At 55.0% G+C, this 137,229-nt stretch overlaps 7 protein-coding genes across 23 annotated transcripts in view; 3 read left to right on the top strand and 4 right to left on the bottom strand.

The window, feature by feature from the left end:
* Positions 1-495, top strand: part of TRUB2 (TruB pseudouridine synthase family member 2) — a 9,672-nt gene extending 9,177 nt beyond the window's left edge. The window contains 2 exon segments of the mRNA XM_080819426.1: positions 87-319; positions 322-495. Of these exon segments, the coding sequence (XP_080675552.1) occupies positions 87-319; positions 322-366 (278 nt within the window). The 3' untranslated portion in view covers positions 367-495.
* Positions 496-24,709: 24,214 nt separating this feature from the next.
* SWI5 (SWI5 homologous recombination repair protein) lies at positions 24,710-31,696 on the bottom strand (the record flags this gene model as incomplete). The annotated part of the gene is made up of 6 exons (XM_080820247.1): positions 24,710-25,051; positions 26,605-26,699; positions 28,645-28,766; positions 31,076-31,124; positions 31,411-31,519; positions 31,648-31,696. The coding sequence occupies 6 exons, from the start codon at positions 31,694-31,696 to the stop codon at positions 24,987-24,989; spliced, it is 489 nt and encodes a 162-aa protein (XP_080676373.1). The 3' UTR covers positions 24,710-24,986.
* Positions 31,697-31,715: 19 nt separating this feature from the next.
* Positions 31,716-49,247, top strand: GOLGA2 (golgin A2). Of its 5 annotated transcripts, XM_080820827.1 has the most exons (27): positions 31,716-31,926; positions 33,399-33,521; positions 34,638-34,718; positions 37,512-37,628; positions 37,888-37,931; positions 38,052-38,115; positions 38,736-38,792; positions 38,977-39,057; positions 39,847-39,885; positions 40,173-40,235; positions 40,323-40,416; positions 40,515-40,621; positions 42,028-42,086; positions 42,377-42,518; positions 43,840-43,929; positions 44,037-44,144; positions 44,351-44,438; positions 44,817-45,154; positions 45,397-45,510; positions 45,957-46,202; positions 46,292-46,367; positions 46,593-46,681; positions 46,978-47,193; positions 47,300-47,402; positions 47,489-47,595; positions 47,676-47,829; positions 47,937-49,247. In XM_080820827.1, the coding sequence occupies exons 1-27, from the start codon at positions 31,846-31,848 to the stop codon at positions 48,158-48,160; spliced, it is 3,105 nt and encodes a 1,034-aa protein (XP_080676953.1). In that variant the 5' UTR covers positions 31,716-31,845; the 3' UTR covers positions 48,161-49,247. The 5 variants fall into 5 exon arrangements, with proteins under 5 accessions (XP_080676953.1, XP_080676954.1, XP_080676957.1 ...); XM_080820828.1 differs by lacking the exon at positions 34,638-34,718 and having other exon boundaries at positions 31,786-31,926; XM_080820830.1 differs by lacking the exon at positions 37,512-37,628 and having other exon boundaries at positions 31,795-31,926.
* Positions 49,248-50,529: 1,282 nt separating this feature from the next.
* DNM1 (dynamin 1) lies at positions 50,530-94,765 on the bottom strand (the record flags this gene model as incomplete). Of its 9 annotated transcripts, none has more annotated exons than XM_080820042.1 (21): positions 94,519-94,765; positions 80,733-80,806; positions 80,292-80,441; positions 79,799-80,002; positions 79,492-79,590; positions 79,235-79,395; positions 78,143-78,285; positions 77,868-78,003; positions 77,595-77,662; positions 76,339-76,477; positions 67,922-68,008; positions 64,762-64,832; positions 64,538-64,589; positions 64,321-64,332; positions 61,893-62,006; positions 57,893-58,002; positions 57,121-57,244; positions 56,160-56,330; positions 54,863-55,104; positions 54,280-54,495; positions 50,530-50,590 (listed from the first exon to the last, which is right to left on the bottom strand). In XM_080820042.1, exons 1-21 carry the CDS (start codon positions 94,677-94,679, stop codon positions 50,530-50,532), a joined length of 2,595 nt encoding a protein of 864 aa, XP_080676168.1. In that variant the 5' UTR covers positions 94,680-94,765. The 9 variants fall into 9 exon arrangements, with proteins under 9 accessions (XP_080676168.1, XP_080676167.1, XP_080676166.1 ...); XM_080820041.1 differs by lacking the exon at positions 76,339-76,477 and adding an exon at positions 74,589-74,727; XM_080820040.1 differs by lacking the exon at positions 50,530-50,590 and adding an exon at positions 51,193-51,262.
* Positions 94,766-99,855: 5,090 nt separating this feature from the next.
* Positions 99,856-119,259, top strand: CIZ1 (CDKN1A interacting zinc finger protein 1). 5 transcript variants are annotated; one of them, XM_080820355.1, is made up of 18 exons: positions 99,925-100,046; positions 100,539-100,656; positions 100,895-101,010; positions 102,797-102,868; positions 104,458-104,687; positions 106,921-107,014; positions 107,200-107,308; positions 107,834-108,414; positions 108,617-108,735; positions 109,321-109,518; positions 110,217-110,341; positions 112,409-112,496; positions 112,782-112,895; positions 113,088-113,240; positions 114,704-114,773; positions 114,984-115,105; positions 115,474-115,629; positions 118,145-119,259. In XM_080820355.1, the coding sequence occupies exons 2-18, from the start codon at positions 100,544-100,546 to the stop codon at positions 118,196-118,198; spliced, it is 2,514 nt and encodes an 837-aa protein (XP_080676481.1). In that variant the 5' UTR covers positions 99,925-100,046; positions 100,539-100,543; the 3' UTR covers positions 118,199-119,259. The 5 variants fall into 5 exon arrangements, with proteins under 5 accessions (XP_080676480.1, XP_080676481.1, XP_080676484.1 ...); XM_080820358.1 differs by lacking the exon at positions 118,145-119,259 and having other exon boundaries at positions 107,834-108,005; positions 108,231-108,414; positions 115,474-115,818; XM_080820354.1 differs by lacking the exon at positions 118,145-119,259 and having other exon boundaries at positions 99,856-100,046; positions 115,474-115,818.
* On the bottom strand, positions 116,751-120,273 carry BBLN (bublin coiled coil protein). Its single transcript, XM_080820359.1, has 2 exons — positions 120,031-120,273; positions 116,751-117,229 (listed from the first exon to the last, which is right to left on the bottom strand). The coding sequence occupies exons 1-2, from the start codon at positions 120,107-120,109 to the stop codon at positions 117,057-117,059; spliced, it is 252 nt and encodes an 83-aa protein (XP_080676485.1). The 5' UTR covers positions 120,110-120,273; the 3' UTR covers positions 116,751-117,056.
* A 3,614-nt stretch (positions 120,274-123,887) lies between these two features.
* LCN2 (lipocalin 2) lies at positions 123,888-127,791 on the bottom strand. Its single transcript, XM_080820694.1, has 7 exons — positions 127,452-127,791; positions 126,759-126,895; positions 125,492-125,571; positions 125,250-125,369; positions 124,913-125,014; positions 124,200-124,233; positions 123,888-124,074 (listed from the first exon to the last, which is right to left on the bottom strand). The coding sequence occupies exons 1-6, from the start codon at positions 127,587-127,589 to the stop codon at positions 124,211-124,213; spliced, it is 600 nt and encodes a 199-aa protein (XP_080676820.1). The 5' UTR covers positions 127,590-127,791; the 3' UTR covers positions 123,888-124,074; positions 124,200-124,210.
* Positions 127,792-137,229: the final 9,438 nt, after the last annotated feature.

Raw genomic sequence — 137,229 nt, 5'->3', positions numbered from 1 at the left:
AGCCAAGAGGTATCACCGTGCCAATCTAGATCAGATAACCGGAGGCTGTGCGCCCAGCCTTTGGATCTGTTGTGTGTCCCTGACAGAGGTGCAGTGCATGCATGAGACACAGAAGCAGCTGAGAAGGCTGGTGCATGAGATCGGCCTGGAGCTGAAGACCACCGCCGTCTGCTCCCAAGTGCGGCGCACACGGGATGGCTTTTTCACCCTAGACGATGCCCTCCTGAGGACCCATTGGGACTTACATAGCATCCAGGATGCCATCCAGGCTGCAGCTCCCCGGGTGGCCGCAGAGTTGGAGAAGAGCTTGGGGCCAGGGCTGGGCACCCAGCAGCTTCAGGGTCTAGCCCGGCCCTGGGACTCTAGGGGGCCGAGCTCTGCCTTGGGGCTGGAAAACTGTGCTGGGCATTGACAGACCCCGCGGCTGGCGGGACAGTGGATGGCTAAGAACTGTTCATGAGCTGGAACAGATAACTGTGGAATGCAAGAGTAAGGGAAGCTTTTCTACATTTGACAGAAAATTCTGAAACTGTAAGAAAGAAGGTCAACAGACTTGACCCCATGGAAAAGGAAAAACTTTTCCTATGGAGGAACAGATGATAAATGATAAGACAGATCAAAATACTTGTAATACGTTTAAGAATGAATACCCAGGGATGCCTGGGTGGCTCAGTGGGTTAAGCGGCTGCCTTCCACTCAGGTCATGATCCCAGCGTCCTGGGATCAAGTCCCACATCGGGCTCCTTGCTCAGCGGGGAGCCTGCATCTCCCTCTGCCTCTGCCTGTGTTCACTCTGAGAAATAAATAAATTAAATATTTTAAAAAATTGGGGGCGCCTGAGTGACTCAGTGGGTTGAGGCCTCTGCCTTTGGCTCGGGTTGTGGTCCAGGGGTCCTGGGGTCAGGCCCTGCATTGGGCTCTCTGCTCGGCGGGGAGCCTGCTTCTTCCACTTTCTCTGCCTGCCTCTCTGCCTACTTGTGATCTCTCTCTGTCAAATAAATTAAAAAAAAAAAAAAAAAAAGAATGAATATCTAGGGGCACCTGGGTGGCTCAGTCAAGCTCAGGTCATGAGCTCAGGGTTCTGGGACTGAGTCCCATATGCGGGGGGGGAGGCGGGGTGTGAGGCGGGCAGTGTGCTTCTCCCTCTTACTCTGGCCCCTGTCCTGCTCCTGTGCACATGCACATACACTCTCTCAAATAAGTAAATAAAATCTTAAAAAAAAAAAAAGTCCATAATATATAAAGAGTTCTTTAAAAACAATAAGAAAAAGGGGCACCTGGGTGGCTCAGTTGGTTAAGTGTCTGCCCTCAGCTCAGGTCGTGATCCCAGGGGCATGAGATCAAGTCCCACATTGGACTCCCTGCTCAGCAGAAAGCCTGCTTCTCCCTCTGCCTCTGCTGCTCCCTCTGCTTCTGTTCTTTCTCTCTTTCAAATAAAATTTTCAAAAAAAAATTAAAAAAAAAAAAGAAAAAGATAAGAAAATGGGGAAATGACATGAATTGTGTGTTTATAAATATAAAAAAAAATCCGTGGGTGCCTGGGTGGCTCAGTGGGTTAAAGCCTCTGCCTTCGGCTCAGGTCATGATCCCAGGGTCCTGGGATTGACACCCAAATTGGGCTGTCTGCTTGACAGGGAGCCTGCTTCCCCCTCTCTCTCTGCCTACTTGTGATCTCTGTCAAATAAATAAATAAAATCTTAGAAAAAAAAAATTCCAAATGGCCACTAAAAACCAGAAATGATACTCAGTCTCTGTAACAATGAGAGACATACAGATGAAAATGATAACGACTTTTCCTTGTCTTTCCAAACAACAAAAAGATATTATCTAATATTGGTGATGATGTGAGAAAATGGGCAGTGGGTGCTATGGGTAGGAAGGGGAAGGTACAACTTTGTAACCTTTTAGGAGTAACTTGGTAGTACTATGTGTCAAAATTAAAAATACCCCTGCTCTATGACTCAGCAGTTATAGTTTCAGGAATCTGTCTTCAGGCATAAATTGCAGACAGTTCTAGGTACTTAGAAGGTGATAGCTACAATGTATAGTAACAAATAGGAAACACATTACCATCCATCAATAAGGGACTGGCTAAGCAAATATGGGGCATACAGGGCCAAAGGCTCTATTCTCAGGGAGCCTGGCTGACTCAGTCTGTAGAGCATGCAACGTTTGAACTTGGGGTTGTGAGTTCGAGCCCCATGTTGGGTATAGAGATTACTTAAAAAAAAAAAAATTGAAAAGTCTCTATTCTAATACCCTCAGGAAAAGGATCAAAAAAACCAATTTTTGGGCACCTGGGTGGCTCAGTGGGTTAAGCATCTGCCTTTGGCTCAGGTCATGATCCCAGGGTCCTGGGATTGAGTCCCGCATGGGGCTTCCTGCTCAGTGGGAAGCCTGCTTCTCCTTCTGACCCTCCTCCCCCTCGTGCCTGCATGCGCCCGCTCTCTCTCTCTCTCTCTCTCTCTCTCTCAAAAATAAATCTTAAGAAAAAAAATTTTTTTAGTCATTTTTTCCTGCCAATTTGATTTTCCTAGGCTTTGGACACCTTGATCCCATGTGGATTGGGTGTTTTTTTGTTTTGTTTTGTTTGTTGTTTGTTCGAACCTGGCTGTCTTTTAACCTCTATCAGTGTGGATATTTTCCCACTCAGAACATTTGGGCTAGAAGGAGCAGGTTGGCCTCTGGCTAAGGTTCCAGTCTGGGCCCTGAGGGGAAGCCCTGCACATCTCTCCCCCTGCTGTCACCCTGGGAGAGGAGGCCCCATTCACCGGCACCCTTGCCTTCAAGTCGGGGCAGCGTGGAGCTCAGAGCAGGGCTGAGCAGATGTGGCTCGGCTGACTTCTGGCCATGGGGCCTCGGAAGCGCAGCTCCCTCAAACGTAACATGGGGATAATGGGGGCGCCTGGGTGGCTCAGTGGGTTAAAGCCTCTGCCTTTGGCTCAGGTCATGGTCTCAGGGTCCTAGGATCAAGCCTGGGTGGCTCATTGGGCAAAAGCCTCTGCCTTTGGCTCAGGTCATGGTCTCAGGGTCCTAGGATCAAGCCCCGCACCCTGCTCTCTGCTCAGCAGGGAGCCTGCCTCCGCCCCCCCCACCCCCACCTGCCGCTCTGCCTACTTGTGATCTCTGTCTGTCAAATAAATAAATAAAATCTTTAAAAAAATAAATAAATAACATGGGGATAATGATTTTGCCTACCTGCTGGGGTTGTGACAAATCATGGTCAGGTGCTTGCCCTGGGGACTCACAAGGCAGACCTGTGCTCTGTGTGAGCCCACGAGTTACTGGGACTCCTTTCTTCTGAACAGTGACCTGAAAGATTTGTCACCGAGTCAGAGGCATTCTGCCCGTCTCCTCCTGTTTATCTGGCATAGAAATCAGCTGGGAACTTGACAAGTGATCAAGGTGATCAAGCCAGGTGATCAAGGTCAACAGTGACAGTGGTTAAGTCCTGTTGCTGGTATGTCCTCTTGCTGCGATGTAATGAAAATGGCCATTTACTTCTGTGGTCTTCCTCCCAGTAATCCAGAGCCCCAGTCTTATGAGAAGAACATGGGGCAGATTCTGGTAGTGCAGCATCCTATAAAATACCTGACTAGTAGTTCTCAAAACTATCAAGGTAATCAAAAGCAGTGAAGTCTGAGAACACCATAGCCAAGAGGATCCAAAGGAGACATGCCCACTAGAGGTACCATGTGTGTGTGTTTGGGGGGGGGGGCGCACCTGTGTGGTTCAGTCAGTAAAACACCTGCCTTTGGCTCAGGTCATGATCCTAGGGTCCTGGGATCAAGCCCTGAATTGGGCTCCTTGCTCATCGGGGAGCCTGCTTCTCCCTCTACCTTCGGCTCCCCCAGCTCGTACTCCCTCCCTCCCTCTCTGACAAATGAGTAAATAGAATCTTTTAAAAATGGGGTGCCTGGATGGCTTGGTTGGTTGGGCGACTGCCTTCAGCTCAAGATCATGATCCTGGAGTCCAGGATCAAGTCCCACATTGGGCTCCCTGCTCGGTGGGGAGTCTGCTTCTCCCTCTGACTTTCCCCCTCTTATGCTTGCTCTTGCTCTCTCTTCTCTCTGTCTCTCTCTCTCTAGCATTCTGTCCCTCTCAAATAAATAAATAAATAAATAAAATCTTTAAAAAAAATCTTTTAAAAATAATAGATGTAGTATGGGACTCTGGAACAGAAAAGAGGACTTTAGGTAAAAACAAAGGAAAATAAATAATTTCTGGGTGTTAGTTAATAGTAACGTACCAGTATTGATTCATTAACTAACAAATATGCATGTGCACGTGAAATGTTAATAGTACGACAGTATGGCAAGTTCGTGCTAAAGATACAGGAATTCTCTATACTATCATCTCAATTTTTCTGTGAACAACTGTTCTAAAAAAAAAAAAAAAGTCTACTGAAAAAAAAAGACCCGAGGCGCCTTGGTGGCTCAGTTGATTAAGCGTCCGACCCTTGATTTCAGTTCAGGTCGCAATCGCATGATTGTGAGATTGAGCGCCGTGTTGGGCTCTGCGCTGAATGGGGAGTCGGCTTGAGGATTCTCTCTCTCCCTCTTCCTCTGCCCTTCCCCAACCCCCTCCCTCGCTCATGTGCACTCTCTCTCTGTCAAATAAACAAATCTTGAAAAAAAATAAAAAGATAAGGTGGAGAGACCTCTGAGAATCCAGATTCTGGTCCCAAACCTTGGATTCTGACTCAGTGGGTCTGGACTAGGGTCTGGCAAGTCTGCATTTTGGCAAGTCCCTAAGGATTCTGATACCAGAGCTATAAAAACAGCCCCCCAGCCCAGGAACCAGCTAGGCATGGCCATTCCCTTCCATGGTCTTGGACACACAGATGGCTGTTTGAGGCTGTTTTTGTTTTTGTTTTGTTTTTAAGATTTTACTTATTTATTTGACAGACAGAGATCACAAGTAGGCGGAGAGAGGTAGAGAGTGGAGGCTGGTGGGGGTGGGGAGGCGGGTAGCAGGCTCCCGGCAGAGCAGAGAGCCTGATGCAGGGCTCGATCCCAGGATCCTGGGATCATGACCTGAGCCGAAGGTAGAGGCTTTAACCCGCTGAGCAACCCAGGAGCCCCTGTTTGAGGCTGTTTAAGAGGACAGAAGCCATCAGCCACGAATGACAGACACGGTGAGCTCATTTATCAGGGGCGCCCTAACAGAATACCACGAATCAAGTGGCTTCAACAGCAGAAAGTGATTGTCTTGTCAGGCTAAGCATAGAAGGCAAGGGGTCCAAAAGCAGAGTGTCGGCAGGGTCAGCTCTTTCTGAGGGATGAGAAAGACTCTGTGCCAAGCTTCTATGCTGGCTTCTGGTGGTTTGGTGGCGATCTGTGGTGCTCCTTGGCTTCTAGAAACGTCGCTCACATCTCTGCCTTCACGTTCCCATGGCCTTCTCCCAGCGCGCGTGCCCATGTCCAAATCTCCCCTTTCATAACGACACTGGTTAGATGTGGTACTTACTGTAGTCAGTATGACCTCCTCTTAACTAACTACATCTGCAATGATCGTATTTCCAAAAACAGTTCACCTTCTGAGGTGCTAGGGATTAGGACCTCAACATGAGAATTGTGTAGGGACACAGTTTGACCCACAACACATGGCTAGACCTTCACCTGGACTGGCTCAGTGTTCCGCAGGTCACTGTTGTCATGTGGCCAAAAGACTCCCCCCAGGTCACAGCAGGTTCTGTGCTCCCCTCCCCATTGGCTGCAGATTGTCTGGGGCAGCAGGGAGAGCTCGGGGTTCCCGGGATCTAGAGGGTAGCCACCCAGGATCAGGGAATCTAGCTGTCCCCTCCGGGCTGTCCTCTCCAGGCCTTTCATTAAGCATCTCCCCTTCCCTTGTCCAATTAAGAATTTAAACTTTTTTATTTGATTGCACTGTATATGAGAAGTCCATCTGGATCTCATTCTAGAATTTGCAAAATTGGGGTAGTTGATCTTAGATTACAAAACAGAAAATGGGGTCTTTGGGTGGCACAGTCCGTTAAGTGTCCAACTCTCTGTTTTGGCATGGGTTGTGATCTCAGCAGCACGAGATCGAGCCCCACACCGGGTTCCCTGCTCAGTGTGGAGTCTGTTTGAGACTTTGTCCCTCTCCCTCTGCCCCTACCCCCTGCTCACTCTCTTTCTCTCTCTCTCAAATAAATAAATGAGTCTTTAAAAGAATAAATATCTCTCTCAGGAGTCTGTTGAGATGAGGGCTTTGTCTGCTTCATGCACTGGAGCCACACCGTGGGCTCCTAGGAGCGGGTATGTGTGTGTCAAGACTCTTGAGAGAAACAGGACCAACGGGAAGCGTGTATCTAGGGAGAGATTTATTTTAGGAAATTTGCTCACGTGGGGACACCTGGCTGGCTCAGCTGGTGGAGCATGTGACTCTTGACCGCGGAGCTGTGAGGTGGAGCCCCACGCTGCATGTAGAGATCACTAAAAATAAATAAATAAATAAATAAATAAAAACTTTTTAAAAATGTGCTCACATGACTGTGGAACTTGGCAAATCCAGAATCTGCAGGGTAGGGCAGCAGGCGACAGGCTGAAGACCCAGGACAGAGTAGCTATTGTAGCTTGAGTTCCAAGAGAGTCTGGAAAGAAAATTCCCTCTTCTGTGGAGGACCTCAGTTTTTTTTTTCCCCCTTCTTATTTTAAGGCCTTCAACTGATTGGATAAGGCCCACCCACACTGCTTAGGGTAACCGGATACAGCTACATGTATGCATATGTTAATTTCATTTTTCTTTTTTTTTTTTAAAGATTTTATTTATTATTTGACAGAGAGAGATCATAAGTAGGCAGAGAGGCAGGCAGAGAGAGAGGAGGAAGCAGGCTCCCCGCCAAGCAGAGAGCCTGACGCGGGGCTCGATCCCAGGACCCCGGGATCATGACAGCCAAAGGCAGAGGCTTTAACCCACTGAGCCACCCAGGCACCCCCAATTTCATTTTTCAAATGCCTTCATAGCAATATGTAGACTGGTGTTGGACCGAGTATCTGGGTACTGCCACCAAACCACATCACAACAGGATGTATCTCTTTTTCATTTAGGAACACAATACATGCTCCCTCTGTGGGCTGACATGGTCCGAGGCGCACTGTAGGATTGACCACCTGGGTTTGAATCCCAGCCCTGCCTCTCCTCAGGATGTGAATTGGGCCAGTAGCTCCATGTGGGTGAGTCTTGGTTTCCTTCATCCGTCAGGTAGAAGTGGTGACAACAGTGCCTGTCTCACAGAAGGGTAAGATGAACCGAGATGACCCCGATGAGTAAATGCCTCCAGAGAGCTGTCTTTGTGCCAAACCCTGGGCTGAGAGCCAGAACATACCTGATCTCATTTAATCCTCAAATGGGCCTAGGGTTTAGGCACTATGGCTATCCCTGGTTTACAGAAGAGGAAACTGAAGGCAAATGACATGCCCAAGGACACCCCAGCAAGGGAGTTCAGAACCAGGAATCGGATCTATGGTGTCTGGAGTCAGCCTTCCTAACCACTGCCTTCCTGCTGGAGCGACTGGTGGCTTACTAACGAGTCCCAGGCCTGGCACACAGTAGGTGCTTAGTAACTGTGTTTAAGGAATTGAATCCCTGTTGTGATACTGAGATATAATAAGAAATACATGGTCTTCCTTCCCACCTTCTGTGGCCAGAGCACCTACAACCTTTGTGATTTCCTAAGTGACAAAGGTGAAAGGAATACTTTTGTCATTCATAATAAGGCCCCACTTCAACCACACCAGCCTGCTGAATGGGAGCTTTTTAAAGCCCCCTAAATGATGTGGTTGGGAGAACTTCCACGTTCCGTGAACACATCTAGGTGCCCAGAGGGTGGTGTACCCTGAGAGGACATGGACGCTCCGCCCCCCTCTGCCCCACCGTGCGGAACTTTGGCCAGGAGCCCTGCATGGCTCCTCCGTTTGGCTGTTCCTGAGTTGTAACGTTTATAGTAGACTGGTCACCAGCAGTGTTTCCCCCGAGTTTCACGAGCTCTTCAAGCAAATGATCATGGTTGATGAGGGGGGTCACGGGAGCTCCCAATCTATAGCCGGTCGGTCTGCAGAGAGGTGACCACCCAGGATGTGCCATTAGCGTCTGAAGTGGGGGCCGTCTTGTGGGACTGAGCCCCGAAACCTGTGTCAACCGGCTGTTAACTCCAGGCAGTTGGCGTCAGAATTGAGTTAAATTGTGGAACACCGGCCCTTGTCCACTGAGAATTGTTTGTACGGAAAACCACACGCGGGTGATGTCAGCAGTTTTGTGAGCAGAGCGGGAACGGGCTTTTCCTTTCACCTGTATGTGAGTTCAGTGTCTTATGTTGACTATACGGAAACCCAAACGGTTACTTGTTTAACAAAGTGGAATTAAATGCACGGCGTGTCACAACTTGCTTCTTTCACGTGTGATAGAGCGTGGCCGTTTTCCCCTGTCTGTCCATCAGGTACGGGGGCTCCTTCCTCCAGACCCCATGTGGGTGGCCCAGGGGTACAGGAAAGCTCCGACCTTCTCCCACCTTGGGCTGTTCCTCTCTATCAGACAGAATCTCTCTGTCTACTCTATTGCCGGTAGGATGGGACAGGTTTCCCAAAGGCTTGGGGGTTCCAGCCACTTTACCCAGAATTCGACCAACAAATATGAGTGCCCAGTATTTTCCTGATCCTGCCGCAGGCAAGAGGGATACATCGGTAAGGGAGACAGCCCAAAACACCCAGGGGAGAATGTTAAATAGGGCAGCTTAAGAAGGGGTCATTTGAATAAAAAGCTGAAGGAGGTCCGGCACAGAGCCAGGGAGATTATCTGGAGGAAGAAGCCTTTGAGGCTAAGGGAACGACAAGTGCAGGTCAAAGAGTATCTCTCTGATTTATCAGGGGACAATGGGTCCTCTGTGGACAAGCAATATCCAGATTGACTTGATTGCCTCCGAATGAGAATTACCTTAAAGACCTTTGCACCCAAAGTGACTGTTCTGCATTGTCAGAAGGTGGGACCTTGGACCTTTAGCTTTGTAATCTCACCGAGAATCTGCTGGATGGAAGATCCACCTGGGTTTTGTCACCTGTGCGTTTTTTTTCTTTCTTTCTTTCTTTCTTTTTTAAAAGATTATTTATTTATTTATTTGACAGACAGAGATCACACGTAGGCAGAGAGGCAGGCAGAGGGGTGGGGGAAGCAGACGCCCTGCTGAACAGAGAGCCTGATGTGGGGCTTGATCCCAGGACCCTGAGATCATGACCTCAGCCGAAGGCAGAGGCTTAACCCACTGAGCCACCCAGGCACCCCCACCTGTGCATTTTCTTGAAACTCACAGGGTTAAGAGCCAGGGTGACTAGGATTTGTTCCTTCAGAGGCTCCGGCCCCTTAGGGGCTCTCTTCTGACACTCACACCAACTTCACCAGAACTTAGAAACTGGCTGCCCATGATGCCTTCCTGAAAAACTAAGCTGGTGCCATCACTATCAATTACTCCCAGGGCCTAGTGCCCAGGGCCAGGGCCTGGCCACATCTGGTGATCAGCAGGCTAAGTGCTTTGAAAAGGACAGTGATATATATATATATATATATATATATATTTTTTTTTTTTTTTTTTAAGATTTTTATTTATTTGACAGAGAGAGATCACAAGTAGGCAGAGAGGCAGGCGGCATGGGGAAGCAGGCTCCCTGCTGAGCAGAAAGCCCGATGTGGGGCTCAATCCCAGGACCCTGAGATCATGACCTGAGCTGAAGGCAGAGGCTTAACCCACTGAGCCACCCAGGTGCCCCATGAAAAGGACAGTGATATTAATAAGAGCAGCTGTCATTTACAGCGGCTTTCTGCCAAGCAGGGCCTGTGCTGAGAATTTTACATTGACCATCTCCAATGCTCCCATGATCACCCTGGTATGAAAGATACCATGATTGGCGTGCCAGGGTGGCTCAGTTGGTTAGGCGTCTGACTCTTGGGTTCAGCTTGTGTCATGATCTCAGAGTCATGGGAGTTGGGATTTGAGCCCTGCATGGGGCTCCACTCATAGCACAGAGTCTGCTTAAGATTCTCTGTCTCCCTCTCTGCCCTCCCTCCTCTTGCACACCTGCTCTCTAAATCAATCAATCAATCAAATCTTTAAAAAGAAAGAGAGAAAGATGCCATGATTATCCCCATTTTATGGGTGAGGAAGCTGGCAGGGAAAAACACCCTGCCCAGCAGAAAGCACCTAGGTCTCGATAGGACCCGGCCGCCCCCGCTGACTTCTAAGCAGGTAGCTGCTGCAGAGGTCAGTTTAACCTGCAAGTCTCCCACCTCCCTGACCTCAGTCACCTGGAACTGTGGATAATCCACTTCTGCTTACTTAAGCCACATTCACTGCCCCAGGCAGCCACCCTTCTTCCTGTTAAACAGCTCCAGGCTGCCACCTACCACCCCCTCTTACCTGGCCCCACCCCTGCACCAACATTCCCAGGGAATTTGATCCCCATTTACAGATGGGGAAATTGAGGCACCAAGCAAGTAAAGGGTAGACAGCCTGTCAAGGGTGTCGACTCAAGATTTGAACTGGGTGGTCTGGCTCCAGAACCGGTACTCTTTTTTTTTTTTTTTTTTTTTAAGATTTTATCTATTTATTTGACACAGAGAGAGAGAGACCACAAGTAAGCAGAGAGAGAGGCGGAGAGAGAAGGGAAAGCAGGTGCAGAGAGCCCGATGCGGGGCTCGATCCCAGGACCATGAGATCATGACCTGAGCCGAAGGCAGAGGCTTAACCCACTGAGCCACCCCCAGAATCTGTACTCTTAATCCTTCTTGAACCATGGCCCCCCTGTCTTGACCTTGGCCCAAACTAGACCCAACCCAACCATGCCCTGGGTACGTCCCCAGTTAGATTTTCCTACTGAGACTTTGGAGCCAGAGGAGATATGCATAATCTTATCTTATCTAAGAGTTGTGGCCTTGTTAGATAGGAAGCATATGAAAATATATGTGTCTGCATGCAGAAAATTCAGAATAAAGTCAAGTGAGGCTTAGATTTGCTGGATCCAATCTAATGGTGAGGAAACCTGACCAGAGGGTGTGCGCAAACCTCTGTTAGCTAGAAAAATTAGATAACTGGGACCCAGGCACCCGGGCTGTCCCAACACGCCTTTTGGAGTCCTTATTGGCACAGAGATCATAAAGGGGACTCAGTGTGGCCCGTTGTGGTCTCAGGATTGTGGGGGACTGGAGAACCCTGAGTCATGGCCAAACTATTACATCACTAGGCAGCCTCAGTTGGCTGGGAAAAACCACTCCAAGTCCCTGAGACGGTAAAATGTTTTCCTTAGGAGGTGTCTTTAACCCCAAAGAGGCTAGAACTTAATAGCAATCATTAAATTGTGCCAAACATGTTAGCAATGTGAGATTTGTAAGTTGAGTTTCAGGGTGCACTACTGAGTCCATCATTTCAAGAAAGAGACTTTTTTTAAAAAAATATTTTATTTATTTATTTGGCAGAGATCACAAGTAGGCAGAGAGGCAGGCAGAGACAGAGAGAGGGGGAAGCAGGCTCCCCGCCAAGCAGAGAGCCAGATGCGGGACTCGATCCCAGGACCCTGGGATCATGACCTGAGCCGAAGGCAGAGGCTTCAACCCACTGAGCCACCCAGGTGCCCCGAAAGAGACTGTTTTTAAAGCCAAAACACAGGCAATGCCATATGCACCTACTGCGCACAAAGTGTGTTCTTAATAACTCCAGCAACGTCATCAGCAAACCCACAGGCCTCTGTATCTGCCCGTTGCCCGTGGGTGTGCAGCCCTGTCCCTGTGCGTCGGGGTGGGCCTTTGGCGGCAGATGGGCCAGGGTGTGAACATCAACCCAGTCTACCCATGGAAAAAATGTGGATTAATTCAGTCTTCCCCCACCCACTCCTGTGGGCCAGCCACTGCTCTGGCACTGGTGTCCAAGGACAGAGAACATCCTTAGTCTCCCGGAGTGTGTGTCCTGAGAGGAGTGGGCGGGAAAATAATGGGAGAAATGAGTGCTTGGAAGGAAACCTGTATCCAGATCTGTAAAATCTGTCTTTCCTCCTGTAACTAAGGATGGACCCCCAGGGCTGCTACCCTAGGCCAACCCTCGACGGGCATACCTCGGAGACATTGTGGGTTCAGTTCACTGCACAGTTCAGTTCAGAGTATGGCAATAAAGTGAATAATGAAAAGTGAGTTAAATGAAATTTTATGTTTCCCACTGTATATAAAAGTTATGTTTACACCTTACTGCAGTCTATTAAGTACGCCATAGAATTATGTCTAAAAAAACAATACAGGGGCACCTGCATGGCTCATTAAGTTAATCATCTGACTCTTGATTTCGGCTCAGGTCATATCCCAGGGTTGTGAGATCGCGGCCCATGTCAGGCTCCACCCGGGGCATGGAACCTGCTTAAGATTCTCTCTCTCCCTCTCCCTCTGCCTCCTCCTCCCCCATTTTTTAAAATACTTTATTCCTAAAAAAAAAAAATGATAACTGTTATCTGAGCTTTCAGCAAATCATCATCTTTTTGCTGGTGGAGGGTCTTGCCTGGATGTCGATGCTGCTGACTGGTCAGGGTGGTGGTAGCTGAAGGTGGGTGGGCCATGGAATTTCCCAAAATAAGCCAATGGAGTTTGCTGCATCAGCTGACTCTTCCTCTCATGAATGATCTCTCTGTAGCTTGTGATGCTGTGTGATAGCATCCTGTCCACAGTAGGGGTTTTCTCAAAGCTGGAGCCCTGATAAAAGCCCTCAACAAAGTAGGGATGGATGGAAGATACCTCAACATCATAAAAGCCATATATAAAAGACCCACAGCTAACACTGGCTTCAGTGGGGGAAAAACTGAGAGCCTTTCCCCAATGGTCAGGAACAAGACAAGAATGTCTACTCTCACCATTACTTTTTTTTTTTTTTTAAGATTTTATTTATTTATTTGACAGAGAGAAAGATCACAAGTAGGCAGAGAGGCAGGCAGAGGGAGAAGGGGAAGCAGGCTCCCTGGCGAGCAGAGAGCCTGATTCGGGGCTGGATATCAGGACCCTGAGATCATGATCTGAGCTGAAGGCAGAGGCTTAACCCACTGAGCCACTCAGGTGCCCCAGATTTGGCAATTCTTAAGGGCCTTAGGATTTTTGGAATGGTCCATGAACATTCGCTTTAACTTAAAGTCCCCTAACCTGAGAGCCAGCCTGTCCTTGGAAGCTTTGAAGCCGGGCATTGACTTCTCCTCTCTAGCTAGGAATGTCCTAGATGGCGTCTTCTTCCGATAGAAGGCTGTTCTGTCTACATTAAAAATCTGTTGTGGGGTGCCTGGGTGGCTCAGTGGGTTAAAGCCTCTGCCTTCGGCTTGGGTCATGGTCTTAGGGTCCCGGGATCGAGCCCTGCATTGGGCTCTCTGCTCAGCAGGGAGCCTGCTTCCTCCTCTCTCTGCCTGTCTCTCTGCCTACTTTTGATCTCTGTCTGTCAAATAAATAAATAAAATCTTTTTTTTTTTTTAAGATTTTATTTATTTATTTGACAGACAGAGATCACAAGCAAGCAGAGAGGCAGGCAGAGAGAGAGAGGTGGAAGCAGGCTCCCTGCTGAGCAGAGAGCCCGATGCGGGACTCGATCCCAGGACCCTGGGACCATGACCTGATCTGAAGGCAGAGGCTTTAACCCACTGAGCCACCCAGGCGCCCCAATAAATAAAATCTTAAAAAAAAAAACCTGTTGTTTTGGGGCACCTGGGTGGCTCAGTCGTTAAGCATCTGCCTTCAGCTCGGGTCATGATCCCGGGGTCCTGGGATCGAGTACCGCATTGGGTGCCCCCACTCAGCGGGAAGCCTGCGTCTCCCTCTCCCACTCCCCCTGCTTGTGTTCCCTCTCTTGCTGTTTCTCTCTGTCAAATAAATAAATAAATAAAATCTTAAAAAAAAAAGATTGGTTAAAAAAAAAAAACCTGTTGTTTCGTGTAGTCGCCTGCATTAATGATCTGAGCTAGGTCTTCTGGAGAACTTGCTAGAGCTTCTCCCTCAACACTCGCTGTTTTACCTTACACTTTTACGTTACGGAGACTGTTCGCGCTCTACACCTCACGAACCGACCTCTACTTCAGGTTGTAAACTAGACTTTCTTCTGCAGCTTTTCACGTCTTTCAGCCTTTACAGAATTGAAGAGAATCAAGCCTTGGTCCTGATTAGGCATTGGCTTAAGGGAATGTGTTATGGTCTGTCTGGTCTTCTACCTAAATCACTGAACACTTAGAAGCTACTATAGGGTTATTAATTGATCTAATTTCAATATTGTTGCATCTCAGAGAATAGGAAGGACGGAGGAAAGAAAGAGACTGAGTGGGAAACGGCTGGTCAGTGGAGCAATGAGAACACACACATTGATCAATTAAGTTCGCTGTCTTCTTCTTTTTTTTTTTTTAAGATTTTATTTATTTATTTGACAGAGAGAGAGATCACAAGTAGGCAGAGAGGCAGGCAGAGAGAGAGGAGGAAGCAGGCTCCCCGCCGAGCAGAGAGCCCGATGCGGGGCTCGATCCCAGGACCCTGGGATCATGACCTGAGATGAACGTCAAGGTTTTAACCCACTGAGCCACCCAGGTGCCCCATGTTCACTGTCTTCTATAAGCAAAGTTCACGGTGCCCCCAAAACGATTACAACGGTAACATCCCAGATCACTGATCACAGATCACCACAAATGTAATAATAATGAAAAAGTTTGAAATGTTGAGAGAATGACCAAACTGTGACAGAGGGACACAAAGTGAGCAAATGCTGTTGGAAAAATGGCGCCAGTAGGACTCAATGCCGGATTGCCACAAACCTTCAATTTGCAAACGACAAGTATCTGCAAAACACAATAAAGCAAAGTGCACTACAACGAGGTATGCCTGGGCTTGTGCACCTGACCCTACCGTTTCTCCTGAGCTAAGATCATCACCCTAGCAGTTCCCCGTCTGTTGGGCTTCATGATTGCCTCTTTCCCATCAGCATACACACGTGCTGCTATATCTCATATCTTAAAAACACACAATGGGGGGGCCCCTGGGTGGCTCAGTTGGTTAAAAGTCTGCCTTTGGCTCAGGTCATGAATCCTGGGGTCCTGGGATTGAGCCCTGCATCGGGGCTGCCTGCTCAGCGGGGGGCCTGTTTCTTCCTCCCCCTGGCCTGCCACTGCCCCTGCTTGTTCTCTCTCAAATAAATAAAAATTTAAAAAATTTTAAAACACACAAGCAGAAAACAGCATGGCAGTTCCTCAAAAATATTAAACATAGAATTACCATAGGATTCGGCAATTCCACTTCTGGACGTACACCCCAAAGAACCGAAAACAAAGACTCAGACAGATATTTGCATACTCATGTGCGTCGCAGCATTCACGGTAGCCAAAAGGGAAACGACGCCCATGTCCATGGGAAGGATAAGTTCAAGATCAAAATGTGGTCCATCCATACAATGAAATATTATTCAAGGATGAGAAAGGAAGGCAGTCCTGGCACCTGCCACAGCATGAATGAGCCTTGAGGATGATGTTAACTGAAACAAGCCAGTTATGAGAAGACAAATACTGGGGTGCCTGGGTGGCTCAGTGGGTTGAGTCTCTGCCTTCGGCTCAGGTCATGATCTCAGGGTTCTGGGATCGAGCCCCCCGTCCGTCGGGCTCTCTGCTCAGCGGGGAGCCTCCTTCCCCTGCTCTCTCTGCCTGCCTCTCTGCCTACTTGTGATCTCTCTGTCAAAAAAAAAGGCGGGGGGCACGTGGGTGGCTCAGTGGGTTAAAGCCTCTGCCTTCGGCTCGGGTCATGATCCCAGGGTCCTGGGATCAAGCCCCAGGTCAGGCTCTCTGTTCGGCGGGGAGCTTGCTTTCTCCTCTATCTCTGCCTGCCTCTCTGACTACTTGTGATCTCTATCTGTCAAATAAATAAATAAAACCTTAAAAAAAAAAGAAAGAAAGAAAGAGAAGACAAATACCGTACGATTCCACTACTTTGGAGGTCCCTAGGGTCATCAAGGTCATAGAGACAGACAGTAGAAGGTTGGGTGCCAGGGGCTGGGGAGGGCGGGGGATGGGAAATGCCCCTGAACTACACTTAAAAAGGGTTAAAACGATCAATTTTATGTATATTTTACCCCACCCCCTCAATTCCCATACAGAAAAACAAACATGAACTCTTTCTTGACCTCAGGTCTCTCTCCAGTTACTTAGTTTCTGTACCACCTTTAAGAACAAAACCGAAGGCTGTCTCTGGTGACTGTCCCCTGTTCTTGTCCCATTCCGCCTGAAGCCCCTCCAATCAGACTTTCAGTCTCCGCTGCGCTCCAGAAACCGCTCCTGCCAAGGTCACAGTAAGGCACACCCCGGGATGTCTTCGAGGGCCTTCCCCTGGGCCTCCTCCTTCCTCCCTGGTTCCTTTTTAGTCTTCTTTGCTGGATCCCTTATCCCCCGAGTTCTTCTCATTGGTGCTCCCAGCCTCCTCCTAGCTCTTTTCTCAGCCCACACAGTCCTAGGTGATGTCAGGGGAAATCGCATGGCTCTGGAAACCAGGAGTTGTTACAAGGTGGATGTCCCCAGCTCTATGTCCGGCCTGACCTTCCCCGGGAGCTCCATCCCCAAATCCCTATCGCCCAGCATGCTGGCTTCTTGGCGGCTCAAACCTCACAGAACCCAAACCCAGCTCCTTATCTTCCCCGGCTTCCTCGTTCCAGGGAGCACAACTCCACCCTTCCAGTCGCTCCAGCCCAGATCCCAGTAGGCCCCCTTTCCCACACGCCCCATTCTTCATCCATTAGCAAATGCTGCTGGCTATGCCTTCAAAATGCTGTTGTTTTCAGAATCTGACCATTTACCAACCTTCACCTGGGTCCACCCTCATAACCCATCCGCCTAGTGGACAGAGGGATTTTGTAAAAATGCAAGTCAGACTCATTACTTTTCTGTGCAAAGCTTTTCCTTGCTACCCTGGAATAGAGAAGCCAAGGTCCTTCAAAGGCCCTCACTATCTGCTGCCTGCCCCGGCACCACCCCTTCCCTTTCCATCATTTGCCGTGGGGAGCCCACATGGGTTTCTACACTGTTCCTCAAACACTCCTATCTCAAGACCGTCTCTACTTGTTCGGCCCTCTCTGTCCCCTCCTGTGGGTCTCCACTCCACTGTCACCTTCCCACGCTACTTAAAACCACCCCGGGGAGTGGGGGGGGGGAGACAACTCTTAAAAAAGGGGGGGACGCTCAGTTGGTTAAGTGTCTGCCTTTGGCACAGCCCTGCATGGGGCTCCCTGCTCAGCCGGGAGGCTGCTTCTCCCTCTGCCTCTGCTGCTCCCCCTGCTTGTGTGCTCTTTCTCTAGCAAGAAAATAAAACAAAACCAAAAACGAAAACCTCTAAGAAACTGCCCTAGAAGCCCGGCTGGCTCAGTCGGTGAAACACCTGGGACTCCTGATCTCAGGGCTGTGAGTTTGAGCCCCAAACTGGCTGTAGGGATGACTTAAAAATAAACATCTTTGGGGTGCCTGGATGGCTCAGTTGGTTAAGTGGCAGCTCTTGATATTGGCTCGGGTCATGATCTCAGGGTCCTGGGATTGAGCCCCATGCGGGGTTCTGCATTCAGCAGGGGCAGGGTGTCTGCACAAGGATTCTCTCTCCCTCTCCCTCCGCGCCTCCCCCTGCTCCCCCCCTGAAATAAATAAATCTTAAAAAATAAAGAAATATACATCTTAAAAAAAATACTTAGGGGGGCGCCTGGGTGGCTCAGAGGGTTAAGGCCTCTGCCTTCGGCTCAGGTCCTGATCCCAGGGTCCTGGTATCGAGCCCCGCATCAGGCTCTCTCCTTGGCGGGGAGCCTGCTTCCTCCTCTCTCTCTGCCTGCCTCTCTGCCTACTTGTGATCTCTCTCTGTCGAATAAATAAATAAAATCTTTAAAAAAAAATACTTAGGGGTACCTGGGTGGCTCTCATTGTCTCTCTTTCTGTCAAATAAATAAAATCTTAAAAAAAAAATACTTAGAAAAAGTATTCTGCTCCAGAATAGGCCCCCTTTGGGGCCCAGGACCTAAACTTGGAATTCATTCAATATGTCTTTGGGGAAGGGGACCCAAATTTTATAGGCTTCAGGTTCTATCTCTTTCCCCTGTCTATTCTTCTTGCTGGCACTTGGCACCATCCAAAGGATGATTTATCTTTTATTTGCTTTATTGTCTTCTCCCAGCCTTAGCGCGTCGGTCCACAAACCCTGGGATATTTGGTTTTCCTACTACTGCATCCCCAGAGTTTAGAGCGGTGCCTGAGAAAATGCGTATTGGATATTAATGCCCAGATAGCCACAGCTTTCAAGGTAAGAATTTTCTCTTTATAGGCCCGCCCAGCGCGCTCCCTTTACTCCCTCTCTCCTAGGTGCCCCCTTTCTTATTCCTTCCTTCCCAGCCCTCCTCTCCCCACCCCTCCCCAGACTTTACCACCCCAGAAGGCGGGCTCACGGAAAGGTCCCACGGCGAGTTAGAAGGACCTAGCACTCCTCGCCTAGAACGCACAAAGGCATTATCATAATAATGAGCGGACACAATGGCCTGTATCTTTAGAATCATTAAACCCGCCTTCACAGCTCTGATCCCTCCGGAAGTGGCCGCAACACGTTTTATTTTACCTCCAGTATAGGCCCGGCCAAGTTCATGCTAACCCAGCCTCCTACAACTGTCTGTCCGTGGCACGGCCTGCTGAACTTCCTCTGTTTGGCTACGGTTTCAAAAACGAACAAAGAACTCTTTCCAACACCGTATCATCCACATCTGGATCTCCGCTGCGAATCTTGTCAGTCCCTAACTAACCCCCTCGTTCGAGCACCTCAGCAGGAAGGGTGGGACGATGGAGACGGGCTGGAGAGCAGGAGGGACCCACATTAGTCACACTACAGAAGTGCCTGTGTGGGGGCGGTGGAGGTTGGCCGAGAGAGACAAGCATCAGGTGGGTGGCCAGGGAGTGACTGGTACCGGCGGTGGTGGCAGGGGGTGGGGGAGGGGGGCTGTCTGGGGGCGCCTGCCAGCCCCCTTGTGGTCTGCAATGCAGCCTGCGGTCAGAGTGACTCCCTGTCCAGCCCTCTTGACGCGGTCCCCACCGCCGACCGCTGCAAGTACTTCCTGAGCCCCTGATAAGTCAGAAGCAAGAGGAGCCCAAAGATGGCAAGACGGGCAGAGCAGGTCCCGGCAAACCAGCCAGGCAGGTCCGCTGGAGCCAGGGGGAGGGTGGGGCGGCAGGTCCCTCTGGCCAAGTGGCCGAGCCAACAAACACAGGGACCTGTGAGAGGGCTCTGGGGAGAAGGCAGATCAGATCCCGCCGGAGTCTGAGCTAGAGCTGGATCTTCTGGGCCAGGACTCTCTAGATGGGTTGGAATATAGCTGGTTTGGAGGCAGCGTTTGATCTGACGTTACTACCGGCGGTTAGAAGCCATTTCACCAACCGCCAAGGCTCACTCACCAGACAGGTCATATATCAAGAACACCTGGGGAGCTCGTTAAAAAAATACAGGCCTGCCCCAGGCCTACAAAATCAGAATCCCTCGGGCGGAGTCAGGCACCCAAATCTTTATTTTTAAAAAGCCCTTTCAGATAATTATGATAATCAGAGGTTTGGAAATTATTACCCGGACTTTAAAGAGCACATCTTTGGAACTTTTAACCTCTAAGTCTGCTCTTAGATGTGTGACCTTGGGAAAGTGGCTTACCCTCTCTGAGTTTCATTTGCCTCTTCTGGAAAACGCAGATAGGTTTGTACCTCTTAGGAATCCGTGCAAACACAGGCACTATCGAGTTGAGCTCTAGGCCTGGGGTCTGGCAATGCTCTCCTGGTGTTACCTGCAGTGATGGTCATTCCAGCTGAGATCCTTTGGGATTCCGGGATGAACACAAGAGGCTGAGGAAGCTAAAGGTCAGGAGAGGGTCTGGTCCTGTCCCGATGTTAGGAATGAGAGGGTCCCCGGGAAGGGAGCAAAGCCTCCTGCTCAGACGCATTGGGAAAGAGGGGTCAAGGCCAAGGCTGTTCACGGTTGGCCACTGGCCTGGCTGCTAGGTCAGGGCTTGGGCAGATACAAATGCTAAGAAGCACAGCAGAGATTTGTGGTTAAGACCTTGAGCTTAAGGGCTCAGAGAGTTCTGGGTTCAGGTTCTAACTCCTCCTTTTGTCAACGAGTAATGTTGGGTAAGAGACTCCCGGGAGGTTGGGCCTCTGCTGGGGAGGCAGGACAGCCCCCCACTGGGCCAGGCCCTGGGGTCGGACAGTGCAGCTATTAATCTGCCCTGCGACCTGGAGCGAGTCACTCCACCCCTGAACTGCTGTTTGGAAATGGGGAGACTCCACCTAATGCACTCAGTGGTTGGGAGGTGCGGATGGGATGTGCCTGGTGACATGCTTGTCTCTCGGCCTGGCCAACCGCGTTTCGTAAAGGGTAGCTGTTACCACCATCAACCCCTTCTCTGGGGAGCCCTCCGGCTTGTGACTGGTTTGAGTGTGTGGCTGTCACCTTTCACCTTATTGTCAGTCCCCATCCACCTGACCCAGAACTTTCAACACAGTGCCTCCAGGGCATCCGGGGCGGGGGTGGGGGGTGGCTGCAGGCACCTTTCTCCCACCACAGTGGGGCCCTGGGCTCCTGGCCTTCCTCGCCACTCTCCTCCCCCAGCGCGTCCCCTTCTGAGCAGAGCTCAAGTGGGGTGCTGTTTGGTGACACTGCCTCCCTGAGGGTGGGCTGTCCAGAAATGACCCCTTTCCGTCCCAGGGATGACAACAATGCAGGTTGCATTGTGTTCGTGCCGTAGGGGCTGGATAATAAAGGGTTTTGAGTCAGGTTTACACTAGATGCGATCAAACAATTGAGGTCTGTGACAGAGGTACCCTCTGCTGCCGCCACAGAGGCGCCCCCCTGAGAAATGGCACTTGTCACTCTCCTCATCTCACAGCCAGTGGGCTCCTTACCGCCTGTGGCAGGGGTTGGGGTCACTCCAGACTCCTGAGCGGGGTGCTGCCGGCGAGAACCCCACTTCTGTGTGGGGCGCGATGAGGCTCTGGTTGTCCTTGGCCAGTGGCTCCGCAGGCTGGGACCTTCCCAGCAAGGCCTTCCTAGGGCTTGCCTCCCCCCGCCTTCGGTGCATCTCTGGGCAGACACTGCCCCCTAGAGGCCTTCGCCTGCCATGACACCGGGCAGACCTGACCTCACAGAAGAGGAAATGGATCCAGAAGATGCTTTCCTTTCCAGCATCCTTCTTGGTCTCAGGAGTTCTGGGCAGTGTATTCATTCATTCATTCATTCATTCATTCTCAGCTTGAGAACCTGGGATCGGCCCCAGTGCCATGAGATGCCTTCCAGAAGAAACGCAACTCAGGACAACTGCCAGAACACAAGTACATAGCCACAAGAGGTCTTGGGACTCGGGGCTTTCCGTATTTTGTAAAGAGGCGAGGGTCCAGGGAAAAATGATCTCTAGTAATATTTGGAACTAGGGTTGAGGATAAGTTTAGAATCAAGCAAAATAACTAGTACGGAGTTAAGGAAAAGGGGAAGGAATAAAGCAAAGCAAAGAAAGGATTAATTCCAGGAAGGTCAGGGTTAACTGGCTGGACTGGGAATGGAGAGAGTCAGCGGGTGGGAGGTGTAGGGATTCTGGCACCGGAACCACCCCGTGTGATAGCAGCCTGCTCTAGAGAAAAACATGAGAAAAGAGAAAACACCGAGAATCCTCCCATCTTGAATAAAGGTTATTATTATTATTATTATTATTATTATTTAAAGATTTTATTTATTTATTTGACAGACAGAGATCACAAGTAGGCAGAGAGGCAGAGGAGAAAGCAGGCTGCCTGCTGAGCAGAGAGCCCGATGCGGGGCTTGATCCCAGGACCCTGGGATCATGACCCAAGCTGAAGGCAGAGGCTTTAACCTACTGAACCTCCCAGGTGCCCCAGGGTTATTATTATTTGGGGGCATTCCCTGTTGTTTTTAATTATGTGTCTTCTTTTATTTTTAATTTTTTGAGAGAGAGAGAGAATCTTAAGCAGGCTCCATGCCCTGCACAGAGCCCGACACGGGGCTCCATCTCAAGACCCTGAGATCATGACCTGAGATGAAGTCAAGAGTCAGACCCTTAACCGACTGAGCCACTGAGGTGTCCCTTATTTTTGTTTTTTTAAAGTTTTATTTAAGTAATCTCCATGCTCCACATGGGGCTCAAACACATGAACCCCGAGATCAAGAGTTGCACCCTTTTCCGAGTGAGCCCGTCAGGCATCCCCTGTGTGTCTTCTTTTAACGTCTTCATTGGAGCTAATATCTTCATTGGATTTTTTGCAAACTGTAGGAGTTAGATCATGAAATGTGAGTTACAGAAAATAAAAACTGTACCCATTTCCCTGCAAAAAAGGATCAGCCCCAAATGCAGAGCCGGGTTAACACTGTGTCTGGGGAAGGGTCCCATCTGCACCAAGAGTCCAAGTAAATAGTCAGCAAATTGTCTCTAATCCCTGTCCAAGCAGACTGAGTGCCCAGTACCCGTCCTGGGTCCACCAAGATCTCCGCCTCAGGGCCTCTGTCAATGTCTCCTCCTGGAATCCTCACCCATGTTCTTGTCTGGCTGACTCCTAGTACGTGCATGGGTGTCTCTACCCTGTGACATTTCCCCAGTGTCCCAAACTGGTTAGGTGCTGTTCACATGTGTTCCTGTGACCCACAACAGTCTTTGATCGAACTGCATTGTCGTCCTTTCTTAGACCCCTGACTTCTGCTGACTTCATGCTGAACACTGCATGGCAGAGACCCGGAGGCTGTGGCTCCCAGCTCCTGGCATGGAGAGACACAGTGTGGACAGAGATACGACAAGCCAGCTGTCTGTGTGGAGAAAATGGGGCGAGGCGGGGGGGAACCCGCAGGTGGGGGCCTCTCCTCCTGGGGCTCCCCCCCTCCCCCCAAGCCTGGCTGCTGACCTCTCTTGCTCTTCCTACACTGGAAGGTGATGGGGCCCAGGAAGCTGCAAGGGAAAAGTGAGGGGACAGCTGTGTAGGACTTCAGACATGTGAGAGACTCCGAAAGCCTGACCCCGTCCCGCACCCACCTCCAGTTAGATCACTAGCTTTCCCTCAGGACTTAGAGGCTGGGATCAGGGTCACATTCGGTAGGCAAATACTAAGTACGTGTGAGGTGCAGGCACAAAAGGTGTCACTCGAGATGAATCTGACTGTCTTGTCCTCAGAGGGCACCCAGGCTGGGAGGAAGCCCATGAAGGCCTCACAGTGTGGGGCCCAGGTGAGAAGGCTGGAGTCTGGAGCCAGACAGACCGGGGCTCTTGTTCCCACTTGGCCACGGTGTGGCTTTGACAAGTTGCTTCCACTCACTGAGCCTCAGTTTCCTCTTCTACAAAGTGAGGAGGGTGATGGGAGCTGTCTGGTGTCAGGTGGTTGTGAAAACCTGTGGACACAATGACGTGAAGGTGTCGGAAATGGCAAGAAATGGCCCCAAATGGGAAGGTGCTCTGGCCCTCCTGGTCATCAAGGAGGGCAGGCATCCGAGACGAATGTGTGAATGTGTCTGCCACCTGGACGGGGCCGGGGCATGGGCACGGGTCAGGCCAGCCCCTGAGGAGCGTGGACGGGGCACTGGCAGCTCAGAGGGCAGCCAGTACCCGCCCCATATCCAGGTGCTCACCCTCCTTTCCCAGTCCCGGTCTCCCTTGGTGGGTTTGGGCCCCGTGGCTAGTTCTGGACAATGTCTGTGAGAGGAGTGATGGCTGCCGATAGGGGGACAGGTCGATTCAGACTTGACGCGTCTTCTTGTCTCCACTCCCTGCTGTAGATTCCGGCGGCGAAGCCCTAAAATGTAGCGGGGGTCGGGGGTCCCAGCCCTTCATCAGACTTGATGATCGGTAAACTTTCTTGTGCTCAGCCGCGGAGATGTGGGGTTGTTTGCTGAGGCCGCATAGGGTACTACTGTGATTTCTGCTTACAGAGGCCAAGTCAGTGGCTGTGATCACACGGCTCTCCTAGGTAGGCAGAGCTGGAACCCACACCCAGGCCTGACTCACACGGCCGGTTTTTAGAAACTGTGCTTCCTTCACCTCACGACGGCCTGCCCTCAAGCTCTGCTATCACACTGACGATCTCAAGAAGATGTCCAGCAGGGACAGCTGGCTGAGCAGCTGGGACAGTCAGAACTCTTGGCGGGTCCAGTGTGAAATCCTGCCCTTCTGGATTGCACCGGGCACTTGCAACACTCGTCTTCCTTCTGCCGGTGCTGGTGGATCAGGACAAGCAAGACCCAAGGGAGAAGCGACAGCTTGCCCCACGGTGGCAGAGGACTGTAGCCGGGACTGGAACCTTCCTTGTGCAGATGGGACGCACAAGGGAAGAAGTCCCCCAGCGTCACTGCCTCATGCTCAGCTCCTCCCTGCCTGGCCCCCAACCCAGAAAGGCTGTATTGCACACCATAAGCCTCAGAATGAGACTTACGCTTGAATCTCTGCTCTGCCACTTACTGGCTGTGTGACCTTGGGTAAGTCACTTTGCTTCTCTGAGCCTCAATTTCCTCATCTGTACGGGGGGGAGAGCAACATTCATTTCTCATGGGATGGACTAAGGCATTAGAGATAATGGATGTAAGGTGCTCAGCACCGTGCTTGGTACATGTGAGCTTGGTACGATCCAAGGCAGGCTCTCTTTCTCCTGAGGAAGATTAGGGGGCTACCAGAGGAGAGGGACTCAATGTACAGATTCACACCCAGATTGCTTGTATGTTTATTTATAAATGGGAGGCATACACACATAGATATATCTTGGGGACGTTTCAGGAATGTTGGAGCAGGGAATAGCTCTTCGCTGTCCAGCTCTTGTCTGGGCTCCCTCCTGACTCAGACTGAGTTCTCTAGAAAACGGCTTCTGACACTTCCTTGCTGGGAAGCCTGTAGGTGCTGGGCTCTCACTGCCTCTCATGTTCAAATCTGCCTGTCTCATTGGGCTGTGGACAAAGGGCTGTGAGCCTTGGCTCAGTCATTCACATCCAGGCCAAATTCTGGATACAGTTCTTTGGTGGTGACACCTCGGATCACGGCTGAAAGGAAAGAAAGAAGAAAGAACGCATGTCGCTTGGGAGGAGTGGAAGGGAGGATGGCCAAAGCCCTGACCCACCCAGGACCCACTCCTGGACCTCCCCACCCTGCTCCCCTAGGTGGCTGACATATCCTCTTGCTACTCCTTCCAGACCCTACCACTGTGGGCCCTGCTTGGTCACCCCAAACTAGACTTACTGAACCCTTACCCCACTTCACAAAGGAGCACCCCAGGACTCCACACAGAGCAGTGACAGCCACCTGCTGAAAAGGCAAATTTATATTTACATCGCACCTGGGGACTGGTGAAAACCCTCACTCCTTAGCCTGGCCCATGGGTCATGCCCTCGCCATTTGGTGGTGCCATTGCTCCTGCTCCCTCAAAGACCCTTTCTTCCTCCCAGGGGAAGGGGGCTCCTGAGAGGCCTTCCCTGACCGCCTTAGCTCCTCCCTACCCGCCACCCTGTTCAAACCCCAATATTCTTCTCCATCTCTGGCCTTTGTTTCCCTCATAACACTTAACACATTTTATAATTCCTTTGTTCGTGATCCTTTACTTACTGACCGCTCCCCACCCCTCCCCCAATACCAAAACATAAGTCACGTGAGAACAGGGTCCTTTAAGTGTCTGGTTCGCTAGGGTGCCCCACACCCTGCAGAGCAGCGCAGAGTAGGTGCTCAGTAAATGTCACCTCAGAGGAGAGGCTGCTCTGTCCTCTCCAGGTCCCAGGCCAGGAAAGACGGGTGTCAAGCTGGGTTCCATCTCCCAAAAGCTGCTGCGCTTAACCACCAGGCTAGAGTCCCCTCACCTCCCTTTCTCCTTGGGGCCTGATCACCCTCCTTTCTCCATCTGTATTTCCCTCCTCCTGTTGTCCCCTTTCCTTCCTTGGGACCCAGTCCCCACTGGAACAGAGAAGCCCTCCCCGCCACAGACTCCCGGATGCGGATGGGCAATCCTACAGGAAGTGCTAAACTCCCGCAGCGACCAGGCAGACGTCCCAGCCCTGCACCCTGTCCCACACAGTCCTTGGCTGCTGAGCACTGGAGTGCCCACTGACCCCAGCCAGGTGACCGGACTGAGGCCATCCATGCCTTTGCTTCCTCCAAACTGGACTGTCCTAACCAGCCCAGGCACACAGGTGTCTGTGCCTTGGCCGAGCCCTCTGGATAGTCAGACTGTGTTCAAGGAAGGACAAAATACTCCTTCAAGTCACAGAGTCCTCCTTCTGTGATCTTCTGCGTCTGGAGCAAGTCAGCCACTTCAGGCTGCGTAGGCCCCAGAAGACCGGGAACCACAGCCCTCCATCTAGCAGGTAGGCAAGTTCATGTTCAAACCTGCCTGGGGCACTGAAGCGGGCTCTACACTTGAGGGAAGACACCTCAGGGACTCCTGCAAGAGCTATATAGCTGCATCGGGGCATTCGGGGAGGGGGCCAGCTGAGGAGGATAGGAAGGCTGGCAAGTTAGAGGGGCCAGAAGCAAAATCCAGACACCCGGGGGAACGCAGACTCCTTCCCTCCGAGCCCTGGTGCTCCTCTGGGGTCCTGGTGCTCACCTAGTTTGCCTAGCAGCATCTGGCCCGCATCCTTGATGTCATTATACTCATGGAGCTGGGAGATGTGGTCCTCCAGTTCATCCACACTGTAGCCTCTGGGGTGAGGGGTGGAGAGAGACAGAGAGACGATCTTTTTTTTTTTTTTTTTTTTTTTAAGATTTTATTTATTTATTTGACAGACAGAGATCACAAATAGGCAGAGAAGCAGGCAGAGAGAGAGGAGGAAGCAGGCTCCCTGCTAAGCAGAGAGCCTGATGCGGGGCTCGATCCCAGGACCCTGGGATCATGACCTGAGCCGAAGGCAGAGGCTTTAACCCACTGAGCCACCCAGGCACCCCGAGAGAGATGATCTTTAAGAAAGCTGAGGAGAGGTGCTCTCAGGTGGCTCAGTGGGTTAAGCCTCTGCCTTCAGCTCAGGTCATGATCTCAGGGTCCTGATATCCAGTCCCGCATCAGGCTCTCTGCTCAGCGGGGAGCCTGCTTCCCCCTCTGCCTGCCTCTCTGCCTACTTGTGATCTCTCTGTGTCAAATAAATAAATAAAATCTTTTAAAAAATTAAAAAAAAAAAAAGAAAAAAGAAAGCTGAGGAGAGGGACACCTGGATGGCTCAGTCGGCTAAGCGTCTGCCTTTGGCTCGGGCCATGATCCCAGGGTCCTAGGATCGAGTCCTGCATCAGGCTCCCTGCTCAGGGAGGAGCGTGCCTCTCTCTCTGTCTGCCACTGTCCCCATTTGTGTTCTCTTTATCTCTCTGACAGATAAATAAATAAATCTTTATTAAATTAAGCAAAAAAAGAAAGCTAAGGAGGATCCAAGGTTCAGAGAGTAACAAGGCATCTATTTAAAGATTTTATTTATTTATTCATCAGAGAGAGAGATAGAGCACGAGCACACAAGCAGGGGGAGCAGCAGGCAGAGAGGGAAGCAGACTCCCCACTGAGCAAGGAGCTGGCACAGGACTTGATTCCAGGACCCTGAGATAAGGACCTGAGCTGAAGGCAGATGCTTAACTGACTGAGCCACCAGCTGTCCCACAAGGCATCTATTTAACTAATGTTCACGGGATGCCTGAGTGGCTCAGTTGGTTAAATGTTTGCCTTTGGCCCAGGTCCTGATCTCATGGTCCTGGAATCCGTGCTCAGGCTCCGTGCTCAGTGGAGAGTCTGCTTCTCCCTCTGCCTGCCACTCCCCCTGCTTGTACTCTCTCTCTCTGGCAAATAAATAAGATCTTAAAATACACACACACACACACACACACACACACACAAGGGGCACCTGGGTGGCTCAGTGGGTTAAGCCTCTGCCTTCGGCTCAGGTCATGATCTCGGGGTCCTGGGATCAAGCCCCACATCGGGGTCTCTGCTCAGTGGGGAGCCTGCTTTCCCCCCCCCTCTCTGCCTACTTGTGATCTCTGTCTGTCATGTAAATAAATAAAATCTTAAAAAAAAAAACAAAAAACCACAAATGTTCACTAAGGATCTACTATGGACAAGACACACCCTGCCCTCAGGAGGCAAATCTCCCTGTGCCCTGAGGGAGCAGTTCCCAGCCACACTGGTGCTATGTGACCCTGGCCACCGAAGGGGGATTCACAGATGGGCACATGGGTGGCTAGTCAGATCCCCTCCTGCGTGAAATGCACGTTCAAAGACTGCTCAGTCTGTGCCACATGGCTGGAGCAAGGGCAGTGAGAAAGTCTAGGAGTTGGGGAAGAGCCAGCTTCCCCCACGCCCTGGAGAGCCCACCTGCAGAGAGAGAATGGAGGTGGTGTGCAGACAGAAGCAGAGGCAGAGAAGGACCGGAAGCAGAGACAGAGATGGACTGAGACAGCGATAACCTCTGCTCTGGACAGCTTCCCATTCCCTTGTTCCTGCTCCTCCTGGGTCTGACCACCCCCTACCCGAGAGGGGCTGCTGAGATACGCTGAATCCCTCCACAGGACACAGTCCTGGTTTTACACTAAGCTAGTGTGGCTGGGTTTCAGTTACTGGGCCCAGGTTAGAAGTTATCTTAAGCATGCTGAGGAACCCAAAGAGACTTACTCAGATATTAACTGGACGATCTCCTTGTCCAGCAGGTCCCTCTTTTCCTTCAGTTTCTGAATGTCAAGGTGCAGAGACTCCTTGCCGGCCCCATCAGCCTGGCCAGACTTGGGAGATGGCCGCTGAGTGGCACACAAAGTCATTAGCCAGAGTGACCCATTATCCACAATTCAGAGCCTACACATTGTTTTCTTTCTTTCTTTTTTTTTTTCTAAAGATTTTATTTACTTATTTGACAGAGATCACAAGTAGGCAGAGAGAGAGAGAGGAAGGGAAGCAGGCTCCCCGCCGAGCAGAGAGCCCGATGCGGGGCTCGATCCCAGGACCCTGGGATCACAACCCGAGCCGAAGGCAGAGGCCTTAACCCACTGAGCCACCCACGCGCCCCTACACATTGTTTTCAACAACCACTGCCCCACCTTCTGCTTGGTGACCAATATCCCCTACCCCCTAATAAGATTACACTGCCCTGCTGCCCTTGGAATTAGATGTAGCCCTCCAAGTTCTGGCAAGTAGAAGTTAATCAGAAATTATGTATGCAACGTCTGGGAATTGTCCCTCCAGCGAGAGGGTATGCCTTTCTCTGGCCTGTCTTCCTCCTCCCTGCTGGCTGGAATGTGGATGTAATCAAAGAGCTGAACAGTGTTTTGGGCCATGAGGTAGAACCATGTTGAAGGTGCAGTGGAACAAGACAGAGGCCTGGGTTTAGGCCACCATTATTTGGGGTTTTCTTTCAGTCCTAGCCACACCTAGTCCTAATTAAAGGGCCCATGCTGGCCCCGAATCAGACCTCAGATGCTCAAGTCTGTGATGTCACTGGGCTTATAATTCCATTGGGTAACAATCCCCTTCCCTGGCGCTGCAGTTCATCTTTGCCCTCTCTGCCCCTAAATAATTATGTTTTTCCTCCAGATATCTCCATTTAAAGCTCTACTCACACTTCATCAGGAAGGCCTTCGCGGACCACCCTGCCTAAAATGGTCACTCCTCAATGGCTCACTATTCTTTTGTCCTGATATTTTATAACACCCATCACCACTTGACATATACATTTCATTAATAATATTCTGCTCACTGTCAGCCTTATGCCCCTGGAGTGTAAACCCCATGAGGGCAGGGACAGTGTTTTGTTCACTGTGTCCCCAACAGGGCCTGGCACATAGTAGACACTCAATAAAACGTGTCAGGGAGGGGCGCCTGGGTGGCTCAGTGGGTTAAACCTCTGCTTCAGCTCGGGTCATGGTCTCGGGGTCCTGGGATGGAGCCCCGAATCGGGCTCTCTACTCAGCAGGGAGCTTGCTTCCCCCCCCACCCCGCCTGCCTCTCTGCCTACTTGTGATCTGTCAAATTTATAAATAAAATCTTTAAAAACAAACAAACAAACAAAACGTGTCAAGGACACCTGGGTGGCTCAGTTGGTTAAGTATCTGCCTTTGGCTCAGGTCATGATCCCAGGGTCCTGGGATGGAGTCCCGCTTCGGGCTCCCTGCTCTGCAGGGAGCCTGCTTCTCCCTCTCCCACTGCCTGCCGCTCTGCCTGCTTGTGCTCTCTCTCTCTGACAAATAAATAAATAAAATCTTAAAAAAAAAAAACAAAACAGGGGCGCCTGGGTGGCTCAGTGGGTTAAAGCCTCTGTCTTCGGCTCGGGTCGTGATCCCAGGGTCCTAGGATCGAGCCCCGCGTCGGGCTCTCTGCTCAGCAGGCAGCCTGCTTCCCCCCCCCTCTCTGCCTACTTGTGATCTCTCTCTGTCAAATAAATAAATAAAAATAAAAATAAATGTTTAAAAAAACCCCCAAAAACCCCCAAAACATGTCAGATGAATGGGTGAATGACAAATAGTTAATCAACTAATGACAAGCTTGAAAAGTGCTTTTAAGGTGAAGTACAGTGTGCGAAGGGAGTGTCTCAGCAACTGTACTGAGTCAGAAGTCGGGGTGAGGCTTCCCTGGGGGACCTCTACTCTAAAGGATGAGCAGGCATCACCTTGCTAAAGAGCTGGAAGGAGAAGTATTCCAGAAAGGGACAGTATAACCAAATGGCAAAGGCGGGAGACAGCACGTGCCTCTGAGGGAATGAGAGTGGTTTCTGTGTGGGGTGGAACAGGTGAGGGAGGGGATCCTGGTGTTTTCAAAACCAACCACTTGTGGTGCTGTCAGCAAGGAGGAGAGACAGAGCCCATTGGGAGAGCCTGGGGTACCACCTGCAAATGCCAGGACAGGGCTTCTTCTTTGAAGCTTGGTGGGCAGGGAGGAAGAGAAGGGGAAGGACTGAGAAATGACCTGGAGTTTCTCAGCAGAACAAGGTCTGCTGGGGGGAGGTGTGAAGAGGGCTGGGGTGGATCAGCTACTGTTGGGGAAAGAGGCGGGGCTGGGGGCAGCACTGACTTCCACCGTGGAGGGTGAGAAGGGAGGGGTGCATAGGCATACTCACAGGGGATCGGAAGGTCCCGCGGCAACTTTTGGAAAGTCCTGGCTGAGTCCTGGAGAGGGAAAAATGCTGATTGAGCTTAGAGTCGGCTCTGGGTGGAAAGGGGTGTGTGGGTGGTGTGGGAGGTTAGGAGTTGGGAAAGGGGTTAGTTATGGTCCGGTATCAGGGTAGGGATCCTCAAGGAAGGAGAGACTCTGAGAGGGGGAGTGTGTGGAGGGCTAGATGGGGGTTTCCGGAAGTGATCTCTGGGACGGGAGAGTCTGGAGCAGGGCCATGGGGAGTCCGGAAGGGGACTATGAAGGGATGCCCTTTCGCCCTGCCCTCCGCTCCTTGCCCACCTCCGGAGCCCTGGGGTCCGAGGCCCCCGTCTCGGAGGAGTATGCAGTGCAGGAGGGTCCAGGGCGAGGGCGGGAGAGCAGCCCCTCAGGCCAGCCAGGTATTCGGAATCTTATGACGGTGGCCGGGAACAGTCAGACAGGGAGATATGCGCGCGCACTCTGCCAGCTCAAGCCCCGTCCCTTCCTCGAGGTGGGCGGGGACAGCGGCTGCGCGCGCAGCTTTCATTGGGACTCCACCTGTCCCTTGGGGCCCGCGGCGGTCTGACCACGCCCCCTCTCCTTTCATCTTTCTCTCCGGCCAATAGGATTCAAGTATTGGGGCCACGCCCACCCAGCTGCTGCCTAGAATCTCCGGGTCCCTCCTTTTCTGGCTCAGTAGTACACCGGCGCTGTGACCTGCGGAAGTTATTCCGCAGTGGTTGACGGGATTTGGTGATGTGGCCCCCCCTTCCCTCCTCCCGTACCGGGATGTCGGAAGAAACCCGACAGAGCAAATTGGCAGCTGCCAAGAAAAAGGTAAAATGTGCCGGGTCGCGGCTCCCTGACCCAGCCAAAGGCCTCTCCGACGGCCGGGCGGTGGCCAGAGTCTGTGCTGCCCCTGAGGCACACAGGGCGAGCCCCTCGGCGCCCCTTGGCGCTCCCCCACCCAAAGTCTTCTCAGCCAGTCCCGCCCCCCCGGCAGCCCAGCCCCCGCCCTCGCCCCTGGGTGACTTTGGGCCGGTGACCCCCGGGATCCTCGCTCCGGGCTTGGCCCTCGCCTTCTGCCACCCAGAACCAGAGGACCGGACTCCCCTGGCCGGTCCGGGTCTCGGAGGACCTCGGTCCCGGCCCTGCTTTCCCCTCCCCCACCACGGAGCGGCTACTCGGGCGTCGGTAGGGAGGAGTGGAATGTAGTTACGTCACAATCCCCCTCGGAACTGTCATTAGCGCCACTAGCCCGGTGTTTGATCTTACTACCCAGTCCCCCAGTGTTTTAATACCCTTTCCGGTTTCTCGGGTCGCGGCACAAATATCCAGCTTCAAGGGGACTGGGGACTATGGGACCTAGGTGGGAGAGGTTTCAGGAGCCCTTACTCTAAGACTGTACCCCATCCTTACACAACTGACTTAAGTGATCACGGAATGTTGATAACACCTTGGTGTCAATGGGGGAGAGTGTGTTTTCTTTGGTATGGTTTCCTCCTAGGTTTATACTGTCCAGAAAGACTTTCACATTTTAAATCTGAATTCTCTACCTCACATTTTAATTCCCTGTGATTCTGGGACCAGAGTCCCCCTCAATCAGTGTGCTCTTTGGAGTGAGATCTGCTTATCCTCTGTGGAACAGATCTCTGGAACCTGAACTTCACAGGTGGGAATCTTCCCCAAATCATCATCTCAACATGGAGTGTTTTAAATGCCACAGGATATTATGGGACTGAAGTATTAGTTGTGCTTGATTCTCTTGAGGGAGAAAAGTCCTTTTATATTAATGTACCTAGGGATGACATTTGCATAGATTTGTAAGATTATAATAGACTTCTAGCAAAACGGTGCTTGGGTTGTCCTCGTTCTGTTACATTTCCACGTTCACTAGGTGTGTGCCTTCATTGCTTTCTGTCATCAGGATATATTAATGTAAAAGTTTGATAAGTACCAGTGTGCAGCTTAAACAGATGGGTAGGAAAGGACCCTAGATTACTCAGATGTTTACTTTTTCATCTCCACCTCTGGTTTTGCCTCTTGGCACTTGCTGATTTCATGGCATACCCCCAGAACTCAGAGTCAGAAGACTAGGTTTAAATCCCCCCCCCTTTATAATGCCATGTTATCATTCCATTTCTGCGGTCACTGAGAATTACAACACCTTGTAGGGCTGTCGATGGCATTGAATCAGATGGCGAATATAGGAGTATATCGTAAACTACAAAGTTTACGATATACTCCTATATTGGGAGTTGGGTGTGAATATAGGAGCTTAGAGTTCTCACTGCTTTTCTTTTCTGCAGTTGAGAGAATATCAACAGAAGAACAGCCCGGGTACTCCTGCAGGAGTAAAGAAAAAACGGAAGATCAAAAATGGGAGTTGCTCAGAAACAACAGCTTCTGATAGTTGTCACTCCCCTGAGGATGTGAGTATTGGCTGGCCAGACTCCTGGGACCGGGGGTGCTCCAAGGGGAGTAGAGGGTGGTGGTTAAGGTTGTAGAAGAAGTGTCAGGTACAGGTTTGAGTCCTAACTCTCCCTTTGCCAGGGATAATGTCCCTGCTAGGGGTATATTTTCACATCAGTAAGATTGGGGTAATGTTATCTTACTTACACTTCTGACACTGGAATGAGATGGTTGATTTTTTTTTTTTTTTAAGATTTATTTATTTGAGAGAGAGAGAGTGGGGTGGGGGTGGGGGTCAAAAGGAGAGGGAGAGGGAGAAAATCCTCAAGTGGACTTCTGGCTGAGCGCAGAGCCTGACGTGGAGCTCCATCCTGGGACCCTGAGATCGTAACTTGAGGAGAAGGAAATCAAGAGCCGGACATTTAACTGACCGAGCCACCCAGGCCTGCTATAGGGCCTGGTGCAGGGTAAAGATTTGCTAAAGGGTAGTGGTATTTGATGTACTGATCTGGTGACTTTCCTCATCCCTGGCCTTAAACGGGAAGCCACACAGTGAGAGCAGCCATATGCCGTCACGCTGTCCCTTTAGGAAGCACCGAAAGAGGCCCAGGATGTATCGAGGAGGGGCCCAAGCACTTGGGTTAGTGACACTGACTTTTGAGTCCATCTTTGCCACCAGCTTGCTGGGTGACCTCAGGAAAATCACTTCCTCCCCTGGGTCCAGTGGCCTCATCTGTAAGATGATATTGTTGGAGCGGATCCATACCTTTCAGACTTCTAGCTGGAACCCCCTTTGTTCAAGCGAACCCTTCCTCAGAAGTCTGGTTTTCCGAATGGGCATTCCTGTCAGATTCGTCCCCAGCATCCTGGGCCTGAGGAGCGGGTCTCGAGTGTATTAAGAAAACTGCTGCATCGGGCCAGTAACTGCATTCTCTGTCTAGTTCAGGGGACTCTTCCCTTTGTGTACCTTGATTTCTGTCTCCAGCAAGGCAGCCGGGGCCCGTTTGGGAAGGCGGCCCAGGCCATGGATTTGTTCCCTTCTCTCTTCCCTTCGTCCTTCCCCGACTCTCTCACCTCTCTCTAAGCCACTTTTCTCTCTCCCCTTGCCCTTGTTTCTCCCTTCTCGCCTCCTGTAGATTCAGGACATCCTGAAGGTGCTGGTGTCCGACCTTAACCGCTCCAATGGGGTAGCACTCCCCCCATTGGAAAAGTGGCAGGTGAGGCAGTGCCAAGCTTCCTCTCTGGCTTGCTTTCTCCTGGCTGTGCATGCCCCGAGGCTTCTCTGGTTTGGGGGAGGCTATGCCTCTGGCTTGTTTTGTGTTGCTTTCATTAACCCTCAGCCTGTTCACGTCTGCTTTTTCCACCTGCTTGGTTGGCTGGGTTGTTTTCCTTGCCCCACATCTTTTATCATCTTGAAGAAGGTGAGACACACCTTGACATTTAAAGGTAATTTGGGAAAGCTTCCAGAGCAGGTGCGTGGGATCTGGGCTTTTCGAGCCTTGGGTATGAATACCCAGCGGCATGTCAGACTCGGAGAGATTAAATAAAAGCAAACCTTCAAGCTTGCCCTTTGGGCACCTGTCCCCAAAAGACCCAACAGAGTGCGTAGCAGTTTGTGCTCTCTCTGAACTGGATGAATCCATTTTGGGTGGAGAGTAAGTAACTGTAGGGTTTAAGACAAAGGGAGTGTACATTACAGTTACAAGGTTCGAGGTCATAAGCGACCAGGATATCCCGCCCCTGTTCTCTTTTAAAAATCAGCTGGACACTTGGCTGTGTGTTCAGTGGGCCCTTGCTAGGGGAGGCGGTTGGCTAGGCGCTCCAGAAAAGAGGTAAACCAGGCCGAATGTGGACTGAGGGAGGCCGACCCTACTGCAAGAAGCAAAGGTAGAATGTGGCAATGTTCCAAGTGCCTAGCTAAGGGTGAGGTTTGTTCTAAATGGACTCGAGACTGGTTTGAAGATTACAGGTGGGTAGCATTTATCCAGATGGAGAGTGAGGGGAAGTGGGAGTTCTGGGCAGAGGGAGGGAGGGATCCGGGTAACAACCAGTATTATGAGCTCACAGAGCGTTGCCTAGAGAGGGAGCCTTGGTGGGTTCTCTGGACATGATGTTCCCACTTTGTCCTGGGACACCGCCCAGGCCAGGGCAGTAGGGCTGAAATTCAGCCAGGTCCTGCAAGAGATGGGCATGGGCAGAGGGTGGGGACAGAGCCCTGGATGCTGGTGTGAGAGCCTTTCACTCACTGGGACCGCTCAAACCCGGGGGATCGGGTCTGTCCGGGTGCTTTGACTTACCTTGTGGGCTCAGAGGAGCTGCTGAGGGGCATGGGGAAGGGAGTCCTGGCCTAGAGGACTCCTGACGCTGGTATTTGCACTGAGTTCGAAGAACCTGTGCCCGCACCCCCCTGTTGTCCTGGAAACGAAGACCCAGATCCTTTTTGTGGTTTTTAAATCTTTTCTGTCTCCGTGGCCATTTCCCACTTAAGTTTTCTGTTCCCGCAACGCAGGCTCCTGGACAGAGCTGATAGCATTTCCAGAAATGGGGACTCATGAAGAAATAAAATTTTAATGGAATGGGACCGTTGGGGGAGTGGAGAGTGATTTTTTTTAAATACTCCATACTTTTGCTCTAAGGCCTAAAATTGTGAAATAGCTTGGTTGATCATAAAAGCGTCATGTTACATATATTTAAGTCCTCAGAAAATCACTTTTATTCCTTCTCTGAACAGTCTTGGGTCTAGTGCTAGGGATCCATGGGACCCCAGGATGCCAGGAGGCACCCAGAGCTTGCCAGGGCCCAGGGCTAGAGGTGCCCACCTCCCCTAAAGTCTCAAGCCCGGCCAGCTGCTGAGCCCCTGCTGTTACCTGGGAGATTCTGTTGACAGGTTGGCAAGGCAACGTGAGGTTTCAGGGTCAAAGGTCACAGCCTGGACAGTAAACGTGCAAATTGCTTGATTCATCCTCAGCTTCCCCGGCTCTGCATCACTAGCTCTAAGGAGGGCAGTAGAGTTGACTTTTCAGAGGTGAGGGCTGATGTCCAGAGAACATCCAGCCCTGGGTCTCTCTTCCTCCTGGCGCTGGCCCCCCTGGCCAGGCCTTGGCTCCCTAATGTGCTCCCCTCTTCAAACTCGAGCTTGGCAGCCATCTTCCCCACCTCTCTGCTCATTTTTGCACCTCATCAGACATTAGATCTGTAGAGCCAGATGTCACGCGTGAGCCCAGAAAGAGGCTGGGTGGGGCCCTGGTCAAGCAGGTGGGTCCAGGTGGGGAAGGGGGAGCAGTTTCTTCACGGCTCCTTGTCCCCGGTCCCAGGATTGTTCTCCAGAGTACCGGGAGTCAGAGGGTAGACCTCTTAGCTCTGGCTTCTCATGCTGGTTCTCAGTTGGGTAGCTGTTTCGGAGCTAGGAGGTTGGGGTGGGCCTAGTGGCCATGTTTTTCTTTTTTACATGCAGGAGTAGGGTGAGGCTTCGAGTTTGGTAGCTTCTTTCCCAGAAGAGTCCCAAACTGGGCAGATAGAGCCAGTAGTGGGGGATAGGAGAGGGGAAGGGAGAAGAGAGCAAAGAGGAAGGAAGCAGATAGTGGTTGACCACGTCCCTCGTCACCACCACCCTCTGCCTGCCAGGGGCCCAGGGCGAGGGTCACTCTGGCATTCCCGAAGAGCAGTGCCTTCTTTTCCCTGACTGGGCACCCCTGTCCTCCACCTGCCATGGCCGCCACAGGTCAAGAGCCTGATACTGTCCCTTGCCGAGCTCCATGGAGAACAAGGCCCCCACTTTCAGGAAGGAGGTCGCGCAGACCCTGCTTGGAGCTTTGGCCGTCCAGAAGGCTGCAGAGCCGCCCTCAGCTCGGGCGAGTCACAGCCACGCTCCACAGTGGCTCCCAGCATGTGTGACCATCCCTCTGACCCCAGCAACCCCTGTTCTGCTCGCTCCGCACCCCCGCATCCATGGCAGCCCGGCGCCGCCTTACCCGCATGGCCCCCTAACCCCCTGCTCTGTTCTGTGACAGGCGCCCAAAGACCGCGCCACTCCTGCCACACCAACTATTGATGACACCGTGGCACCTGATGGTGTCCCTTCGCCTTGTGCTAGTCCCCTTCGTGTTACTAGCATGGCGTCAGTTCAGGTTTGTGCCTCGCCCCGCCGCCTGCTGCCCCACTCTGTGTCCACCCCCCAACTCCTCCTCCTCAGACGACTGGACCTGCTCTGGGTCCTCTTCCCCTTTCTTCAGGTAGCTTGGTTCCTCCCGGAGGACTGAGGAGGGGGAGGCCGAGACCAGGTCTTTCCTTGAAGTTTGGGAAGCTGGCAGGTTGCCTCCCCACCCCACCCCTGGGTGGTCTGCACGAGCAGCTGAGTAACAACCTCATGTGTTTCTTCCTGAACAGAGTCACGATGCAGAAAACGGCCCTTTCCTTATGGATGAAAACGAGTAAGTATCTCCTGTAGGGCCAGCAGCCCCTAGGCCGAGGGAGTCGGGGCAGGCTACTGCCCGCCACCCCCTCTTTCCCATTGAACCTCTTGCACCCCTGACTCCCATGTTTGTCCCCAGATGTCTGTCATCTACCGAGAGCCTGCGACAACTTTCTCAGCAGCTCAATGGTCTTGTGTCTGAGGTACCCCAGAACTTGAAACCCAAGGGAGAGGGTAGATGGTGGGGAATGTGACAGAAAGAAACCAGGGTAGAGGTTCCCAAGAGGGAGGGAAGAGCCTGGGAGCAGCTAGTTTGCTGGGCAATGTTCAGCTCGGCATGACTCCTCTGAGTCCTATTTTTTTTTTTTTAATTTTTAAAAAGATTTTATTGAATTATTTGACACAGAGAGAGAGAGGGAACACAAGCAGGGGAGGTGGGAGAGGGAGAGGCAGACTCCCCACTGAGCAGGGAGCCTGATGCGGGACTTGATCCCAGGACCCTGGGATCATGAGCTGAGTCAAATGCAGATGCTTAATGGACTGAGCCACCCAGGGGCCCCCTTTGAGTCCTCTTTGAAGCTCCCCAAACTGAAGGAGTTGGACCTTGAAGCTGGTTACATCCTTTGATCCCTCCGCAGGAAGCACAGAATGAGAGCCACCTGGGAGGGGACCACGGAGGGGGAGATAAGAACCAGAAGGAGTTGGCACAAAGGGCTTAGGCAGAACAGTTTGCAGCTGATGGGCAGGTTGGGGAGTCGGAGGGTTAGGGAATGGGGAGGGGGGGCAGAGCACGCCTCCATGTGCACCGTTTCATGCCTCCTAGTCTTCATCCTACATCAATGGAGAGGGTCTGTCATCTGCTAATATGAAGGATCTGGAGGTAAGTGGGTCTGGACCGTGGCCCAGTGACCCTGCAGGCCAGCCCCCCCCCCCACGGCGGGTGCTGGGTGCCCCGCTGCCAGCTGAGATGGCCCAGATAGCCCCCAACCCTAATGACTGCTCTCTCTACCTCTCCCCGCCCCCATCCTCCTCCTCCTCCTCCTCCTCCTCTGCATGCGCCTCAGAGCCGGTACCAAGAGCTATCACTAGCCCTGGACTCCAGCAATCTAACAAACAAACAACTCAGTAGCAAGATAGAAGAATTGGTAAGAGTCCAGTGGGGTCCCTTGGTTCCACGCTGCCACTCTGGGGCTCCAGTTTCTCCCTGGGGCCCTGAAGAAAGGGGCTGGGGGCCCCTGGTGCCAGGGGAGAATGGGGTGCCCCGGGGGCCTAAGTCTCCGTTGGAGGGACCCTGGAGCATGGAGCATGCAGCATGGCTCTCTGTGGCTGCCTTCTTCGCCTCCTCTCTCTTCTCCGGACACCCCTGGTTGAGCCCTCCCCGTACTTGCCCCTGGGGCTCTTCCCTCTCTCAGAGGAAGCACTGGCTTGACCCGTGCGCGCTGGCCCTGACTCAGCCCCTCATTTGCTCCGTCTTTAACTCAGACCCGTCACCTCTCCTCTCTGGGCTTCGGTTTCCCAAGAAGGTAGAATTAGAGGGGGCCGAGGTCCCTTTTAGCTCAGAAAATCAGGTCCTTCTCATTCAACAGAACCTGGCCTGGGGGGGAGGTGTGCTCAGTAAATATTTGTTGAATGAATGCACACCCCCCCCCCCCGACAGGCCGACAGAAGGGTAGTCTCTTGCTTCTCAGCTCCCATTTCTAGACGTTCAGGTCCTTGTCCTTTCACGGGCATCTGGATCCAGACTCTCACTTGAGCAAAGCCACCTGAGACCCAAAGTGTCTTTCCTTGGGAGCTTGAGGACCGTGTGCCTGTTCATCTCCCTGTGAACTTTCCCTTTAAAACTCATTCCCAGCCCCTGCCCATCCTCCATCTTGGTGTGGGGAGGGTAGCAAAGGCTGACAGACTGAGTTACCTTTCTTCGACTCTCCCCACAGAAACAACAAAACCAGGAATCTTTGGACCAACTGGAAAAAGTAACGTGATTTCTTTGTCTGCTGGTCACGAGGCAGATGGGTTTCGGGAGGGTTCAAGTGTAGAGGCCCATGCTCATCTTGGTCTGATCCCAGCCTGGAGGAATAAAAGGCCCCCTCGTCCCCTACCCCTTCCCCGCGCCCTGGCCCCTCTCCAGCGCCCCCCAGCCCCCCAGGATCTGGCCACGTTGTTGAGGCTGTCCTGGGCCGTTGGTGGCATTCTGGGAGCACGTCCTTTCCGGTTTCATCTCTGCCTCTTTCCAGTCAGCCATGTTGTGTCCTTCCTGCAGGAGAAGAAGGAGTTTGAGCAGAAGCTTGCCAAGGAGCAGGGCTCTCTAAGGGAGCAACTGCAGGTGTGTGGAGCCTCGGTCTCCCTCCCGCCCCCCAAGGAAATGCTTCCTTCCCTCCTCTTCAGCGCACCTCTTCCTTCTCTCCCAAAGGTTCATATCCAGACCATAGGAATTCTGGTGTCTGAGAAGACTGAATTACAGACAGCCTTGGCGCATACCCAGCAGGCAGCCAGGCAAAAAGCAGGTGGGAGTCCAGGCCCCCTCCCATCCCCCAGCCTCACATGTTGGCGGGTCTTGGGTGGGATTCCTTCCTGGGTTCCATTTTGAACTCTGTCATTCCAGGAGAATCTGAAGATCTTGCTAGTCGTCTGCAGTCTTCCCGCCAGCGCGTTGGAGAACTGGAGCGCACCCTGTCTGCCGTCTCCACGCAGCAGAAACAGGTGGAGAGGGTGAGTCCATCGTCCGACCCGTCCACTCGAGGCGCAGCTTCCCCGGCAGGGGAGGCGCCCGAAGGTCCCTTCCACAAGATGGGGTGTATTTTTTTTTTTTTTTTAAGATTTTATTTATTTGACAGGCAGAGATCACAAGTAGGCAGAGAGGCAGGCAGAGAGAGAGGAAAGGAAGCAGGCTCCCTGCTGAGCAGCAGAGAGCCCGATGTGGAGCTCGATCCCAGGACTCTGGGATCATGACCTGAGCTGAAGGCAGAGGCTTTAACCCACTGAGCCACCCAGGTGCCCTGAGATGGAGTGTCTTACTGCCCACAAGGCAGCATGGGCCATTTCTTATTGCATTAAAGTTGTGTGGTTTTTAGAAGCCATGCAGGGCTGAGCTGGCTGTCTTGGGGGACTTGGCCGTGGTGGGGTCTGCTTTCTGGAGTGAGCACTGAATGCAGAGTCCAGAGCCTGAGAGCCAGCCCTGTCCATCACTGGCCATGGGCCTTGGGCCAAGTACAGGACAGCACTTTTTTTTTTTAAATTTTATTTATTTATTTGACAGAGAGAGATCACAAGTAGGCAGGGAGGCAGGCAGAGAGAGAGGAGAGGAGGAAGCAGGCTCCCCGCTGTGAGCAGAGAGCCCCATGTGGGGCTCAATCCCAGGACCCTGGGATCATGACCTAAGCTGAAGGCAGAGGCTTTAACCCACTGAGCCACCCAGGCACCCCCCCTTTTTTTTTTTTTTTTAAGATTTTATTTATTTATTCAGGACAGCACTTTTACTTATGTTACCATTTGTGGAGGAAGGGACACATGTGTGTAATAGAAGGTGTGTGAAATGATTTATAAAAACCCAGGGAGAGAATCAGGGTAGCTGGTAGGACCTGTCACCTCTGTGCCTTCTGAGTGCTGGACCTATGACTAGAGCATTCAAAAAGGAGACAGATCACAGTGCAGATTTAATTCCACTCCTTGTATCTGCTCCCCCACCACAGGGAGGAAATGTGGTTGAAGAGTCAGACTGGGTGTTTAATTCCCACTCTGTCGGGGATCGCAGGCAAACGACTTCACCTGTGACACTCTGTGCTCACCTGTAAAACAGACAGAGCCAGGCCTGCCCCATGCAGTGGTCGTGAGGCTTGAACACGATCCTTAGCCTGGTGCCTGCTGGTGCCCTTGGGGAAGGGTCAGTCATGACGCTCCTTGTGACGGACAGTGACGCCACCCGCTCTGTCTGGGCCTCCGCTGGCCAGCCGTGGATCTGTCTCGCCCTTCCCAAGCTCTTGGCCGCGGCAAATGGAAGTGTGGGCTTGGAAACAAAACGTCAAGGGTGGCTATGGCATGGTTAGGGCTACTGGTAGTCTGCCGGCTGCACCCTCCCCCTGGCTGCCGCACCTGACCTCGCCTTTCTGTGTTCGCAGCACAACAAGGACCTAACCAAAGAGCGAGATGCCTTGAAGCTGGAGTTATACAAGAACAAGTAGGATGGTGGGAGGCTGGGCGGCGGGAGGGGTGCAGGAGCCGGGGGCGGGGGTTGTCTGGGTTTGGACAGGTGCAGAGCCGGGCTCTGGGCCCACCAGTGCCACCGATGCAGGCCATGGCCTCAGGCCACTCAGGTCTTCTCTGTGGCCTGCCCCTGGGGACTCTCGTGCCCCGGGGTCCCTTCTGATGCCCCCGTTCTGTGGCTCTGTGGCAAGTGTGGCGGGTTGATCACCAGAGGTCTCCTTTCTGTTCTGTACTCATGTCTCTTCTCGCTGCCTGTGGCCACAGCAAAAACACCGAGGACCTGAAGCAGCAGAACTCGGAACTGGAAGAGAAGCTTCGGGTGTTGGTGAAGGAGAAGGCGGGCATGCAGCTCAAGATGGAGGAGCTGCAGAAGAAGCTGGAGATGTCAGAGCTTCTGCTGCAGCAGGTAAGGCTGGAGCTGCAGGGAGCCTGAGCCCCACCCATCAGGGTTCATGGGCCGCCTCCAGCCACGAGCTGCAAGGTCGGCATCCTTGTTCTGGCCCTGCCATAGAATCCTGCTCCAAACATCGATCAAACTCCACACATCGGGGCCCAGCCCAGATCTGTGGAATCAGAATCTCAGGGATTTTTTTTTTTAAATATTTAATTTATTTATTTGACAGACAAAGATCACAAGTAGGCAGAGAGGCAGGCAGAGACAGAGAGAGGGGGAAGCAGGCTCCCCGCCAAGCAGAGAGCCTGATGCAGGGCTCAATCCCAGGACCCTGGGATCATGACCTGAGCCGAAGGCAGAGGCTTTAACCCACTGAGCCACCCAGGCGCCCCTCTCAGGGATTTTTTTATTTGGTTTTTCAAAATGTCCTGGGTGCAAACCATTGTTGCATAGGTGCCAGGCCCAAGGCGAGCCCGTGAGTCCTCCTGCTTCCTCTTGGAGGGTGGGCCACCAGGGTCAGAGGCTCCCCTCAGTCAGGGTTTCTTCACACTGAGCCATACTCTGCCTTCAAGTCGCTTCCCTCGTTGGGGCTCTCTTCCCTCCTGATCAACACAGGAAAAATCTCATCTCTTTCCCAAGACAGACCTTCTGATACTGGGGGGTGGGGGAGCCTGTGTACAGATTCCTTGTGGCTCCCTTATCTTCTCCAAGCTACACAGACCCAGCTGGGGCTCATGTGGTCTGTCACTCTCCTGATTGCTTTCTCCTGGATGGGACCTGATCTGTTAGGGCTTCTCTTATGGTCAGTCCCCCAGAGCGGAACAAGAGTCTCCAATTTGATCTAGCCTGGGCAGCAGACAGAGCTCTGTACCCATCCCCCCCCCTCTGGCTCCCCATCCATTCAGCAAGTGTTAATGGAATGTCGCCTCTGTGGCCCGTTCCTGTGATTTGCAGTCTAATAAGCGGCCTGCTAGAGATAGAAAGAGAGGCCTTGAGGTTGCCCTGAAGTTGGTCGATGCCTGGACTCTGTGACCCAACCACCCCTGGACCGGTTTGTAGCCTTATTCACTATAGCCAGGAAAGGATCTGGAAGGATACACATCAGGTCTGGGGGGGGAACCTGGGAGCTAGAGGAACGGTGAATATTTAGTTTCAGACAGCCTCTGGGTACAGTCCTAACAACGTTGAGCACAGAGATCTTTGTCTATCCCAAGTCGTTACATTATCCCAGTTCGTCCATTATCCCAGCTCAGACCCTTTTGCGGGGTTGGGGGGGCGGTTTGCATGGTACAGCGTGGGCTCCCCACATCTAACCTCGTCTTTCATGCTCCAGTTTTCTAGTGAATCGAAACCCCACGATAGCAGCCAGGAGTTACAGCAGGCCCTAGAAGAGCGGGCACGCCTGGAGGCCCGTGTGGAGCAGGTGAGGCCTGGCAGACCGAGGCGGGTAGAAGGAGGATGACCCCAGGTGCCCAGGAGCCGGTGAGGCTCTGGGACAGCCCCTGCTACCTTCTCTGCCTCTCCCTGCAGCTGAGCGATTTGCTGAAGCAACTGCAATTTGAAAGAGACCGTTATGCGGAGAATCTGAAAGAGGAGAGTGCTTTCTGGCAGGATAAAATGCGGCAAATGTCCGAACAGGTGAGATGCGACCTTCAAGGCGCCCCCCCCCCACCTTAAACAGGTCATTTGGTCTTTCCCGGGCCTCAGTAAAATGGGAATCCTGTCACTTGCTGTGGGCAGCCCAAGATAGCTGTGTAGTTTTTACAGGGGTGCGGTGGGGGTAGAGAGGGCATTGGTCCTCCCTTCCCGCCCCCCACATGCCCTTCCCCCTGTGCTTTGGGCAGATGCACAAACTGAGGGATGAGAAGGAGCACAGTGTGTGTCAGGTGCAGGAACTGGAGGCCAGCGTGGCCGAACTGAAGAACCAGCTAGGTAAGCCGGGGCTGGACGATCTGAGAGCAGGATTGGTGGCAGAGGGCTGGTCAGGGTGCCTTGGAGTGGCCCTAGGGGCATGGACGGTTGGAAGGGGACTGGGGCCGAGGGAAGGAGGGCTATACCAGGAGTTGGCCAGGCTGGGTGCAGTGCCCACTGGCAACCAGCCAGAGTTGTCTTGAGCACAAAAACCTAAAGAACTCTATCCGAAAGGGTCTGGAAAGATGGCCCGTCCCATGAGTGTGAGGGCACCGTTAGCCAGGAAGCCAAGGTTTGGGGTGACGAGGCCCAGTTAGGAGCTGTGAACCAAGCAGAGGGGTTTCGGAAGGCACAGAGATGAGAGGCCCCTACCGTGCCCCACCACCCCCCCTCCCCCAGTGGTGCCTCCAGCCCCAGAGCCCCCAGCCGGGCCCTCGGAGGAGGAGCAGCGGCTGCAGATGGAGGCCGAGCAACTCCAGAAGGAACTGGAGATCCTGACGGGGCAGCTGCAGGCCCAGGTGAAGGACAATGAAGGTCTGAGTCGCCTGAACCAGGAGCAGGAGCAGCGGCTGCTGGAGCTGGAGCGCGCCGCCGAGTGCTGGGGGGACCAGGCTGAGGAGCGCAAGAAGATCCTGGACACCATGCAGAGCGACCGCAGCACCATCAGCCGCGCGCTGTCCCAGAACCGCGAGCTCAAGCAGCAGCTGGCTGAGCTGCAGGACGGCTTCGTCAAGCTGGTGTGCAGCCCCTCCCTGGCCAAGCCCTTTGGTGCAGGGCGGGACACCGAACCCCTCTGGGCCTCTGTTTCCCCAGCCGTAAAATGGGGTTTGGTGGGGAGCGAGGACCCCATGTGACACAGCCCCTGTGAAGGCACGCTGTGAGCCAGAGAGCCCCGCTCAGATGAGCCACGGGAGGCGGATGTCATGTTCTGGGGGCCCCGGCTGCCCCGGGTGGCTGCTGACTCTTCCCCTCTGTCCAGTCCAACGAGAACATGGAGGTTACCACTGCGCTGCAGACAGAACAGCACGTCAAGAATGAGCTGGCCAAGAGGCTGGGCCAGCTGCAGGAGAAGCTGGGGGAGCTGAAGGAGACAGTAAGCCCCGCGCCCTGTGGGACAGACACCCGCCTGGAGGGCGGTGGGAGGCTTGGCCAGGACAAGGCAGCTCCAGCCTGGGTGGGGGGGGGGGGAGGTGGGGGCACAGGACTCCCGGATCCTTCCCAGCCTGCCTGTGGCAAGGGCTCCTCGTTTCTCCCCGTTCTCTGACTTTACGGAAGTGGGTAGCCCTGGGTCCAAAGGTCGTCGCCCTGGCTAGAGACCCCGAGCCCTTTAACCAGAGAGCAAGAGACTGTGTGCCGAGGGCAGCTTCTCGGATTTGGCCCTGGATGCCGCCCCTAGTTCCGCTGGTCACTATTCTGCTTCTCACCTCTGGGCCTCAGTGTCCTTAGTCTAAAAGGGAGATTAGCAAGCCCCCTCCTACCCCCCACACCTGACTTCCCCAGCCTGGGCTCCGAAGTCTCAGTTCCGGGGTCTTCCTGCAGGTGGAGCTGAAGAGCCAGGAGGCCGAGAGCCTGCAGCAGCAGCGCGACCAGTACGTGAGCCACCTGCAGCAGTATGTGGCGGCCTATCAGCAGCACGTGGCTGCCTACCAGCAGCTGGCTTCGGACAAGGAGCTCCTGCAGAGACAGGTCCTGGTGCAGACCCAGCTCATGGACCGGCTGCAGAACGAGGATATTGAGGTCAAGGTGGCGGCCGAGAAGGCCCGCCAAGAGTTAGAGGAGACCCAGGTGAGGGCATTTGAGGGCTCGAGGGCTGGGCCCCCAAGGGGAGGGCCTGCCACCTCTGTGTCCCTCCTCATTCTTTTCTGGCCCCTCAGGGACGCCTGGAAGCTGCCACCCAGCAGAACCAGCAGCTCCAGGCCCAGCTGAGCCTCATGGCTATGCCTGGGGAAGGTAGGTGGGAGCGCCCAGGGGAGGAGGACAGAGCCCAGGGAGGAGGGCGACTTTAGTGTATGAAGGGACCTTTAGGACAGGGATTCCTTCTCCTTCGGGGGCACGGGCTGGCCCAAGGTCGCACAGGGAGGTGGGCCGGAGCCCGCCCCAAGCTTTCCTCCCCAGCCCACTCCACCTCCCCTGTTGGGTTGTCTGAGGACCACCCCCCACCGGCTGCCCCGACAGGAGACGGACTGGACGGGGAGGAGGAGGACGAGGCGGCTGCCCATCCAAAGCTGAGCGTGCCGGAGGGCCTGGATAGCCGAGAGGCCATGGTGAGCGGGCCCCATTATTGCCCCTTCCTTCCCTGTCCCCCCTTCGTGCTTCCCTCTGTGGTCCCCCCCCACACACTGGGGCACCCTCCTTACCTCTTGGTCTGCCTCCCTCGACTTCTCTTGACCCCTGACACCCCTGGGAGCCAGCTGTCAGCTGTCGCTCCATCCTTGAAGCCCAGGCTTGTGCCCGCTGGGAGAGGCCGGCAGAGGAGGAGTTCCCGCCAGCCCCCTGCCCTCTGCTCATCCTGAGCAGCAACCCCCCACCACGAAAGCACACCTGCACGTCTTGCCCGTAGGTGGCATTTTTTAACTCGGCCTTAGCCAGTGCCGAGGAAGAGCAGGCCCGGCTGCGAGGGCAGCTGAAGCAGCAAAAGCTGCGTTGTCAGCGCCTGGCTCACCTGGTGGCCCCCGGCCAAGAGCAGGAGGCAGGTGACAAGGCCCCCGGGAGCGGGGGCGACAGTGTGCCTGTGGAGACCCACCAGGCCCTCCAGGAGGCAATGGACAAGCTGCAGGTGAGCGCCTCTCCTCGGGCTCCAGCTCAGCCTGGCAGGGTGGGGGGCCCCCCCGACAGGCCGCTGCCAAACCCTGACCCCTGACTCCTGACTCCTCTGGGCGCAGGCCCGCTTCACGGCCCTCATACAGGAGAAGGTGGATCTGAAGGAACGGGTGGATGAGCTGGAGCATCGCTGCATCCAGCTTTCTGGAGAGACGGACACTATTGGTGAGTGGCAGGGCCGGCGCCAGGGGCGGCAGGGAGGAGCTCCGCCACGGCTCCCCGAGCCTGAGCACGCGCCCCTCTGCCCGCAGGAGAGTATATTGCCCTCTACCAGAGTCAGAGGGCCGTGCTCAAGGAGCGGCACCGGGAGAAGGAGGAGTACATTAGCCGGCTGGCTCAGGACAAGGAGGAAATGAAGGTGGGGGACCCTGAGCAGCCCCAGGAGCGGGGCGGGGCGGGGGTGGGGCTCTCGAGGGTGCTCAGCCCCTCTCCCTCCAGGTGAAGCTGCTGGAGCTGCAGGACCTGGTGCTTCGCCTAGTTGGCGAGCGTGACAAATGGCAGGGCAAGTACCTGGCCGCTGCCCAGAACCCTGCTGGGGAGCCTGCTGCAGCACCCCCAGCCCAAGAGCTTGGCGATGCCAATGGCCAGGGCGGTGAGTAGAACCCTCAGGGGCGGGCGGTTTGGGGGGCGGGGGTGGGAGAGCTGGCACAGCACTCAGAGCCCTGCCTCTCTCCCCCCCTCCCCGCCCCGCCCCGAAAGATATTCAAGAGGTGAACCTGGCCAACAAGGAGAGTGTGGCACCTCCCCAGGGAGAGGCCCTGCCGGGCTGCAGTGCCCCCGAGAACCCCACCGCACAGCAGATCATACAGCTGCTGCGAGAGATGCAGAACACCCAGGAACGCCCAGGCTTGGGCAACAGCCCCTGCATCCCTTTCTTCTACCGGGCTGATGACAACGACGAGGTGAAGATCATGGTGATCTAAGCCCGTCACCAACAAGCAACATCAGAAGCAATGGGGCTGGGGGCTCTGCCCCCACCCTGTCCCTGCCACCCTATCCTTCCTTCATGTCCCCACCACCCTATCATTCCTTCCCAGGTACCTTTTTTTCCCTACACTAGCAAGATAGAACCCCTAAAAAGGGGTATGATAAGCCCCCTAATGGGGAGAAATAGGTGCAGACCCCCTTGCCTCCTAGGCAAGAGCTGTATCTCTATATCTGGACTCTTCGTGGTTCCAGAAAAACACAGAGCCAGAGGCTCAGTCAGTTAAATAGTTTATTTAGGGGTATGAAAAGCGCCCTAAGGAAAAAAAAAAAAAAGAATAAAAAGAATAAAAAATTAAAAAAAAAAAAAAAGCCCCCTAATGGGGAGAAACAAATAGGTGCAGACCCCCTTGCCACCTAGGCAAGAGCTGTATCTTTATAAAAAAGAAAAAAAAAAGAATAAAAAATTAAAAAAAAATAAAAATAAAAAAAAAAGAAAAGCCCCCTAATGGGGAGAAACAAATAGGTGCAGACCCCCTTGCCACCTAGGCAAGAGCTGTATCTCTATATCTGGACTCTTCGTGGTTCCAGAAAAACACAGAGCCAGAGGCTCAATAAGTTAAATAGTTTATTTAGGAGGCTCCCTCTCTTGGGGAGCAGGGGTTCCCTGGTGACCTCCTCACCCCCACCAAGCAGTCCTTCATCCAGAGGGGCTCATGCATCCTCTATTCAGAGGCACTTTGGGGCACAAGTGCCCCCCTGTCCAGCTAGATGACCGGGCAGCACTCTCCCGGGCCTCTCTGAGGCTAGGCAAAGCCCTAAGCTGGTGGCGGGGTGGGCTCCCTCCTCAGTGTATTATACTGTACTTGTGTAACATTTTGTATATTCTGGGGACCCAGCACCCCCTGTATCATAGAGGTTGGAGCTGACAAACGGGGAAGAGGTTAATAGTATCTGGGAAATGGAGAAACTTATTTATTAATAGCAAAGCAGGACAAAGGAAGACTATAAGGATGCGGGGACGGGGTTTAGCCCAGGTGATTCGACTCCTGTTTGCTTTTTATTTCGGAATAAATAAACGGATTTAGCCATACCGCTCCGCCTCATGTGTGCCTGTTTCCAGTCCCTGGCCATCAGGTGCTGGGGTGTGCACGGTGGGCACGGGACAGGAGCAGATCCTACCAGCAGAGGGGAGGCTTCCGGATTGTGTGAAGCCCCAGCGTGTCTGAGGCTGAGCGGAGCTGTTAGAGATGGGCCAGGCCTGTCTCACCCCCATGCTGCTGGGGGAAGTCTGGGGGATCCCAGGGGCCCTTCCCTGGGACTCTTAAGGGGGCACTGCTGTCCTAATGGCCCAGAGGGTCAGAGGCCCTGAGGCTCAGAAGCCTGATCTAATCCTGGGGAGGGACAACAGGGTCCCAGCACGCAAGAGTACTGCCTTCCAGTTCAGGTAGTTTCCGTCCCGTCACCCTGCCCCTCTGGTGGCCTGTTGTCCTGTCCATCCACAGTGTGTGCCAGTGCCCCCTTCCTTCCTCCAGGCTTAGTCGGTGCCCCTGCCCTACAGTGGGCAGAGCTGGCTTCCCAGGATGAGAACCCTCGAACTGCAACCCCCACCCCCCGCCCTGCCAGGTGCTTTCCCAATAGGGCTTGCAAAGGATGGGACCTTTTCTCGCCACTCCTTACAGCACCCGAGCAACGGCTGGGCCCTTCCCCACCCCTGTGTCCCAGTGTTTAAGCCTTCCCCTCCCCCTGAACTCCACAAAGAACATAAACCAACAGAGGGCAGCTTCCCATCATCCAGAAATGGGTTTTATTCTCAGCCAAGAGACAGCAAGACCGGTGGTAGAGAGCCACACAGCTGCCGGGACAGCGCCCCCGGGCTCGGGCGGGGGAGGGACGGAAAAGTGGCTGTCCACAAGGCGGGGCATGACATGGAGGCTCATCAGAGGTGGCACACCTTGGAGAGGGGGACGTCAGGGTGACAGTGTTCCCTGGTGGTTAGGCCACAAGACTCCTCACAGACAGCATGATGATTGATTGCCAACACTAGAGGCGAGGTTGTGGCGGCCAAATATGTGTGTGTGTGTGTGTGTGTGTATGTGTGTGTGTGTGTGTGTGTGTGTATATATATATATATATATATATATATATGAGTATTTATAGTTATTTATAGAATGGGGTAGGAGCAATACCACAGAGGGGCACAAGTTTTCACCACATCATCACGCCTGGATGTGTCAGCTCACCACTACAACAGACTAAGTCACAGATGACGGGGGAGGCTTTGGGGCTGGGGAGCCACTGTTAAGTCACAGAACAGCCGTCCAGGCAGGCTTGGAAAGGGAGGTCTCCGAGGAATAGAGGGATCTGGTTAGAGGTCGAAGGGGGGCCTGGGGCTCTCAGGACGGGATGGACTTGCCTGACCCGATCGGCTGGCAGTTGGAGAGAAAGCAAAGAGAGAACGGAGAGAAGGAGGGAGAGAAGTGGTAAGGCAAGGGCGGCCAAGCCCGGCGGGGCGGAGGGGATGGGGAGGTAGGGGGAGAAGATGAAGCTGAGGGTGTGGACGAGGGTTCTGGAATGGAGGAGAGAGAAAGGGAAGGCAGGAGGACCTGGAGGTGGGTGGGGGCCACAGCTTCCCAGGGGTCTTGGGGGTGGGGGGAGGCCGGGGCGGCGCTCCCCCTGCCACGCACGCTGGTCTCTCATACACCACCAGGCAGTGCACCCACAGCTCCAGGCACATGCTCGGCGCCCCCTGCCTTCCCTCTACCCCCACCCCACCCGTCTTCCAACGTACTGGCCCGGAGCCATCCCTAGCCTCGGAGTGTGGGGTCGCGAGCCCCAGGCCACAGCCACCAGTCCTCACGCAGGGAGACAGGAGGAGAAAGAACACTGTTTGAACCAGGAGGGCAAAGCTAAAAGGATGGCTGGAGGGAGCACTGGGGGCCCCTCTGGGTGGGCAGAAAGCCCGGAGTCCTCAGAAGGGACCCTGGGGAGGCAGGGAGGTCAGGTAAGCCGGATGCCAGCGGCCACAGGCTTATAAGTCTAAGAGGGGAGCCTCAGCTGGTCGGGGGACCACAGGTCGCGTAGGTGAGGCTGGGCCCTTCCTGCTGGGGAAAAGCAGAAGGGCAAGAGTCAGCGGCAGGGACAGAGTGGCAGGTGGGTCACTGGGTGACTATGCAGCCCAGCCAGAGTGGGACTCAGAGAAGCTGATTTGCCTAGGTCGGCGGACACTGTGGTCCCCTTGGCCGAAAAGCGTAGGTCACCCCAGGAGCACCAGGCCCCGGGCCCACGAGCCTGTGGGCTAGCTATGGTGCTTCACCTGGGGCCGAGGACACTGTCGTTTGTCATGCCTTCATGACAACACCAAGGAGGGAGGGAGACGGCCTGTGTGACCCTGCCTCACCTGTGAGCTGTGCCCAGGGCCCTCCAGCTTTCAGAAAGCAGCAACCAACCAGAGCCTTCGCCCCCGATGGCTGCTCATCGGCCGGCACGAAAGAGGAGGTGCGGCCGGGCCCTCCTCTGCCCTGCCCCGACAGCACGGCTCCGATTGGGGAGCAAGTGTGGAACCCCCAGGACGAAGTTCCAAGGCCTCTGGCTGGCTAAGTCCGACCCACGCACAAGGCCCTCCAAGTTCCCTGATTCTACACCATCAACCATGAGCTCTCTGCCCTCTCTGATGGCTCCCGAGAGCACCCGTGACTGCCAGCTTGGGCGCGGAGCCTGTCCCAAGAGCTCCCCAGGCTCAGCCATGGAGGTGAGTGGCACTGAGTCCCGAGGCTCGCTGTGAGGGAGGTGAGAGAGCCAGCTGGCAGCGAGGACAGAAAGAGGAAAGAATAAGTCTGGAGCTGCAGAAGGGAGAGGGAGGGGAGCCTGGCTCTGAGGTCCCAGGTGTGCCCCCCAGTATGGAGCTGGTGCAGCGGGGGGCAGACACACCGTTCATGCAGCGGGCAGAGAGGCGTGTGTGCACCTACCGTGGCTGACGCTCCTCAGGGGTCACTGATAGTGATTCTGAAAGACAGCACGAAATCAACATGGCAGTTCACACACACGGAGGTGGCAGGCCTGGGGGCGGGGCCACGCACACGCACACGCCCGGGCGTGCACACACATGCTGGGAGGCCCCACGGCCCCGCATGCACACACCGACACACATGCCTACGAACAACACGCACACACCTCCTCCACCTCCCGCTGCCCAGCACCCTCACTGGCCGGCGCGTGCAGCACGGATCTGTGGCATGCAACCACTTGGCACACCGAAGCACACGCGTGGGCTGAGTCACAACACAGAAGCTCGCCCATACACAGGAGGCATTTGCACCAGCTCCCTGCACACTCGTGCTCAGAGGGCCCCCTGCAACACTCCCATAAGGGACAGGTCTTGCTTTCTTAGGGTCCAGTGGCCATCTCTCTGCCCGAGAACCTTCCATGGCTGCCTAGTCCCCACAGCATTGAGTCCCAAGAAGATAAACTCTTCTGTGACCTTTTAAGGTTCTGCAGCCTGCCCCACCGTACCCAGAGCAACCTCTTCTTATTCTTCCTCCTCCTATCTTCGCTCTTCTCTGGCCAGCTCCTCTCCTCAATGCATCCTATGCTAAACCTTCGCCCGTACCACACCGCCGCTCTGTACCCAGATGTCCCTGACTCCTCATCACCCGAGTCTTAGCTCCATCAGCCCCCAGTCCTCCCCCAGGTCAATCTGTCTTGAAGCTTCCCAGACTGTTCTCTTCCCCGAGGCAGGGCCGGGACTTGCCAAGTGTTTCTCGTGTGTTACCAAGACTGGAGTTAGAGCAGGCGCCAAATCTTCCTCTTCCCATATGTCACCCCTCAGCGCAGACCTGGGCATGTCAAATACCCTTAAGAATCTGAACTCAGGAGGGAAGTTAGCAAAGCGTTCCTATGGCCACATTTGCAATTCATGCGGCTTCTCTATAGTCTCCCTTGATCCTCACACCAGCCCTGGGAGAAAGGCAGAATGTTAAATACCATTTGGTAGGAGGGAAACTGAGGGCCTGGAAGGGAAAGTGACTTGCCTAAAGCCTAGGATGAACCAGAACTTCTGGACTCCAATCCCGTGCTCTTGACCAGTACCCCGCTGCCTGCTTTACCCCATCTGCTTTGGTCATCAGATCTCCGTGGAAGCAAGTCCCATCTCGGCTTCCTTTGGGGTTCACGGAGGCTAGACCCATGAAGGCTAGGCCCTACCCCTCCAGCCATCTGGAAACACAAGTAGATGCTACTGGTCTGATGTGTTCTTCCTCAAGGGATGTGGCCAGTGGAAACAGGGACTGAGATATCAGAATGAGCTTCCTTGAAAAAGGGTCCATGAATCAAGAGGCAAATCCAGGGGAGGAAGCAGAAGCCTTTTCCTTGGAAATCTCTGGGAATGGGGCAGGCTTCACCCACTCCTGCCCAGCACCCACCATGTTGGTCCAGGCCAGGCAGGGCCAGAGGCAGAGCCATAGAAGAAAGACTTCTATATAGAGAAGACGACTGCCCCATGGCTCCCAGGCCCCTTTCCCAGCTGCTCCGTACCCTAGTCCGTGCCTGGATGCCATTCTTACACTCACACTCGTGTGCACGCCCACACACACATCACACACCTTGCTGGTCAGTCAGAGCCTGGCCTCTGTTCCTGTGGGCCAGAGGCCAGGCACCCCCTGGGACAGCTCAAAGAGTCAGGACTCAGAGGAGCCCTGAATGTAAGTGGAAAAACTCCACATCTGGAGAGGATCTGGGTACAGAGTTCCCCAGACCTGAGGTAGGTCACAAGGGGCTGGGAGAGAGGAACTGAGAACAGAATGGAGAAGGAGGAGAGCGAGGAGAGAGGAGGAGGAATGCGACGTGTGGGAGAGAGAAGGGAAAAGGAAGGGAAGCGCCATGCAAGTGCTGGAAAGAAGGGGGCAGGTGGGATGAGTCCCACGGCCTCCTCCCTAGAAAGGACCACCTCCGGGACTCAGCGCTCCCTGGGGGGCAGGCTCCGCAAGCCCTCGGCCACTCGTCCCGTGGCTCCTGCACCCACGTCGGAGCGCCCTGGATGGAGAGGGCCGGTTCTGGCCACACCTCCCTCCCAGCTACGCCCGCCCGGTGGTCTCTCCCACCGTATTCAGCCCCTACTCACCTGGGGACCCCGGGCGGGGCGCGGTTGGGGCGCGAGGGCACCTGGGGGGGAGGGCCGAAGGGGTCAGGGGAAGCCCCCGGCCTGGAGGGCACGGGGGGCGCCCCCCCCAGGGCGGACCCAGCAGGCGGAGGCCCAGGAGCAGGGCCCCGCGACCCGGGCCGGGCTGGGGGCACGGCGGGGGCTCGGCGCTGCGGCGTGGGGCTGGACGTGGGTGACCTGCGTGCGACAGGGCGCGGAAGACAAGGAGGGGAGAGATGAGCTGCTCCGCCCCACCCTGAGGCCCCGCCCCAGCCCAGCGCCGGCCACGCCCATGCGCGGAAGCCCCGCCCCACAGCATCCTACTTGCTCCCGGAGTTTAAGCCCCGCCTCCGGTGGCTCCAAAGTTCCAGCTCCACCCAGCCCCGCAGCCAGCGCTTCACGGCAAGCCCCGCCCCGCAACAAGCCCCGCCCATCTCTAAGCCCCGCCCCCTGCTCCAGGTGGGAGCCGTTCCGGTGACGCGGGCGCGCCACTGCCCGGTCCCGGCCCTCCTCCCGCGGGCCCCGGGCTGGGGGGCTTTGGGGCCGTGGGGGCCGGCCCTGGTACCTGCGTCCGGCCGGTACGCTCTGCACCTGCAGCCAGGAGTCGTCCACGGGCGGGGGCATGGGCGTGCTGACAGTGGTCGTGTTGATGTCGCCGATGATGCTGAGTGCCTCCTTCAGTGCGTGGTACATGCGCAGCATCTCGTCGCGCCGCTGCGCCTGCTCCGCCGACTCCTCCATCAGCGTGTTCTGGTCCCCGCATGAGTACAGGTTGGCCAGCAGCTCCGAAAAGATGAATTCCTTCGTCTGCGGGCACGCGAAGAGAAGGACGGGCTGGGACCTGACGCCTGTACCACTCTGGCCGCCCCTCGCGAGGACCGCACGCTGGGCTGGGAGCTCCCCGGGTCCTGGCTTTGCCACCGCCTGAACTCGGGCATCTCACCCCGCTTCCCAGCCTCCCTCCTTGCCCTTTTCTCAGTTGGTCCAGAGAAGAAAAGTGACCTGTCCAAGGTCATAGATATGGGAAGGCACTCAGGGCCTATCATGCAACGAGGACACCTAGTTATTCAGCTTCGTCTCAGCCTCAGTTTCCCTATCTATAAATGGGGTAGTTAGTTACACCTTTGCCAAGGACTTGTGCACTCCAGGGGACCAAAGTATGGTAGATGACAGTTTAAAATTTTCTAAGCCCTTGAGTAACAGGTGTCAGGTGGTGCCTGCATTGGGTGAAATGTGTCTCTGTGTAGGCGGTGGGTTAATATGTTCCTTATTCTCCGTGGTGCTACCTGGCCCTGGTCTTGGATATTCATGGAGAGGCGCTGAGGTTTTTACGCCATAGGCCTGTGTCTCACTTATTCGCTACAAACGTACGCTGAGCACCTACTATGTGCCAGGCACTGTGTTGTTCTGCTTTATATTCCTTTACTTCTCAACTCTATTATTATCCATATTTTTACATATAGGGAAACAGGCTCAGAGAGGGTAGTTTACTGAAAGTCAAACAGAATTTGTGGCAAAACCAAGATTCAAACACAGTTTTCATTCTCTGGGGGCCGGGCTTTTTCATTAAGCCATTCTGCAGGGCGTGCATTTCAAAACATGGTCTGGGGGTTCCCTAAAGATGTGATTCCTGGTTCCTTTTGGGAAACATGTAAGCATGTTTGGAACAACTTGGGTATGTGACTCTACAATATAATGTACAAAGCTCACATTATATTTCTTTTGGACAGCTCTGGTGTGGACCTATATCTACATGGCAAGACCCGATCCCCAGGGACTGGCTGTGCCTCCCCCAAGCCAGCCTGGCCACTGCCTCCCTGGTCCCCAGAGAGCACCCCCGGCCACAAAGGGTTTGCACCTACATTGTTGATCATGAGATGCATGATGGTCTTCGGCATGAGGTCCCGTACGGTCTTGTTCACAATGGCCATGTATGAGTCCACCAGGTTCCGGATGGTCTCCACCTGCCGCTCTAGCTGCGGGTCCATGGAGTGCATGAAACTGTCTGAGCCGTTCTCCTCAGTCTCGCTGGCCTGCCGTTGAGAAGAGAGGGCATCAGGGTGGTGGGGCCCTCGCAGCCAGGTTCCAGGCACCCCCAGGGTCTCGGCCCCTCCAAGGGTGCCTGGAACACTGCCATACAGAGAACAAACACCGGCTCCTCTAAACATACTGCGTCTGCACTCTACCCACCCCAGTGCCTCTTAGGATCCCAGACCCCCATTCAGCCTTATCTCGGCTCTCAGTCCAGTGCCTAGAATTTGCCTCAGTTTCCCAGTCCATCAATTAGGAAAGACCTTCCAGGGTCAATTCCTGAAGCTAAGGAGTTGGCCAGAGCTGCTGCCAGGGTAGAGACACCTGGTAGAGGGCGAGGGAGGGGCACACTCACTTTCTCCTTGTCCTGGGAGGCCCACACCAAAGCCATAGAGGTCATGACACCGGCATTGGCACCGCCACCACCGCCGCCACCAGCAAGCACAGCCGAAGCAGACACACACAGAAAGGAAAAGGCAAGTGAACCCAGGGCACTCTACCCCAACCCTAGGGCAACTGTAGACATCGCCACGGTGAAAGAGGAGGAAAGTGAAGGTAGCTACAAAAAGCCACCGCGATACGAAGGGGATGCAGGAAGTGCCATCTGTGGCAGAGGGTCACGAAAAACCGGCTTTGGAGGACGGGAGGAAGGCTTCACTCTGATCCCACGCCAGCGCAGGTAAGGGGAGGATCCATGCTATTTCTGAGCCCCAGAAGCGCTCAGAACCGTGACGTGACATTCCTGAGGATGATGACCCAGGGTCCCTATGGGAAGTCGCTTGCCCCCGCCACCCCTCCACTCACCCCAACACGCTCAGGATACACGCCAGCCCTCAGGAAGGAGGCCTTCCAGCTGTCCACCTCCTCCTGTGTCTCACAGGCCAGCTCCAGCTGCCGATAATCCTTGTAGACATTCCTGCAGGATGGGGCAGGTGGGGAGGGGAGAAGGCGCGAAACCCATTCACGCAGGTGGTTAAGGGCATGCACAGATTGGAGGCATCACGCCTGGGGTCCAGGCGGGGCTTTCTCATTTCCCAGCTGTGTGACCCTGGGCAAGTCCCCTCTCCTTCCAAGCTTCAGTTTCCTCGCCTGGAAGATAGGTTAATAAAACGGCTCCTGCCTCCCTGGGTCATTGTGAGGATTCAGTGAAATTAGCAGTCAAATGTTCTATTAGAAAGGGACTAAAAAAGGGGGTGTGTGAGCCCTCAAAAGGGGGCACCCCTGACCATGCAGTACCCATTGGCTCCCCCTGCCTTCCTGGGGACCTCTCTGACGGAAGCTCTACTGATCCCTCATCTCGAGTAAGGGGAAGCCAGCTGGAGTCGGCCCTGGCTTGGGAGGGGAGAGGCCCGGTACCGTCACCGACCCGACTGGACACTGAGCAGCAAAGAAGGGGATCAGGCCTGAAGGGTTCTTCTTTGATCCCCAGGCCTGGCAGAGCAGGTGCTCACCCAGTGACCAACTAAATATTTGTCAAAGGAATGACTTGCCGTGGGGCTCGGGGAAGGTCTCTGTCCTTTCTGGTCAGTGAGGGTGGTTGGGGGCTCGCAGTCTGGGGACCCACCTCTGCTCAGTGTTAAAGAGGGCAAAGATGTGCTTGCTTGACATGAACCCTTTCTCCACGTCCCGTAGCTTCAGGTTGTCCACGGAGAGCATGTATTTCTTCTCTTTCTCCTGTGGAGAGAGGTGGGAGCGATGGGCGAGGTCAGCACTGCTCCCTGCTACGTCTTACAACCTAAGAGGGTTTTCCATGTGGTGAGGCGGGGCGGGCTGGGGCTGTGGGGCCCCAGAGTGGCCCTGGGCTTCGGGGGCACCTGCGTGCCATGCACGGCACGGGTGCTGTCTGAAGAAAGCCTGGCCATGGAGCCTGGGGCCTGCCGGGCACCTCTCGTTCCCAATGGCATTCAAGCCATTCCCACCACCCCTGCATACGTGCCAGAGCCCAAGAGTGCAGGGTGGCGAGACTGAGGGGGGCTCCCGGTCCCACCCCAAGCAAGCCCTGGATACCATCCAGGCCAGCCCCCAGCAGGGACTTCACACTCAATCCTCTCTCGCCCCCGGCCTGGCCAACGAGACCTGCTTTGGCTAAGCTGCTGACTTCATTTCCTGACTGTGGAGACAGTGAGGGGGGGCCACCAGCTCCAGCAGCTTCAAAGGGCTGGCTCAGCCCACACCACCCGCCCCCAGCCGTCCATGTGTTAGCAATCAGGGGCACAGCACAAGCCTGGAGATGGTATGTCTGTGTGTGCAACATGTGTGCAGTTGTGTGCTTTTGCAAACACATGCCTGCTGGAGCATGGACCCTGTGACCCGTGTGTATGTGCACCCGCCTGTCTGTGTTGCCCAGGTGTGTGTGTGCGCACGTGTGCCTGAGGAGATGCCCAGCATGGCCATGGGTCCTTGTGAGCATGTTTGTGTGTCAAGGTGGATGCGTGTCCACTCTCATAGGTGTGTGTGACAACTGTAAACATCTGTGTTTGTATGGAGCGTGCCTGGGGGGCACACTGTGGGCACATGTGTTTATACGCAGATGGTTTGTTGCATGCGTCAAACATGTTTAATTTATCTGTAGTCGTCTGGGAGGACAGACATGTCTCTCTCAGACAAGGAATGGCTCCCCTGCCATTTGCACACCCCCAGTGACAGGGAACTCATTATCATAAGAAGCAATAAGGCCAAACTAGACAGCTCACTCCCTAGAAAGTTTGGCATATATTTTGGCTCCTCCTCCCCATATTTTCTTTGTTCCAGGCTCCCTTTCTTTTACGTGTTGGTCCTGTTTTCTCTGGTCATGCCGTAAACATATATCTGTGTATCTTGGATGGGCACATGGGAGCCAGGCCTGCGTGCACACTTGGATGGGGCTCTGGGAGGAGAAGGGTTTCCGCTGCTGGTACCCTGCGTGCCCACACTCCAGGACCCGTGCTGTGGTCGGGGCACGACTGTGTAGATCTCAGGGACTCAAGGCTTGGACATGAAGCTCATCCAGGATCTCAGGTTGGGCCGGGGAGGGGAGCGGGGGGGGGTGCTGGGTTGAGGAGGACCCTGCTCCCCAGTCCTGGCGCCATCCTGCCCACCTCCTTCTGCCCCCCACACCCGCCTGGCCCATCCGGCCACATAAAGCCTTCTTTATGCCAGGCGGGTGGCCGGGAGCCCCAGAGGGCGGCTGGGGGAGGAGAGGAGGAAGTTGCACACGCGGCCAGAGAACATCTGGAAGCGTTCGAGGGAGGCCCCGCCACCACCCGCCCTGCGCTCTGGGGTTGGACTCTAGGTAGGAGCGGCCTCCTCCCCCCACCCCTCCCTTCCTGCTGGCCGGCCCCCTCCCCAGGCCCCTCCTTCCCAGCCGAAGCTCCCGCTCACCCCTGCCACGTCAAAGGAGGCAGAAGGGGAGTCAGGAGCAGAGAGGGGACCACGGGCTGGCTAGGCTGGGGCTGGGGGCCTTGGATCTCCAGGACATGGGGCTGAAGCTCCCACCCGACGGACAGACACTGCTGCCTGGATGCACCAGAGGACACCTCCACTCCGTCTACCCAGTGTTTAGACTATCTGTTCAGGACTCCCAAATTGTACAGTAGTCTGCACATTGGTTAGGCTGGGCTGGGTTAGACCCTCGGCGCCGCCGCTGGAGAGCTGGACCGACCCCCACCCACCATCCCAGAACCGGAACCAGGAGACGGGGCAGGGGGCTGGCGGGGTGGGGGGGCGCAAAGGGAGTGCTGGGAGGAGGTGCAGGGGGAAGGGGGCACCCTGCTGTGAGATGGGAAGGGGGTGCTGATGGGTGGCGGAGGAAGCCTGAGAAGAAGGGGGGGAAATGAGGACTGGGAATATGGGCAGCTGCCTGTCTGCCCAGAGGGCCACCCAAGTCCCAAAGACCAGAGGGCTGGTGGCTGGGGAGAGAGGGGGACAGACCATTCTCTCTGCAGGCCAGACCACCTCCATGTCCGCAAGCTGGTCTAGTGCAAAAATCCACTCACATCACACACACACACACACACACACACGCACACACTCAACAACTCGACACGCACACCCCGACAACTCAGGCATATACATTCCCACACCCGAACTCAAGCCACACACTCAAGCACCCAGCACACTTGCACTTCCCAGGGGCACACACACGTATGCGCACACACACACACCCTCACCAGGGAACACTGGCTTGCTCCCGTCCTTCTGTCCCGAGCACATCCATACACCCTCCCTTCCACACGGGGCTCAGGCACACGCAGTCTTCCCCCGATCACACCTAGATGCTTATACCCCAAACACTCTCCTCCAATGCTCCCCCCAACAGCATTGATCAGCCTCACACACCCCACCTCCCGGCCCTCACTGCCCACCCCCACTGCGCCCCACACACGACCCCACCCCAATGTACACACGAAGCTCAAAGAAACCCCGCCACCCAAGGATGGTGCCCCTCTTGGATACATTCCCCGGGCAGTGAAGCCCCCAGTCCCAGGCCACACTGTCCCCTGGCCCAACGCATGAGGACCTTGCGACATAAGAGGACCAGGAGTTCTGGGCCCAGCAGTCAGCACCCCCAGCCCACGAGGGGTCTAGGCAGCCCGCCTGAGCAACAGAGCAGGAAGCGACCCCCCCACCCACGTCACACCACCTCACACTCCATCCCTTCCAGGGGCCCCATGCTCAGGGAGAGGCCAGGGTTGGGGTAATGAGGTCCAGATGGCTTGGCGTCCCCGCCAGTGACGACGGAGGGCCCAGCCCAAGATGGGGAAGTGGGGGCCTTGCCCAGGGCGACTTGGAGGGGGCAGGGATGAGGGAGGGAGCTCGGAGACCAAAATCACAGCCCCCACCCCAGCCCCACTTCCCCACTGAGAGCGCCCTCTCCTCCGAAAGCAGGCCCCTCCCCCACTCTGTGGCCAGCTGGAGTTCATTACCACAAGTCCCCCCCCAAAACACACCCCGAGCCCTCCCTATTCTCTCTGGTCACCTCTGGAATCCAGATGTGGAAGCCAAATAGACTCATTCTTAAAGGAGACCGGCAGGGCAGCGAGGGAGGGAAGCGGCAGGGGTTCTGCGTGCCCCTGTGGGCAGGGAGGGGTTTGGTGTGGAGTCTCTGCAGGGCCCCGGCAGTCCTGGCCCCTCGGCCTGGAGGCACCTGGGGCACCTCCCTTGCGCCGCTGGGGTCTGGGGGACTGGGGTGCCGGGGTTAACAGGGTGTCTGGCAGCTGGATATGTGTGTGTCATAGGCCTGCGGGGGCCACGGGGGAGGCGGCACACCCTGGAGCAGGAAAACAGGAAGGCCACAGGGCTGGCGGGGTCAGGGAGGGGCGCCCAGCACCCCTGCCCACCCTCTCCAGGGCGCTCAGTCCCAGGCCCCCTGCTCCTGCCAAGCCGCCTTCTCTGTCCAGCCTGGACGGACTCCCAGGAGTGCCTGCGCCTGATCCTTGCAGCCCACTTTCGCCCAAGGGTCTTTGACGGGATTTAAGAAAAGCCCTGTTCGCTGGGTGGCCCGGTCTCCTCCAAGCCCTTGGTAGTGTCTGAGCCTGACTCTGGCCCCAGCCGAAGCCCTTGATGACCAGTGGCCCTTTACTCACCTCATCGTCCTTGTACCAGGACAGATTCTCAGCGGTCAGCACAAACCAGTACTCCTTGGAGCCCCCCTTCATGATGCCAATATTATTGATGGTCAGCCAGCCCTTCCGGATGACCTGGAGGGTGAGAGGGCAGGAGGTCAGTGGGCAGAGGCCAGGACTCCCTGTGGACGATGGGGGAGGCAAAGAAAGCCACTCAAAAGCCCACCCCTCCTCTAGCTCTAGGAGGCCTGGCCGGGCAGAGAGGGTGTGGGTCAGACCTGCTGTGGTTTGAACCACAAGGGAACAGACTGGAAGATGGAGAAAGGCGGAGGTCAGCTCGGGATAAACAGCCTTCTGACAGCCATCTGAGGAGGGGACTGGTAGCCTTGGTAGGGGATGAGCTCCCCACCTCTGAAAGTGTGCAAGCAGAGTTCAGGGAGCCAACTGGGCAAGACAACACTGAATGTCTTTTCCGCTTAAGATCCACCTTGTTCTAGGACTTGTTCCTGACCTCAGGGACTTTATACGTGCTGCTGCTGCCTAGAAAGCACCTCCCTCCTTTTGGTCTGCCAAATTCCTCTTCACCCTCTGGGTATCAGCTCAGAAGTCCCATTCTCAGGCAGGCCCTCCCCGGCCCCCAGTATGTCTGGACCCCCATTATAGTCTTGTAGTCTTTTATAACTCCCTCAAGTCGTCTTCTACGACAATGGGTGAGATTTCAAAATTGTGCGTGTGTGTGCGTGTGTGCGTGTGTGTGTGTGTGTGTGTGAGAGAGAGAGAGAGAGAGAGAGAGAGATTATCTGCTGATGTCAGCCGGTCTTGCTAAATTATGAACTCTCTTGCTCACTGGTATATCCCAGCACCTTGCAGAGTGCTTGGCAGACAGTAAGCAATCAATCAATCAATATTTGTGGCATATGCTACGGTAGTGGGGCTCTAGGGGTCTTTGGCCCCAAGGCAGGGGCAGGAGTGGGGTGGTAGGGAGTGGTAGCAGGGTAAAGGGCTGAGCATGAATGGAACAGGCCCCTTCCTCCCTGGGGAGCCCAGAGTAACAGGCAAAGATCTGTTTCCACAGCAGGAAGCAGCTGTCCTCGAGACCATCCTGAGCCACCACCAAAGACAGGGCCTGTAGATTCTGCTCCAAGGGCAAGGCCACTGACTAGACCCCCGGGGTGGGTCATAAAGAAAGAGCTCCCTCCCCCAGCCCTGACCTCCCTGGCTCCTCTGAGCATCCAGAGAAGAGTTGAGGATGAGGAACCTGGGGCTGGCAGGAATGTCGTCTGCGGTCAGGCCTGCTTCTGAGGCCCTCAACGCCCCCCCTGGAGCCCTCCTTGACCCTTTGGCCTCCCCCAGACCTTGCAGAGAACCCAAGCGACAGTGGATCAGGAGCTGAGCAGCTGCCTTTGCCATTCACAGAAACATGACAGCCAGGTGTCCCATGGTCCCTCTCTCATCCTGTCCAGGTCTGGTGAGGATCCCCTCAGTGTCTTGTCACTGTCTTTGGAACTCAATCCAAATACCATGGCCTGGCACCCCCGGATCTGATCATCAGACCTTGTCAGCTACTGCCTGCTCTGACTTGCAGCCTTTGCCCTCCCTTGGCCGCCCCCAGCTCTGTCAAAACCCCTTCTAGAGCCCCTGCACCAGGAACCTCTACCCCTCCCACCCCCACCCTGCCTGGGTCCTGACTGCAGACTCAGGTCCCCAGGGGGCAGGGCTGGAATCTGACCCCTGTCCGGGGGCCAGCCAGTATAGGCACCACTGGGTGTTTGCTGAACTGAATTGCCCTGGGATATCACACTCATTAATGCGTTCGTTCTACTGAGCATCTACTATGTGCCAGGCACTGGCTTGTAGGGCGGAGAATTTGCTGACGGACAAGAGAGACCCAGCCCTTCCCCTCATGGGGTTTGAGAAAGAAATAGGTATGAAGCCAATAGTCATACAAACACCTAGATTGTTATAAAGAAACTGCGGCCTCTGGAAAATCTCAGACAATGGTTCATGTGGGTGGAGAAGTGGTGTTTTCAACAGAGATCAGAAGGAGAGAATGGGTGAGGAGGGACTTGTCTCTTGACATTCATTCATCTCTTTACTCAACTCTCCGGTAGAGATGGTTACCAACCATCCATCCATCCATCCATCCAACCATCCATCCAACAGATATCTGAGGATGGCCCCTGCCAGCCATTTTCACCCACCCAACCCACACGGTCTACCTCTGCCTGAAGTACGTGCTAAGCTCATGCGCGCTGATGGGCAGGTTGATGGGACTTTGTGAATGACTGGGTCTTGCCTCTGGACTGCGAGCACATATGGACACCACGTGCTGGTGGGTGCAAGCAGCTCAAGCCAAAGAGTGCCCTTCTGCCCCCTGTGCTCCCCACTACAGATGGGCCCCCTCCTCCCCTTCACTACGTAAGCCAAGAGCCCCAGTCCTGGTACTCACCAGAATCTCATCCTGCAAAGAGGTAACCATAGCAACCACGAGAAGCATCGGGAGAGAGGAGAGAGGGTTACTGAGGCAGAGTGGGAGGCTTGTGGCTGGCAGATGACAGGCTCCCTGGCCCCCGTGGGACCCTTCCCCTCGGGGGAGGGGGCTCTCAGAGCTTGGCGTCCATCCGGCACCCTCCATCCCTCCGGCTGGGGCACTGGGGTTCACTCACCTGGTTCCCTGAAGCCTTCTTCTTGTTCATCTGGTTGCTCCTCTGCTGAGCACTGACAGGGAGAGGGGGAAGGGTCTCGGAATTTCTTCTCTCAAGAGGCCTAACTTCAGTGCCACTGCTTAGTGGGCAGTGGGCCCAGAGGGTTAACCCAGCAGGCCTGGGTCTTACACACACACACGCACACACAGAGGAGGTGTCGCCTTCTCTGCCTAGGGAGCACTCACTTGGCAAAGCCTATGAAGTCCTCATGATTGGTATTCATGTAAGCCAGCTCAATGTCGATGAGGAGCATGACCTTCGAGGATACACAGGTTGGCAGGCAAGGGGGAAAAAAATGGCAGGGTTTTAAAATGCACGAAGGGCTGGAAGAAACATACTTATAGCACATACAGAACCCATAATAAATCAACCAAGTCTTCAATAATAGGAGCCATAATAAATAAAGAGTTCCTACAAGTCAATAAAGGAAAGAGACATGCCACACAAATCAAATGAGCCAGAGAACACGAATGGGTAATCCATACAGAAAATGCATATAATATATAAGGATATGTAAAAAATGTTCACCCTCATTAATAATGAAATCTAAGTTAAAACAATGAGAGCCTTTTATAACCTATCAAATTAATAATAAATATTGGTAATGACCAGGGTGGCCACGATTGTGGGAAGATGGATTTTCATATACTGTTGGTGGAAGTGCAAATCAGGGCCATCATCTTGGAGGGCTATTGGGCAACATTTAACAATATTAAAATGCACATACTCACTGCTAGAACTGTATATATAATATATATTGTAGGTCTCATAGATAAACTCATCCAAGTAAGTAAAGATATATGTTCAGTGTGGTGTAGTTTGTAATGGAGAAAAACTGGAAACAAGCTAATGGCCACCAGAAGGTGAAATAAATTATGGCATCCTCTGAACAATAAAGCATTCTACAATATTCAAAAGAATGAGGACAATTTCTAGTTTCCGGCGCTGGAAGATTCCCTTTGCAAATGAAGAAGAGTGGTGGGATTTGTAACTGAGTTGTGACCAGAGGAACATTCCTGATGCACACCGCCGGGTTTAGACCCAAGCCCCACTGCTCCCCATAATATGCCTGTGCTCACTGAGCCTCCAGTTCCCAGATGAAATGTGTCTGCATCCTAGGAGCGGTGAAGGCACGATGAAATGAGGGAGCTCGCATGTCTGACATGTAATGGGTGCTCAACAGATGTTAGCTACTACAATTATCTTTAGAGAAAAAAGGCAAGACACACAGCGGGACTGCGGTTATTAGAGATTAAGATGGAAACTGGAATGTGTATATGTCTCGGGAAAAAATGCCGAGGGGTGCCTGGGTGGCTCAGTTGGTTAAGTGGCTGACTTCAGCTCAGGTCACAATCCCAGGGTCCTGGGATGGAGCTCCAGGTCTGGCTCCCCACGGAATAGGGAGTCTGTTTGTCCCTCTCCCTGTGCCCCTGCCCCTGACTTGTGCTCTCGCTCGCTCTCTCTCTCAAATAAATAAATAAGACCTTTTTTTAAAAGTGGAAAATACATGGCAGGATCTTTTTGGGATTTTTAAATTATTTTTTTAAACTTTTTTCAAAAGATCTTATTTATTTAAGAGAGAGAGTGCAAAGGACTGGGGGGAAGGGTAGAGGAACAAGCAGACCCCTCACTGAGCAGGGAGTCCAATGTGGGGCTCAATTCCAGGACCCTGAGATCATGATCTGAGCAGAAGGCAGAAGCTTCACCGACTGAGTCCCCCAGGCATCCCAATAAGTCAGATCTTAAAACAAAATGCTTGGGCCTTGAAGGGAACACACCAAACTGTTAATAATGGTTATTTTGTGGGAGAAACCGGGGGCAGGGAAGAGTGAATGAAGGAACACTTTACCTGTAATTTAATGACCTTTATACCGATTGAATATTTTATTATTTATCACTTTCGTAATTGAAGAGATCAAGGAGGATTCAAAAACACAACATCCGAACAAAGATGTGAATGACTGGGGGACAGCACCGTCATGGAGAAGGGGCGTGTTAGTATGGAGGCCAGGAATTGGGAGCCAGGGGTGGGTACAGACAGAAGGATGACAGAGAGACGTACAAGTAAGAGGACTTGTCTATGGGCCTCATGTGGGCTACGAGGAGGCAGGCTCGTCTGCTCCTCCCAGCTCAGAGGCAGCATTCGGTGACTATGTTTGTGAACGAAGGAATGGTTGTCTGATAAATGACTAAATAAAAGTCTATTTGGGCAATGGAATATCATTCAGATAGTCCTTAAAAAGGAAGGGAATTCAGAAGGGTCACCTGCACCCCAATGTTCATAGCAGCAATGTCCAAAAATAACTTAACTGTGGAAAGAGCCCCAATGTCCATCAACAGAAGAATGGATAAAGAAGATGTGGGAGACAGACAGACAGACAGACACACACACACACACACACACACAGGAATATTATGTAGTCATCAAAAACGAAACCTGGCCATTTGCAACGAGATGGATGGAACTAGAGGTTATTATGCTAAGCGAAATGAGTCATTCAGAGAAAGACGATTATTAAATGATTTCACTCATGTGTGGAATTTAAGAAACAGAACAGAAGTGCATAGGGGAAGGGAGGGAAAAATAAAATAAGAAGAAATCAGGGAGGGAGACAAACCATAAGAGACTACTGTTAATCATAGGAAACAAACTGAGGGTTGCTGGAGGGGAGGGGGGTGAAGGGATGGGGTGACTGGGTGAGGGCATTAACGAGGGCACGGGATGTAATGAGCCCTGGGTGTTATATACAACCAATGAATCACTGACCGCTACCTCTGAAACTAATTATACACTATATGTTAATTAATTGAATTTAAATAAAAATTTTTTTAAAAAAAGAAGGTAACTGTGACACCTGGTCTGGTCTAGCTGGACCTTGAGCAAACCACGCTAAGTGAAACAAGCCAGACACAAAAGGACAATTGCTGTAAGTTTCCACGTATATGAGGTCTCTAGAGTTGTCAAATTCACGGAAACACAAAGGAGATCAGGGGTTGCCAGGGGCTGGAGAGTCACTGTTTAATGGCACAGAACTTCGTTTGGGGAGGATGAAAAGGTTCTGGAGACGGGGGTGATGGTCACACAACAGGATGAATGTGCTTCACGCCACTGAAGCCACACTGACAAGTGGTGAAAATGGCAAAATGTATGTTATATATATTCGACCACAATAAAAAAGTCAGAGAAGCAGAGAGTATGAGGTGAGAACGTGTAAGGGAGACTGAGACAGGAGAGGCAAATAGGAAGGAGGAGGAGGGGGGCTGGGGGCGAGGAGGAGGGGGGCTGGGGGCGGGGCGGGGCGGGGCGGGGGGCGGGGGGCGGGCACCAGAGTGCCGAGGGCTCACCTGCTCCTTGGTACGACCCTCACGCTCCCGAATGTGGGTGGTCACGATGCGTTCCATCTCCTCCCGCAGTCGGGGGTATTGCTGCAGCTGGGGAGGGGTGGGAGGGGAGAGAGCCACGTACACAGGGGGGCACCGGCGGGGAGCACCCCCACCCCACCAGAATCCAGGGATCCAGGGGCATGGGGTGGCAGGACACACAGAAGGCCTGAGATGAGGGGAAGAGAGGCCTGGGGTCCCAGGAAGCTGAAGGCACCAAGCCATGGCCACCCTTTCCCTCAAGTGTGGGTTCCAAATGGCAATTCAAGGGTCTTTGGGGTTCCAGGCCCTCTTCCAGGCCTACTTGGGCACTTTCGGGGGGAGGGCAGTTCCCATGGGCAGAAATGCCATGGGGCCCAGCCTTCTCCGCCATCTTGGTGGCAGCCATCTTGGAAACAGACTATAGGATGGAGGCTTATGTTGGGGGGGCCGTTTGCTCCCAAAGCTTTCGTTGACCCCCAGAGCTAACCCTTGTCCTCCCAAAGGCTTGGAGGGACAGTCAGGTGGGGGATCAGGCAGAGAACAGCCTCGAAATTCCTGTCCAGGAAGAATCTGGGGAGGGCAGGGCCCAAGGTGCCAGCTGGCCTCCTGAGTCAGGCTGGGGACAGGCAATAGCCCTTGTCAGAGCTGAGGGAGGGGGTGGGAGGAGACCAGCAGGCACATACAGGACATGCAGGAGCCAAAGGTAAGGCATGCGAGGGCATGGGGCGGGGGTGGGGCATGCGGAATCGGGTCCCAGCAGCATGAGCAGTACCCCGCAGGGGCCTAGCTGGACCCCGGGCCCTCTTGGTAGAATCCACCCGATTTTGCCTCCCTTTGCATGCCCCGGCCTGGCACCGTCATCCCCAGCGGCATCTGCCCAGCCAATTTATCTCTATCCCACTCCTTTGGGGTAGGAGCTCACCAGTACCAATTTTCCTCCAGTTTTTATCAACTGAGGCAGAGGAAGGGGAAGTTCCTCGAAACCCTCCTCCCTCTTCCTATGAACTCTACCCTCATCTCAGCCGGACTCCGGACAAAGCCCACATTGCTTCATTCTCCTACAAGACTGTTGGATGCCACCTCCTTCAGGAAGCCCACCCTGACCACCCCCCAAGAGCTGGGTTAGGGGCCTCTCTGTGGCTCCGTTTCCCACAACTGGATTGCCATTGCCCTGGGGCAGGGGCAGGCCAGGCACACAGCCACGGCTCAGAGAGGGCAGGCTGAAGGAATGAGAGAATGAATGAAGAATGGATGTCTTTGCCCTCCTTGCCAGGGTGAGTAGACACCAGCCCCTCTGGCTCATGAAACCAGCTCTTCCTTGGGGAGGGGGCCTCGCTGAGCTGAATGATGGGGAGACCACCCACAGGAACTTCAAGTCCTGCTGGCCTGCCCTCCCCACTTGGTGGTCACGTGGGACCCGGGTCCGGCAAATCTTGAACCAGTCCTATCCCTCTTCCCATGCCTGGGTCAGGCCCCTCAGGTGAACCCCCCTATGTGGGAAGAGACCTGGAGGTTAGTGTGTCTGGGTTACAGGTCGTGATCCTGAGGGCAAGATGACGGCCAAGGAGATGGGGTGAGGGGCATGGGAAAGGCAGAAGGATGGGGAAGACAGTGGCACCCTGGATGCCCAGGAGAGGCAGACGTGAGAGATGGTTCGTCCTCCCCCTTCACCCCCGACCATCCCATGGCTATGCTAAGGTGTGGCTGATGTGGCCAAACACAAGGGACCTGGGGGGAGACGTAGCGCGAGACCGGGGGCTTCCAAACAAACTCTGGCTGGACGGGCCTGGTGGACCCGCTGCCCCATGAGGCCCAAGGACGGGCTGTAGTCCTTGAAGTCTCCAACTTGGGGTAGACATTCAGGACTGAGTCACCTCCTCTGAGGTGGTCCCACATGCTTCCTCCCAGGGCAGGGCTATGGCGGGGGGCGGTGTGTGTTGGAGGGGGGAGGTGGGCAAGGCGGGAAGGGGGAACAATTTGGTAAAGAACATGACCAATTCTCCCACTGGTTCTGGATGTTACATTTGTCAAATTTTCCATGTGTCACACATGACAGGGCAGCCTCAGCCTCTTTGAGAAGTTCTGTTCCCTTTGAGCATCTTTTTCCATTCTGGCTGTCTCTGAGCCTTTCCAGGACTTTTAGCCAGTTTTTAAAATGGAACATTTCTCTCCCAGTCCTTGGCTGAGTGGTGCGGTCAGCTTGGAGCCCATGAGTGAGTGGCCAAGGACGCAGGCCCAGGAGCCACATGACTCTCGTTTCAAAGCCAGCCCCTGCCCTGCCAACTTTCCTTAAGAAAGTGACTGCAACCTCCCTGAGCCTCAGTTTCTCCATGTGGAAAATGGGGCAGTAACAGCGCCTTCCCTCGTAGCGTCCTTGGGAGGATTAAGCTGCACACCCCATGGGTGACGTTAAACTCCAGATTTCATCCAGAGGAAAGCTGTAATCCCAGCAGGCCCGGGAAGAGTTAGAATGGACTATTTAGAAGCCTCTGGGAGGTGCCTGGGTAAACTTAAAAAGACTTGGGGAAGAAAAAAAATAAAGAAGATGGGTGAAGTTTTGCCATGTAAAGAAAAAAAAACCATTACTACTCATTAAATACATCAAAAGGCAACATTATTTTTTAGAAATAATTTATAAGCTTTCTTTTTTAAAGTTTTGGTTATCAGTATTCCTGCTGACAAAAATCTAGACTCACTGCAAGACTAAAATTTACAAAGTAGAAATGGAAAAGTTCCTATTCTCCTTGCCCTCCCTTAACATAAAGGTTAGCAATGTGATGACTATGCCTTTGGGATTTTATTATTCACACATACTATTTCCTCCCCCAAATACTATATTGTCTTTTGAAACCCGCTCTTTTCCCGCAGTACACTGAGGAGGGACATGTGAATGGAAATAAATATGCCTTGCCCTTTTAATAGCTGTAGTCTGCCACCGACTGCATGATACTTTACATAATCGATCCCCTCTTGATGGATATCTGGGTTGTTTCCAAAATGTTACCATTTATGATAATTACTGCTTTCCTTTGGAATGCAATTTGGCAGATTGTTTCAGAGTTTTTAAATGTTTGATTCTAGTAATCGGTTTTCTAAGAATCTATCCTAAGGAAAAAATCCTAGAGAAAGAGGACTTTTGTATAGGCAAAGATGTTCAGGGGGCCCTGACTGGCTCAGTCGGTAGAGCGTGTGACTCTTGATCTTGGGGTGATGAGTTCAAGCCCCATGTTGGGTGTAGAGATTACTAAGGATGTTCATTGCCAGATTATTTATAATACTGAAAAACCAGAGACAATTTAAATGGCCTGGGTGGTGCAGTGGGTTAAGCGTTTGACTCTTGGTTTTGGCTCAGGTCCTGATCTCAGGGTCATGAAATCGAACCCTACATCGGGCTCCATGCCAAGTGTGGAGTCTGCTCGAGATTCTTTCTCTCCCTCTGCCCCTCCTGCTCATGGTCTTTCTCTCTCTAAAATAAATAAATCTTAAAAAAAAATAAATGTTGGGGCACCTGGGTGGCTCAGTGGGTTAAAGCCTCTGTCTTTAGCTCAGGTCATGATCCCAGGGTCCTGGGATCAAGCCCCACATCAGGCTCTCTGCTCAGCAGGGAGCCTGCTTCCTCCTCTCTCTCTGCCTGCCTCTCTGCCTACTTGTGATCTCTCTCTGTCAAATAAAGAAATAAAATATGTAAAAAAAAATTTAAAAAATGTTCACTAATAGAAAAACATGTACTACACGTTACATAAATCATGACAAATCTCTTCAGTAGAATATCACGCAACCACTAAAAAAGGTTTATGTAGACTATGTAACATATCCCCCAATGTGTGTTACTAAAAGAAAAAGCAGGATGCTAATATATTCACAGTGGGGCTACCTAACAGGGAAAATAAACCTATGTATAGAAAAAAGATTTAGAGGGAGTGCCCAAGTGGCTCAGTCAGTTAAGGGCCCAATTTGTGATTTCTGCTCAGGTCATAGTCTCAGGGTCATGAGACTGAGCCCCATGTCGGGCTCTGCACTCAGCAGGGCGTCTGCTTGGGATTTCTTTCTTTCTTTTTAAGATTTTATGTATTTATTTAATACAGAGAGAGAGCATACAAGCAGGGGGAGTGGCAGGGAGAGGAAGAAGCAGGCTCCCCACAGAGCAGGAAGCCCAACGTGGGGCTCGATCCTAGGACTCTGGGATCATGATCTGAGCCGAAGGCAGATGCTTAACTACCTGAGCCACTCAGGTGCCCCTGCTTGGGATTTTTTTTTTCTCTCTCTCTCCCTCTGCCCCTTCCCCCACTCTCAAAATAAATAAATAACCCTTAGGGGGAAAAGAACAAGGAAAAAAAATTAGGAGGAATAGGGCAATGTTGGGGAAGTGAGGAAGTTACTCAAATCATGAATGTTCATATCCACTGACTGGCCATTGTCTTTCTAGAAATTTTCCCTAAAGAAAAAGCAGGATAGGGGTGCCTGGGTGGCTCAGTAGTTAGGTGGTGGCCTTTGGCTCAGGTCATAATCCGAGGGTGCTGGGATCAAGCCCTGCATTGGGCTCCCTGCTCAGCAGAGAGCCTGCTTCTCCCTCTCCCTCTGCCTGCCACTCTGCCAACTTGTGCTCTCTCTCCCTCTCTCTGTCAAATAAACCACTAAAATCTTTTTTAAAAATTATTAAAAAAAAAAAAAAAAGAAAGAAACAGGGGCACCTGGGTGGCTCAGTGGGTTGAGCCTCTGCCTTTGGCTCAGGTCATGATCCCAGGGTCCTGGGATCAAGCCTGCTCAGCAGGGAGCCTGCTTCCCCACCCCCCTTTCTGCCTGCCTCTCTGCCTATTTGTGATCTCTGTCTGTCAAATAAATAAATAAAATCTTAAAAAAAAAAAAAAGAAACAGCAGGATACGTACTATAAATACATTTGTAAGGTTGGCCACTGCAGCACTGTTTATAAAAGAAAAAAAAAGCTTGAAACAATGGCAATGTCTGTAGGATATTGGATATATAGATCAAGGCATATTTCTACAGTGGACTATGATTCAGCAGTTCAAGGGTAGATCTTGCAGTTACGTAAAGGATTCCATTATATTTTGCTCAGTAAAAGAGAGTTCCGAAATCAGTGTGTATAGTATGATCCCATTTAGGTTAAAACTGGCATATATTTGTAATTAGTTAGGAAGCTAATAGTCTTTATCTTTAGGGTTGTACGATTATAGGGACTTTGCTTTCTCTGTACTGTTCGAGTATTTTTGTAACAATTGTGTACGATCAGAACAAAATCAATACTGATCATTTCAATTTTTTTTAAAAGGCGTAGACTTGCAAGAAACATACAAAAATCTCAGTAGTGGCTTTCCGGGGAAGGAAGGGTTGCTGCCTTTTTAAGCTTTGTCATTTCCCCAGTGTTTAGAATTGAGAAGGTATTAGTTTTAATAATGAAAAGCCAAAGTTAAAAAAAAAAGTGTCGTTATATCTCGTCTTCGTTTGTAAAGAGATTTGAGGCAGTTTAAGATAAACTTGGTGTTTTTTTAAAGTGTAACAAAAGTAAGATTGTGTCGCCGAGTACTCAGGGGGCAGTGGGACGGTGACCCAGATGCCACGGTCAGTACTAACCCAGTGGAGAGTCCGGCCCAGGTTTTATTGCACCTGGAAAAGGCATGGCGTGGATGCTAATTTGCTTACTGTCCACATAAGTGGGCAAAGTGAGACAGGATAAGGAAAGGTGTGCACGTGACTGATTACGCACGAGCCACGAAACCTGTGTAACTTACTTGCAACATAAAGTTAAGGCAGAAGTGCCCCCACTGCCCAGCATAGACAGCTTTTTCAAATATAGGAGAGACTGGGCTCTCCTAGAGATTCTGATTCAACTTGCTGGGCAGGGGCACTGGAATCCTGGAAAGGCTCCCCCAGGCACCTGATTCTCATGCATTCCCCTGGGAAGAACTGCCTTTGGACAATCTGGCTAAAAATCCTCAGAATGCCCAAAAGTAGACAAATAGGAAGGAGGCCTTTAAAAAGGTCACAGACCCAAAAGAGGCTGGCCCTGTCGAATGCATATGGATTACCATAGAGTGAGTAATCCAAGATGCTTTAAGGCAATTGGTTTTGAGGAACTGGGCTGGCTTCCCCCACCCCAGCAGGCCTAGATCCCAGATCTATCCACCCCCACCCCGGCCCTGCCCCGCCACTTCCCTAACTCTGAATCCCACTCTGCTCTTCTTTTCTGAGACTCGGTTGATTCATCTGTAAAATGGGGATAACATTACCCACTTCTCAGGGTTGTTGGGAGGCTTAAGTCAGTTATCAAAGATGAGCACTTAGCTCAGTGCTTGGCCCATAATAGCTGCTTAACAAATATTAGCCATCCCATTCTCATCGTTGTCACCACTGTCATTCTTACTGAAAAGGGACGGCTGATGATGCTCGGGTTGGAGCAAAGTCTTCTAGCAGAGATGGGGGCCTAAAAGGATCTTAAGTGTAAGCAGACCCAGGGTTATAGGCTAGCACGAAACCTAAGGGCCCAGAGTCACCCGGCCAGCACAGGCGTCTGGGTCCACGTGGGTGGCCGAGAGGCTGTCAGGCCTGCTCAGCAGATGGTTCTGCCCACGGGAGGCCATGGCCATGAGGAAGGGACAGCCAGGCCCAGCCCCGCCCTGGCGGCCGTCATACCTTTTCGCTACACTTTCTGATGGTGGCCGTGAGCTCACTGACTACCATATCCACACACTTGATACTGGGCTCTTTGAGCTTCTGCACCTGCTTTTTCACTGTGGCTTCAAAAGCGAGGTCAGGTGTGAAGAGGCCCGTCCTGTACCCGGGGAGGAGGGGACGGGACAGGAGGAGCAGCCGTGGGCAGGTGGGGAGAAGGAAGGGAGTGAAAGCCAAGCAGAGCCAGGATTCAGGAGTGGAGGATGGCACGGGCATGGGGGAAGAGAGAGAGACACCGACACAGAGAAAGAGAGAGAGAACAGAAGACAATGTGAGCGTGGGACCGGCCCTCCCTACCGCCACCCGGGGTCGGCACCTCCCAGGTGCTGCCAAGTATCCCCCAAGACTCTGTGGGTATGGGGTGGGGGGCTTCTGAGGGACCAACCCCTGCTCCAAACAAGGCCCCTTACTGAGTTTAGATCCTCTCCCCAGGGCTTGGGGCTCCCCCCAACCCCTACTCCTCAGCTACACTGAGCCGGCCCTCTCTGTCTTTTCCAGTGCTATCTTTGTCACAGCCTTTGGGTCCTCCTAAGGGTCCCAGGCCAGGACCCCACCCACCCATTCTGTTCAATTCAAGGTTTGCCAGCACCTCCTGCATTCACTTCATCCTGGCTCCAAAGCCTAGTATGATTCCCTACCTCCACCAGGATCGCTGCATCCAGCTGCCCAGGCTGTGCACTGCACAACTCCAGGGGGCTCCATTTGCATAGACCATGGTGCAGATGATGCCTCCTGGAGTTGCAGCATAGCTGCCTGACCTCCACTCTCCAGCTCTCTGTTCTACTCCTGCCCTTCCCTTTCTCCACAAGGGGCATCCTTTGCCTCTCCTCCAAAAGGGTCTGGAGGAACTCAGCTGGGAAAGACAGAAAGAGAGAAGAGGAAAGACAGAAAGAGTGGAAGTGGTGGTAGAGAGGGGCCAGGGCAGCAGTGGGGAGAGGGAAGGAAGGGAGGCTGAGCGTGGAATCAAAGAAGTACTGGATTTGGAGTCCAAAGCCTTGGCTTCGAGTAATAGCTCTGCCACCTACTAACTTATACGACCTTGGACAAGTCACTTGATCTCCTAAGCCTCAGTTTTCCTGCTGTGACATGGGTGCCATCCTCCCTGCCCTGTCCTCCTTGGGAGGTTCTGTGAAGCTCAGATGACGTAACAGATGGAAGAGGGCTCTGTGCCTGGAAGGTTGGATGTGGATGGAAGGGAAGGGGAAGGTCCTGAGTGAGAGTCCTGAGTGAGGCAGGGGTGAGAATGGGGAGGATGAGACAGTGGGGAGTCAGGGCACCTGCTAGACCCAGATCCTCTGCACCCTTCTAGCCATCCAGACCCCCAGAGCAGCACCCAAGAAGGTCCTGTATCTCACCTGTCTGTGGGGTCCCTGGAGCCCCCAAAGGGGACCCCCAAAGCTGGAAGAGGGCTCAGGGTCCCTCCAGGCCTATTTTCCCTGAGCTGGGGGAGCTCTTGGTGGGCTCAGAGGATGAACAGTCGCCATCACACCTGTCTTATCAATGTCTAATCCCTGCGTCTGGGGGCCAGGGGTTGGGTAAGGCCCCCTCAGAGAGGCCCCCTGTCTTGGTCCGTGGTGGCCTGCCTCCCCCACCCCGTCGAGGTCTGTACATGCTACCGAGGAGGCGGTGGGGGATGTGGGGGAAGGAGCGCCTGGCAGCGGTGCAGGAGGGGGGCAGAGGTGGGGGGGGCTGGCCCGGGCCACCGGGTTACCTTCTTGGTGCACTGTCTAACCGTGCTGATTAGCTCCGAGATAACCATGTCCACACACTTGAGACACGGTTCTCGGATCTTCTTCACCTGCTTTTTCACAATGGTCTCAAAGGCCATGTCTGGGGTAAAGAGCCCCGTTCTGAACGCCCGGAGCGGGAGAAGGGCACAGTGTCACAGGCCAGCTCCTGCCAGGAGTGCCAGGCCAGGGCCCCGCCCGACCCCCTGAACTCTGCCCTTGGGGTCCTCCCACAACCCCTCTCTGGGCATCAGTGTTCTCATCTGTAAAATGGGCAGGAGGGATTCTAATGAAGGACTTTCCACTGACGCTCTTTGGGGGCAAGACAAGGTCTGCTTATAATTGTCATGTATGTCCTGCTTCCTCCAAAAATTCTGTTCGTACAAAAGGTGCTATGGCCAGAAATGGTATGAAAACTGCCAAACTGGGTTCTCTTTAAGAGCCTTTCTGGGGATAAAACATTTTATTTTAAGATCAGGAGAGAGATTTTTTTTTTTTTTTCTGTGTCATGGCCAATGCAGTTATCAGTCTGTAATTTCCATGCCAAAACTTGGAATTGAACCTGCTTAAATGCAGGGATATTTTGGTCTCGTTCACTGCCTTGCACATAGCAGGTGCTTTAATTTTTCTTGTTGAATGAACAGTGTGGGTCTGGGTCCTTGAGGGGGGCTAAGCTTTTAAGGAACAGTCCTTTTTCCAGTCCCCTTTCCTGTTCCAAAGGCCATGGGGCTGGCTAGAAGGAGGGAAGTGATGTGGAACGGGGCCCACTTGGGGCTAATGAGACTACGGGAGGGTCTGGAGGGTTGAGAGGCCCTGTCCCATGCTAAAAGGACACAGACCTTTACCAGCGGCTCCATCCCAGGCCCTCCCCAGTGGTTTGGCACCTCCTGGAGAGGACTGGGGGAGGCTGTCTCATCTTGAGTATGGGCAGGGGGTCCAAGCCTGGAGGATGCTTCCCCAGCCACCTAGGTCCTGGGCTCTGCCCAGCTGGCCCAGCCTGCAGGCCCTGGTTCCAGGGACAGCAAAGGAGGACAGCAAGTTGCAGGGAGGGGCTGGCCCATGCCTCCAGTCCACCTCCCCCAGCCCGAGCCTATTTCAGCTGGGAGCCAGAAAGGGTGGAGGGGACTGGGGACCAGGGCTCGTGGTCCTTCCTGAGGGCGGCTCACTTCTCTCCCTGTGCCTTGGCACCAGACACCCTGCCTTCCAGGGCTCAGCCCCCTTCCCCGGTCCCAATACATGCCTAATGCCATGGATATTCTTGATGGCGTAGCTGATCTCCTTTCGGAGCTCCTTCTCATCAAATTCCATCTGTGTAGGAGAGCAGGTGATTGCGGGTCAGGGCCCTCCTGCTTCCCGGAAGGCCAAGACCCATGCCCCCCTCCCAGGGTTGGGCGCCAGGTCCGCAAATGTATTCGTGAAAAGTCCTGGGGAGGGGGAGGGTGGGCAGTCCTAAGCAAAAGCGTCCCACCCCACCTCCCTACCCCTGCCTCCGGCCCCGGGGAGACTGTCTTACCTTGACTAGCTCGAAGGGGAAGCGCTCATGGAAGATCCGGTTGATGCGGGCTCCTCCTGACAATTCGTAGGTGTCGATCTGGTCCCCTGAGCCCTCAATGCGCTTCTCAAAGTCCACGGCAAACTGCTGGACCATCCTGGGGGGTGGAGAGAGTGGGGTGGCGTGAGGCGGCTGCCGCCTTAGGAAGGGAGCCCTGGGCACACTCCCCCCCCCCCCCCGCCCCGTGCTGAGGGGCGGCTCGGTGCTGGGGAGTCAGAAGCCGGGGCGGGCCTCACTGCAGCAGGGCCTTGGTCTTGCGCGCTGGGTCGTCCGGCCGGAAGTTCTTGTACTCCTCCACCTCCTTCTCTATGGACAGGAGCTGGCTCTGCAGCTTGTTCCGAAGTCCCGGCAATGTGTCCCGGATGTGGTTGGTCAGTTGCTGGGGGCGGGAGGGGGCGGGAGGGGGCGGGGGGCGCAGAATGAGACAGGGGTTAAGGCCATGGTCACAAACGCAGATACCCAGAGGGTCAAGCAGGGGCCAGGATGCCAGGGCACCTGTGAATGTGGTGAGGTTGGAAGCGGCAGAAGGCAGCCATGACCTTGCCCACCTCTGCCCTGCCCACGAGAAGCAAAGCCGCTGGGGCCGGGGCCTGGCATACAAGTGGGTGTATGAACTGAATTCATGCGTGAACAAGGCAATTTTCTTTCTTTCTCTTCTTTCTTTCTTTCCTTCTTCCCTCTTTCTTTTAAAGATTTTATTTTAAGATTTTATTTATTTGAAAGAGAGAGAATGAGAGAGAGCACAGGAGGGGGGAGGGTCAGAGGGAGAAGCAGACTCCCCACAGAGCAGGGAGCCGAACACGGGGACTCGATCCTGAGACTCCAGGATCATGACCCGAGCTGAGGGCAGTCGCTTAACCAACTGAGCCACCCAGGTGCCCCTAAAGACCTTATTTTTACATAATCTCTACGCCCACTGTGGGGCTCAAACTTACAACCCTGAGATGGAGAGTACAGGCTCTACCAACTGAGCCAGCCAGGCGCCCCATGCAATTTTCAATAGAAACTGGGAGTCTAGATTTTTATTTGAAATTACCTGATTTCTAGACACCATGAGGGCCAAATAAAATGTTTCTGGGCAGGGATGGCTGGAGGGCTGCCACCTCTTCCCCTCTGAGTTTAGGCCCCCCGCAGGATAATTCTCAAGTTCAGAGAGCTGGAGTGTCAGGTCTGTGGGGTTCCAAGTCCCTAGTTCTGCCCATGTGCCACACGCCCTTCCCCGCTCCCTCCCATCCTCATCACACCCACGATGAGGACTCCTCTGTGGGTCACCCTCACATTTGACTGGTTCTGTCCCCATGCTGCTTTCCCCAGGCCTGAGCTCCCACCTGGTTGAGGACCTTCTGCAGGTAGGGTGTGCCCATGCGGTCCGCCAAGTGGCGGTAGGATGGGTGGGAGAGGAAGAACTTGCGCTCAGCGGCCAAAGCGGCTGTGATGTCCTTCTTGCCATCAATGTCCTTCTGGCTCCGGTTCACCACCCCTATGTAGCCTGTGGAAGGCGGTAGAGGTCAGGGGTGAGCAGCCTTGCGCAGGGTGGGGTGAAGGAGAGGGGCAGAGCAGCAGGTTAGGGGAGGGGCCTGCCTACCTCTGCGCAGGGGGAGAAGCTTGTTCTCCAGCACATCACGGGCGTCTGTGCCCTCGTCCATCAGATCCAGCTTGGTGATGACCCCGATGGTGCGCTGGCCTGGGGGGCCGCAGGAGAGGCTCATCTGCATCTGCACTCGCCCTCCCACCTGAGACCCCGTGCACTGCACGACCACCCGCTCCGCCCATCTCCCTACCCATACCCTCCCTCACCCGCGGCCTCCTTCCTTTACTCTTAAGAGTGGCTCCTCCTGGCACTGAAAGTAGAGCCCCAGGGCCTTGCACTTCTGCTGCCCTCAGGAACCTACCCTGGGGGTCCACCTCCTTGGCAACCTTGAGAGCATCAGAGTTGGCCAGGTCGGAGTTGGCCGGGGACACAGCCAGGATGAGGCAGTTCTCCTTGGTGACAAACTGCATGAGCATGTCCCGGATCTGGAACTCGATGTCAGGAGGTTGGTCCCCCACCGGGACCTTGGTCATTCCAGGCAGGTCCACCAGTGTCAGGTTCAGCACTGGACAAGGTGGCGAGAGGGCGGGCTCAAGGCGAGGGGCGTGGCGGTGGGCGGGCGGATTAAGGGACGGGGCCGGCTAGAGAGGATCCGCTCGGGAGCCGGCAGCAGGTGGACGGGATTAGGGAAACGCGGGGCTGAAGCAAGGGGAGTGGGGCCGTGCAAGGCGTGGCCAGCGGTGGGCGGAGCCATGGCGGGGTGGAGTTTGGGGTGGGCAGAGGAGCGGGGTCGCTGTGGGGGCGGAGCCAAGCAGGGGGGCCAGGAGGCCCGGGGCGGGGCCACGTCTCCTCACCGTGCGGCGAGTAGACGCGGAGGTTGATGGGCACCGGGGAGATGCCCTTGTTAGTGCCAGTGACCCGGTCGGTCTCAGCCTCGATCTCCAGGCGCACCTCCTCGAAGTCGGTGAATTTCTTCCCCTTGCAGTGCAGGAATTCGGCATATTCTGCCCCAGAGTGGGGAGTTGCGGAAGAACGGTGGAGGGGTAAGCATCTCAACCTGGAACCCACCCGGGTCCCATCTTCCACTGCACAAGCCCCCAAACACTGCCTTCTCTCCTCTCCCTCCCCACACCACCACCACAGTCTCCGTTATGCATTTTTATCCCCACTTCCAGACGTGGAATCCAGGGCCAAAGGCACACAGCAAGCAAGTTCAGGGGCTAGGCCGGACCGCTCTTTGGGGATAGAGTGGGGAGGCTGGAGAGGCCCAGTCGGGCTGCTGGCAGAGCGCGTACCTGTGGTGGCATTAACCAGTTGCAGGACCAGGGGGCGTCGGGTGACGATGCCTGACCCTCGGGGCAGGAAGTCCCTGCAATGAGGTGGGAGCGAGAGGAGGGTCAGGGCCTGAAGAGGCTCCCTCTGTCCTGGGGGCATCTGTCCTGCCACTGGGTGTCCCAACGCTCTCCCAAAGTGCCCACCGCACCTTAGTCCAAGGGGTTTCAGGTCACGGAGGGGAGATGGCATCCGAGAAAGGTAGAAAGGACCTCCCCCCCACCCGGTACCCTGGGTCACAGATTTATGCATATCAACTGCCAGGAGACCAATAACCCCCAGATCTCTCTCGGGTATGCTCTGTGTTGGTTCTGGGCCAACAAGAAGTCCCTCTGCCAACCCAGTCACCACCATTCAACTGTGGCATGGGGTGCCCTGTGTGCCCAAGCCCCCAGTGGCCACAGAGTGGGTCTCAAGGAAATGGAGCTGCACCTTCTCCTCTCCCTTCCTCTGTGGGGGAAGGGCAGCATCTCACTTCCCCTTCCCTGGGGGCCCCATCTGGCTGAGGATGAGGGGGGTTGGGGGGGAAGGAGGAGGCAGGGGAATTCATGCTTCTTCAAGTGCCTACTGCACACCAGGCTCCTTGTGGGCAATATCTCATGCACTCCACCCAACAGCCTTGTGAGACAGGTGCTGTTGTTATCCCCATCTTCCAGATGAGGAGACTGAGGCTCAGAGGTGTTCAGGCTGCGCCAGTTGGTATCCAGCAGATACCCTTGGTATCCCCGAGTCACTGGCCCAGACCTGATGTCAATACCCCAACTATCTGCTTGTGCCAATGTCAACCTCAGCAGTCCTTCTGGCTAGCCCTTGTGGGTGCTGATTCTCTGTCCTGTCAGCGCTTCTCATATCCACCCCCACCCACGGCCCCACCCAGGCCGGCGCAAGCCTGAGGGCGGAGGTCTCTTCAGCGACCAGGCAGTCAGAACTGCAGTCATGGGATCCCCAGGACACAGGAAAGCGGGGAGCGGGCTGCAGCCTGAGGGACCAGAGGGATCCAGCTGGCCACCTCATTCACGGAGAGGCACATGGAGGCCCAAGAAGGGGGAAGAGACATTCAAGCTCCTACAGGACTTGGACGGAGCCTGAGAAGAACCCAGGTCTCCCACCCCCAGCCCAGAGCCTGACCTGGACCACACAGCTTCCTGTACCACCCCCCACCCCCACACTCCCGGCCAGGAGGGTCCCAGGCACAACAGAGTAGGCCCAAGCTCCTGGGTTCAAGGCCTCCTCTTGGGTCCTGGGGAGACTTCTTCCTGCCCCGCCCCTCCTCTGGGGAGATGAGAGGCCAATAGGGAGGAGTCAGCTACTTCTATGGGGAAGGAGAAGGATGACAAATCCTGCCTTTATTCATCATTTCCAGGTGCTAGGCAAGCACTTTTCATTTCTGCAAGACAGAGCTTCAGAAGGGCAGGCCCAGCATCTTTCTGCCCACCACTGGATCCCACTGTCTAGCCCGAGGCTTAGCATGTAAGAGGCACTTGATAAATGCTGACTGAATCCCCTGGCCCTCAAAACAGGGCCCTGACATGGAAACGATCACTTTACAGATGAAGCCACCGAGGCTCAGAGGTGAAGTGACTTGTCCAAGGTCACCCAGATGGGCACGGCCGAGCTCAGATTCAAACCCAAGGGACTATGGGGCCCCAGAGACTGGGAAGTTTCCTGTCGAACTCTGCTCCTCCTTCAACCCAAAAAGCCAGAATTGGCCTTTTATGTAATTCAATTACATTCCGTCTCGGACAGATTTGGAAGCAGCTGCTCTGTGCCAGGCCCTGTGCTGGGCCCCGGGGATGCGATGTGATGAGTCAGACAGCTCCCTACTCGGAGGAGGAGCTCACAGTGCAGAGGGAGAGACAGACAAGTAAACAGATAATGCAATGCGGTGTGACACGTGCTCCAAGGGAGATACGCCAGGCGGCTCAGAGAAGGAGGGGATTAACGGGGTGGTGGTGGTGGGGGGGGATAATGGTGAGGCAGTTCCTGTCTCTAACCCTCCCATCCTTTACTCACTCCTTTGGGGGTGACTGTCTAGTATTTGGGAACCCCCAGGGCTGTGTTGATAGGACATCTGTTCTCACAGAGGCTCGGGTGGGCATGGGGGCCTGGGGTCCACCCTTTCCCCCAACCAGCTCCTCACCCAGCAATACCATGGCAACAGCAGTTGCCATGGAAACTATAGGAGGGGCTAGGAAGGATGGGACTCCCCACAGAAAGCCCCCCACGCAGAGACATGGACCTTCCCTGAGAGTTCTTCCCCGAGAGCCCCCCTCCCTGCACAGATAGGCCTGCTCAGCCCCAGCAGATCTGCAGGTTGAAGGCCAATGAGATGCTGCATAGAGGGCATGGGGAGCCCAGGGCCCAGCTGAAGGGGTGGTTAGGGGTCTGGGCCAGGCTTCCCCAAGTCACTGGTTCCCCAGGTCTACTTAAAGGACAAGCAGCTTATGGGAAGCAGAGATTAGAGGAGCAGGGCTATGTGTGGGAGTAGAGCCCTTCCTCAGAACAGGATCTCCAGGGCCAGGATGGTGACGGGGGTGCCTGGGTGGGGAAAGGTCCCATCTCTGTCATGGCACAGGTTCCCAGAGCAAGGCCCTCATGAGGCCCGCAGGGGCAGCTTATTAAAATGCATGTTTCTCCGGGCACCTGGGTGGCTCAGTGGGTTAAGCCTCTGCCTTCAGCTCAGGTCATGATCTCAGGGTCCTGGGATCGAGCCCTGCATCGGGCTCTCTGCTCAGCGGGGAGCCTGCTTCCCCCTCCCTCTCTGCCTGCCTCTGTGCCTACTCATGATCTCTGTCAAATAAATAAATAAAATCTTTAAAAAAAATGCATGTTCCTCAGATATGCTGGGTTAGGATCTAGTGGGGCAGGGGTGGGGGAGAGGGAACCTGATTTTTAAATATGACCCCCCCATGTCACTTTCGTGTTCCCTTGGTTAGGAGCCAATGCCAGGCACAGGCCCTGGGTTCAAATCCCACCTTAAAGCCATTCTGCAGTCTGGCCAAGGTGCTTCACTCTCTGGGCCTCAAAACCTTCAGTGGCGAACCAGCATCATAGAAACCGGGCATCAGCCACGACCACATGTGGGCTGCAAGAAGGCCGGTAGAAGCTTTTCAAGCAAAAGCTTTTCACGCCTGGTACCTAGTAGGCACTCAGCCCCTCCAAGGGGCTGCCCAGGGTGCCACCCCTTCTCAGCCCCCTCTCCAGGAGAGTACCCAAATTTCAGCAGCGAATGCGAGATCCCACAGAACACTCTGCCTGCCTCCTCCAGGCACTGACCTGGACCTCGAGATTCTGACCATGAAAGGTTAGGTGCAAATGATGCACACGAGGAGGAGAGGCTTTCAGAGGCCATGTCATTCTTCCATGGCTGTCTAGAGGAGGGGACAGAGGCCCAGAGAGGCGCAGGGAGCTGTGACAGGAGAGGTGGCTGAGAGGGGCCCAGCCCCACGCCTGGGCAGGCAGCAAAGAGCACTGGCTGGTTCACACGTCCAGACTGAATCCTGGCTCCCTGCTGGATTCCCAGGCTCACCCCAGGCCTGGCCCTTGGTAGGTCCTCAGGCAAAGCCCAAGGGAGAGAGCAGGGCTGAACCCCTCCACGGCTCCTGTCTTCCACCTGGACACACGGCGCTCTGTTAAAGTGGGGGTTCAGCCCAGCCTGGCCTCCAGCCAGTGCCGCCCCGCACCTCCCACCCAGCTCCTGCTTAGGCTGAGGGAGGACCGAGAAGAGTGTGCTGGGCCCACCAGCCCCGGGAGCCACGTGGGAGGGGTGCATGGTGGCCTGCCAGCTTTCCCTACTCCTTCTGGACAGATGGTGGTTTCCCAAGGAGGCCTTGCCTTGCCATCTGCAGAGGCGCTTTCAAACCTAAGGCACAGGGAGGATGAAGTAAACATCTCTCGAGGCCTCCAAGGACCACATGCTCCCTGTCTGAATAGACACCGTCCTACCCAGAGGGGTCTGGAGAAAGTGCACCAAAGGCCCAGAGTGACCCTCCTCTGCTCTACGCTAGGACCTGAGATCTGGGGCCAGAGCTCAGGGACCCTGCTTCCCAGGTCCTGTTGAACGCAAATAACATCAGCGAGCAGCCGGCTCGGTCTGGCTCGCACCCAGCAGCCACCTTCCTTCTAAGTCTCCTGTTTCCTGGGCTCTAAGGTCAGACAGGCCTTGCGCTGAATGTCAGAGCTGCCACTCAGGAGCTGTGTGGCTGTGGACAGGTGGCCATACCTCTCTGAGCCTCAGTTTCCACATCAGTAAAATGGGTTACCACGAGGCTCGCATATCTCGATGCCTGAAGAAGTGGTAGCTATTACGATTATAAAGAACATAACTTGCTGAGCAAAGCTAAGAACACAGGCTGGGCTCCCCCCAGACGATGCAGCAGGGAGGGAGTTGGAAGGGGGGGGGTCCCCTGGGGGCCAGCCGGAAGAGCGGGCCGGTGCGCCAGGATAATTCCAGCCAAATCTTGCTCCTGAAAGTGGAAGGCAAGGGAGGCTGGGGTGGAGGCAAGGGAAGGAGTGGGCCAAGAAATACAGTGGGGAGGAGGTGAGGTGGCCTCCAGGCAACAAGTCCCTCTCTGTTCCGGCTGCCCCAGGAGGCCCCAGGCATGCCCACACCACACAAGCCCATGCGTTTCCAGCTGAGGTTGGAATATTTCAAGGCAGTCCTGGCCTGGCTTCCCCGGATGCTCTGATGTCCTGAGAGCAGGGACTGGGCTGGTTCTCTTGACCGCAGTGGCCCCAGTACCCAGCACGGAGCAGGGCACGTAGCTGGCACTCGGGGCAGCCCTGCTGGCCAAGAGAATGATTTGAAGATGAGCTTCTTGGGGTGTCTGGGTGGCTCAGTCGGTTAAGCGTCTGTCTTTGGCTTGGGTCATGATCCCGGGGTTCTGGGATCGAGTCCTGCATCGGGCTCCCCGCTCAGCGGGGAGTCTGCTTTTCCCTCTCCCTCTGTTCTCACACGGTCTCTCTGTCTCAAATAAATAAATAAAATCTTAAAAAAAAATTGAAGACGAGCTCCTCTAGTTTCCCCACCATCACTCTCATTGTACTGGTGTGGAAACTGAGGCACAAGGCAGGGAAGTGTTGCCCAAGGTCATAGCGCAAGTTGGTGATTGGGCAGGAGCGCACCCAGGGCTCTGGACTCCGAGTGTGCACTTTCTCCTCAGCAAACTGTTTTCCCTACTAAAGAAAAGCGATGATCTTTCCTTCCTCCTTATTCTTCCCTCCTCCCTTGCAAGTGTTGATGACTTTCTATTTTCAAGATGGAAATAGATTTCTCTTTTGCCTCCTGCTTGTAAAAATCATATGTTCTCCCTTTGAAAACATACTCGGAAAATACACAAAACATTTAAAAATAAAAAAACCATGATCATTCCAACACCTGGGGACCACTGTTGTAAACATTATATCATTTTCAATAATAATCATGGCGAACACTGAGGGCTCGCTGACTGCTGGTCAGAGGCTCTGCTTGAAAATCCGCATCATCACGAGGCTTCTTTTTGGGGTGCTGGAAGGGTTTTAAAATTAGACTGTGATGATGGTTGCACAACTCTGTAAATGCACTAAAAATCATTGAGCTGTGCACCAAAAACAGGTGAATTTTATGGCATGTAAATTATACCTCAATAAAGCTGCTTAAGAAATCTGCATCCTGGGCGCCTGGGTGGCTCAGTGGGTTAAGGCCTCTGCCTTCAGCTCAGGTCACGATCCCAGGGTCCTGGGATCAAGCCCCGCATCGGGCTCTCTGCTCAGCAGGGATCCTGCTTCCTCCTCTCTCTCTGCCCGCCTCTCTGCCTACTTGTGATCTGTCTGTCAAATAAATAAAATCTTAAAAAGAAAAAAAAAAGAAATCTGCATCCTCTTTTTTAAAGATTTTATTTTTTTAATAATTCTTTTTTTTAAAGATTTTTTAAAATTTATTTTTTTGTCAGAGAGAGAGAGAGCACAAGCAGGCAGAGTAGCAGGCAGAGGGAGAGAGAAGCAGGCTCCCTGCTGAGCAGGAAGCCCCACTCGGGGCTTGATCCCAGGACCCCGGCATCATCATCATGACCTGAGCCTCCCACGTGCAACCACCCCCTACTTAATCCTCTTGACTGATCCTTATGGGGCTGTGTGAGGCTGGTGTGAGGCTGGTGTGACGAGAGACGAGGTCAGGGACCCCTCACGTGCCCACACACTTGCTGGGCTCCAGTCCACACTCATGCAGAGGCTCTGTTTGCCTAACAGCTCATCAGGGGCGTCTCCCAAGTCATTGAACACAGAGCTATACCTCGATGTTCAGTTCTTATCACCAGTAGCTCGAGGCAAAAGAATCTCAGCTCCACCATTGAATGATTTCCCTGCTCTGAACCTCAGTTTCCCCGCTAGTGAAAGAGGACACAAGCCAGCAGCTCCCTCCTAGGGCTACTGAGGGGATGCCCCGAGATCCTGGCTGTGGGAGGCTCCAACGGAGGGTGCCCGCCGGTGGCTAGGTGCCCTGTGTGTGCTACTGAGCATTGCGTTCCTCCAGATTTGGGACTCAGGTCAGAGAGGAGTGTGCATTCTCCCGCTGAGATTTTTCTCCGCATCCTGCTTGGTGGCCTCATTTCCCTGGGCTCAGACCAGATGCCTCTGAGCTGGAGTGATGCAAGGGAGGCACTAATAAACAGGTGAAATGCTAAAAGTAACTGTGGTTTGGAAAAAAAAAAAAAAAAGGAACTGTAGTTGGAGCTGCTGTCTGCCGGGACCCCTCCGCCCAAGGCTTTGGCCTCTCTCGTCCTCTGCAGCCCCTTGTCCTGGGAGAAAACTCAGCCCTACTCCACATGCCGAGGGGTAGGTCATAGGGGGAGAGGGTGATCAGGGAAGGCATCCTGGAGGAGGTGTCGGCTGCCGTGAGACTTGGAGGATGAGCCAGGGAAGGAGGGAGACGAGGGCATGGTGAAGATGAGGACAGCATACACTGGGGGGGGGGGGGCATTTTTTCCATGAACTGCAAGATACTAGGGCAGACCCTCGGGGAGAGGCTAGAGGGAAGTAGGGCTGGCTATGGCAGGCAGGACTGAGGGGCCCAACTCAGGAGCAACAGGCTTGGTTTGGAGGTCAGAGGCCAAAGAGGGCTTGAAGCAGAGGAGGTCAGATTGGGAGGCCATAGAGAGTTTCCGAGCTGTCAGGTGGAGAACGGGTTGTGGGCACGAGAGAAGGCCACCCCAGGAGCTAAGACAAAGGTGGGGGCAGCTGGGGAACAGAGAAGAGGGCGTACAGAGGGCAGGATCCACAGGGCCTGGGCCTGACTCGCATGGGGACGATAACCTAGGACGGGAGGTTGGTGCCAGAGCCTTTGGCCAGGGCAGTGGGCAGATGTCATTTAGGAGGCTGCCTCGAACACCTTCCAAGACCAGGAGTCATTTCTCCTGGTGCCTGCAACGGTTTCGGCTGTCCCCGTACCGCTCTTGGTCCTTAGCTGGATTTCATGCCGGGGAGGGGTCAGAGTCCAGAGAGACAACCGGGGAGAGCAGAGGAGAAGCTGAGGGGTGTCATATGTGTACACGTGGGCGGGGGTGAAGAGGAACTGACACGGAGGCTGGAGACCGGTACCCGTTCCGTTGCTGTGGGACTTCACACAGGTGCCTACCCTCTCTGAGCCATCTCAGCACCTGAAAACGGGGGATGAGCGTCTGTTCCTCCAACTAACAGTTTTTTGGTTCCCAGAAAATAATAATCAGCACTGTCCTTGGACATGGGGAATCAGGACCCCTGCCCCACACTTTAGGGGTCCCTCTTTGGATCTCTAGAGCAAGGGGTCCCCAGGGGCCAAGGGTCAGTGCCCAGCTGGAGCTTATGCACCCTTCCTAGGCCACACTTGAGTGTTCTGGAATTCCCTCTCAGTCTCGAGCCCTCCTCCAGGCTTCTGCCCTGCCAAGTGGGGGTGGGGGAGAGGGTCCTTTCTGGCACGGTGGATGGAGCTCAGATGTGAGGGCGGGGTGTCTGCATGTGAGGCCAGGACGCCCCTTCTGGTGCAGGCTGGAGTAAGAAGAGACAGGGGCAGCCTGGGGAAAGGGGCCACCTGTCCCCACAACACCACACCCCAGCACGGAACTCTGAGCCTGAAATTCTAAATTCAAACCCAGTCTGCCAGGTTGTTATGAAAGTGGGTTTGCCAAGGCGGGAGAGCAGAATGTATTGTGTTCAGCGATCCCTTAGCTTGATTTATAACTAGAATATTTAGACATCAGGCACGTGGGCCTCCATTTCTGCCCACGCACCTCCCCCCACCCCCCGCCTTTCCCCGAGTTTCTGACCCTGTAACCCCAGCCAAGGTCAGGGAAACTCAATTCTATTGGAGCTTGGATCAGATGCTGTCTGCCAGAGTCACCTTTCATTCCCGACTCCTTGGGGCCCCTGGATGGGGCGGGGGTTTGGAAAAGATGTTCTCTGGCCTGGGCTGAGCACGTGAGTCTGGTTGTGGACGTGTGTTCGGCATGTGGCAGGTGCTGGCTCTGAGCGTTCAGAAACTGGAGCGGGGTGGCCGCCTGGCAGGGAGTCGGCTCTCTGAGTGCGGGTGGCCGCTGAGGGGCCGCTGGGGTGCCTCGTCACCTTCCTGGTCTCCCTGGGGCCTCCACTTGTCGCTCCGTTACACTGTCTTTCGTCTGGGTTCTCTAATCCACTGGGCTCCTTCCCTCCTTGGGCCTTGGCTCAGATGGGACCCTATACCTGGGGTGTGTTCACTCCTTTGCCTGACTGGGTCCCTTTCTTGCTCAGGTCCAGCCTCAAATGCCACCTCCTCAGGGGGGCCTTCTCTGGCCCCCCTGATGACACCCCTCTTTTCAAAAGAAGGCTCCCCATACCCTGCTTCAAATACACAACAAAAGGGCTCTTGGTGTGATTTAGTGTCTGTCTGTCCTGCTCAGCTGTGAGCCCCCTGAGAGTAGGGATGTGTCCTACTGGCTCATGGCTATATCCTCAGGGGCTGGTACGCCGTAAGTGCCAAGCCAATGTCAGTCCCTTCTGCCCCCTCCACAGTCAGTGATTTTCCACCTAGGATGTCTCAGGCTATCTCCTAATCCCCTTTGGCCTCAGTCTCCAAATCTGGGAACTGGAACCACTCAGATGTATCCCAAAGCATTCAGAGGATGAGAGCTTAGTAAGGGTGGGCTGTCCCCCACCGGAGGGCCCGGGGATGACCAAGAGAGGGGCTCTCAGAGGCCATAGACTGGCACCAAGACCATGCTGGGATGAGAACATGGAGGAAGGGACAAGGAGATTGGTAGGAGGCAAGGAGGAAGGGAGCCTGAGCAGGGGTAGGCAGAGTCACTAGGGAAACCCAAAACCTTGCCTCTCAGGCCCCGCCTTGGGTTTGGGCAGAGGCTCACCAGGCCCCCTGCCACCACTCGCGCCCTAGCTGCCTCCCAGCCTGCCCTCTGTCAAGTTGGAACAGACCTGGCACGTCACCTCTGCGAGGCCGCCCCCCGAGTGTTTCGCGGGCATTATCTCAACACTCAGCATAATCCCACGAGGGAGGTTCTATTATTATCCCCATTTTACAGATGAGGAAATAGGAGCTGAGCAGGGTTTCAGAAACATGCCCAAGGTCACTCAGCCTGTAAGTGGCAGGGCTGAGCTACGAACCCAGGTCGGATTCCAGAGCCCGAGCTCTCAGCCCCTCTGCCACATTCTCACTGGCCTTCGCCTCCCCAGGGGCCAGGAGGGCAGGGAGGGTAGGCACTACCCATTTGTCAGCCTACTGGGCGCCAGAGTGGGGTGGAGGGAGGGCAGAGCCTGAGAGCTTGTTCCAGGACACCTACCTCACTCTTGGTCCCAGACAGGTGTCGTGGAGGGGTGGGCAGAGCGGGGGGCAGACAAAGGAGGGTGGCCTAGGGTAGCAGGCATCTACTCACAAAATGCTGGGGTATCCTGGGGCCCTGCACACACTCCTCTGTCTACACTCACCCCGAGATGATCTCATCTACTCCCAAGGGTTTAAATCCCACCTCTCCTCGATGGGTGAGTTCCAAATTTACATTTCTAGCCCGCCTTCCCCTGAGCTTCCGGCTTGCATCACCACACTGCCCACCTTACACTTCAGACTCAACATGCTCAAAATCAAGCTCCTGGTCCTACCCCCGCCCCCCAAACCTGCTCCTGCTGTCCTCCAGTAACGGCAGCAACACCCACCCAGAATCAAAGACACTGACGTCATCCTCGAGTCCCTTTCCTCTCACCCAGCACATCCCATCCACCGCACGTCGTGTGGGACTTTCCTCCAAAATGTACCCTGAACCCCACCATTCTCCTCCTCCTGCTGTGAAAGCCCTGGCCCGTCACCCCTCGGCGCCTGCGCACTGGAGCAGCCTCCTCACCTGTCCCCCACCCCCTCCCCAAGTTACACACTTCCTGGAATCCACTCAAGGCGCTCCACTCCTTGAAAAGCTGGCAGAAATGAAAATCAACCCAACTACTCATCAGAGCCTCAGTCTTATAGATGCAACCCCTGGCTACCTCTCTGATGTCATGTTGCCCTTGCACACAAAACACCAGCTACAGGGGCTCCTTTCCGTTCTTTGAACAAGCCAAATTTGTTACTGCCCCAGGGCCTTTGCACAAACAGTTCCCTCCACCTAGAATGAGTCTCAGTCCCATAGCTTCTCATCTCAGATGCTACCCCTTCCTAGAAACCATTGCTGACCTTCCTTTTCCCCTTCCACAGGACTGACCCCATTCTCTCATTGTCTTCTTCATGTACAGGCTCCTGTGTTTACCATTTCAGAGTTTCCCCCCGTGGAATGCAAAGGTTTTGTCTTTTCTAACCTAGACTCTCCAGCGCTGTAACACTGTGGACACTCCACGAATGTCCGAATAATTAAATGAATTAGCCTCAGTTTTCCCTTCTGTAAAAGGGGGATGAAGAAGGAACATCGATCCAGACAAGTCCTAGCAGGGTCCTGGGCAGCTGCTGTGCCACTTCTGCCGCAGAGCTGACCACAGGGCTGTCCGGGGGTGCCCAGGATCCCAGGCTGGCCCGGGGCAGCCTCTGCTCCCTATGGTGTATTTTTCCACTTCCTCTCCCTGGGGGGTTGGCTCCTGGGAAGCCCCAGGAGATGGAGACGGAATGGCTGTTTCCATGCTCACGGGTCTGGGGACCCAGGCCTAGGCAGAGAGGTCAGGATCCCATGAGGGAGCAGGTAGGGTTGGCTAGGGCCCTGACTGAACTCCCTCCAGGTGCCCCAGGCCTGGCCTCCTCACTAGCTTTTATGAGGATCAAATAACGCTTTCCCACCCATGCCCCCACCTCAGGCCAAGCCCCCCTCATCTGCCCTGGGCTTGCACCTGGACACCGGGCACATCCTCCCACAGGGCCACTGTTAGAGGGCCCCAGGGTGCTGGGGGCCGTGAGAGGACCCGGGCCTCAGGGGGCACAGCCCACATCTTGTCCACTCAACAAGCTAACAGGGGGCCAATTCAGCAGTGGCCTCGCTGGCCCGCCGTGTTGCCTACTTGCTGGCACCTGCCTTGGCTGGACAGTGATCTCCAGGAAGACAGGGGCCGGGTTGGCCCTGGCATACATGGGTCCCCAAGCCTAACTGATCACCAACAGCTGCCTCTTGTGTGTTTACAAAAGGGTGTTTACACCCATGAACTCCCTGGAGCCCAGCACTGCCTGGTCAGGCAGGTAGGGCAGCAATGGTCTGTGGTCCCATTCTACAGATAGGGAAGATGGAGGCCCATGCACCTGCACGTCCCTGTTCAGGGCCTGGCTCTCAGAGGCTCTCAAGACTGAGATTAGGAAACTGAGCTTTGGACTCTAATAGATGCTGTCCTTCCTGGCTGGGGGACTTTGGGCAAGGCATCTAACCTTGGGGTCTCTTCCCTTAGCTCCAGGATGGGCATCATGGTACCTGCCTCATGAAGCCGCTGTGTGCCATCCTGGGGAGAATGGTATGAGGCACCTGAGAAGGACTCAGCAGGGGTGGGGGGTGGGGGGGATATGGTCACCTTCCCACCCCTCCCCCCACTCCATGCTTCCTGCCCAGAGCACACAGCCCAGAATAAGCAGGCTTTCAGCGAATGTTCTACAGACGAAAGGTAGGAATGTGGTTTGTATACTGTAAAGTGCCACATTTCTGTGGGTGTTTCTTAAAGCACTAAGGCCTCTGGGCTTTGCTGTGTCCAAAGTCCCCACCACCCCCTCACCCTGACTGCTGGGCCACAGGGAAGGGGCCCATCTGTGTATCTCTTGCCTGTTTGTCTCTGCAGCTCTGAGGGTCACGTGAGCAGGAGGGGGGCTCTATGGGAGCCCATCCCCAAGAGACAGACGGCCTCCCCCGCTGCTGACCAGATGGGCCCAGCCACCCCCACGGTGGCTTTCCAACATCTCCCAGATACACTGCTCCAGTCAGAATCCTTCCCTCCAGCCCCAGGGTTGGCACTGGGTTTCCCAGGTCATCTGAGGGGTAGGAACAACCACCCAGTGAAACTGTCCTTAACAGAGGTGGGGAAACAGGCTCAGAGAGGGCAAGTGACTCTCCTGAGGCTTCACAGCAGAACCTGGCTTGGACCCAGGATGTCCCCTCAGAACTGCTGTCTCTCTGAGGGAGGAGGGGCCTCTGCGTCCCTCTCTCACGTGCCAGTACTTCCTTAGCAGCAAAGGTCACTGGGAGAAAGCTAGGGTTTTTGAAGAAGGTGAGGGAGGGAGAGGGGAGGCCAGTGTCACTGCCTCCTCCCTGTATGCTCAGCCCCCATCCCGCTCCCAGGAGGGCGCCATCCTCTTCTTAGCACCAGAAAGCCATCCCTGCCTCCATTTTCCCTGGGGATCCTGGGGGGGGGGTCACGACCCCACCTGCCCCCCTAAACCGGGGACCTTTTGTCTTTGCGGTTGTCCCCCACTCCCTGCCACCTGGCTCTCCCAGCGCCCTGGGGGATCAGAGACAGGAGGGGGATTAGGTTGTGCAAATGGCTCCCCCCTCCCCGCCATCCTGCTTCCCTGTCTTAGTCATCTCTGCCCTCCGCCGTCTTCTCCCTCCATTACGATCCCTCTGCCAGGCCCGGGGGGAGAGCGACGGTGGCAGGCGCCCCCCCACCCAGGGGCGGTAGCGGAGCCAGGGGCCGGCGGCTCGCAAGAGGATCAGAAGCGGTCTCGCCGCCAACCCCCTCCTGGTCCTGCAGCACCCCCCGAGCCTCCCCCCTCCGCCGCCGCGCTGCGCACGGATGGCGGCGGGAGCTGCAGAGGTGTGTGTGTGAGGGGGGAGGCTGTGCCTGGTCCTCGATGTCCGGGGACTGTGTCCTCTCTCAGGGACACAGCTGGGGGGGGGGTCCCTAGCCACGGCCCAGGGATCCTCATGGGGGAGGGAGCTGTCCTCCGTGGAGCCTAGGGCTGGGGAGCACTGCCCTTGGGGTGCTGCCGGCTCCGAGGGACGCGGGAGCCGAAGGGAGGCGCTGAGTAATGCAGGCCCCCCTGGTGCCTATACTGGGGGAGGGGGGACCCTTCGCCAGGGTCTCTTAGCAGAGCGCGGTCTTCCCTAAGGGATGTGGCGGAGGAGGGGGGCGTGATACCGTGGCCGGTGGCTTGACGACGTTTGAGGACGAGCGGGGGGCGCTGCCTTCCCTGAGGGGGTCTCGGGGTTGGGGGGGCACCCTCCGTCTGGCTGCAGGCGGGGGGCGCGCCGCCCGCGGGGGCAGCGCCAAGGGCTGCGAGGTCGCGGCGCCGTCCGGGCCGGGGGCGGAGGCCCGGGGACCCGGGCTGGGGGCAGTCCGCGCTCCGGGGCGCGCCGCTCCTACCTGCCTACGAAATTCTCGAGCACCGAGCTCTTGCCGGCGCTCTGGCCGCCCACCACGGCGATCTGCGGCAGGTCGAGGTCCGCATTCTGGCCGATAGCGGAGAAGGCGTCCTGCAGCCGGTTAACCAGCGGGATGAGATCCTCCATGCCGCGGTTGCCCATGGCTGCGGCGGGCCCCGCGGGCTGCGATCCGGCCGCGGCTCCCGCTCCCGGCTTCGGCTCCGCCGCTGCAGCCGCGCGCTCCGACTGTCTGCGCCGCGGACCCCCGCCCCTCCGTGAGCGGAGCGGAGCTCTGCGCCAGGATGCCGCCAGAGGGCGCCCCCGGCTCTGCGGGCTGGCCGTCGTGCGCAGGTGCTCCCTGCAGCACTATGGGGATTGTAGTTTTCTCCATCTGCGTCTTTCGGGGCGCTTGAGCCGCGTTTGGGGGGCTCTGATGCTGCACTGCGGCTATCATTCCTGGAAATGGGCAAGGTTTCACCCCTAGTACTGGACCTCTCGGCTAGTGGTCATGACTGTCTCCATCTTACAGATGAGGAAACTGAGGCTTGGAGAGAGATGGGTCTCCTTCAAGGTCACGTCTCCTGACCTAGAGTTCCGCTCGGCCTCGGCCTCGCTGCCTTCTGCTCTAGGTTCTGACACTTACTCATGGTGGCATGCCCTTCCCGCCTTTGGGCCCCAGTTTCCCTGTTTCTAGAAGGAGACAGAACAGAACATTAATTCAAGAAATATTTATTGAGCAGCTACTGTAAGCCAGCCCTTGTAAGCAGTGGAGATACAGCAGTGAACATGACCCTCAGATCTTGCATTGGGGTGGTGGAGACAGAGAGTAAATGAAGAAACAGGTACATGAAATCATAAAAGTGAAAACAGTTTACACTAACAGTGATGGAAGAAGTAAACAGGGTGTGAAGAGAGGTACCTGTGTGGGTGCAAAAGGTCCATTTAGCCCTGGAGGAGGTGGGTGGTTCTCTGAGGAGGTGACATTTGAGAAGAGACCTAGATGATGAGAAGGAGCCAGTCACAGGCAGATCAAGGTGGAAAGCAAGCCAGGCTGAACGAACGAGAAGGGCCAAGGCCGTGACTGTGGAAGTTCTTCTTGGGAGAGTTGGGACTTCTTGTCCTAGACAGTGTCAGTCTTTGCTTCAACCCATCAGGGTGGTGGTAAAACTGGAATTCGAATCCAGGACTCCTATAGCCCTACCCTATGTATCCTGTTCACATGGAGAGGCCGTGGGCCCCAGGCCTAGCCATCCACCTCTGATGCTGAGGAACCTAATTTGGACTCCCCACAAGGAGGCTAGAAAAGAGAGGCCAGCTTACCCTGTGCTGCTGGGCATCAGGGGGTCACTCTATATGTGAATGTGGGGGGTGGGGGAGCACTGCTGGGAGAGTAGTGCCCTGGGAATCAGAGGCCACCATTCACTCACCAGTTTAGTGCATATTACCTGAGCCAGTCCCTATGCTAGACCCCAGCGATAAAACAGTGAGCAAAGTGGACAAAGTCCTTATCCATATGTGGCTTATACCCATACGTGGAAAAAGAGGAACAAAGCACCAACGAGCCAATAAATAGGATTCTGTCAGATGGCGATGGGTGCTTTGGAAAGCAAGAAAGCTGGGGAAGGTTAGGGGCGGGGGTAGTGTTGCTCTTTGTTTAGCACGGTGAGAGTAGGATTCTGGTAAAAATGTGAACAGAGACCTAAAGGAAGTTGGGGAGTTACCCACGTGGACATCTGGGGGCGGGGGATTTTCCAGGCAGGCAGAGGAAAATGAGCAGGCCCTGGGCTTTGGTCAAGCTGGGTGATCCATGTCCCTTCCTGTCTCCGAGCCTCAGTTTTCTAATCTGGGTAATGGGGATGATGAGAGATTGGAATCCCTGTCAGGGGCCTGGCCCTGGCTTGGTGCTCAGGAGAATTTAATTAAATCAACTGATTGAGCCCTCCATTGCACCTGGAGCCTCAGCTACCCACAGCACACTGCCTGAGCAGCTGCTTATACCCAGCCCCTTTATTATGCTCTGAGAACCAGAAAGGGCAGAGATGAAGCCTGGAGTGGAGCCATTAATTTGGGGAAGGGGTGCGTTTTGCAGATGTTGCCCAGAGGGGCGCCATCAGGCTGGATTGTTTTTCCTAATCACAGTAGTGAAACTTACTGTAAAAGTCAGACTTTACCCAGTATTTGAAAGCTCCTGGTCATCCTCCCACCCACAGATAAACACTATTTATAGCTTTTACGGTGTTTATTCTCTGGTTGGTCCTCTATATATTCGTTTTGTTTCATTTTGTTTTTACAGAAATGGGATCATACTATAGGTCTGGTACCAGACTAGCAGCTTGGACATCATCTGGAGTTTGTCAGAAATGTGGAATCTCGGGGCGCCTGGGTGGCTCAGTAGGTTAAGCGTCTGCCTTCAGCTCAGGTCATGGTCCCAGGGTCCTGGGATCGAGCCCCGCCTCGGCCTCTCTGCTCAGTAGGGAGCCTTCTCCTCAACCCCCGTGCTTGTGCTCTCTCTGTGTCAAATAAATAAATAAAATCTTTAAAAAAAAAAAAAGATATAGAATCTCAGGCTCTGCTCATGGCCTGCTGGCTTACGACCTGCGTTTAATAAGAACCAAGAGCCCCAGGAGATTCCTATGTGCATCAGAGCAGAAGAAGCTCCAATATATATCATTATATGCAGCTTGAGATTTGGTGGGGGGTGGGAGGAAGGAATTAACAAAATTATTCCGCCATTTATCTGGAAAAAATTTTATTTACATAATTGGGAATTGGCAAGAGTTTTTTTTTTTTTTGTAAAGCATGATAATGTTGGGGGCTTGTGCTATCAGGCATTAAAATATATTTCCAAACTGTAATAATCATGTTATGTAGTAGCATCACAGGAAGAGACGGGCAGAATCCTGGAGCAGAGTAGGTCTGGAGGTAGATCTACATGAGCATAAGAGTTCATTATGTGATAAAGGTGCAGCTCAAATTAGAGGCAAGTAAGAGGCCTCCAGGTAATGCTACAGCCTCAGACTTCATTTCAGATGCAAAGAGACGGGGCATCTCTTTTTCCTGTGAACATTGGGGGCCTTTGCCAGCAAGAGATTGATTAAAAGCAATTAACATGAGTCTTGTCCCAACAGTGTCCCCAATAAGTTACCAGCCATTATCTTGTCTCGTCTTCAAGGAGTCAGGACAAAGTCATATACATTCTAAAAAATGTTCCATTCCCTCCCCGTGATGAAGTCATCCAAACCGATTACAGCAAATTGAAAAAAGGAAAGAAAGTGACCCGCCCACGAGCCCACTACACACATATATTTATTTTTTCTAAAACTAGGATCATAACTGTGTAGGCAATTTTGTAACCTGCTGAGTTCAATTCACATCATATTGTGGCTGTTTACATAACCTTTGAAAGCATAATTTCTGATGGCTGTGTGCTACTCCTTCAGAGGTAGACACCATGATTTACTTAGCTGTTCCCCTAAAGTTGATTACTTTCCAGACAGCCATTATAAATAATGTTTCCATGAATGACCTGCTGCCTTTAAAAAGTCTCCTTTCTGATTATTTTCTTGGGCACGTTGCCTACAAGTGGAACTACCAGGTCAAAGGGCAGAACGCGTTCAAGAGTCTTGATAGAGAATTTGCAGATTGCTTTTCTGAAAGATGAATCAACACAGGATCACGGGCATGAGCATTATTTTTAGTTTTTTTTGTTTTTACTTTGGCAATTTGCTAAGCTCACTCAGTGCCAAGTGCCAGCGCTCAGCATTACGTAATATTATCTTCACACCCACCCAGGGAGGGAACACCCATTTTATAGACCGGCTCAGAGAGGACTCCCCAGGAGGTCCGGGTCCCCCCGCCAGAAAGGATTCGAGCCCGGATTCAACCTCTCCGACTTCTGCGTGCATGGACCTAGTTGGGAAGCCTAAGCGATCTTAACTCGGATCCTTCTCTCCGTCCCCATTGGTTGCGTCTTGGTTCTCACCAGAGTGGGTTTTCTAAGCCGGGCGGAGGTGATGCTGTCACACTCTGCCCTAGACACCGTCCTCTAGCGCTCCTTGCCCTTCGGGATAAATTATGCCCAAGACCAGGCCTTCAAAGCTCCCACGGTCCAGGCTGCCCTTCCACCCAAGGGCAGTCCTACTGACTCCGGCCCCTGCCTGGCGCGGTGGCCACGCTGAGCCACCTTCGCGCCTCTAAATCCAGGCGGAATTAGCCGGCGCCACCGCCCCGGGCTGCAGCGGAGCGGGTCCCGAGCTTTTAGGGCTGCGCTCGTCACACGACTGCAGCGATTGGTTGACTCACTCGGGCCTCCGCGGCCAAGCGCGCGGGACCGGCCTCCAATCCGCTTGCCTCTAGCGCCACCGTGCGCCGTGCCCCCCGCAAAAGCGGCGCTTAATGCAAAAGAAGCCCATTGCCGGGGCGCTGGGGGGGCTCAGTGGGTTAAAGCCACTGCCTTCGGCTCGGGTCATGATCCCAGCGTCCTGGGATCGAGCCCCACATCGGGCTCTCTGCTCGGCGGCGAGCCTGCTTCCTCCTCTCTCTCTGCCTGCTTGGGATCTCTGTCTGTCAAATAAATAAATAAAAATCTTAAAAAAAAAAAAAAAAGCCCATTGCTCCGGGTTGTTGTTACCTTTAGGGACCGTTTTAGGTAACAGAAGAAGGAAAAGGGATCGCTGCTTAGAGCCGAGGTTTGTTTGGGTCAGTGACTCCATGTGGGGACCAAGGAGAAGGGCACCGGAATGAGGGACCGAGTCGTCATTGAAAGAGTCCTTGGGGCAGGACAGTTTCAGGCTCAGGATGAGCGCCGTTTTTCTTAATGGAATTCAGCCCTCCTCACCCCCTCCCGAGTCAAATCGAAGAAACACCTTGAGACGGACATCCCCACCCGCTTCGAGGGCAAATTCTCCTGCCCGCTGTGCTTGTCACCTTCTCGCTGGGTCTCGGTCCCCGAATGTGCCGCGGCCGGCTGCACGGCCCCTCCCACCCCAGCCCCGCGCGGGGCCCCCGGATCGCGGGACACTGGCGGCCACGGGGAGGTCGGTTGGGGACAGTCCTTCTCGAAGTCGCCCGCGATGTCCCCGCCAGACGACAGACCCCTCTGGGAGACAGACGGACCTCGGGCTCGGAGCCGCTGGTTCCCGGGGCAGAGGACGCGGGGTGGAGCGTCTGCGCCTCCTAGGGCCCCCTGGCAGCCCCCAGCCGTGCGGGTCGCAGCCGAGGCGCCGGGTAAGCGGGCGCCTTCCCTGCAGCGAGACCAGAACGCGGGGCAGGACCTCGCGGCGCGAATAGCTGCACTGGGTCCTCCGGTCCTCCAGAGGGCGCTGCGACGGTCCGCTCCGCAGACCAGCTTTTCAAGCGGCCAGGACCGGGGGGAGCCGCGGGCTCCAGCAGCCCAGCCGGCTCTGCCAGTGGAGGCGGGGCGACTGCGGAGGGGGTTCGGGGAAGCCAAGTGCGCGGCCCGAGCGCGACTGGGGGACGCCCGGAAGGCTTAGGGGCCACCTGGATGGAGGCTGCGGGCATCGCGGACAGGTGGGGTGACCGGATTTGATGTGTAATGCTGGCTGGATCTGCAGAGGAAGGGTTAGCGGAGTGGGGGAGGGAAGCCTTCCTCTCACTTTGTTCCAAGGCCAAAGCGAAAGGCTGGGGGTGCCGTTATTGACACAAAATAGGCAATAGGGTGGGTTGGCGGTGTGGAGAGGGGCTGGCATCGGGCTGTGACGGCGCGGGAAAGGCTGGGGGCGGGGCATGTGCATTTGGGTCGGACGCCCCCGGGAGGACCGAGCCCTGGGAGTGGGGGAGATGGCGGGCGGGGTTGGGCGTTCGAGGGAAGAACAGTCCGAAGGATTTGCGGGAAAGTGGCGGGGGTAGGGGTATTGAAAGCATCGGGGTGCGAATGCAGCATGCTTTTGGCAGGACTGGGATGTGGCCGTGAAGCTCAGCGGGCAGGTGTTTCAGGGCCACGGGCGGGGGTGGGTAGGCGTGGACTCAGGGGTCCTGCCTTACTCCGTGTCCCTCCTTCAGCCACCATGTTCAACCAGCAGCTCCAGCAGCAGCAACTCCAGCAGCAGCAGCTCCTCCAGCTCCAGCAGCTGCTCCAGCAGTCCCCCCCGCAAGCCCCGCTGCCCATGGCCGTCAGCCGGTGAGCTCCCCTCCGGAGGGGTGGGCGGCTTCAGCCCTGGCACTCAGAACCCCCTCGTGGAAACCCCATCCCAGCCCTTTCTCCCAGGGACACCCCTGTCTCAGCCCCGGAAGCCGTCAGTTCCCACCTTGAGAGGTTCCCGTGGCCGCGGTAGAGAGGGGCAGGGAATGGAGGTGAGGGAAGAGGGAGGGTCTGACGCCCCCAAAGCCCTCTGACCCCCCCCACTTCCAACACACAGGGGGCTTCCCCAGCAGCAGCCACAGCAGCAGCTTCTGAATCTCCAAGGTGCCAACTCCGCCTCCCTCCTCAATGGCTCTGTGCTACAGAGAGCTTTGCTTTTGCAGCAGTTGCAAGGTAGGACGGGCCCCTTCTCACTGCATCTTCATGCTGGTGCCCACGTTGCATCCCCAGCATCCCCGCTGGCACTGAGCCTCAGCAAATCCACACGCTAACTCTGAGAGGGAGCTACCCTCGGTGTCCTAGTCCGCAGCTGAGGACTCAGAGGCTGCGGGAGGTGGTAGTCCCAGCGTTGCTCAGCGGGACATGGGTCTATCTGATGGCAAAGGCGTGCCCTTGGCCGTGGTGCTGGCTCTGTGGTCAGTCCTCAGCACAAACTCACTCCCATTCAGATTAGATGAGATGATGGAGAAAAAGATCTCTTTGGATCACTCTCCCCTGCATCCCATTTGACAGATGAGGAGGCTGAGGTCCAGACCTGGGGGAAGCTGTTTGCCCAGGGTCATGCAGCTAGATTAAGGCCTGAGCCTTCTGACCCCCTAGATCTCCGTGTGGGTGTCTCTAGCCTTACGTAGTAAGCCTGTGCCCTTGTCTCAGTTTCCCCATGTGGAGAGCAGTCTCTCAGCTCTTCCTTTTAAGATGCTGCTCCAGATACCTGAGCCCGTTCAGTATTAATCTTAGGACCCCAGTGACCTGGGGCAAGCTCCTGTTCAGACCCAGCCCCTTCTGCACGGTAGCTGTGGCTTGCTGTGTCCTTCTGGGTGGTGCACTGTGCTAGGACCTTTACAAACGCATTTCCTCGGCTCTGCTGACAGCCCTGGGGGTGGGAGGTGGAGGAAGATACACTCATGATCCCATTTTACAGATGAAAAAACTGATTCCTGGAGAGGAATCATGTGCCCACGGTCACACAGGGAGTAGGTATGCATTAGAGGGAGAGTTAGAGCCCAGGTCTTGCTACAGAGCTGTGTTCTTAGATCCTGGGCTATCCTGCCATTCAGCGGGGTACGCTGCCAGGTTGGAAGATGTGTTGGTTGTCACTCCCAGCCCTGCCACACAGGCGTGGACGGTCCTGGAATTGATTTACAAATGATCAATGGATAGGTGGAGAGATAAAAGCACATGCAGGGACCCACGATGTATACACATATATGTCCCCCCTTTTCTTTCCCATTTTAAAAGTCACACTCGTCAAACGAAAGTGAAAAAAAAAATTTTTTTAGAGGATAAGGAAACCCAAATTGTCATAGATAGACTCACTCACCTCCTGAAGGAAAACAAAAACAAAAAAACACCTGTCACGGGTTGGGTGTATTTCCTCCCAATTTTTTCTAGGCCCAGACTTGGGTATTTGTATTTGATTGTGGTTGGTTACTGACATGGGAAGTGAAAGGCTGTATCTCCTTTTTCCTGGATTAGAATGGCTTGATCGTTCACCAGATGATTTGACAGTCTCTGTTAAAATTATTATTATTAATATTTGTTCAGATTTTATTTATTTATTTGACAGAGAAAGAGAGCATGAGCAGGGGGAGCAGCAGAGGGAGAGGGAGAAGCAGATCCCCATGCGGGGCTCGATCCCAGGACCCCAGGATCATGACCTGAGTCGAAGGCAGCCGCTTAACTGACTGAGCCACCCAGGCACCCCTAAAAATTATTTTTTAACAGCTGTTTGTGTTCCACTGGAGGGCAAGCCCTTACCTACCTAAACTCAGCTGCTTCCTTTTTCTCCCCAACCCCCCCCTTTTTTTTTTTTCTTTTTTTCTCTGTTTTAAATAACATGGGGCTGAATGTCATGTTTGAGACGATCTTCTTAGAATGTATTCCGAAAAGTAGAAAAGCTGTGTCGGGGGACGGATGTTTTATGGCTCTTGATAAGTATTGCCAACTTGCTTTCCCAAAGGACTGGACCAGTTTGCAATGCCACCAGCCACGTATGACAGTACCGGTCTCACCATGCCCACGGCAACACTGGGTATTATATGCTTTTTATATTTATATATATATATATATGTATATATACATGATTTACTAACTTGGTTGGCAAAAAAGCTACATCATTAATATTTTAATTTACATTTCTTGGAGTGCTAGTTCAGTCGAACGTTTTTTATTTGTTTGTTAAACATTCATATTTCTTTTTGTGACTTGTCCATGTCCTTTGTCCATTTTTCTTTTAGATCTTTGAGATCTCTTGATCTTACTGTTTTTAATAGCCGGTTGGCATTCTCTCTGCACATGTGTGTACCTGTATTTGTTTTAAGTCAATGCTAATTGAACACTTCCTGGATCCCAGGCACACTTGTATATCTCAGTGAATCCTCATAAAACCATGGGTCAAGCACTATTATTATCCCATTGTACAGATGAGGGAACTGAGGCTGAAAAGGGGGAAGTGATTTGCTCAAGGTCACAGAGCTTGGGCTATAGGACTTGAACTAGATGTGACAGCACATTTGACCCATGTCCTCAACCCCTATGCTTCCTACCCCAGCTTTGGAGCGAGGATTCGAACTGTCGCTTACACTCAAACTTCCTGAGCACTAGGCCTCTGAGTTAGATGAGGTGCTTGCCCTTATAGGAGTTCCCAGGGTGGTTGGGTGGTGGGAAGAAGACAAGGAAATCGTGCAGTTGGTCCCAGGACAGGGGAGCTGGCGCCTCTGGGCACACACAGCGGATCTGAGAAGGCCTCTCAGCGGATAAACACCTAACAGGAGATCTGAAGGATGACCAGAGGTAGTCAGGACAGGAAAGTCCAGGCAGAAGGAACAGCATATGCAAAGGCCCAGAGGCGGGAAAGAACCGGGCTTGCTGAGGGACACACAGAAACATACGGCTGGAGTGTAGTGGGTGCATGTGTGGGGAGAACGGCAAGAAAGGAGGTGTGGGAGGAGGGCAGGGCCAGACCCCCGCAAGGTGAGGAATGGGTTCCTTTCCAAGCAGCAGGGAGCTGTGAAAGGATTTAAGCAGGTGGAGAGGAGTGAAGGCAGAATGAGCAGAGACCCTGGGCAAGCTACACCTCCACTTTGTGTCTGTTTTGTCATTGGTAGGGACCATCACATCCACCCTGAGGGGTGGCTGGGCCGAGTGACTGAGACCGTGCATGCAAAGTGCTTAGCGAATGCCTGGTTCCCAGTAGACGTTTGATGGAGGGGGGGGTGGGATAGGACAATGTCCTATTATTCCAGGGACCACTCAGTCAACTTGTTGATTCTCCCTAGGGGTACTGTGCTGGGTCTCACACACCTTAAGGTGTGCCCTAAAGCATGCTGGAGGGAGTGGGGTTGCCGGGGGGGGGGCGGGGGGCGCACAAGCTGCTGACCAGGGTGTCCCTCTCCTCCTCAGCTTGAGCAGAAAACCAGCCCTAAAGCCTCCTCACCACCGGTGCCCAAGGTGGGAGCGGGCCTTCGGTTCTCACCTCTCTCCCCTGGCTGCCGTTGCATGGGAAGGGTCCCTATTAAAGTCATAGGTGTTGTTTCCATGTTGCTTTGGGGGGCTGATGCCTGACCCTGGCCTCTAACATCCGACAGCATTGTAACCCTTCTCCCCTCTTCCTGCCCGCAGGTAACCTCCGTGGCTACAGCCTGGCGACCCCGAACCTGACGCCCCCCAGCCTCACTCCCCCACAGCTGGCTACCCCGAATCTACAGCAGTTCTTCCCCCAGGCCACTCGGCAGTCCTTGCTGGGTCCCCCTCCTGTCGGGGTCCCCATGAACCCCTCCCAGATCAACCTTTCAGGGCGGACTCCCCAGAAACAGGCCCGTACCCCCACCTCCAGCACTCCCCATCGCAAGGTAAGTGATGGCCGATGGGGTTTGGTGGTGCTGAGGGTGGGGATGGCAGCGGGAAGGTCATACCTGGGCATCAGCCCAGCTGCACCCACCTGGCTCAATCTGGTCCTCAGTTTCCCCATATGTAAAAAGAGGGGCATAAGTTGGCCTTGTTTAGGGTTTCCCAAATTTCAGATATTCGTGAACCTCTGATGCGATGTTTTCCATATCCAAACGCCACCAGTAATCTTAATTGACCTAATGTTTCTCTCTTTGCAAACACACGGAGACACAAATGACAGAACACTAGTAGTTTGAGGTGCCCTTTAATGGTTCTCAGAAATCCATGCTGCCCTGTAGAAAGAAAAGATGAGCCATATATGGAATTTACATTTCTCTCATAATCACATTAACAAAGGAAAAAGAAACTGGTGAAATTAATTTTACCAACAGATTTTAGTGAACCCATGGAAAAAAAAATATTATTATTTCAGCCTTTAATGAATATTTAAAAAATGAATGAGGCATTTTATATTCCTTGGTCTTTTGTACCAAGTCTTCAAAACCTGTATGTCAGTTTGGCTGGTGACATTTGGAGAGCTGAAAAGCCAGGCACCTGGGGTGGGGGCCCAGCTTTAAATGAATTACCTTCTCCATTACATTTATTAAAAAGGAAACATTATGTCACTACCTGAAATTCCAATAACAACAAAATTAATAACATTAAAGTTAATAACAATCTAAATTGATAACAATCTAAATTAATAATCTAAATTAATTGCTGTCAGTGCAAGTAAAAGAAAGGTAATGGGAGGTAAAACAATGTTACGAAACCCTAAACTCTACACTGTTGCCATCCGAAGGTTCTGGAACTGTACCCCCAGCTCCTTGAGCCTTGTTGGGGGATGGGGTGTGGGGGCTGAAAGGTATCAGAGGAGGCTCTCCCTGACATAAGCAGAGAGAGTCAAGGAGACTTGCGAGGGGATAACTTCTCTGGGACTGTCCTGTCCCTGAGTGTCCCAGCAGCTCCTCACACACAGCACGCTCTTGAGAACATTCCGGCGCAGGTGTGGAACCCCCACTCCTTTTGGGCTACCCTGAGGCCAGCCCACATCTGGAGGTGAGGCGTCTCCCTCCAGAGAGGGGTCCCAGCCTCCAGCCTGCCAGTTGGGGCCTGTCCTCACATGGTCTTCTTGTCTAGTGCTCCCCGCCCCTCATTTTACATCTGGGGAAACTGAGGCTCAGGGAGTGGGGTGGAGGCTGCCCTGGGCTACACAGACCCAGAGCTCAGGCCTCCTGACTTGCAGGCCAGCAACGCGCCTATTGTGCGGGATGAGAGCCAGATAGTTTCTGAAGGGCCGAAGTCCTGATGTGGTGCACGTTTCCGCTCGGTGCTAGTTCCTCGGGCTCAGGAAGGCGGGAGGCTGCAGGCAGGCTCGTGGGGCTTATTGGAGTGCCCAGGACCGGCCGGAGCCATGCATTTATTTAGCAAACATCTGTGAGTCCTCTAGGGGCCTCCCTGGTGCCAATGGCACATCTGGCCTGACCCTCCTGGAGGTCTTATGCTGGGGAGGTCCAAGCAGAAGGTGGCAGCAGTGGTGAGACATTCGTGCAAATAGTATTCCCACCAATGAATTAAGACTTTGGAAAAAGCCACAAAAAGGAAGCCCAGCCTTCTCTGGGAACCCATATGAAGGGTCTGCTCTGGGGTCAAGAGGGCTTCCTGTAAGGAGTACCTTTGAGTGGGTGAGGGCCTGGGGCAGGAAGAAGCCTAGGACTTTGGGGAACCGGAGAGAAGACCAGTGTGGACCTAGAGAGGGTGAGGGGGAAAGTGGGGAAGCTGGCTGGAGGTGGGGGCGTGGGGGCAGAGGTCAAACTGGGTGGTGGTTTTGGGCTTGGGTAAGGAAGGATTACTCTAGAGTCAGAGAAGGATTTCAGACTGAAAGGGGCGAAAGCCACAATCAAGTTTGCTTTTTAGAAGGATCCTTATGGTTGCTTCGTGGAGAAGATGCTTGCGGAGTTAGGAGGGCCCCCTCTGTATCCCCCAAATCTGGGTGAACAGCCAGGCAGCCAGATGGACCCACCTAGAGACGATTCCTGGGGTGCTTAGGATCGTCTGTAGGCTCCTCTGGACCAGGCCCACCAGAGGTTCCCAGGCCCCTTCATCCCCTAGGGGACCATCACTTCTGCTGTTGGGACAGGGTGTACTTACAAGGGTGGGTGGCAGATGTCAGAACCAGTTTCTGAAAGGAAGCAGGATTCTTCTTCTCAGACCATGCCCGTGGAAGACGAGTCAGACCCCCCAGAGGGGTCTGAGGAAGCTGTCGAGTCCCGAACAGACACGCCAAAAGGTAAGGGAGGGAGGCTGCTGGGCTTTTGGAGGGGACACGGATTGGGACAGGTGGGTGCAGGGTCAGTGATGGAGGCAGACCTGGGAAGCAGGGCTCTTGGCGCAGGGGGAGACCAGGCCCCATCTCTCGGAGCTAGCCTGTGTTCTACATGGCATCAGCAGTCACTCCTCTGCCCTCCGTTCCAGACCAAGGCTCCCCACCCTGCCCCGATGACATCACGAAGGAGAAGCGCACTCTAGCACCTACCCCTGAGTCTTGTGAGGCATCTGAGCCACCAGCTAAGAGGTCAAAAAGGTAACCGATGCTGAAAACCTGGCCAGGCCTAGAGGACCTATACCCTCATTCTTGCAAAGGCTGGGGGTGAGGGGCGTTGGAGGGGTGGTCAGGACCCTTCAGGGAGCTGGAGGAAGAAAAGGGCCTTGGCATCTGGGTTGGAGGAAGGTCAAACCCAGTTCTGCATCTCACTTGGGAAGGCCCCTGGCCAGAGTCTCTGGTGTCTTCCCTGGGACTGAGCCATCTGGAGGCAGGCTAGGTGGCTGGGTTGGACAGGTGAACGTGTGCATCTGGGACCTCCAAGTGGGCAGAGGGTGGGCAGCTTTACAGGGCCTTGGATTCATTTTAGCAGATTGTGGGAGGTAGGGCTGAGTGATCCTCCCAATTTATTTAGGCGCGGCTGGGGCCGGGAGAACTTCAGGCCCTTCCCAAAATGCCCCGCTTGTACGTGCTAGAACTAGGACTGAACTTGGATCTTGGCCTTTTTGAGAAGCCCCTAAAGGGTCAGCTGGGAGACGCTGGAAGCTATCTTTTGATCCTCTCTAGCTCAGAGTTGCCCACAGAGAAGGGGCCCCCCGGGCAGCTGCAGGCGAAGGTCCCGCCTCGGGCCCGCACCACGGCACCAAAGCAGACACAGACCCCCGAGCTGCTGCCCGAGCCACCGGAAGCTCGAGTGTTGCCACGATTCCAGCCACGGGTACTGCAGATCCAGGCCCAGGTGCAGCCGCAGACGCCGCCACTGATGCCCCCCGTGGACACCCCAGCGAGGCGTCAACCGCAGAAGCAGGCGCAGACGCAGACCTCTCCGGAGCGCGGGGGGCTGCTGCCCGGGAGGGTGGGGGCGGGGCCGCAGAAACAGGTGCAGCCCCAGGCACCTTCCCAGCCCCCGGGGCAGGCGCAGCCCCAGCTGCAGAAGCAGGCTCAGACGCAGACGTATCCTCAGGTCCAGCCCCCAGATCAGCCACAGGGGCACCCTCCAGCGCCATCGGCGGGGCAGCCGCCGGATCAGACTGAGGGACGGCTTCAGCCCCCGCCACGGGTGTCGGTGCCCACACCGGAGCCGGCGCCGGTTCCGGTTTGTTCCGCGGCGCCGGAGTCGCCGCCGGATAAGAGAGATACTACAGCCGGTAAGTGAGCCCTGGCGCCCAGTTCGCCTAGCATGGGACAGCCTTGCGCGGACCCTTGGCTCCTCCCCTGGCGCCGTGCGTCCCGACCAGGGCTCGGGGCTATCCCCACCAGAGGCTTCAAGGGCCTGGCCGTGGGTAGAGAAGGGGGCTATCAATCCCAGGTCCATCGGCCGGTGGGAGATGGACCCATCTATCATTTCAGGCCGGGAGGAGGCCTCGCCAGAGCCGGGGGGCGCCCAGGTCAGCGTGGAGAGCCAGGACGAGTTGACCGGTGGCCTGGATGTGGGAGAATGTGAAAAAAGAGCGAGAGAGATGCTAGGGGTGGGTTGCTGTGCTGCTGGGGCTGCTCGGGGCCCAGGGGGCCCAGCGGACTCAGCAGCGGGAGGGCCTTCCACCCCCACCCCTCTGGCCCCTCCTGTTTCCGCACCACCGTGGGCCCTGGGCAGAGCAGACTGGCTTTGACTGTGGCTGTGTTGCCTTCCCATGCCTTTGCTCCCAAGAACTGGAGGTACTTACGGCGACAAGTCCCTTCCAACCTGCTTGTCCCCAGACCGGACCCCTTGGTCCCCTCATAGGTCCCCTCCCCTTGCTCCAGGGGAGAGAGCACAGAGCCGACACCTATGCATGCGGTTCGGGTTCCAGCTCTGCCGCAGGGTGTCACTGCGGCCAAACCCGGTTCCTTCTTTGGGCCTCCATTTCTCCATCTGTCATGGGAGGGTGGGGCAGGGTGGGCTTAGGGCTGAGTCCTGGCTGTGGTACTCCCTAGCTCTGTGAGCCTGGACAGTCAGTTTCCCCATCTGTGAAGGGGGCTGTCAGAACGGGTCTGGCGAGATGCCGGAGCATGGGGGGCCTGGCCCATCCCAGGTGCCCCGCCGGTGGTAGCTCTTGCCCCTATTCCCGGTGCAGGTGTGGGGTGCCGGGGGCTCCCTGAAGGTCACCATCCTGCAGAGCAGCGACAGCCGGGCCTTCAGCACCGTCCCCATCACCCCCGTGCCCCGCACTGGCGACTCCGTGTCCGCTGCCCCGGCTGCCGGCGGCACACCTTCTAAGCAGACCCTCCAGTTCTTCTGCTACCTCTGTAAGGCCAACTGTAGCAGCCAGCAGGTACTGCAGGCAGGGGCCCCGGGAGGGGGCTTCCGGTGGGCAGGGCGGGGGTGTCTGCAGGGCGTGCCCAGGCCAGGCGGCCTTGCCCGAGCGGCCCCATGAGCACCGTGAGCGCCATCCGCGGCCGCTGTGCATCTGCTCTGGAGGCATTTCCCGACCAGCCAAGAAGTTCGGATCTGCGGGTCCAGCAGGCCAGGTCTGAATCAGCCCTGGCTAGCAGTGTCGATGCCGGAGGGCAGACTCCCCTCTGTGTGCCTCCGTTTCCATGTGTATCAGATGAAGAAACAAACATCAAGAACCCACCTTGCTGGGAGGCTCTGAAGATTCGGTGACTTGACCTTGAAGTCCGGAGCCCCCGGCCCAGCCCAGAGGGAGCATAGTAGCCTTAACAGCACTATGCTTGTATTGTTGTGGCTGCTTGCCCGTGTCGTCCTGAGCAGAGCCGTGGGGTCTGGAGACCAGTCGGACGGCTCCTTGTCTCTGAGGGTCTCATACAGTGCCCAGGGGGAGCCGCTGAAGCCCCGACTGCTGTGTGCTCACTTGGCGCCTCTATTCGCCATCATGCTCTGGCCCCCGCAGGGCTGTTGTAAGAACAACGGCCTCAGTGGCGGTGGTGGTGACAGCGGCGTGGCCATGTAGCTGAGGCCGGCCCCCACCCTCCCCTACTGATCCCGGGCTCACTCTTCATCCCGCTGCAGGAGTTCCAGAACCACATGTCAGGGGCCCAGCACCAGCAGCGGCTCGGGGAGCTCCAGCACACGAGCCAGGCCTGCCTCCTGTCCCTGCTGCCCGTGCCCCGGGATGTGCTGGAGAGAGAAGACGAGTGAGTGGGGGATCTCGAAGGCTCCATGCTGGGGGGTGGACAGCCTTGCAGGCCAGGCCGATGGGGGGGCCCTGAGTCCACCATCTGCAAGGTCTTCCTTTGGGTTCAGTATTGTTCACCGCCAGAGGCCCCTTCACACCATTAACTGTTTACCCGTGGACCTCAGTTTTCCTCATCTGTAAAATGGCCTGGTGAAGGGTGCAATGCAAGAATTCATGAACTGGATAGTCTCTTAAGGTGCCATCCAGGCGGGAACAGTGTGACCACCCACATGGCAAGGAAGTGGGTCATGGCACAGACCCCTGGTTCCCTGGCATAGGTGTTGACCCCTCCCCATCGGTCATCTTGTAGCCCGAGGTTACAGCTACCCTCCATCTCCCCCTTTCATTGTCATTGGTGTGTCATTGGAGTCCAGGACTAACTCACGGGCTGAGGAGGCCTGGTAGACGCTGGGAGACCTTTCACCACTCTGTGGGCAGTCATAGAGGCCTATGGGAAGGGGAGAAGCAGGTCAGCGCCGCCTCAGGCCATGCTGGGGGCATGGGCTCTGTCTCACAGGACAGCTGCCCCTACACCTCAGGTCTCCTGATTGTTCTGGAGAATCTAGAAACCCAGCTTCGTACGTGAAGTCTCCCAATTTCAGAATGTTAGCAGCTAGTTCAGAATCAAAATGAAACAAAGGCTAGGGAAGCCGAATCCAGCCCCATCATGGGCTGGACAGGCCCCAAGGCAGTGGCTGGGGACTCCGCTGGGAGCGCTCACAGAGGGTCACAGCTCAGAGCTTGTGGCTTGCATGCCCCGGGTGACGGAGCGCGCTCTCTGAGGCAGCGGCTTCTCCATTAGGTGGTTCTCACTTTGAGAAGAACTTTCCGACATGGCAAGTAGCACATTCTTGAGCCTTAAACCATCCCCTGCTCAGGGAGGGGACCCAGGAATTCTCCTTGGGTGAGGTAATCATAAATACAGAAGAGAGGTGACTCCCGAAGACGTTCCTTTCAGAGGATTGTCAGGTTGAAGAATTTTCTTTGGAAAGTGCGGCAGATCTCCACTCCTGCGGGATGGGTTAGCTCAGGTTTGTCCACGTGGTAGAACAGCTCCTAAGTAGGACAGTAGCAGGGAATTCAGGAGACTGCGGAAACAGGTATGATGCAACATCAGGTTAGAACAGGGTTCCAGGGGCACCTGGGTGGCTGAGTGGGTAAAAGCCTCTGCCTCCGGCTCAGGTCGTGGTCCCAGGGCCCTGGGATTGAGCCCCGCATCGGGCTCTCTGCTCAGCGGCGAGCCTGCTTCCCTTCCTCTCTCTCTGCCTGCCTCTCTGCCTACTTGTGATCTCTACCTGTCAAATAAATAAATAAAATCTTAAAAAAAAACAAAACAAAACAGGATTCCAATCCGCATTTGCAGAATGAGCTCAGTTATATAAAAACCTCTCTTGTGGACACAAGGAAACTAGAAAGAAGTGGCCCATCCTGCAAACAGGCTTTAGGGTCAGGGAACTCAGCGAACCGTCTCCTGATGATGTTGCCTCTTAAAGCCTGACCGGGGCCCCTGAGGCCACACAGAGTCCTTCCTTCGTCCTTCCTGTCCGTCCTGCCTGTCCTTCCTTCGTCCTACACAGTCAGAAACTCGTGATCCCGTTCCTGGCCTCCCAGAGCTCACCACAGTCCAGCGGAGGCAGAGAAGGGATCAGGTCCTCCCTGTCTGCTGTAGAAAATGCTGTGGCCGTGGCTCTTTGGGGTACCAGAGGGGAGTCTGGCTTACTGAGGTGGGGGGGCACGAACAGCTCCAGGAAGGACAGGGCATCTGAACTGTCAGGGCCAGGTAGGCTCAGGTCTGTCACCGTCCTGCTGGCCTCCCGGTGTCCCAGATGCCTCTCAATCTCTCCCTGCCCAGCTTCCGTGGTTATTACTCTTGTCTAAGTATTTTTCCAGATGCATCTCAGAACCGTTGTTAAGTTTCTAAAAACACATCGTGTTGGAGTTGCGTTACATTTATGGCGCATCCTGGGAGAGTGGCTGTCTTCCCAACAAGGGCAGTGTCACACTTGTTTTGTTTGTCACCATTCAGAGAGCCCCCGCCGAGGCGCTGGTGTAACACCTGTCAGCTCTACTACATGGGGGACCTGATCCAGCACCGCAGGACGCAGGACCACAAGGTCTGAGCTGCGAGGGCGCCCACATATGCTGTCTCCCAGCCACAGGGCTCGTGGGGGTCCTCTGGCAGCTCCTCTCTTGCCCTGCCCTATCTCTGTCCTCCGTTGCCACCTGCTGGAAGCCCATGGCACAGGGAGGGGGACGTGTGCCCATGTTCTGGGGAAGGGGCGGAGCACAGCCAGCTGATGCCAGAGGTGGCGGCCTGCAGGTGGGAGAGGAGGTGTCACTGGGCTGAGTCTGGCTGCCCCTGGGGACACCGCCCGCTTGGCCTGCCCTCCTTTTGTCAGATCGCCAAGCAATCCCTGCGACCTTTCTGCACCATTTGCAACCGCTATTTCAAGACCCCCCGCAAGTTTGTGGAGCACGTGAAGTCCCAGGGACACAAGGACAAAGCCAAGGAGGTAACCCCAGCTCCCTCGGAGGACACGAGCCCAGAGAGGCCCAGAGCCTTGGCCGAGGCCACACAGCGGGCTGAGGTTTAGCTCAGTCTGAACTCGGCAAGTCCAGAGGGATTGGGGCTCTCAGGGCTGGGGGTGGGGTGGCACCTTGGCCACCCAGAGCGGACCTGAGCCCTGACCCATTCCCTTGGGCAGCTGAAGATGCTCGAGAAGGAGACGGCCGGCCAGGATGAGGACCACTTCATCACAGTGGATGCCGTGGGCTGCTTTGAAGGTGATGAAGAGGAGGAGGAGGAGGACGACGACGAGGAAGAAGAGATTGAGGTTGAGGAGGAATTCTGCAAGCAGGTGCTTGGGGCGGGGGGGGGGGCGGGGGAGGCAGGCTGGAGACTAGACTCCCAGACCAGGCGAGACCTCACCCCCCTCCCAGAGGCCAGGGGTGCAGTGCTGGCATTTGTAGGCACTAATGTGTGCCATGATTTAGTATGAACAGGACTGTATTCCATACGACTAGGTGCAAACACACATCGTGAGGACCACAGGGTGGCCGGCAACAGGACCTCAAAGCCTGGCTGAAATCTTGACCTGTGTTGAGGGAGGGAGAGGGCATCTCAGGCCAGTAAGGGCACTGGAGAGAACTGTGTGGGGTACACAGGAAGTGTCAGTGTGAGATGAGGATGATGAGGGTAGTAGCAGTCAACACCAAGCATTTATTATATGCCAGGTGTGTCCCAAGCACATTCCTGGCTGAATCTCACCGACTTGGATGCCGGGAAGCGAGGCTCCAGAGCCTGTGCCCATAACAAGCAAGGACCTGGAGGAACTTGGGTTCTTTTCATGTAAGAAATGAAAAGCAGCTGCTCTGAGCCAGGCCCTGGTGTTGGATGTGGCACTACATGGGGATCAAGGCCCCTGCCTGCCCAGAGCTTGCCTGTTGCAGGCCGGAGTGGAGATGGGCAGCCAGAGGGGCATTGTGGAGCGGCTGTGGATGAACGGTCGCGAGGGCGGTCTTCAGCCCCAAGTGGGTTTGGGGTGAGGCCACTTTGTTACATGCGACCAGCAGTGGCGTGACCTCAGGCAAGCCCCGTGGCTTCTCTGAGCCCCAGTTCTGGAGTCCCAGCTCAGGCTGTGAAGGTGGGCCGAAGCCAGGCAAAGGGGAGTGGTTCTCACTCCTGGAAGGCACAGTTGTTTGCCTGGTAAGGGGAGGAGGGCACTACCAAGCACGGTGGGGCTGTGTGGCTGGAGTCAGAAGGGGCCTCCTGTGAAGGGGCTTGTGTCCAGCAGGTGAGATGAGGGGTCCTTGATCACCTGAAACCCAGCCCCCCGGGACTGAGGTCACTGCAACATCGGAAATTCAGGGAGCTGGCAGGGGCTCGTGATTAAGAGTGTATCCAGGGCTTAGGGCTCACCAGGGTTACCGACCCTGCTCCTCTGTGAACCCTGGACCAGTGAGTTACTGTGCCTGGACCTCAGTTTCTTCTTATGTAAAATGGGTGAACCATAGGGATTCAGAGAGGACACTCATGATGTGTTGGGCACACCTGGCATGAATTATGGTCACTGTGGAAGCAGGAGGGCTTCCTGGAGGTGGGGACTGATTGAGCTGAACTCAAAAATTATAGATTGGGAAGGACACTCTGGCAGGATCAGCGTGTGCAAAGGCTCAGAGAATGCCACCCACAACCTCCTGGATATCCTCCTGGGAATCAAGGGGGTGGTGCTGAGGAGCATGGGTGGAAACCACGCCCCACCTGCGTGTGGGAGGAGCACAGAGGAAGCTGGAACCAAGGCCCACACGTGTATATTTCTAGGTGAGGTCCAGAGATATATCCATAGAGGAGTGGAAAGGCTCAGAGACCTATAGCCCCAATACCGCATACGGTAAGACTCTGATCCCGACCCCACCTGCAGGAGTTGAGGCCCCCGGGCCCAGCCCCCAGATCCCAGCCACAGCATCCTGGCCAGGCAGCCTCTCCCCTTGTCCTCTTCTCTCCTCACACCTGGAGGGTGGATGAGCATATGGGGCCCCAGAGAGGGAGGGCCACCGGGTTGGCTTAGTGGGGTGAGTCCCTGAACGCTGCTGTCCCACAGGTGTGGACTTCCTGGTGCCCGTGATGGGCTACATCTGCCGCATCTGCCACAAGTTCTACCACAGCAACTCGGGGGCACAGCTCTCCCACTGCAAGTCCTTGGCCCACTTCGAGAACCTGCAGGTGAGCGGGGCCTCCTGCCCCACCTGCCCACCCAGCAGGGTCAGCAGCCACCTTCCTCCTGCACTTGACCTCAGCCCACGGTCACACCCCCCAGGAGGCCCTGCCCACAGAGGGAACCTGAGTAGGGGTGGGACCCAGCTCTTCCTGCTACTGTTCTGGGGGGAGCTGAGGGCCAGGTTGTTAGCGCCAGAGCTCTGGCCCCAGGAGGCTGAGTGCACCGTATGGGGTGTCTCTCTCTCTCACACACACACATACACGCAGTCACAGCATGTCCCATGCAGTCTCGGCCAGGCTGGGGAGGCAGCTGCTGGCAGGGAGCATACCAGGGTGGGGACAGGCCCTGCCTCATCTGTACCTTCTGTGTCCAGAAATACAAGAAGGCCAAGAACCCCAGCCCTACCAGCAGGCCCGTGAGCCGCCGGTGTGCGATCAACGCCCGCAACGCCTTGACGGCTCTGTTCACTTCTGGCGGCCGCACACCCACCCAGCACAGCACCCAGGACCCAGCGAAAACCCCCAGCAAGGTGACAGCCCAACCCCCTCCGCCCCCACTACCGCGGCGCTCAACACGCCTCAAACCCTGATGGAGGGAGTGCCTCATGCCCACCCCGTCTGGGTCGGTGTCCGCTATGCTTTACAGAAGTCTTGTGTAGAAATTTTGACATGGTTGGTGTTTTTTACTGAAAGTCGAATAAAAGAAGGTAATTTGGCTGTGCAGTACCCACCAGCCCTTCTGTCTGGGTGGATGGGGGAAGGGAGCACCCCGGCCAGCTCTCAGCCAGCATCCACCCTCTCTAGTGGCCAAGCCGGAAGGCCAGACAGGCTCCCTAAGCAGGGCCTCTGGGGTCACAAGGCACTTTATCTCTTACAGCCTGTTTCCCTCTCTAATGGGGTCATCAGGGCTAGGAGAGCGCCGTCACCTTCAGATCTCATTTCAACTCAGATCTCATTTAATCCTCACAGGGACCCCGGGGGGTAGGTCTTATTGTGGTTCCCAAATTATAGGTGAAAAAACTGAGACCTAGCAAGGTCAAGTGACTTGCTAGAGGTCATACATCTGATGAGTGGCTAGAATTTGGCCTGGGCCTGGGCTCTCCCTCCAGAGGGACTCTGGAAACTGAAGTACAGGAGTGGGGGGGGGGCTCCCTGTCCTCTGGTTCTGAGTTTGTGGCTCAACAGCAGGGCCCACCCTTGTCAGGCGACGCTAAGATGAATCATCAGCGAATGGGGCCCAGGAGGGGCTGGTTCTTTAGTTCTGCTACTTCCCCATTTGGAAAAAACCTTTAGAGGTGGACAACCAGACCAACCCTGTAACTGGCCAGCTGGGAAGACTGAGGCCAGGAGCGAGGTTACACAGCATGAATAGGAGTTGGCTTAGTGAAAGGCCCTAGGACCCAGAGAAGCTGAGTGTATCCACAGGGTCACACAGCACGTCCCGTGCTGTCTCAGCTGGCCTGGGGAATCCACTGCTGTCCAGGAGGGCACCAGGTAGGAAGGAAGCCCTGCCTCACCCCTCACCTGCTCCCTCTGTGTCCAGAAATAACAAGAAGGCCAAGAACCCCTCCCCCACCAGCAGGCCGGTGAGTTGCCAGTCACCTCTGGGGGCCAGTGGAGTCCTCACCCAGGATACAGAGGAGAGGCACAGTGGTGTCGGAGACCCATTTAATGTGGACGCTCAAGGCCTGGGTAGAGTGGGAAGTGCCCCGGAACTTGGCAGGCAGGCAAGGCGGGTGGGTTGTGGGCCCGCGTCTGACCCCAGAAGGGGATGTCGGGTGATGGGGGCTGGCCCAGGCATGCCAAGGGATATACTGGAACGGTGACCGAGGCAGGCAGACCCACCAGGGGACCTGTAGGCCAGCTCTTGAGAAGGTATCTAAGCCAGGTGGTGAGTGCCCAGGCCAGAGTCTCGCCCAGGGAGGCAGGGTTGGGGCCGGCTGGGGGCTCCCAGAACCTAGGAACTGGCATCACTAGGGGCCTCCCCGAGCTGCTGCTGGAACTCAAGGCGTGTCTGCCGGTTGGACTCAAGCAGCTCCTGGAGGCGGGCGTGGAGGTGGTCGTTCTTCTCCTCTAGGTGGTCTAGACAGGAGTTGATCTGGTCCAACATGGAGTTGATGGCAGCATATTCTGGGAGGAAGGGAAAAGAGAGCCAAGTCTCCTCAGGGCTCATAGACACCTTCCCCCTAACTGTCCCCCTGCCTGCAGGACAAAAGGGCTTTGGACAAGTCCCTACTCCTTTCTGACCCTCTGTGTCACCATCTGGAAAATGGGTGGATACCAAAAGTGAAAAGAAATACCTTAATGGTATTATTAGAGCCCCCAGCCAGCCCCATCCTTTTTTCTAGGGTTAGGGTGCTCGGGGGAAGTCAGCCAGACAGTGTCCTGCCCGGGAAGTCCTGCCAGGTGCCAAGTCTCCTCTCCACTTCCTTCATCAACTGCCTAGAGGCCAGAGCCCACCCTCGGAATTAGCCAATCTAGGCTAGAGCCCTACTCTCCAGCTCTTCCGAGGCTCCCTAGCCCCGCCCCGGAAAAGCACGGCCCAGACTCCAAGGCCCCGCCCCGAGTCCCGCCCCCTCTAGCCCCGCCTCCCATACCCTTTCCTTTCCTTTCATCGGTCTCTACCCACCTCCCGCCCCCTGAACATGCTGTTGCCTCCGCCTGCAATGCGTCCTCCTGTTTCCCCTCCTCCTCTACACCTGGATGAGTCCCTCTCCTCCTTCATGTCTCAGCATGGATGTGGCCACAGGGAGCTTTCTCAATTCCCCAGACGGGATTGGGCCTCTATTCCTGATCCCCTTGTCCTCCACACACCTCCGCGGCCCTCACCTCAGGCTAGACTACTGTGTGTGTGTGCTGCTGTGTCTCCTCCACCAGACTAGAGAGCTCGTGAGACGGGGAATGTTCTTGTGTTCTCTGCTGTCTCCCTGGTGCCCTCATGGTCACACAGTAAGCACTAGCTGAATGGATGGATGGATGGATGAGTGAACAAAGCCTCTGACTTTCTAGCCTTTCTGCCTTTGCTCACCTGTCTCTGCCACTCAGAATGCCTCAACCACAAGTCATTCAAGGACCAGCTCAAAACGCCTCCTCTTCTAAGAAGCCTTCCCTGGTCTCCACCAGAAACCATCACCCCCTCCTCCACAGCCACTCCTGACCTGCCTCTCAGCAGCAGTGTCCCTTAGGATCCAAGATCTGGGCCTGTGCCCACTGCGGACCCAGTTCGGAGCCAGCCCTGTGACTCAGACACACTCAGCTGCCAGCCTGGGACAAAGAGGGAAACTGCTGGCAGTGTTTGGAAAAGGCCAGGGCTGGAGGAGTGTGTCTGGGATATGGGTGCAAGTGTGCATTCTGGGGGAAGAGCACCATCGCCCGAAGCTGGCACACCTCACAGAGGACAGTCCTGGAAAGTCCCTCCTGGATTGTAGAGTCCAAGCCCCTTGTGGTACCGATGGGAAAACTGAGGCCCAAGAAGGAAGGGACCTATCCAGGATCCGCCAGCTGGTTGGCGGCACAGCCAAGATTCAGAGGGAGCAGGGCACCTGGATTTCAGTCCCCACTCTGCTCCACCCCAGCAAGTGACTGCTCTTTTTGGGACGGGAATAAGGACCAGGTTGTGAGGATTCCAATGTATTAAGAACTCAGATAGGGTCTGGCCACAGCAAGTACTTACTAGACGGTCATTATTATCAACACTGCACATTCTGTGTCAGGAGACACAGGCTGGAGGCAGGTGGTGTCCCCACACCACTGAGGCCAGGCTTTATCTGTGTCAAGGGCACTGCCCAGTGCTAAGCCTTTGCCTTCTGCCTGGGACAGCCACCTCCCCACTGCACTAAGTCCCGTGAATCTGCCAACACCCACTGGGTGTGACACCTGAGCGGCTTTTCCTGAAGGCTCTCGCTGCCACTGCAGGCTTCCTTCTACACATCTGGCTGCTGTTCACCTGCAGCGCCCAGGGCAAACTGGCCAGCCTACTACTTACCACCCTGTGGGAGGTCCTCTCCCTCTTTATTAAATGCAGTTCCCAGGTGATCAAAGTGTTCTGAAACTACTGTGATGGATGCATGATTCTGAACATCCTAAAACCCACTGTCATGTACAATTTAAATGGATACATTGTATAATATGTGAATTAGAGCTCAATAAAGCTGTTAGCCAAACAAAACAAAAAGCAGACTGCATACTTATCTCACATTTACTAAGTCCTGCCCTTTGACTTGAGAAACCAATCTTTATTACACTAAAGAGAAAAATAACCACTCACCAAACACCTGCATGCTTCGATCCCATTAACTATTTTCCATTTTTTTTCTGCTTCATTTAATCCTGACACATTTCAATGCAGGAGACACCAATCATTAGTCTTATTTAACAGACGGGGAAACTGAGGTTCCCCAAGGTGAGAGGGAGCTGATGGGTCTCTCTCCGCCCCCCTCCCCCCGCAGTACTGGGCAGGCAACAGGCTGCTCTGTAAGCAGGTCACATTCGCCAAGGCTCCGGGTCACACCAGCAAAGGTGGCTGGAGATGCTGACTCAGCAGGGCGGGTTCGCCCACCCAGACAGACCCTTCCGCTAAGCCAACTCGGACCACCCGCCCCATCCCCTCAGGACTGTCCGTCTCCCCAGGGGCTACAGGATGCGGCTGGAGCAAATGCCAAAAGGGAGAGTGATCCTGAAGCGGCCTCAGCTTCCTCATCTGTAAAACGGGGCCGGTTGCCCGCAGTTCTCCGGTGCTGCGGTTTCCAGGGACCCACTCGCAGGTGCTCGCCCTGAAGCCCCCCCGCCGGCGTCTGCAGCCGCAGCACCAGGGGCGAAGAGTAGGAGGACTCTGCGGTCCCTTCCAACCCCCCAGCGCGGCCCCGCTTCCCCTTTCCAGGACGGCAGCCCTGAGAAAGCAAAGGTCGCTTCAGCAGCCCGCCCTTGGTCACCTGCTTCCCCGAAGCCGTCGTCCTCGCCTTCCGCGCCCGCCTCCACCGACATGCCCAGGTCCCCGTTGGGGCCCGACATTGCGGGTTCGGGCGCCGCGAGGGCCGCGCGACGGTGGAACCCAGCGACCCTCGCGCCGACAGCAGGAGCCGGGCGGAAGGTGGAGGCGCCGGATGGAACGCGAGGCCGGAAGAGTGGAACGGCACGGCGGAACGCGGCGGGGCGGCCGGGGCCCCGCCCCCAAGGCCGGAACCTCGAGGCGCGAGCTCCGCCCCCTCCCCGCCCCACTGCCAGAACTGCGTCTTCGCCCGCCGTCAGACTCCGCCCCCACGCCCCGAGTCCCGCCCACTCCCTGCCTCACAGTCGCGCCCCGCCCCTATCCCCGCCCACTCCCGGCCACGGGGCGGGGTCATCCCCGGCTGCCAGCCCCAGAAGCCCAGGTGGTGGAAGAGGCGTGGTGCTCCGGGGAAGGAGGCGGAACCCCGGCCCCTCCACTCCGCTCGGCCTGCGCTGGGGCCCTGCGGGTTGGCGAGCCGGCGCCTCCGAGTGGGCGAAAGCTGAAACGCGTTGTCTCTAAGGCTCCCTATGGCTTCGGTTCACAGCCTCAGTGAGAGTCAGGTCTGTGTGGCACAGTGCTTCAGGAGAAGGCTGGCCCAGCCGCCATCATCCCCCACCCCTTTTACCTGGTGAGAAAGGGAGGCCTGCCCAAAGTCACCCACCAAGCCACTGAGCTGGACCCAGAGGTATTATCCTGGCCAGGGGTCTGGCTGACTCACTCACTGGGAGTCCGGTTCCTCTAGCTGCCCGTTGCTGGTCTCATGCTCGTGCTTCCTGTGGGCAGGACATCCTTGGGATAGCGGTCAGACCTGGGTATGTCCCACCATATCCCCCTGTCCACAGCCTGCCATTCGTGCCTCCACTGACTTGCACACTGGCAGCCCCGCCTTCTCCCCCCAGACCCAGGTGGAATGGAGGTGAGGCCTGCCTTGAACCAGTAAGCAGGGCTGAGAAAGCAAGAGGCCTGGGTATCCGCCTTCGGCAGGTGGCTTAGAGGCCCTCCTTAGGACCACGGCATTTCACCAACCAAGAAAGCAAAGCCCCGTGAGCCCTGACTGGCATAGAAACACCTGTATCCGAGCGTGGCACACAGGTCTTCAGAGACAGGGCAGAAACACAGGTCACCGGTGTGGATGTGCCGGCTTAATCCAAACACATTTATCCCTGTAGGCACAAGACAACCAAACAAAAACACAGACACATGTTTTCCTCTTAAATGTGAAATCGCACATGAGATCAATGGGACCTGACTCGATGTCTAGACCAGGGGAGAAACACGCAGACTCCAGGGCACAGGGGAAGGGTCAGACAAACCCTCAGAAAGTCACGTAGTTTCTCAGAAATGAACCTCGGCACGCACAGATCCGCACAGATCTGCATACCTCACGGTCAGTCGCAGCAGGTGCCCCAGGCACGCTCAAGTGTGGTGCAGTGCTGGGGTCCAAGCAAAGGCCTCTCCCTCTGCCCACCTCACTGCCATGGTCAAGGCCCGTAAACCAGACTACAGGACAAAACAGCGACCTACTCCATCCAGCCCTGATGAGGGAAAGTGATGTGCCCTGGTGCCGCCCTGCCTCTGCAGTCCTTGTTCTCCTCTGTGTCCCCATCTCATTAGCCCTGCCATGATTCCCTCTCTGAACCCAGTGTAGTGGTCTGCCCCCAAAGATATCTGGATTGTAATCCTTGGAACCTAAGAACAATACCTTATTTGGAAAAAGGGCCGGAGCTGATGTGATTACAGGAAGTATTCTGGGATAGGGAGATTACCTTGGATCCAGGTGGGCCCTAAATGTAATCATAAGTGTCCCTAGAGAGAGGGATGCCAAGGGAAACTTGACTACAAACAAGAAAGAAGGCCACATGAGGACCTCAGCAAAGAGAGAGATTCGGAGAAGCCGCATTGCTATCTTAAAGAAGGAAGAAAGAACCCCAAGGCAAAGACGGGGACTCTCCCCCAAGAACCTCTGGAGGAAGCACAGCCCTGCTGATCCTTTGATTTTAGCTAGTGAAAGTGATTCAGACTTTTGGCCTCCAGAACTGTAAGAGAATAAGTGTGTATTGTCTTAAGATGCCAGTGTGTGGGGGCGCCTGGGTGGTTCAGTGGGTTAAAGCCTCTGCCTTTGGCTCAGGTCATGATCCCACGGTCCTGGGATCGAGCCCCACACATCGGGCTCTCTGCTCCGTGGGGAGCCTGCTTTCTCCTCTCTCTCTGCCTGCCTCTCTGCCTACTTGTGATCTCTGTCAAATAAATAAATTAAATATTTTTTTTTAAAAGATGCCGGTGTGTGATAATCTATTATAGCAGTAATAGGAAACTGATTAAAACCCCAGTGACTCCGGGAAGAAACACAAAGGCCATTTGTGGCCCGACTTTGATCCTGGAAGACCCAGCAGGCCCACGTGATGCCAGAAGGCTGCATGGCTTGGGCCAAAGCAAAGAAACGGTTTCTGTTGCCCGAAGTGGAGCCCCAGCACCAGGCCTGCCGGGGTTGGCTTCCCACCCCCTCGGCCAGCTAGTGGGGCCTGGCCAGCCATCCCTTGGGTGCCCTTCTCAGTATGGGTCTTTCTGGGCTTGGGGAGAGCCTCCATCCTTCCTCCCTCAGCCAACGCTGCAGCAAGGTGGTCTCTTCCTGGAACCTGACCCAGACCACTGTTTTTTTTTTTTTTGCTTGTTTTGTTTTGAGAATGAGAGAGAAAGAGAACACAGAGGGAGAGGGAGAAGTAGACTCCCTGCTGAGCAGAGAGCCCCATGGGGCTTTATTAAGGGCTTGATCCCAGGAATCTGAGATCATGACCTAAGTAAAAGGCAGACACTTAACCAACTGAGCCACCCAAGCACTCCCTAATCCAGAATTGAAAGGTTGCAGCCTCTCTGGTGGGCCTGGGTCTCAGGCCTGTCTTGCTGCCTTGGGGCTGAGTCTAGGACTGCTCAGAGCTCCAGTATCTCCCCACTATCCCACCCTCCCCACCCCCCACCCCGCCCAAGGGTAAGTGTGCAGGTCTCTGGAACTGGGTTTCTTCAGAACCTCACCGCCTCTGGCCTCTGACCTTGCAAGGGCAGAAGAGGCCAGGGAGGGAGTTCAAGTTTGCCATGTGGTGTGATGCAGACACACAGGGGTGGACAGGGGCTGGTCAGGCCCCACACATAGGCCCAGCCAAGTGCTGGGTATAGGCCTGGAGCCCTCAAGGCTTCTGGAATCTGGTTTCCTGGCAGCATATCCTCCTCTTTGCCTCCCCTGGCCCTGACCTTGGTGATCCAAAGGTCATCACAGAGGTGGGATGTGGGGGAGGGACAGTACTGGGAATGGGGTCAGCGTGGACACTGCCACCCACCAGTGGGCCCATAAGGGTGTTGACAGAGGGAAAGGGGACCACCTCCAGTGGCCCTCTGTGCCTGGCAAGGCCTCAAGCTGGACACGCTTCTGCCCTATCCGCTGTGCACCCCTCACCCTGGCTGAAGTCTTCCAGGATCTACAGGGCCCTGGTGAAGTGTGGGTGACAGCACTCAGTCCCCCCAAACCCCTGCAGCTCCCTGATCCTGCTGCAGGTGGCTGAACGTGGGTATGAGATGTGCCCCATCAGTGTGCTGGGAGGCAGGGGTCAGTGAGGGCTGCTGCTGGGGCTAGGGCTGGGGCTGGGCCCGGAGTTGGGAGCTGCAAGTGTTTGGTCAGAGCTGGACTGTTTCTGCGGCCCCCATCCCTCTCTGGGGACCATGTCCCTGGGAGTGATGCTAATAGGAGCCCACCCTTTGTTCTTCTCCCTCCAGATGGCCCAGGGGTCAAGGAGCACAGACTCGGGACTTGGGGGCATGTGTTTATTTAGCAAGCAAGGAGGGGTTCCATCAGAAGGGCAGCCTGGGGAGCAGCTGGTGGGCTGTGCAGTGAGAAGGGTCTCCCGGCTCTCTCTTGGTGTCCAGGTTGGTGGGGACAGCTGGGCGGTGTCCCGGGCAGAGGTTGGCGTGAGGGTAATGGAGTGGGGACAGAAGGCACCTAAAAAGAGAGTCGGGGGAATAAAGAGGGCAGCAGTGCTGGGCAGGGGGGACAAAGGCAGGCCTGGGACCCTCTCCCGCTGCACTCTGGCTCCCATCAGCCCCTTCTTCCTGGGCCGTACTCACCGCCTGCTCGTTCACTCATCATCAATGCACTCGTCTGCGGGGGATAGAGTGGTCAGCATGGGCAGAGGTGTATGGGGGGATCCCTGACCTCCAGGGCCCCTATACTTCCCCTGAGATGCCCTGGGCCCCTGCCTGGCCCAGCTACAGAAGATCTGGGGGTTCCCTTCAAGGATGATACAGCAGAGGGGTGGATGATGGGGGCAGGGGATGGGGAGAGAAGCCAGAGGACAAACAGACCTGGGTGACCCCGGTTCTCCAGAAGTGGCCATTGAGGCCCAGCCACATGCCTGCTTGGGCACCAGACCTTTTGCCTGTTTCTCCGCTGGGTCCTGACCGCCCCACAGCCTTGGGGAGGTGCCTGTCCAGGCCAGGCCCCCTGAGCACCTCCCAAGTCGGTGGTGAGCAAGCCCCAGGGCCAAGGGGGAACCAGCCCAGGACAAGCAGACCCGGGCAGAGGGGAAGGTGGCCAGGCAAGGAGATGGGAAACTTGGACCCGCGTTCTCTGTCAGGGAGGAACCCTTGGGACCCACCCTGCTGGGTGCCCCACAGACCCCTGGGCGCGGCAGGGTCTTCATGAACCCAAAGTGGCTCCCAGGGTCTCCAGTGATGGCAGCAGGGGCCTGGGCCTCCCCGCTTCCCCTTTCCCTTGTGAGGCAACATTAGACCCGGACAGTCCCCCATGTCCCCTTCTCCTCTCCGTTGCTGACAGTTACCAATGGGGATAGGGAAGATGATGTGGTTATCGGTGAGGCCCAGGGATTTGGCAAAACGGGTGAAATACTCCTTCAGATCGGTGCTCAGCTGCTTGGTCCTCCCTACGGTCAAGATGGCCAGTGAGTGGCAGGCAAACGCTCCATAAATAGTCTTGAACTTGTGAATGAGGCCTCAGAGCCCTTCCATGGGAGAGGTGGGGACAGACCTGCGGGAAGACCCCTCTCCCACCTCCCAGGGGCTCAGAGTAAAGGGGACCTTGGGGCCTGGGTGGGATGGGCGTCCTCGCCCCCAGCATGAACGGGAGTGCCGTCCCAGGGGCGGTGGAAGAGGACCCACCGTAGAGGGTGATCTTGAAGAACTCCAGGTTGTCGTGAACTTTCTTGAAGAACACCATGGCGAACTGGTTGTAGTTGGTGATCATTACACGCACGGTGTAGCTCTGCATCCCGGCATAACCTGCAGCGTGGCCGTGAGGGGGTCAGCCTGCCCTGGTCGGGGGGCCGGGATCGTTTTTCCTCCCCAGCCCCCCCCAGGATGGCGTCTGTGCCCCGTGGAGACCTGCCCCGCTCAGGACTCACTCTTGATGTCGCCCAAAGTGAACTGGCCGGGCAGGAGATTTGGGACGAAAGTTCGGATCCAGTGGTCACAGCTCTCGTTCCTGTGGAAACAAGAGATGGGTGGTGGGTAAGAGGGCGACCGTCCAGCAGCGCCCACGGGGCTCAGTCGGTGAAGCGTCTGACTCTTGATTTTGGCTCAGGTCCTGATCTCAGGATCCTGGGATGGAGCCCCCAGTCCGGCTCTGTGCTCGGCACAGGCTGCTTGAGATCCTCTCTCCCTCTGTCCCCGCCCCTGCTTGCACGTGTGTGCACACATGCTCTCTCTCTCTCTAATAAATAAAATATTTTTTTTAAAAAGGTGACAGCCCACCTGGCCACAGGAGGCCCACAGCCTACCCTGCTCCAGTGGGGCTGGCTCTTCCCCACTGAACGCATCCCTCTTATCTTACAGCTTCCTGCCGTAGAGTCTCCTAGGGGATTCGCTCTCCAAAGGCTACAGTCTGTTGATGCCAAAGACACCCTTAGCTCTTGGGCCGACCCTGCCCTCTCACGGGCATCCCATCTGGTACCCTGGCACCCCAGAGCTCATCTCCCCAAACCTGCCCTTCTTCTGTTCCCTTCACCGCAAGTGCTCCAGCCCCATCCCCCAAGTTCCAGAGCCAGAGGCCCACAGGAGCTGGGTAATTCTTGGCTCTCTTCTCTAGGTCCTCATCTGCCCCCATCCTGGTCATCTCCGACCTGGGACTGACCAGCCTCCCTCATTCCTCTCCCTGCTACAGCCATACCTGCCCGTCACCAGATCCGTTTGGTACTGGTGTCTGAGGACCCTGCCCTGCGGCCACTGCCCCTCTCCGGGCTGCTCATCAGCCCTGGCTCAGGGCAGCCCTGTGATGATCTCCTGAAGGATCTGGCACTTCCTCGAGGCCCAGCCTAGAGACCACCTGTCTGGAAGCCCTTGATGTAGCCCTGGGTGGGATTCCAGGCTGGGTCGAGTGACCCTCCTCCCACTCGAGGACGCCCCTGCTCTCTCTGCTCCCGTTTCCCTAGGGCTGTCTGCGTCCATTCCCAGTACTGTCTGTGTGTCTGCACTGAAGTGACCGATAAATGTTGATCTAGAGAATGAAGGAGGCGATGAGTGCGGGGGGATCTGGTACCCAACGGTAGGATGAATGTCCACCTTTCAGCTTCAGTCATCCCTCGGCGCTTTGACATCAGTCTGCCTCTCAGACCCCCGGGGCGTCCCTGCCGCACTCCCCACCCCCCCCACCCAGGAGGTGGTGGCTCTCACCGGATCAGGGTGGAGGTGACATTGTAGCTGTGGTCGTCCTTCAACTCGTATGTGGTGGTGTACATCTTGAACTGGGCTCTTCTCGTTGCATTAATCGAGTTCCCTGCTATGCCTATGACATACCATTTTCCCTGGAACTACGGCGGGGAGGGGTGGCAGGTGATATGTGGAGCCCAGGAACCACTCCCAGGGCCCCCCTCCCCCAGCCCCGCTGCTCTGTCCCTGCAGGTACCTCTAGGCAGCCTGACTGGGAGCCAGGAGCTGGGCAGCGGGGACCCTGACTGGCCACACAGGCCTGCACTGATACAGCCACAGGAGTTGGGGGCCCCCAGGCAGGAGGGAGCCCTGAGTCTGGTAGGGACAGGGTGACCCTTGGCAAGTGGCCCGCTCAAGTCCCTGATCCTGTTTCCTTATCATGCAGAGGGCCTGAAGATGTCCCCACCTTGCAAGGACTGTGGGGATTACGGAAGAGATCGTGGACCTGGCAATTCCGCTCAAGTGACTCTCTTGTCAGCGAAGTTGGGGTGGGGACAGGGGTGTGGGGTGTGCCTTCCATCAAGGGACCCGAGAGTGGGCTGAGCTGAAGCCTGAGCCCATCCGGCCCTGACACGCTCCCTAAGACTCTGCCTCTCCCCACTCTGTCCACACTCTGCCCCAGGCGCCTCCCTGCAGCTGCCCCTCCAGGCCCCTTACCTGGTCCTCCTGGAAGTCGGGCTCCAGGGGGATCTTGACCAGAGGTGGGGCTGGGATCAGACTTATGAGGAAGTCCTGGGCCTGAGCCTGCAGGGCCCCCAGCAGCACGAAGCCCAGACACAGGAGACCTCGAGCCATGACTTCAGGGCTTAGGAAACTGGCGTGTCGGACAGCAGCTAAGGAGGAGAAGCTAGTGAGAAGGCTGCCCCGGGGACCTTATTTATGGTCCCCTGACCAGTGGCTCACGCCAGGGTGGAGCGAATTTATCCTTTGCCAAATCCAGGAAGGGTGAGGCAGTTGCCAGCAACTCAGGCTGAAACATTGGGCAAGCTCTTGGTCCCTTTCCCCCAGGTCAGGATTATGCAAGGTGAGGGGTAGGACGGCCAGGGAGGGGGGAGGGGCATTCCCCAGAGCTCCACATCTCTGCCAGGGACAAGGAATCCTTTGTGTGTGGTCCACCGTCTCCTATCTGGACAAGCTGTCATCCCTGACCTCTAGGAGCCTCGGCTCAGCTCAAGTCCAGGGTGGGGTAAGTGCGGAGAGGCCGCTTCCTGCACCTGATGAAGATAGACAGTGCCTCGTGCCAACAGACTGTGGTACTGATGAGGGAAAACAGAAGGCAAGCTGACACCCCACAACCCACCCCCCATATATGTGACATTCCTCCGGCACTCCTGGATGCCCCAAAGCTAAGGAAAGGAAAAACAGTTAACTTACAGAGATCACAATCCTGCAAGAAGTGAACCTCCCTCAGTTTACAAATGTCTTAGCAATCTGCAAGAACAAAGCATTTCTATCAACCTAGCTTCCAGAAGGAAATGTAGATACAATGAAATGTCCTTATAACCGAGGCGCCCGGGTGGCTCAGTTGGTTAAGCGTCTGCCTTTGGCTCAGGTCATGATCTTGGAGACCCAGGATGGAGCCCAGCGGGGTGGGGCTCCCTGCTCACCGGAGAGCCTGCTTCTCCCTCTCCCTCTGTTGCTCCTCCTGCTTGTGCTCTCTCTTGCTCTCTCTCTCTCTCTCAAATAAATAAGTAAAATCTTAAAAAAAAAAAATGTCCTTATAGGCTGCAGCCCATTGACAGACGCTTGAAGCAGGCGGAGCATATGCTCCTCCAGGAGGCTCCCAACTACCCTCGTATTAATGTCTTGCTAGAGGGAGAAACAACCTTAACTGGACAGAGGCCGTATCTTTTTTTTTTTTTTTTTTGAAAGATTTTATTTATTTATTTGACAGACGGAGATCACAAGTAGGCAGAGAGGCAGGCAGAGAGAGAGGAAGGGAAGCAGGCTCCCTGCTGAGCAGAGAGCCTGATGGGATTCGGGGATGCGATTCGGGGCTCAATCCCGGGACCCTGGGATCATGACCTGAGCTGAAGGCAGGGGCTTTAACCTACTGAGTCACCCAGGTGCCCCAACAAAGGCAGTATCTTGTGAGTCTTCTTTAACTAGGAAAATCCTTTTGAAATCTCCCTCCTCTTTACCCCCGCACAACTCCCGAGTATATATTAAGTCACTGCTCACAACCCTTGGGCAGCTTTTTCTGCCCAAGGCTTCTGTCCCTGCGCTTTAATAAAACATCATTTTGCACCAAAGACGTCTCAAAAATTCTTTCAAAAAATTATTTATTTATTTATTTATTTGAGAGAGAGAAAGAGAATGAGCAAGCGAGAGAGAGAAAGACAGAGAGAAAGACAGAGAGACAGAGAAAGCACCAGCCAGGAGAGGGGCAGAGAGACTCTGCTGAGCAGGGAGCCCAGTGTGGGCTTTGATTCCAGGATCCTGGGATCATGACCTGAACCCAAGGCAGACACTTAACTGACTGAACCACCCAGGTGCCCTCAAGAATTCTTTCTTGGTCGTCGGTCCCCACTGAACCTCACTTATATTCCAAAACCCCATCACTACTTCCCGGTTCCCCTCCAGGGAAGGGGAGGCAGCTGAAAGTGGACCTTCCTGGCAGGGAAGGACAGAATACGTAGGCTGCGCTCATGGACCCAGATCCTGACCCTCCCAGGGACCCCACACCAGGGCCTGGCCCAGGGTGAGATACCCTTTCTCCAATGAAAGCCCACTAGGCAGTGTTCTCATGGTGAGTCTGCTGCTCCCCAACTGGCAGAGGTGGCCCCGGATCTCAGCTGATCCCTAAGGGACTTGGCCCCTCCTGTAGGCCCAGGGGACAGAGACCCCCAAGCTGGGCCTGGCTGCTGCAAATGAGACAGCTTGACAAAGCAGGGCTCTGGGGCAGCAGTCCCAGCTTCATCCTGGTGGGGGGACAATGAAGGACATGGTCCTGCACTGGGTGAAGCAGGCTGGGGGGCTGGGGCCCACAGCGGGGCTCTCTACCCTGCTGCTCTGGACAGCAGGTACTTTGGGTCACAGTGTGTGCAAGGACTCGGCCTCATCCTTGAGAGAGCATCGGTACCATCTGCCGGCTCGGGCCACAGTCTTGGGCTGTGGAGCCCAGGGACCTAGGCCTGGGCCCCCAGGACTGTTTCTGCCATGGATGATCCCAGCTTTGTCCTGGAGGGAAGCAGATTCCTCAAGGGAGCCTGGTTGTCCATGGGAGGCAGTGCAGGGTCCTGGCCCCTGGGTGGTGTCTCCTAGAAGTCACCAGAAGAGCCGCCTGGCCTGAGGCAGAACTGAGGGCTCACGGGCCTCAGATGACTTCCGGGGCCTCCTTGGCTCTTCTAGCTGCTACAGGGGAACCAGCTCCCCTAGTCTGGGCTTTGGGTGGTGGACACTGAGGGAAGGGACTCAAGGGGTCCCGAGATGGGGGGTCAGGGCAGCCTCTACCTCCCGGATGCCAAAAAGGCCCCCAGAGAACCCCCCGCCCACTCAGGCCTCTCAGGGTGATGAAAGAGCAGAAAGTGAGGATGAGCAAAGCTTTGGGGAAATGATGTTGCCACCAAAGCCCACGTGCCCTCTGAGGTCACCAGGGGCCACCTCTCACCTCTGTCATCCCCACTCACAGCCCTAGGAGCTCCACCCCTGCTCCTCCCTTTGCCCTTAAAAGGTATCTCTGAGTTTGCCGTGACTGCCGGATCAGAGGGAGACTGACAGGCAGTGCCTACCACTGGACAGAATATTCTAGACTTGAGAAGTCATGAGGTAGCATGGCCAACGCTCCTTTAGTACGAATTCACACTCCAGCTCACGAGGGTATGCGGTAGGGAGGGGTTAGGGCCAGGTCTGGAGCCTGAGAGAACCAGGGCCAGTTGCAAGAAGAGAGAAGGCCCAGCTCAGGGGCCCCTAGTTGAATCCTGACTCCTTGAGGAGCCACCCACCCTTGCCCACTCCATCCCTGCCAGTTTTTCCCTCCATAAAGACAGCTGCGTTGCAGATGCTATGAGGTGTTGAAAGGAAAACCACAGGCCCGAGATGGATTCACTTATGTTAAGGGCCCTACATCAGCAAAGCCAAGACCTAAGGCCTAACCCAACCGTAGTTCTGACCCCCTGCACCGCCCCTCCCCCCATGTAACCTTTCCTTTGACCAGTCCACATGGAATTTCCGGGTCAGCACCACGAAAAAAAATTTTTTTTAGAGATTATTTATTTACTTATTTGACAGAGAAAGACACAGCGAGAGAGGGAACACAAGCAGGGGAGTAGGAGAGGGAGAAGCAGGCTTCCTGCTGAGCGGAGAGCCCAACGTGGGGCTCGATCCTAGGACCCTAGGATCATGACCTGAGCTGAAGGCAGATGCTTAATGACTGAGCCACCCAGGCAGCCCAGAGCCAGGAAATTTACTGAGAGATCCCTTCCATTTCGCTTAGGGGGGTGACCTTGCCTAAAACAATGGATTCCTCGATAATAGTTTCCTTTTTTCTGTTCCTTCTCTACCTTTAAAAACCTTTCCTTCTCTGCAGCTCAACAAAGCTCCATTCTTTTTGCTAGATGGGGTGCTGCCTGATTCGTGAGTTGTCAATAAATCCTGTTTGATGTTTTAAATTACTCAGCCCAATCTGTGTTGTTTAACAGAGGCTGGGCACGCACAGGGGGCGGCGCCTCTACCTGAGGCCAACTCGGAGCTTCTAAGCAAACCCAGTCTTCTCCCGGTGCAGGCTCCAGGCGTGTCTGGGCCTTATCTGTCTATTCTTATCTCTGTGTGGCCTTGGCCTCAGCTGACAACTGGTGAAGAACTGGTGAGGGCCACCTCGTCGGCGGCTCTTCCTAGCCTAGCTACCTCTCCCCTCTGGTGGCCCAGCTCAGAAGCTGAGGGAAGCGTAAGAGTGAAGGGGACAGGGGCACCTGGGTGGCTCAGTCATTAAGCATCTGCCTTTGGCTCAGGTCATGATTCCAGGGTCGTGGGGTTGTGGGATCAAGCCCCATATCGGGCTCCCTGCCTGGTGGGAAGCCTGCTTCTCCCTCTCCCACTCCCCCTGCTTGTGTTCCCTCTCTCACTGTCTCTCTCCTTGTGTCAAATGAAAGTCCAGAGCAGGACTTGGAAGGCCCCAGCCCTGGCTTCTCCCAGGACGGACTTGGCCCCAAGGCTTCTGTGTGATGTGTTACGGACTCAAATGAGTGAGCGTTGTGGCCTTCACGGTCCTGTCTACCCTGGAGCCCTTGGAGCTGGCCAGAGTCCAAACAGCAGGTCCACACCATGGTCCCCCTGCGTGCTGGGGGGATGCCTCCAGGAGACCAGTCACGGCTGCAGGAACTCTTGGTGTCCAGAGATGAGCCCTCCTTGGCCACTGTGGTCCAAACACCCTGGAGGAGGAAGGCCTGTTCCTCCAGAGCCTTGGCTGGAGTTTCTAGTTTCCAGAAGCAGCTTTCCAATCCCCAGGTCCCATCTGTTGTGCTAGGGCTTATGAGGGGGCCTCAAGGATCTCCTGGTTCCTGCCCCTTCCATCTGGTTGGGACCCTCTAAAAGGCAGCCCTCTCTATCCCTCCCACAAGCACCCACCGGGTCCCTCCTTCTGCAAATGTCCTTTGGGCCCACTGGGCAGGGGGCAGCAGGCCTTGCCATATGAGATCTGGGCCCAGGGCTTCCCTCAGCCTGGCCCTCAGATACCTGGCCCAAGCATGCCTCCTAGCTGGGTGCCCCCGCCTCTCACTCTGGAGCCTGGGCTCCCCCGTGCAGGCTAGAAGGTCCGTGATGACCTCAGTGGGGACTGGAGGCCACTGCTCTGGGCAGGGCCTGCCGTGGGCACCAGGCATCTGACAGTTAGTGGGTAGATACTGGGCTCCTGTGGGGCTGGGCAGGAGACACCTCTACCCGGCAGGGTCCTGGCGCTAGCCAAGACCCGGCTCCTCCCAGCTGTGCACCCTTCCTGCCTGGGCTGCAGCCCCGAGCACCCCAGGAAAGAGCATCTCCACCTTGACCACTCCTGGTCAAGCACCCCCATGCTCCCTGCCCACCAGGCCCTTGGCTGGGCCTCTGAGGGACACCATCCAAGGTGGCTTGTGTGAGAAGACTAGTCTGGCTCTCCTAAAAGACTGATTCTCCTTGGGGCACCTGGGTGGCTCAGTGGGTTAAGCCTCTGCCATCAGCTTAGGTCATGGTCTCAGGGTCCTGGGATCAAGGCCCGCACCGGGCTCTCTGCTCGGCGAGGAGCCTGCTTCCCCCTCTCTCTCTGCCTGCTTGTGATCTCTCTTTCTCTCTGTTAAATAAATAAAAAATCTTTAAAAAAAAAAAAAAAAAGACTGATTCTCCTTTGCACCCTGAGAACCCAGGGGGCAGGGGAATGGGTTCTGGAAAGGTGAAAAGAGTACAGATGTCTGAGAGGTATTCAGGCTCCTTTGAGGTCCTCCTGGAAGTATAGGGCTCCAACCCTTCTGCCCCTCCCCATTCATGCCAGGTTGAGGAAGGTTGGGGTCACAGTGGCTCTTCCTCTCACCCTGTGCTTATTTCACATGAGGTATGGTCTGTGACTGAGCCTTTCCCTGGGGGAGGGGGTCATGACACAGGCTATGACAGGCAAAGGACGAGGTCAGGCCCCAAAGGGAGAGTGTGTCCAGCTTCATGAGGAGAAGGGGCCAACTTGGACCAATGGAGATTGGGGTGAGGGGCCAGGAGGCTGGTGAGGGGGTGGAGGAAATGCCAAGAGCGTGCACCAAGCCCTCTACAGAGGCCAGAGGACACATGGCACAGGTCTGGGTGCCTCTCTCTGGGCCCAGAGGCCTTTAGGTCTTGGGTGGACACCGGCCTCCCCCCCAGGTCAGTGCAGCTGCAGGTGTCCCACCCTAATTGCTCAGCCAGGTCTGCCAGGACTGGACTGTCCCATGGCTCCTTGTTCTCTCCCTTGTTCTTTGGTCCCTGAGTCCTGGACTGAAGGCCCGTGTCATACCCACCCACCCCCACTCCTATGTTGAAAGCTAATTCTCAGGGCAGTAGTATTTGCGGGGTGGGGGGGTACCTTTCGGAGGTGATTAGATAATGAGAGTGCAGCCCTCATGAATGGGATTAGTGCCTTTATAAGAGACCCTGGAGACCCCCCTCACCCCTTCGCCCATGTGAGGACAGCGAGACGGCAGCCACCTATGAACCAGGAATCGGGCGCTCGCCAGACCCTGAATCTGCCAGCGCCTTGACCTTGGACTTCCCAGCCTCCAGAACTGCGAGAAATAAAACAACTTCTTCTACTTGAGTACAGTTGATACGCCACGTTACATGAGTTTCAGGTGTCCAACGCAGTGATTCAGCTTCTGGTTATGCTTTGCCCCAAGTGTAGCTTCCTTCTGTCTCGTGCTATATCATGGACTATATTCCCCATGATGCATGAGAAACAAATTTCTGTTGTTTATAAGCCAGTTAGTCTGTGGTATTCTGTTACAGGCGGAGATAGCTACCTCCCCAGACTGCTGGATCTCACCATCTTGGGCTGCCTCCTCCGTACCTCCCTGGAGACCTGTGTCTTGGCCCACCTCGTCCTCCACATCCTTAGGTCCCCTGATCAGCCACACCCTTGACCTTCTCTTGAGAGCAGCACCCTCTCTGAACAGTGAATTTCCTACTTTTAGCATCTTCTGAATAGACTGTTTCCCAAATCATCAAATTACTGCAACAAACCACTACAAACTTTTTGGCTGAAATTAACGCATTCTGAAGGCCCAAAGTCAAAAATTAGAAGTTCACTGTGCCAAAATCGAGGTGTGGGAAAGGTCACTCTCCCTCCAGATGTTCTAGGTGATTGTTCCTCGCCTCTTCCAGCTTTTGCTGGCTTCTGGCATTTGTTGGCTTGTGGCCCCTCTGCTCCAACCTGCCTGTCTTCACATCCCCTTCTCTATGTGTGTGATCTCACTAGCCTCTCTAAGGAGCATACTTGTGATGACATGCACGGCCCATCTGGATAATCTGGGATGACCTCCTCCTGTCCAGATCCCAACTCATTTTTTTAAAAAAAGATTTTATTTATTTATTTGACAGACACAGATCACAAGTAGGCAGAAGGCAGGCAGAGTGGGAGGAGGAAGCAGGCTCCCCGCCAAGCAGAGAGCCAGGACCCTGGGATCATGACCTGAGCGGAAGGCAGAGGCTTTAACCCACTGAGCCACCCAGGCGCCCCCAAATCCCAACTCATTTAAAAGGTCCAATAAGAAGAGGCAAAGACAAAACAAAACAAAACAAAACAAAAAAAAGGAGAAGAAAATGAAGGGAAAGACCAATCATTAGTTTTGAATATTTTCCTTCCACTATTAAAATACTGGTGAGTTGTGAGAATAATTTTCTTCTTCTCATAGAAAGTTGAAAACTGAAGGTACTGTGTCAGATTATGAATCAGGAATTAGAACACTGTCAGTCTTCAAGAAAGGAAAAAAATCTGGGCTATACCAAGATTTGTTTTGTTTGCTTTTGAAGAGTAATGCACACATTTAATTTATACACTTTGAAAATCAGACATTAGTACATTAACCATTAAGACATTTTTAAAAAGTAGCAAAAAAGAAACAAAGCAATCTTGTGGGGTGCCTGGATGGCTCAGGTTGTGATCTCAGCGTCCTGGGGTCCTGGGATTGTCCTGGGATCCCGTCCCACGTTGGGTTCTCTGCTCATTAGGAAGTCTGCTTCTTCCTCTCCCTCTCCCTCTGTGCTCTCCCTCTCTCTCAAATGAACAAATAAAGTCTTAAAAAAAAGAAAAAAAGCAATCCTGGCTGAACAGCAGCCTGGACGTTTTGAAGAGTGCTCCCTCTGTCAGCCAGATGTAGCATGAAGCTGAGCTTGAATCCCTGGCTGGGGTCACAACAAACATGGCACGTGCGTAGTCTTAAGCGTGTGCTTTAGAACAGGGAAAGGCTGCAAAGGAATGAGCGAAGTGTCCTGAGTAAAGGTTTAGAAAACGAACCATAAAATAAATGCAAAAAAACAAAACAAAACAAAACAACAACTCCACAAAAAACAAAAAACAGACAAACAAAAAACACCACCAGAATGAGAACACGGAGAGCAGAAATTAAGAAAACAGAAACAAAGATAGAAAAGGAATATCAAAGCCAAACACTGAGGTCCCCTGGGCATTAAGCAGGGCTCTTTGCTCAATGCTATCCAGAAACAGGGGGCTGTAATAAATGAATGAAGAAAGCAGCTGTGTAGGGGTCAAGGGCAGTGAGCCTGCCCTAACATCCTGCCTACTCTTGACCAAGAGGACCAAAGGAAAATTCTGCCAAGTATTTTGGTGGAGGTGCTGGTCACTGGGTTTCCATTCTCTATTTGGCAGAGGTGGAGCAGATGCCGGGTGTGCAAAAAATATGAGTCTCTAGGGTACAAGCCTCTCTAGCCTCCACCCTCTCCCCATTCATTCATTTTCCCATTAAATCCTGACACATCGCAATGCAGGAGACACTAATCATTAGTCTTATTTTACAGATATGGATACAGGCTGGAAAAGGTGAAAAACAGCTGATGGTTCTCTCTCCATATCCCTCCCTACACTCCCCACCCTCCCCCGCAGTGCTGGGCAGGCAACAGGCTGCTCTGTAAGCAGGTCACATTCGCCAAGGCTCCGGGTCACACCAGCAAAGGTGGCTGGAGATGCTGACTGGGCAGGGTGGCTTCGCCCACCCAGACAGCCCCTCCTGCTGAGCCAAGATGGTCCACCCGCCCCATCCCCTCAGGAGCCTCCGTCTCCACAGGGGCTGCAGTAAGTGGCTGGAGCAAATGTCAAATGGGCGAGTGATTTTGAAGCGGCCTCAGTTTCCCCATCTGCAAAACGGGGCCGGTTGCCCGCAGTTCTCCGGTTGCGATTTCCAGGGACCTACTCGGAGGTGCTTGCCCTGAACCACCAGCCCTCACCTGCAGCTGCAATCTACCGGGGGCGAGGGGTGGGAGGGTTCCAAGCTCCCAGCCCGGCCCCGCTTCCCCTTTCCAGGAGGGCAGCCCTGAAAAAGCAAAGGTCGCTTCAGCAGCACCCCCACCCTCCACCCTCCGGGCCACCTGCTTCCCCGAAGCCGTTGTCCTCGCCTTCCGCGCCCGCCTCCACCGGCATGCCCAGGTCCCCTTTAGGGTCCGACTTTGCGGGCTCGGGTGCCGCGATGTCCGCGCGACGGTGGACCGCGGCGACCGTCGCACTGACAACCGGCGTGGGGCGGAAAGTGGAGGCGGCGGACAGCTGGCGGGGCGCTCCTAGTGGAACCGGGAGGAGGAACGGCACCAGAACGCGGGATCCGCCTGACGCAAGCCCCGCCCCGCCCCGTCAGGCTCCGCCCACCACGCCCGGAGCTCTGCCCCTACCGCAGCCCAGCTCTCGCGCTCTCTCCGGCGAGCCCAGCTCTGTCCCCGCCCCGCCGTCAGACTCCGCCCCTCCCTGCCCACATCCTGACCGGTCTTTGGATCTCCG

Source organism: Martes martes (assembly GCF_963455335.1).
Source record: "Martes martes genome assembly, chromosome: 12".
NCBI lineage: Eukaryota > Metazoa > Chordata > Mammalia > Carnivora > Mustelidae > Martes > Martes martes.
The sequence above is the reverse complement of the archived record's forward strand: the minus strand, read 5'-3'. Positions and strand labels throughout refer to the sequence as shown.

What these genes read in the sequence shown, in the direction of transcription:
- GOLGA2 (XM_080820827.1), top strand. Translation starts at nt 31,846, where the DNA reads ATGTGGCCCCCCCTTCCCTCCTCCCGTACCGGGATGTCGGAAGAAACC. An exon ending in CAGAGCTTCTGCTGCAGCAG is followed by an intron (nt 42,519 to 43,839) that starts GTAAGGCTGGAG and finishes TTCATGCTCCAG; the next exon opens with TTTTCTAGTGAATCGAAACC. An exon ending in TGGAGAGACGGACACTATTG is followed by an intron (nt 47,403 to 47,488) that starts GTGAGTGGCAGG and finishes CTCTGCCCGCAG; the next exon opens with GAGAGTATATTGCCCTCTAC.
- CIZ1 (XM_080820354.1), top strand. Translation starts at nt 100,544, where the DNA reads ATGTTCAACCAGCAGCTCCAGCAGCAGCAACTCCAGCAGCAGCAGCTC. An exon ending in AGGAGGAATTCTGCAAGCAG is followed by an intron (nt 113,241 to 114,703) that starts GTGCTTGGGGCG and finishes GTATATTTCTAG; the next exon opens with GTGAGGTCCAGAGATATATC. An exon ending in CCCACTTCGAGAACCTGCAG is followed by an intron (nt 115,106 to 115,473) that starts GTGAGCGGGGCC and finishes TTCTGTGTCCAG; the next exon opens with AAATACAAGAAGGCCAAGAA.
- BBLN (XM_080820359.1), bottom strand. Translation starts at nt 120,109, where the DNA reads ATGTCGGGCCCCAACGGGGACCTGGGCATGTCGGTGGAGGCGGGCGCG. An exon ending in CGACGGCTTCGGGGAAGCAG is followed by an intron (nt 117,230 to 120,030) that starts GTGACCAAGGGC and finishes CCTTCCTCCCAG; the next exon opens with AATATGCTGCCATCAACTCC.
- LCN2 (XM_080820694.1), bottom strand. Translation starts at nt 127,589, where the DNA reads ATGGCTCGAGGTCTCCTGTGTCTGGGCTTCGTGCTGCTGGGGGCCCTG. An exon ending in CCGACTTCCAGGAGGACCAG is followed by an intron (nt 126,896 to 127,451) that starts GTAAGGGGCCTG and finishes TCCCCGCCGTAG; the next exon opens with TTCCAGGGAAAATGGTATGT. An exon ending in CATCTTCCCTATCCCCATTG is followed by an intron (nt 124,234 to 124,912) that starts GTAACTGTCAGC and finishes TATCCCCCGCAG; the next exon opens with ACGAGTGCATTGATGATGAG.